The 128287-nt window shown below is 40.5% G+C and overlaps 4 protein-coding genes across 8 annotated transcripts; all 4 read left to right on the top strand.

Annotated features, from left to right (window-relative positions):
- The first annotated feature begins 2083 nt into the window (after positions 1 to 2083).
- Positions 2084 to 6074, top strand: LOC121195618 (zinc finger and BTB domain-containing protein 6-like). Its single transcript, XM_041059196.1, has 2 exons — positions 2084 to 2788; positions 3053 to 6074. The coding sequence occupies exons 1-2, from the start codon at positions 2480 to 2482 to the stop codon at positions 4157 to 4159; spliced, it is 1416 nt and encodes a 471-aa protein (XP_040915130.1). The 5' UTR covers positions 2084 to 2479; the 3' UTR covers positions 4160 to 6074.
- A 2416-nt stretch (positions 6075 to 8490) lies between these two features.
- Positions 8491 to 34133, top strand: rc3h2 (ring finger and CCCH-type domains 2). Of its 3 annotated transcripts, none has more exons than XM_041058858.1 (20): positions 8491 to 8859; positions 15713 to 16035; positions 16170 to 16287; positions 16969 to 17202; positions 17955 to 18130; positions 19757 to 19957; positions 20090 to 20222; positions 21033 to 21151; positions 22394 to 22506; positions 22846 to 23166; positions 23469 to 23671; positions 23802 to 24112; positions 24203 to 24343; positions 25761 to 25898; positions 27199 to 27363; positions 27503 to 27752; positions 28235 to 28319; positions 28938 to 29145; positions 29306 to 29469; positions 29645 to 34133. In XM_041058858.1, exons 2-20 carry the CDS (start codon positions 15805 to 15807, stop codon positions 29790 to 29792), a joined length of 3459 nt encoding a protein of 1152 aa, XP_040914792.1. In that variant the 5' UTR covers positions 8491 to 8859; positions 15713 to 15804; the 3' UTR covers positions 29793 to 34133. The 3 variants fall into 3 exon arrangements, with proteins under 3 accessions (XP_040914792.1, XP_040914789.1, XP_040914791.1); XM_041058855.1 differs by having other exon boundaries at positions 8492 to 8859; positions 23799 to 24112; XM_041058857.1 differs by lacking the exon at positions 8491 to 8859 and adding an exon at positions 13123 to 13354 and having other exon boundaries at positions 23799 to 24112.
- Positions 34134 to 35398: 1265 nt separating this feature from the next.
- On the top strand, positions 35399 to 102040 carry LOC121195412 (rab GTPase-activating protein 1). 3 transcript variants are annotated; one of them, XM_041058859.1, is made up of 27 exons: positions 35399 to 35503; positions 46028 to 46263; positions 48123 to 48152; positions 49372 to 49630; positions 50017 to 50230; positions 50419 to 50593; positions 54589 to 54749; positions 56684 to 56794; positions 57708 to 57774; positions 57862 to 57964; positions 58473 to 58642; positions 58881 to 59049; positions 60058 to 60151; positions 61918 to 62068; positions 80948 to 81061; positions 82889 to 82963; positions 83676 to 83801; positions 84007 to 84150; positions 85149 to 85190; positions 85671 to 85799; positions 89542 to 89634; positions 90784 to 90894; positions 91278 to 91382; positions 92389 to 92472; positions 96707 to 96778; positions 99548 to 99748; positions 100944 to 102040. In XM_041058859.1, the coding sequence occupies exons 2-27, from the start codon at positions 46111 to 46113 to the stop codon at positions 101064 to 101066; spliced, it is 3276 nt and encodes a 1091-aa protein (XP_040914793.1). In that variant the 5' UTR covers positions 35399 to 35503; positions 46028 to 46110; the 3' UTR covers positions 101067 to 102040. The 3 variants fall into 3 exon arrangements, with proteins under 3 accessions (XP_040914793.1, XP_040914794.1, XP_040914795.1); XM_041058860.1 differs by lacking the exon at positions 48123 to 48152; XM_041058861.1 differs by lacking the exons at positions 89542 to 89634; positions 90784 to 90894; positions 91278 to 91382; ... (2 more) ...; positions 99548 to 99748; positions 100944 to 102040 and adding an exon at positions 88888 to 88980.
- LOC121195413 (probable G-protein coupled receptor 21) lies at positions 69039 to 72043 on the top strand. The gene has a single exon (XM_041058862.1). It carries the CDS (start codon positions 70069 to 70071, stop codon positions 71467 to 71469), a length of 1401 nt encoding a protein of 466 aa, XP_040914796.1. The 5' UTR covers positions 69039 to 70068; the 3' UTR covers positions 71470 to 72043.
- Positions 102041 to 128287: the final 26247 nt, after the last annotated feature.

Genomic DNA, 128287 nt, shown 5'->3' with positions numbered 1-128287 from the left:
TAAAACTGAGCATCAAACTTGGTGCAAATTGCACAAAAAAAGGGCTGTATTTCCTTTTTGTCCTGCAAATTCCAAATGGACCTTGTCAAACTGGCATGTTGTGTTGAAAGTGAACTGCACTTCTACCCACCAATACCAAAAAGTGGGAGGCTCTCAAGTAAAGGGAAAGCATCCAGTCGTAGCCTAAAGATTCTCTCCTTTCATGTACAAAGATGTTAGAGTTATCTTTGAGTGTACAGAATACATGCGATAAATGTTAAAATATAGTATGTAAGATTTCTGGGTTTGTAAGTCAAAAACTGTCATTCTGGCACCCACTGTACATCAGCATGAAAGCTGATTATTTATCTTTTGAGTTTTTTTCCCCCAAAACTGAATTATATTTCACCCTTACAATTAAAGCCCCATTTGTAACCGGTATGTGCTGTACCATCTCCTTTGAGAGTGATGGATAGCTGCTCACTGAGAAGGTGGTGTCATTATGGAATTATGTGATTATGGAGGTGATGTGAATGACAGTGACTGAACCTAAACACATGACTCATCTTGCATGACCTGTAAAACAATTTGTTCCAGGATAGTCACACATGCCTCTGGGTTTGTTTGTTTGTTTGTTTTTGGTGGGGGTTTTTTGGTTTTTGTTTCTGTTTTTTTGTTTTTCTTTTTGGGGGGGGGGGGTTCTGCACTCTCTCACATTCATACATGACCTAATATTGTTGTAATTTATTGCTGATAAGGCTAAAAGTCATCTTTTGGCACAATATTGACTGCACTTACTGAAAACAGATGTCTCTGGCTGAGTGTCTGTGTTTGAACATAATCTGTCTGCTTTTCACCTTTGAAAACATTTCAAAAGATGTTTAAAATCCCTGTGCTCGGATATAATGGAGAAAAGCTGAAACAGCAGGGTAGCCGCACATTCATGTTTATTACTTCCAACTACTTACTGTCCTCACATTCAATAAATACATATTTGGAGTGAAGGGTTGAGGGTGTGAAAGAGTGCAGCATTTAAAGTTTGTGAAACATAAAGAGTGATCAATCCATGTACTATATGTCAAAGTTATTGTAGTCACCTACGACTTCTGTTTCTCTTCAGGCATTTCCTGTGGACCACTGCCCTCAGTCTCATCTCTTCTGCAGAATTTACTGTGCATATTAACCAATGCAATGAAGTAGCCAGCATTTCACAATGAACCACAAACGCTGCATGTTTTCAAGGCATCTAGAGGCAAAGTTCTCACTTCAGTACTTCACATGAATTACAGTGGGAGATCAGAGCTTCCAAAAACCCAGAGAAACAGTATAATAATAGCAGGCACCACACCTAACAAAATAAGCTCTGCACTTTTTTTCAGATTTCTTCATATCAAAATATCAGGGGTAATATAGGTATATAGGTAATATTTTGAATTTCTTTACCAGAAAGGATCTTCTAATTCATGTGTAGACTGTTGCACTGTCAGCTCCATGGCATTTAGTTTTAAGAGGAACAGAGGAAATGTCTACTTTTGATTTATATCTTTTGATTGTGCGTGCTTATGGCACACTAATAAAGATAAACACAGATAATCATTCCATTAATTCACTTCATTGCATTGTAAATGTAGCCTATCTTAAAAGAAGATTTTTCTTTAGCCTTCTCAGTAGGCACCATAGACTGGTAAGCACTGAACTGTGCAGCTCTGTGCGAGTGAGGGAGCTAGAGCATTAACACCACCATGTGGTGACTTTTTAGAGTTGCACCTGTTGGAGGCTCGCTGAACCGCGTGCTCTGGGCTTTTGTGGCCTAAAAACCCGGCTGAACTAAAGGCACTGAAGGGGTTAATTAGTTCATGCGCAGCACAGCGTGATGCCTCAATTTAAGGTCATCAGCAGAAAGCCACAGGAAGTCGAGGTGATCGCTGGGAAATGCATCACACCCTTCTGCATGTGCAGCCCATTAACGTTTTAAACTGTGAGGAATCAGAATCAGGATCGTAGAGACCCGCTGTTATCTAAGAGTTAACTGTGGTTTTGAACCAAGGGACGCAGCTTTTCTCACCCGCTGGATGCATCATTACTGGATGAGCCTGTTGTAAAAAGGTGGGGACTGGATGACCATGCATGCTCTCTGTCTCTCTCTCTCTGTGTCTCTCTCTTTGGTATTTCACTCACTATTATGCAGAGATTTAGCTTAATTAAAAAAAATAAAAAATAAAACGACCTGCAGACCAAAACCACCTCATGGTGATGATGATAGGATGTTGGAACAGTGATTTGGCTTTAAATCAACTGATAAAGGCCCAAAGCTTGTAGTTCCAAAACTTATATTAGGTTTAAGTATCAAAAATGTACTCACACTGTTCAGCTATACAAGAAGCAGAACAGGCCCATAACATAACTGAGCATACAGTTTAATGAAAAACTTGAGTGTTGTCTATATACTTACAATTATGGAATAATTAAGCAACTTTTTTTTTCATTCAGACAGACCGTCATGTCAGTCTCCTCTGACAGTTTAAAGTTTCGTCTCCCCACCCACGGTGATTCCATCCTCAGCAAAATGAACGGTCTGAGAGAGGATCACCGCTTCTGTGATGTCACACTCCTCCTCGGGGGTCCGCAAGGCACCACAGTCCAGCCTCTCCACTTCCACGGTCACAGAGTGGTGCTTGCAGCGTCCTCAGACTTCCTGCGTGACCAGTTCCTGCTCCACGAAGGCCGGGCAGAGCTGAGTGTGGGTGTAGTCTCCAGCGTGGAGGTTGGTAAGAGACTGCTCCTGTCGTGCTACACCGGGCTCCTGGAGGTACAATATATTCTACAGTATCTCTAAACTCTGCAGTAATCAGAGAAACAGAAATAAGAAACAAACATTATTACAGCAACACAAGAGTGAGTGTAATGAAAAAGATGTAAAAAGTTATAGATGACTGAGAAGACAATCAGGGGTTGTAGTTCTGTTCCTGCATTCTCATTTGAAGTCTGCAAGTGAAAGTTTGGCATGAATCTTGTACTGTTGGTTGTTTTTATGAATTATTAATTCAGTGTTTTCCTTGATTTACTCCTACAGGTCCCTCTGAGGGAGCTGGTTAGCTACCTCACTGCAGCCAGTGCGCTTCAGATGAGCCAGGTGGTGGAGAAGTGTGCCCAGGCTGTCTCCCAGTACCTCAGTCCAACCCTGGCTTTCTTGAAAATGGAGAGACAATCAGAGGAGCAGGAAATCCTGCAGCCAGACAGTGGTTGGCCAGGCCCCAGCTTCAAAAGTCAGGAGGAAAGGGATGCGGCCCAACCCAGCACAAGTATCCAGGAAGCAAGTACAGAGGGCGGGGGAGCGACTGTGATTCAGTCCAAGTCGAGCGCTAGCCAGGGAGCAAAGGTGGATAATCAAGGACACAGAGAGGTTAGTGAGGATAGAAGGGTGGTGAAAGGTGAAATAGAGTCATCTGAAGATGCAGCATGTTGTTTCAACTCCCTTGAGTCAGGGGAAGGTGGAGGCATCCAGGCTGATCACACACTCAAACCATCCTATCAAGTTCACCACATTACAGGTACCCTAAAATGTAAGCTACACACTCCCACAGCTGTCCAAGATTGTACATCCTCCACAAACATGGGATGTTCTGCTCAACATGAAGAGGCGCTGAACAGTTCCCAAAGCCCAGATGAAATGCTCTCAGTGGCAGGTCAACTTCAAGACTGTGGAGAGCTGATGGACTCCCACAATTTATTTTGCCTCTCTGGAGCACATCTGTCAAACAGTCATTGTTCTGGAGATGAGCTGACAGAGGATTCAGACAGCATATTGGTCCAGAGACCATACCTGTGCAGGAGGTGTGACAGAGTCTTCCAGCACCTGGAGAGTTATGTGGGACACTTGAAGGAACACAGGCAGTACCTGTGTTTGGTCTGTGGGAAAGGCTTTTCCCAGAAGAGTAACCTGTCTCGCCACATACAGGTCCACACTGGGGTCAAGCCTTTCAGATGCCCACTGTGCCACAAGATGTTTTCTCAGAAAGCCCCACTGCAAGACCATCTCAACCTGCACACAGGGGACAAGCCCCATAGGTGCAACTACTGTGCTGCGCACTTTGCACAGAAGACAGGCCTCAGGCGCCACCTGAAGGATGTTCATGGTAAGAGCGGCCAGCAAAACATACTCGAGGAGGCTGTGGACTGATAATGAAGAAGCAGTTTTAGCTTATGTTTAGTTAATACAGTTTGTCTTAATAATTGTTTATCTTAATAATTATTTAGGGAGGATGTTAAAAAAGGTGCCAGAACAAACAGTAAGCAACATGAAACAAATTACTCTGACTTTCAGGATAATAAAGAAAAGGTAAGTTAATTATAAAAATTTAATCTTGCATTGATTTTTGTTAAACAGCAGAGCAAAAACACTGAGTGGAGATGATCTCACTTGCTGCTACACTGGTGTCTTCCATTACACAGATTGAGAGTTAATGCATTTGCACTGTAACATTTGGCTAATGGAAAATAGTAGGGATCCTACTGTGCCTTGTGCAGTGTTTTCCTGATCTCTGTGGGTACACTGCTGAAGTGAGTCCTGTGGCCTGCAGTGTACAAATTTCATTACAGTGTATCATCTGCCATGTATAATAGTGAATGTCGTCTCGAAGAGTGTTGAGATAGGCATTGTTTCCAACACCTCAAAGATAGCTTTTTATATGCATTTTATAGTGCGTACAGACAACAAAATATAAGCTTCTGTTCCCTTTTACACCAAAGATTATCTAAACTACAATAGAAGAAATGTTTATTGAAAGATAAGTAAAAAAAAGTGAATGAACATTGCTGTAATTACTGCAACAAATTCCTTAGTTCCTTGACTTATTTTCTCTTATTGTGAAGGAAATTGTGAATACTGGAAGACAGACAGATACATAGATACTGTCTGTATTAGGCTAGGGTTCACAGAAAAGCATAGCTTCACCATTTGACCCCAGTGAAATTGTGTGCAGCTCGCTGAGCATTACTTTATAAGTGAGTGGGTTGTTCCACATGGCTGAGAGGGTTTCCATGCTCTCTTGCTCCGTTCCTTCCCTTCACATGTCTCCTCTTCTCCTTCTTTTATCCTTTCGGCCCAGAAATGTCATCGTCACTCATCTCAGTGAATGGAACACTAGTTGTTGCCCTCCTCAGGGCATCCGAGACACCACGAGCAGGAAATTTGTGACTCTGTGTGCAGACAAATAGCGAATGCGTGGTGGAGTGTGCATATTCAGAGCAGAAATTTTTGTGAGAACGTGTGTTTATGTTTGTGTGAATAAGGATGACAGAGAATACACTGAAATATAGTCAAATATAAACCAAAGCATATGAAGTGTATCCACCAATTTCCACTGCATTACAAGAGACACCCATAACATATCTCAGAGCAATTTGCACATAATACAGTAAGGTTGTGATTAAGTTACAGTCAATCATATTTCTCATTTGTGAACATAAACCATACTTTATTTGTGATAGGATGTTGAAGGAATTAGCTTGACAAAATTATTCTGACATGGTTTGATCCTGTGATTGTTGCACTAATCCAGTATTGTATCTGCCTAAAGTAGGTCAAAATACATACATACATACATGCACATGTCCATTCCCACAGAGTTTTACACATAAACTAACACAGACAAATAGTAAATGTAACATTCAGGGCACCTCCATTATGAGTGATAGACAAAGGTATAAAATATGAGGACAGTGAAGGCAATTGGGGAAAATGAAGGAGAAGTAGAAGAAGAAAGGATATTGAAAAAAAAACATGTTTTTTTTGTCTTGTGATATTTGAAACCTGAAAGTATATGTGCATGTGCTTGACTATGACTCTACCTGTTTACTCTGATGTTGGTTGGAAAGATAGTGTTCATACACCCGTGCCCACAGTTTGGTAAGATGTCAAGATGAGCCTCAAGGAAGGAGCATGAAGGTGAAAGAGCAGCACCCACACCTCCTTCATGCCCTTGAGCAGGCCCTCAGTGAGTAGAGCTATTCAGTGGCCAGCAGGTGAAACAGTGGTTGTACAGGTGTGAGTGTGTGTAACTGTGCATGTGGAGAAAAGATGCTCTCATCAAAACTACCTGTGATAAATAAAGCATTAAACATTACAGTAAAATGTGCTTTTGTCTGATGTTTCTCTGAAGCTAGAACGCACTATAATCACCTTTCAGCAACTGGGAAATACAAACTACTGCAGCAGCTATAAAATGTTTCCATTCAGCACAACCAAAGATGCAAACAGCCTACAGCTTTGCTACCAGCTCTGTGAGCCTGTAGCAGGCACAGTGCTACTGAGAGTTAAGTGATCATGTGAAGTCAGCATGCTAACATGTGCTACATTAGCAGTAAACACTAATTACAGCTGAGGCTGATAGTAGTGTCATTAGATGTGCTGGTATTTTTACAAATACCTTTTATTGATTTTAATGTTTTGGCAGATTAACTTTGTTTGCATAACAGTTACAGTTTTACATAAAAAAATAATGAAACAGCAATGATTATAATGATATAATAGTTAATAATGATTAAACAATAATTTGATAATTGACAATAAAGAATAGAAAGTAAACAAAATTTATACTAATAATAGTACTGACAGATACCAAGACTAATTTATTAGTGGAAGTATAGTAACCGCAAATGTCAGCCTCGTGGTGGAACTAAAGAAAGTAACAGAGCCACCAAAGGTAGAACTGGTTTCATCCTGTTGAGATGTCTGTCAAAAATTTCATGGCAATCAATCAAATAGTTGTTGAGACATTTCAGTCTGGACCAAAGTGATGGACCAAGCAGTGCTGCCATCCCCAGAGACATATAGCTAGTATTGCTAAAAACCACATCTGAGTGCATGTAGACCAACCTTATCATTTTGAAGGATTCAGATCAGTTTGAATGAACAAACACTTTGAAGATTCTTCTCATAGTTGTCGGGTTGTTCCACTGATTATTTCCACATCATGGTGATGCAGCATAATCTGAAGCCACATTTACACACAGGGAAGGATTGAGGTGTGGGTGGGGGTTGCTGGTCATGTGACACAGATGAATATAAAGAGATAGACTGATTGTTCAAAGACTGGCCAGGTCTCCTGGACTTTGTTTGGTGGTGATCACCGGTGATCATGTTGTTTCACTGTGTAATTAAAAAAAAAAAAAGTGTGACAATGGAAAACAAGGGGTAAAAATGAAAGTGAATACTTATATGAAGCTGCTTTTTGTACTTGTGATTTTCTTCAGCCACTGAGATACTACTTAAAACTGGCATTTTGCTCAATAGGAAAGTAAAGTAAAAAATAATACCTGTAATAATACCTGATGCACCCACATATAGCAGAATAGACTCACTATCTGGGCCAAGTTTTCTTGAAAACTATGCTGTTAGTTTTTTCATGACCAAATGAAGAGTGAGGTGTTAAACATTAATTTGTTTTTTTTCTGCAGGTTAACGTGTTCTGACCTCCTGATCCCACGTTTGCAACACTGACCGGCCACTTTAATGAGTTCACTCCTCTGCTTTTGCCATCAGCTCACTCCAGACAGTAAGTCACACATAAATGAAGCACCCAAATAAAACACTCAGACAGGGAGGTTCAATGACTGTTTAACTTACCCAGACTCATTATGTAGCTGAGTTCCTTACAGTCCCAGATGCACCACTTAGTGCCACAGAAACAGGTGCCCGTACAGATTGTCACCACTTAAAGTGACTTTTTCAAAGCATCAGTATGCTACATGTACAAACAGCTTGCTACAACAGTGATGAGCAGGATTTGTGGTGCAAAAAAATGTCAGATCTTACATGTTGCTGGAACAAAAACATGCAGTTTTGCTGCAGGAACAATCCATCATGCCATAAAGCACCACTACAAGTTTTCTCAAATGACTGTTTTCAGGTAAACAGCAATAAAATAACCGGATTGTTCTTACTATAAAAAGATATTTGAATGTGTTCACATAAGACTGACTTTAGGTCATTTAAATGCTGCAGTAACCAAATAATGAAACTTGGAACTGAAGTTAATGCAAATGTATTTTTTGTGTTATTGAAGCCTTTCCAGAGTTGCAGCTGACCAGACACATGTATTTACGGTTAGACTGCAGCAGAGTAAACAAAGCTGGCGAAGGCAAACTGAGTGGAGGCATGCGCTTTCTTTTCCTCCACTTCTCTAAACGCAGAAGCTGCAATAAAGCAAGCGGGAACTACGTGTGCGTGTGTGTGAGTGTGTGTTTGAACTTCCTCTTGACAGGCGCACTTGCCGAAGCGCATCCTCTGCTGTTCTGCCTCTCGGTCTGTTCCTTTAAAACCAGACAGCCCACGCCTCGAAAAGCGGCTTGTTCCGGCTTGCCCCTTTACATCTTTTTATCCTTGCTCACAACATTAAAATAGTGCCCGGGATCGCTCCACGGACAATTACGCACAAACATTTTTGCTGGACCGTCGGAGGGTAAACGAAACCGCGTCTCAGGCTGGGTATGCATGATGCATAGCCGTGCAGCAGCCCTCTGCCTGTGCAGCCCGGTGGTGAGTCTGAGGCGCAGTTCGGGCACCATCACCGGCGGAGCGATACTACCATCTCCTCTCAGCCCCGGTTTGACAAGCCGAGGGTGTGTGGCACACTGTACCTGAGCGAACGTGTCCGTCACGTAGTCAAAGGGGGCAGAGGATCAAAACTGGACCAAGGGACCTGTGTCTAATGCTCTGAAATGCTGTGCCATATCGCTTTCGCATCAAGAATTGTCTCTCTGGGCTGGCTGCTGCGGTTGTTTTGCTTCTGATGAAGATATTTTTTTATCATTATTTTGATGCGCTCCTGTGGATGTCTATGAATATGTTTATTCTGGTGCTCTGGTGTAGTGCGTGAGGTAAGTGACTTATCCAGAGGTGCGCGCTACTTTCTCCTGCTTTTCTAATTGAGATTTTTGTTTGATGTGTGTAAAGCCTTTTGCATTTTTAGGGCTTTTTAGTTGCTTTGTTTTCCCCATCTGAAAGATTAGAGATCTTTTAGCGGCTACACATTTCAGAAATTATATCGCCAGACCTGGAACTATTCGGCTACCAGCTCATCGCCAGTTTCTGCAACTGGTGCTGATGGAGTATTAGAAGAAGGCAGGTTGTATTGAAATCATGGGCCCGCAACTGCGAATACAAACCAGGGGTTTCTAGAAAGAGTTCATTGCTTGCTCTAAATGCAACATAACTGTAGATATGGTGCTGTAATGGTGGAGACTGGTTGGTGCTGCGTCCCAAGCTTGGTGATAGGTATATGTGCAAATGTGAAATTTATCGAGGAACATCACTCAAAGTGATTCTTGAGCCACAGCAAGGTAGTTTTTTTTCCTTCTTTTTTTCTCTTGATCTCAGGTGTTGCATATTATTTACTGTAGCCTTCAGCCTGAAATGCAGCACTGTCATCATAAAGTTTAAGTATGCAGCAGCCCTGTCATGTTGGAGGTTACTCTATAACCTGCTGATTTGCAACTGGGAGCAATCTGATATTCTGACAATATTATCCAAGGCTGTAACAAACAGATGGCTCACTAAGATTGCACAGCTCCTGTTACTGCAGACACATCTCACAGGCGTAATAAAGCAGGCCTTTACTCTGTATTCTGTACAGTATAATACAGCAGCTTGTGAGCTGTATGTTTGCCCTGCCTCCCATTCAGACACTACCCCCCACATACTGTGATGACAGGCATAATGAATAAATAATCACACAGACCCACATACCCCTACTGTACACTCAAAAACCAGTGAGCAGACATGGTGAAACAACTGTAGTGATCTCATAATAAATTATGGAACAACACACTCCAGATATCACAGGAAAACTGCCCACTTTGTCACCTTATAAACCAGTGTTGCTGTACAGAAAGAAGATCCTAAATGATGTGCATGATAATGCCAGTATGTGTTGTCTTATTGTGGGATTTCTCATTGTAGACTGCTTGTGCAATGGTGTTTTGTTACCAACGCTTTCTTTCAAGAGATTAACAAGCATCGTCAGCTGTCTGTGTTAAAGTTTAACTTTCTCTTCATCATCTATGAGCTTGGTGTGGTTACAGGCATTGTTTTCACTTTACGGCTGAGAAGTGCTGCTTCCTAAATCAACAGAAATAGGAAGCTTAGCGTTTTTGTTCATATAAACAGTTTTGATTGAATTTGTTTTCATTTTGTTGTCAACATACATGTATTTTAGGACTCAGGCTCAGTTTATGCTCTTCTTAACCTTGCTTGACAATAAACCTAATACAGTATTTTGGGGGTTTTTTTGTCTGCAGTATGGTGGGTGCGAAGTTTCAGTGTTGTGCTTTACTCACTACGCTGTTCCCAGAAGGCGGTGTTGAAGGCCATGCAGTGGTTGTAGCTTACGTTGCTGAGGGGGGCTGCACAGGACACGCAAGACATATTTGGGGAAGAATTTAAAAGGGCATTAGCACATTTTTGAAGGTGAAGCAAAGTGACTTTTGAAAACCAAAAGCCAAAGTTGGCAAATTAAAACTCTGTGTTTGTATGGACACAAGTTGCACATATTCATAAAATGAGTAAACTACAGTAGCGACACTGTCTTAAGTTTCAGAATGAGACTAGAATAATTTCTGCATTCAGTATTTTCTGCTGATGTACCTCTGATTTCATAAACCTGAGTCTCTGGTGAAACCCCCCAACCACTGACATCACACACAGTTATGTTCCTATTCACACACACACACACACACACACACACACACACACACACACACACACACACACACACACACACACACACACACACACTTGCTTCATGGAATGTTCTAATTCTGGGGTCTCGGTTAATGTGAGAAGGAGCCGCTAGTGCTCATATTACTTCAACTCATGCTCTGTGGTGGTATGTGACTGTGACTGTGTGTGTGCAGCATGTACATCCATGCATCCCTTTATTATCTCTTTTTGTGTGTACATCTGTGTGTTCATGTGTAGCAGAAAAGTTTTTGATGTGATATGAGTTTGGGTGCTCATCTATCAGATGACGCAAGCCTCTTTCAAACACCCTGAGACAGCTCATTCCTTATCTCTGCTACTGGTTGTTGTGGTTCCACAAACTAGTCAAACTTTTTATTTTTAGATTCCTTTTTTCACACTTTCTTTCCTTTATTTTGCCTTAATTTGATAGTTTATAGTCGAGAATCGCAGGAAACATGGAGTGAGAAAGTGAGGATGAAGAAAAAAACAGTGCTTCAGACCAGCAGAATCATCTCAGAGACCTTGTATTCATATGGTGTGTGTTTTAGACCTCTAGGCCCCAAACCTATAGCTGTAAAAGCTAATCTATCATTGTAGTTAGTCAAACACATTAAACAGCAAAGTAAGTCTCTAATTTTGTATAAACTGTTATTGTTTGGCTTAAAATCCAAATACTTTATGTTCCGCTCAACACAGACCCATTAGTCATTGTCTTTTTACACAGAATGTGGTACTGCTGTCCCTGATGTGTCTCTCTACCACTACTGGGGTATAACAGAGGTAACTGTGCCACCTCACTCTACTGGGCCTACAGAAATACTCTAGTAAGAGTTGAAAACTCACAGTTAAATGTCATGGCACTGCACAATCAGGAGCTATTACCTCCAAAGACATGCACAGAGAAAGCAACACACACACACATAGACATTAGGTCTGATGAGGCCATAACAACCATATCTATCATTACTACACGTCTAACCTAAGCTCTTACTGCAACTATAACATAATCCTTCATGTCTAGTGGGTGTGTGCCATTTTGATAAGCCTCCCATTGGCCCATTGCTGTATTGTGCTTTCTGTCACGCTCCCTTTCAGTTGCCTTGCTGTTTTCAGAGTCCCTGTTTCTATGGGAAACAGCCATGACAAGGACTCAGGCTAACAAGCTACATGCTAATGACTGAATACACTGTTTTTTTTCCCAGTTGTACCAGAATAATTCTGCCTGTTTTTTTTTTCCCTCTAACTGATCTTTCTCTTTCACTGGCACTGCTCAGACATGTTGAGAAGGTCTAGAAATGTGACATTAACTTTTACCCTTATGGTAACTGGATTTTAACCCGGTCATGTTAATAATAAGCCTAAACCTCACTGAACATAACAGTCCATAAAGACCCCTTGAAAAGTGAGGATGGGCTGTAATGTTTTCACACCTCAAAGTTCTGAAAAACACTCTCAAAACAACGTCTTTCTTTTTCTTTCTGTCTGAGACATGCCAAAGGAAACTCCAGATGCCCTCCCCCACACAGAGGGGGCCAAGTGAGGACTCACTGTCCTGAGCCAGATGATAGCTCGCCAACTGTTGGCTGTAAAGACACAATGTACTTCTCATCCTCCGCTCTGTAGAGTGGGTGGCTCAACAGGCCAGCAAATCAGCAAATCACTGCTTAAGTCCACAAAGCCTTCTTTCAGCAATTTTAGGGATATTTTTGCCCTTAAAAGTGTACGTGTAATGTGCCGCATCTTCCTCAGCACTGGGGTGTGTTTAAAATGGCACATTTCTATGAAGTTTTCCTCCAAGGCATTGAGTAATGCACTCTAGGTAAACTGCAGGCACAAACAAGTCCGAAAGAATGAAAGCAGAGCTCATAGGTCGATTTCCTCATTTTAAAATAATCAGCGAGGGAGAGGAGCCTGATGAGGAAGTTGAGGTCTGCTGTAATAATACAACACGCCCACCTCTCCCTGTCACAAGACTAGACTTATTCATGACCGTGGGGGCTTCTTGTGTGTGTGTGACTGTGTGCACATGTTGCGTGCTTGCATACATGAGTAGTGATCCATTCATGCCAGCAATGGAAGTCATGTGTACATTGTAATTTGTATTCCCCATGTGATGTGAGCTATGAATGCATATCAGTAACATGTCTGTGGTGTGGTTGTGTAAAGACGTGGAAGTGTGCAGGAATTATTTTCTGCACAGAGAGGAAGTCAGGGTTAGAGCACGAGCTAAGGCCAGGATTCCTGTATTCTGCCAGGGACTCTCTGTCAAACAGGATGTAGCAGTTGCTCAGAGTGGGAACAGGTGGCTGTCAACGTGACTACAGCCAGTGAATCACGGTTAACAGTTGCCCCCAGAGTTTGCACCACTCCCTCATCTGCAAGCACTCACAGAAAGGGGAGTTTTATCCAGGATCACGCGCCAAGATAAAACTCCCCCACCTTCTTTGTCTCCAAACTTTCCCCCCCTCACTCTTACTCGCGCGGTGGTTCTGCACTTTGTGAGCTACAATTGCCGTAATCGGTGTTATATTTGGGCTCCTCGCGGAAGGAAATATGACCCGCGAGGACAGAGCGGAGCCGTCCACGCGGGTAAGGAGGCAACGCGGGCACCGCGCTCTGCGGGCAGCTTGGAAGGTGCGTATATCTGGTATAATTGGCACATTGCCATAGATAGATATACATATATCTATATGTATTTATATATGATGCGGTAAAAGTTAATATATTTTTTTGGTGAAACCCTCCTTACATTCGTAGTTTAAGGAGGCGCACAACTCATGCGTAATGCGCACAGTTCCTATTTCTCTTTTCATTAAACTTTCTCAGCAACAGCGCGTTTACATTGTAAAGACGCTCGGTTAATTTTTAAACGTTTGTTGTTGAAGCTCATACATTTTTTCATTTTTCGGTTGGTATTTTTGCAGACATCTTGTACGGCTTGTACCGAGGTGTTTATAGTCAAATAATTATAGTCTTTTTTTGTCAAGAGGTCGGGTTTGTGCACATGGAGTGGCTGCACATGGCAGTCAGAACCACACACACTGGTTGCAGCGTATTTTCAAAACCAGCAGAGTCAGTTAACTGAAGTGCTTTGTCCTCTCTAATCTCCTTTATTCTCTTTTTACTTATCTCTCTGCCAGTGTGTGTGCGCGCATTATTTTACTGTATGTCTAAACCCGTTTGAATGGATCATTTTCAAGGTTTTTTTTTATGGCACCTGCTGTGTGTGGGTTCCAGCTGTTATTTTTGGTGAGCAGTTCTAACAGATGCAACAGACTCTGAAAGCAACAGGTGCTCGCTGTCTGCAAAACACTTCGCATAATTGAGTCAAAAGGATGTTTTTTTTTTGTTTTTTTGTTTTTTGTTTTTAATGTTTGCATGTATTTATGTAAAATTTTGCTTTTGGTTAATGGGATGATGCATCAAATAGCAACCGGGGTCGTAGAAAGAGTAACAAAATACCCTATTGTACTGTACTGTTGTGCGAGAGGAGGCACATTTCCTGGCATGGCATGTTTTCAAAAAATGTGCAAAGTGGAATATTTGAGTAAGAGGGACTAGAATTCACTAGAATTCAGAAAGTGCGTTTAGTGGTGTTATTGTCGATTCATCACCCTTGAGCAAAAGGATTTTAAAGCTGCAGATCTGAACGGGGTAAGTTGACGGTTAGAAAGGGGGGTTTCTCCCACGTACCTTGTGGTTCACTGGTTCTCTCAGTCACTGGCTCCAATCAGTTTTACTAACCAATGTGGGTTTACTTTATGATGCTGGTGGTGGCAAAATCTATCTTTTAACATGTATGTATCTTGTTTTGTAGTGTTGTGCCCAGGTCAATACAATCTTGTGTGCCCACAAAAGAAAAATACCCTAAATGAGAGTCAGTTTTTAAAAAATATCTTTGACATAAACAGACTGGCCCACAAAGTTTCCTTGAAACAGGATGTTGGTATTTTTCAGCCTTATCTGTCTCAACTTGCAGACAGTTTGTGTTTGTCAATAGCCTGTACGATGATCTACTCATGCAATGTTAGTATGATTTGGCATATGCTCAGCCTTCTTTAGACAGAGAATGGAGAAGACATGAAGATATGTCTTAAAGAGCAAAGGTGAAGCCAAGATCATTCTGTGTAACTGATCTTGCTCTTGAATCAATACTCCAGTACAGCACAGTGCAATACAGTACTCCATCTTGGACCTTTATTTTTGGGTTCTTCTAGAGGTAATTTGTCTTCACTCCTGTTCAGGAATAAAATTCTACTTTGTGTGCTCTTATGACATATGTTACTGTGTTGATCAGTCTCTTGATGTAGAAAACAAAGCTGTTCTCAAATAGTTTCAGGACAGATTGGATTTTGCCAAATATATGTAATTTTAAAAAATCTTTTATGATGTTATGTAAATAATGTCATGGACATGGACTTCATGCAGTACAAACTGTGTTCACAGCAAGGTCTGTATGTGCTGCCTTTTAATACAATATGGGTTGAGATTTTGGCAACTACTTTTTTTAAGAGAGAGAGTGATAGATGGATAGAGAGCACTTTTATTGCCCACATTAGATTAAATTAATTTATGACTTTTATGGCAAGAGAGACTGAAGACAGCCCATGGACTTAGCTAAATGCTTATTGCACTTGATTGAGCTCAAAGAGTAATAATATTGACGCTGCTCTTTTATCTGCTGGACACCATGCACATCAGTTAGTACGACATACGGTGCTTGTTATTCATTACCAACCAGAAAAGGAGTGTAATGCTTTTCATTTGTGGTGTAGCTACTGTGGAAGTTATTGTATTAACATGCACAACAGGATGATTCTTAAAAATTGATGTTATGCAACTTAGTGGTTTATATACAGCACTTTTTGTGCCCAAACAGCTATTAAACGAACTTTTTAAGTGTTTATTAATGTACGGTATTTTCAAGAATTATAATTATGTATACTATAAATCTGTCAATTACAATACATCATTATTTCCTGTCCTTCACAGTCACCGTCGGCGAGCAGGTGCTGTTGTCGGGGCTCGTTGACATGCATTCCCCCTGAGCTTGGCGACGCCTCCCTCAGTGGTGTGGTGTCAGGATGCCAGTGCAGGCCGCCCAGTGGACAGAGTTCCTGTCCTGTCCCATCTGCTACAATGAGTTTGACAGCAGCGGCCACCAGCCCATCAGCCTGGGCTGCTCCCACACGGTGTGCAAGACCTGCCTACACAAACTGCACCGCAAAGCCTGCCCCTTTGATCAGACACCAATCAGCACGGATATCGACCTGCTGCCGGTCAACTGTGCCCTGCTGCAGCTAGTTGGAGCTCAGGTGAGTCAGGAAAGAGCGAAGACACGTTTATACGAGGGTAAATGAGACGGTCACGATGAGAGAGCGAGCTCAAGCTCAAAATGTTGGCATCTTTTTGTGTTTTAATGTCTTGCGTAATTGTGTGTGCCTCTTAGGTTCCGGATGTGCAGCCAGTGAGCCTGAGTAGTGCAGCAGAGGTGGAGCATTATGAGGCCTGCAGAGTGTGTGTGGAAGAGCTGGCTCTCTACCTGAAACCTATCAGCGGAGCAAAAGGTAGTGTGTGTGATTGCACACGTAAGAATTTGAGATGTGTGGACATTTGTGTGAAAGCGATTTAAGCTCTTCCTATTTAATGTGTGGGGGCTGCAGTTGAGCCGCCTGTGCAACTTGGCATTCATGCTTCTCACACTTGTCATGACGTCTGAAAGCTTCTGTACTTTTATGGTACTGAAGGAAAATTCAGCTCTCTGCATAACCAGATAAGAACGATTTACCTTACTCAAAGTGACCGGTAGTTCCGGTTCTTTGTGCACCCAATTCTGGATGATGCTGTTATGGTAGCGTTCATCATTTTTGTGCAATAACGTCATTTGGGCAATTCACACTTCATCAGGTCCGGTTTCACAAAAAGCATGGATGACAAAAAGGGAGAATTTGGTGGGAGGTTAGGTGTAAAATGAAGCTTTAAGCCTCATTCCTTCCAAGAAGAGGCCTTTAAATCCACGTATATATCTGGCTGAAACAGACTTAGGCTGCTCCTCTGTTCTTTTTTGGGTTGTAGGATTCTCTTTCTTTGTTTTTTTTTGCTTTTTATTTGACGAGTTAAATTCAAGACAAAATCAATCAAATGAAAAATGACTGAACTAAAGTTAGTTAGTTAGCAAAGTAGTTGTTCTCATTGTAACAAAGCTCCACAGATGCACTGTTTTACCACAGAGGTGTCACCTATTGCAGGTGTGGCGACCCTGAGTCCAAGCGTGCTCAGTCGGCCTATGCAGAGGAAGCTGGTGACCTTGGTGAACTGCCAGCTGGTGGAGGAGGAGGGCCGTGTGCGGGCAGTGCGGGCGGGCCGGTCGCTGGGGGAAAGAACCGTAACCGAGCTCATCCTGCAGCACCAGAACCCCCAGCAGCTCTCTGCCAATCTCTGGGCAGCGGTGAGGGCACGAGGGTGCCAGTTCTTGGGACCTGGTGAGTGTGAATGACAGTGTAAACACATGAATATAAATTTTAAAACATATGAAAATTTTTGGCAGCTTCCATGTGTGTCATTGTTTCAAAGCTGTGAAGGAGACTTGCTTAAGAATTAAGCCTTTACGTTACGTTTTGTAACCATCAAAACGTAACATAACAATCAACAAGACATTCAAAACAAGCAATCATTTAAGTTTAAAAGTAATGAAGGCTTAGTCAGAAGAGAAGCTTTTTCTGAGATATTCTCAGTCATTATAAAATGCTGTTACAGTAAACCTGTTGGATTTATACTCCTGAATTAGCTTGAAACATCAAAGCTGTCAGTTTAAAAGCATTGCTACTTGACTGGACTCGTGTCCAGAAATTTGAGATTCCCTCAACAAACTGACTTCTGGTTCTGGTACCTGGTGTCCTGTGATGATTACTCATAGGGCAGATTCTGACTGGGAAACTGTTTCTCATCATGATAACAGAATGAGTTCATTTAAAAGTCTGAGGACACCTGGCTCTAAGTGTTAGAAATAGCCTTTGTTTGATCAGTGGAGAAATTTAAAATATGCAGTGTTTGGATTGTTGGCATGCATATGCTTACTCACCTATGACTGAAGGTGTTTGTGCTGAATATTTTACTCTGATTCTCTCCTCATGCCTTCGTCTTATATTCTTTTTCTCTTTCTTCCTCCCACCATCCCCATCTCTTCCTGTCACTCACTCTGCCCCTACATCCCCCTCCAACTCTTTCTCATCAGCTATGCAAGAAGATGCACTGAAGCTGGTTTTACTGGCTCTGGAGGACGGCTCAGCTCTGTCCAGGAAGGTGTTGGTTTTGTTTGTAGTCCAGAAGCTCGAGGCTCGGTTCCCCCAGGCCTCCAAAACCAGCATAGGCCACGTGGTGCAGCTGCTTTACAGGGCCTCCTGCTTCAAGGTACTGTCCAGGGAACATGAATAAGCATGAACACATGGATACACAACAAACCCACAAATATGCGCACATACAAGAAGATGTGAGCAAGCCACGCTGTTAACGGCTCCATTTATTAAAGGAAGAAGCTCTTTGAATGCAGTCTGTGTCAAACTGAACAAAAGAACCTCAGTTTGGTGCTGTCCCAAGAACCTGAGCCGTAATAAATGACCTGATTTACCGAAGGGTGTTTAAATAGATCCTCACTCACCACCACATATTAATTTACCCCAGAGATAGTGCTTCAAATTGATACTGTTCTTTAATGTAATCAGTTATAGAGGTGTTTTCCAAAAACTATTATTCTTGTCAGCTTATGTGTAATATTTTCCAAAGTAAACTACCAAATTAGAATAATTGAAAACAATAATTTTAGTAAAATTAGTCAAAGGGTCTGAGAGAGCTTGGGAAAACCCCTTTTCAACTGTGGATCGCTCTTCAAATTAGCATGACCTGGTCTGACATTAAAGTTATGTATTTTCGCTCCCTAATTACTGATAGTAATATTGCATAAAAGTCATACCAGTAATAAGGATACGGGCTTCTGCTGATATATACTGAGTGTATGTGTGTATTTATGTGCATGTTATCTGATGACAGACATCGCTGGTAGGGCAGAAATGCCAGCTATCTGCTCCTGATGTAACAGCAGTCTATATTTGTCCTTGTTGCCCCGCCTTGCAGGACAGAGACAGACAGCACAGAGATACAGAGAAAGATAGATGAAAGTGCCGGAACAGAGAGAAAACCTGGCAGAGTTTTTCTAGAGGGTGAAGATGAATAATGATGAAGTCTGATTCACTTTGATTGTTACTTTGACTGTTGAGCTTGGTGGATTTGTCAACAACAGCTGGTAGTTAGCGTGCTGGTGTCTTATGATGATTACTCATAGGGCAGATTCTGAGAAGGGGAGAATCCCTTTGTCTGATCTGAATTTGAGTTTATTAGTCTGAAGACACCACATACAGATAACCTGAGAATAAGACTCTTAGAACCTGGGACCTCACCAAACCAAAGTTCTATTTTATTATTAAGGAATAAGTGACCCTAAAATTAGCTACTCAGCAAGATGTCTCTGGAAACACTGAAAAGCACCTGAAGGCAAAATGCAAACATGAAACTGCTCCAATAAAAATATTATTATATTAATTTTTGCATATGATATCTGCATTGTGCGTTCAAAATTGCAATGCTTACCTCAGTGACCCCATAATTCAGATTTTCTGCCCATACAAAAACAAATTATGCAGTAGCAACATTCTGCCTTGAAACGTTTTGCAGATAAACAAGCTCCTTTTATAGGAGTCATTAAAAACTTCAAAATAAAATATAAACATTCGTGCCAGGTGAGAAGCCATAACGTAAAATTATCACTTGTAGTTTACTGAATTGTAAGTAAAGTTAAATTTTTGGGTGAAGAAAAATTTTGTGTGATTATTGTTACATTTACAGACTCACAAAACATAGTGACCATCTCCTCTGTCCACACTTTCTTTTTCTTCCTCTTCTCTCTTACCTCACTCTCCTGTCTCTCAAATCATCCTTTCTTATTCTCTCTCCCTCCATCATCTGTCCTCCCCTCCCTCTCAGGTGACTAAGCGGGATGAGGACTCCTCACTGATGCAGCTGAAGGAAGAGTTTCGTACGTACGAGGCTCTCAGGAGAGAACATGATGCCCAGATTGTCCACATCGCCATGGAGGCGGGCCTGCGGATCTCACCTGAGCAGTGGTCTTCTCTGCTGTACGGAGACCTGGTCCACAAGTCACATATGCAGTCCATCATTGATAAGGTACTGTTGTTTCACTTGCCACATTAAGTTTCGGCATTGATTGTTGACAGACTCACTTTTGAAATCTCAAATAACAAGCCTCTAGAGAACAGAAGTGCAGGACTGAATGTCCTCTTCTATCTTCTGCTCCAGCTGCAATCTCCAGAGTCGTTTGCAAAGAGCGTTCAGGAGCTGACAATCGTTCTGCAGAGGACAGGAGACCCGGCCAACCTCACAAGCCTTAGACCACACCTAGAGCTATTAGCCAACATAGACCACAACCCAGGTACCTCCCTTTGTTTAACAGCATTCATCTGAATGAATACTAATGAGTCTGAATAATTAACACCTCCTCAGAATACAGGGTTTGTCCAGTTCCAGAAAGATGAATGAGATAAACAAAAAAACAAAAAACAGGCAAGCTGTGGCACTCACACACCAAAATGCAATTGGCAAGCACAAAACATAAGATTAAAACTACTGATTCCTCTTGTGTGTTAAACATTTATTAATTAGAGCACAGTGAGTGGAGCAGAGTGTTTGATGTGTTTGAGTTTTTAAATATTATGATACTCAGAGGTGTATTCTGTATTGTGGTTCCCTTCTAAACTTGGCTGTTACATTGTCATGAAACAAACATGCTCCTGACATCATGACAAAGCATTAGGCAATGTATTATTCTGTCTCAGTGTACAATTGTTTTATTATGTACCTTAACATAAATTGGTAATTTGTCAGCCGCAGATTTTTTTTCCCTATCGTAACACTACATCCCTGCAACTCTACTGTGTCACCTCCAACAGGAGCTGTTTGGAAACCCTGCAGTACCAAGTCAGGACAGATGCTACTTTACATTTTTAGCAATGCTAGTGGTGTAGCTCTAGGAAGGCAGTGCCAGTTGGTCCACAACTTTGGTTCAGAATAAAATCTCAACAGCTATTGGATATAATGTCACCATATTTGGTACAGTCTTTTTGGAAGGATATATGCTAAATTCTTTGTAGGTTTACTAGTAAGTGAACTTCCTGTAATGTTGTGACTTTTTGAGACCTTGTGATAAGAAGCTCTACTGACGGCATCGTTGATCTGTGTGCAGATGCCCCAGCGCCGTCATGGGAGGAGCTGGAAAGTGTGATGCAGGCTGTGAAGCTGGTGGTTCATGGTCTGGTGGAGTTCATACAGAACTTCAGCAAGAAGAGCCACGACACCCCTCAGGTACCCTGACATCACTGGATGAGATTGTAATACCTACATGTGTTGTTTATTATAGACAAGGGAGCAATGAAAATGAGAAATTAGATGGGCTGCAGGAAATGAGAGAGAACTTAGACATAATATTTACATGGTGAGAAAGTGCAGAATAGTAAAGATGGACAATCCTGGGAGGAGGAGTCGTGCTGCTGCTTCGTTCAGACGCTGTGGGAGGCCATGATCATGAAAGATAAGATGTTCAGGGTCCAGCAGCAGATGTTCCTCCTGGCTGTGGCTGAGTTAAAAGGACATGAAATTGTCTCCAGCTACTAACAGTTAATGGCTGGCAGTAATGGTTGTGGTAAGCTAAATTAGTATCACTTACTTAACTGATACAGCAGCATTAAAATAACTGTTTGTAGATAATGCACCCATGAAGACTGAAACTGGTCTCTAATAGTGCATATAGTAGAGTGGAGTGAATGCAGGCTGTTGCCAGCCCATGTGTCAGTATCAGCTATATTGAAACAGAATCTCTCACACCTAATCAAAATGATTAAACATATGAGTACATTCAGAAAAAAATAATACCTGGGCAATATCAAAAACAGCAAAGTATTACAAAGAAAATGAATTTCTATCAGTTGTCCCTGGGGTGCTGTCTGACTGCCCTCCCTTAAATATTTCCTGTTTTCTGTATTAAAGGCATCTTTTACTTTTCTCCATGTTAGAAAATAAGGTGAAACATGGCTGAACAACACCTTGATATTTTTTAAATGTTCAGGGCTCTGTAAACCAGGAAGTATTTTTGACATGTTTATTTTGGATACAGACAGCCGTGCCATAAACATTAAATATGTTTTCCACTGAGAATGTACCACAGAGGTGATTATTATCATGGTTTTTTTTAGTTTTATGATGTTTGTCCTTTGTAGTCTGTCTCTGTTTGTGGGCTTTGACTTGTGACATCGTTTCCTTTTGCTGGCACAGTGTCTTTGACATTTGTTTGACATGTATAGTCATGAAATTTTAAGATTTTTCCTTTTCAACATCCACTCTATTGAGTTGTAACAGCTACCATAATGGAGTCACCTTTTCCAACTTCAAACTAACATTAACATATTAATCGTGTGACTATAATTGAATGACACGAGGCTGTTGGGCTGGAAGAAGCAATAAAATGCTTGTGTACTTAGGCAGAACAGAAGAGGTGATGCATCGGTTTAATTTTACAGTTAATGCTTATTGTATCTGTGTGTTTCGCAGCCTCAGGCCAACAGTAAATATAAGACCAGCATGTGCCGAGACCTACGTCAACAGGGAGGCTGTCCCCGAGGAACCAACTGCACATTCGCGCACACACAGGATGAGCTGGAGAAGTGAGTGAGCCATTTACAATTAGATAGCAAATTACCGCATAATGTTACAAATATGATGTTTGACAGCAGTCTGCTTGTCCAACTGTGTTATTTTATATTGTTGTCATTTTATGTTTATGTAACTGCACTGCACAGCCTCCTGAACCTCCTGTTTAATTCAGTTTTATTAATCTAATCATATATTTATTTACAAATGGTCCTTTGTGACAATAATATTGCAATACTATGGCTACCCTTGTGCATGCACACACACATACACATACACATACACACAGTCTATTCATTACTAATCCTTCCTCATTGTACTGAATTTTCCTATTATCTTCCTTGTCTCTACAGATTTAGACTGAGGAACAAGAAGAGCAGCAGTGTGGGCCGTTCATTTCCTTTAGCACCGGGGGTTATGGGTAAAACCTTCACCATGGAGGGCAGCATCCACACAGATGTGTCTGCAGGAGTGGGGCAGGGGCTCAAAGGCACAGGGGACAATACAGCCACCCTGACAGAGGGAGTTCCTGGCCTGACTCACCCCCAGCTTATCTCCAGAGGGGCTGACATGATAGAGGAAATGAAGAGAGCCGTGCCAAATGGATCCAGTGGAGCTAATGGGTCCAACGGGCTCTCTGGCACCAACAGGACCGCATCAGGGTCAACGGAACAGTAAGATTATTCATCCACTCATTCAGTGATGTTTGTACTTCTTCAGTTGTTGGCGTATAACCACTTATTTTAGTGTCAAAAAATATAGTTTTCTTTTTTATTTACATTTGAAATAATCTATTCAAATCCACATTTACATGTCACCTGATCTGATGTGTGCAAGCATTGGATATTTGCATGTTATCTGGGAGAGAAATAATCCTGCATGAACATTTATGTGCTGTTGGGAAGGTCTGACCATGGATATCTCCTGGTCAGCCTGTGTTCATTGTCTCTCTTTATATTTTCATTCTGTCCATTAGGAAGCCCATCTCTCCTCCCAGAACCCCAGTGAGCCACTCCTCAACCTCATCTCCCTTGACCACAGTTGGACGGGGTGATGGTGGTGCTCCTATGCCCAAACTTGGTCAGTTCATGCTGCGTGCACCACACCCCTCCCAGGCGTCAGAGCTGTACTATCAGGAACCCCACTCTGCTTATGACACGGCCCATTATCCACCAACCTGTGAGTCGAGTTTTTAAAATAGAAGTTTGGATTAAAAAAATAATTAATTCTTGTCTTGGGAAAATGCAAATGAATGTGCTGTTCTCTTCCATCCTTCCTCTTTTCTCCTCTTCCTTCTCCTCTCCAGCAGGTTCTTACTACCCATCTACCCTTCATCAACCTCAGAAATCCTGCATGGCTGCACGCTTCCTCCGATCGTCCAACGTCCCAGAATCCTCTCTGCCACCCTCCATCGGCCCTCCACCAACTTCCTACCCCAGTGACCCTCAAACGCCACACCCACCCTCGTCCTCTTCCTCGGGGTACCCACTGCACCCTCCTAGAGATCGGATGGGTCCTGCCTTCCACCCCCACCCAGGGCAGCCTCAGTATGGGCCTCTGGCTCCTGCTCATGGGGTTTATGCTCCCCTTTATGACAGCAGGAGAGTATGGAGGCCTCAGGTGAGCCTTCTGTTAATAATGCCTTTTTGATTTGGATATCATTTGATCATTTTGCAACTTTATTGATAACAATGACAATTTCTGTTCCAGCTGTACCACAGAGAGGATGCCCGGAGTAACTCGCTCCCTCCAGAGGTGCTGCATTCCTACCAGCCTCCACTCAGGGAGAGATTCAACTCTCTAGATAGCAACTATTACTCTGGAGCTGAACACCGTGCAGGGCTACACAGGGTAAGCAAAATAATGCTCATCTTACACTGTGGGCAGTACTCACTTCTGACTGACTGGAGGAATTTCTTTTCAGATAATAACACACGTCCAATGTAGCTTCCACATCACTGACCAAGTTTCAGACACATATTCATATAAAACCTGTACGGACTGGCTTTTACGAGGCTACAGCTTCTCCCTTCTACTTTTAGAGACGTTTATTCCAACATTGACAGTAGCAGTGACAGTACAGAGTCTATTTGAAGAGTGTAAGGCTTTAAAAAGACAATACACTTTAATTATTTATTAGTGAGCATACTGTAAAAGAGATGATCCACTCCGAGGCATGCAATAATAAAAAAATAATACTCTCTGCTCAGAGAAATATTAAAATTATTCTCTTTCTATGCTGCTTTTCTTGATGTCATGAAACATCTCTAGGGTCCAGAACATCCAGTATATCCAGTGAAGCCATCTGTATTAATTGATGCTTGTGTGTCTTGCAAAGAACAGATTTATTTTTGATTCTTTTCAGCAACATTTCCTTTCCTTCGGTTTCTCTTTTTACACCCACATGTCATCTCACCTCTACCTTCCCTGCCAGCCACAGAGCTGCAGTATGTAGCTTCATCCTCCTCTGTAGTCCTCCCACTTCTCACCCAAATATGTTTCTGCCTCCCCCACTCACTTCTCTGCTTCTCACAGCAGCATATAGCATTACCAGCATGGCTACTGCACGACTAAAGTATATTTTACCAACAACGCTGTGTGTTCGCGCATAATAATAATGGTCACTGCAAAAAAAACAACACCATGTTAAAAGGCTTCTACCACAAAAAATTCTTTATTTCGATAAATCAAAAATGTGCCATGTGATATTTGCAGAGAGACTTGAACCCCAGGAGAACTATGAGCCAGCACCCACGAAAAAGATCTTTCAGTTGTGCGGGAGTGAACAAACACTAAACAACCAGATTTTCCAGTGCAGTGCAGTGCAGTGCAGTCCACCACCTGCATGCACAGAGACATACAACAGAAGGGTTTTACATTGTAAGGCAAGCTAGTACACAAACACTAAAATGACCCTTGTTACCACCTCTCTAACACTGTAAGCTTCAATTCTACAGCTGTTTTTGTTGTTCCCACGACTCCTCCGTCTGCCTTTATGTCTGGACTAGACCAAACACGAAATGCAGTCAGAGCACCTAAACGTGGGAAACAATGGAGGAATCATATCTGGGTATTCATTTGAGACACAACTGAAAACTCAGTTCTGTATTATTAATATCTTTACCAGCAGTCCTATTTGATGTGTTGGGTACTTAATGGCATCATTGCCACATTGTCAACTAACATGTTCTAAATATATTATTAATATGATTATGTTAATATAATCATCTGTTCTCTGTTCCGCTCTTTTCCAATGCTCCTTCCTCAGGATTACGGTCGTGTTCCTCTGGGCTATGAGGATCTGTTCAGAAGGAAGCAGGAACAGTGGGCTCATCATCACCACCATCACAACACCAACAGACCCTCCCAGTCTTCCCCCATCTTCACCATCGATTTTGGAACTGAGGTAGAGAGCAAAAACGAGAGAGAATATATGTACACACACGCAAACACACAAGAGTCACAGTTAAGAGCTTTTATAGGCGTGACAGCAAAATTTAAATGCCACCATGACCGGCTTATTAATACCATCACTGCAGCCACCTGAAGCTGAGTGAGTGATGAATTGCTTATGTATTTTACCGTTTTTAAAACATGTTGGATTTAATTCCCATCCCAAAAGCTTGCGTTGCGACTGTGTCCAAAGCTATTTAAGTGGGAGATAGTTGCTTAGCAACTGTGGAGGAAGATATCATAGCAATGCACAATTGTGGCATGTGTGCGTGTGTGGGTGTGTGTGTGTGTGTGTGAGAGTGAGAGAGAGAGAGAGAATAAGAGAAAGCGGGAAGAGAGACTTTAACTAGCAGTGACTCAGGCTTTGAGCTGAGTAAAGCTTTGTTTAACAGCATGTCAGAAATGTTTTTCTGAAGATATCCACTTTAAAATGAAGCTCTTATTAAAGAAACCACAAGGAGTTTTCTGGAGTTGTGTTTACTTAACAGTCTTGATTTAATTTTCATGCCTCTGCATAACAAGCATAAGCAAACAAGACCATGGGCAAAAAGAGTAGCTATTTCTATTTTCTGTTTAATGATGTCCAGTGCCTGCCACAGGGATGACAGCAAAGCGTCAGCATCTCAGCTCCAGCAGTGACAGCATAAATCCAGGGCTGGTATATGAGGTGTATGAACCTTCATTAAATTCACATCCTGTGTATGGCTCATTTACTCACCTGTGACATTGTCCAGCCGTACATGCACTGTGTATACCTGCATATTTTGTGCAGGTTTGTGTGGGGCTTGTGCCTATCCTTGCTCACATATGGTGAGAGGCATGGTACACACTAAACCAATCACCAGTCTAGCACAGGGCTGACACGTGTAGACAGACAGCTATGCAGGCTCACATTCATGCTTCCAGGCAACTTAGAGTCTCCAGTTCAACTGATCTCTGGACTGTGGAGATAATTGGACCATCCAGAGGAAACCAATGTAAGCATGGGGAGAAATTTGCAAATTTGCTTCTTTCCCAAAACACTGCTGCATCTCAATCTGCATCTCATCTCTGTCTCTGTCAGTCGTGGCAAAAATTGTAGCTATAGTCCTCAGGTGTCTCCAGAGTCAAGAAAAATCCACAAATGCTCGTAATTCCTGTGACCTTTGGGCAGATCAGTCTAGATTTAGCAACGCGAACAAGTCTCTCTCCCACAGAGGAAGCAAAGTAATATGTTTCACCATCATTTTTAAACATCTCTCTCTCTCTTTCAGCATGTGGAGAGCAGTGGAGGCCAGTGCGTGGGGTGCAGGTTCAGGGGCGAAGAAAGTTTAGCTCACTACTCTCCGTGGTCCTGTGGCACCATCGCCCCCTGCCTCAGTCCCTTTGAGCCTGAAACGCTCACACACACTTCAGCTCACTCCTGCTCAGAGCACTCGGTGAGACTCTTCCCACACCCACAAGGAGGCGCAGATGCTCAGACTCACATCCAAAGACAATTTTTTTTTTCATTGGCTGTTACAGTGTACGGACGTGTGTGGTCTCTTTCTAACAGTGTCCATGTTTTTCCTCATGCAGGAGTTAGACAGTAGTGGAGGCGGAGGTGGCGGCGTTAACAGCAGTAGTGTCGGGAAGCGGTGGCTGCATTCACTGGATCACTACCGCCGCTTGAAAGACGAGGACCCGATCATTCCCTTTAGCGAGGGGCCCATTATCTCCAAGTGGGGTGCCATATCCAGGGCGTCCCGCACGGGCTACCACATCACTGACCCAGTCCAAGCCACAGCCTGCCAGAGCAGCTCCAGCACCACACCCATCAACTTTAAAGGTAAGGAGGGATAAAAAAGAGAGAGGTGAGGGAAAGACACAAGAAAATAGACAGTAAGTCAAGGATGGAACAAAGGGAGACAGAAGAAAACAAGTGGCATAAAATAATACGTGAAATAAGTTTTTCTTTTTCTTTTTATATTATGAGATTTTGGAAGAATCTCCCTGGGGAGATCATATCAGCATCATCTCTTAAGTCACTTCTAAAAATCACTTTTTAGTCTGTTTTTCAGTGTTGCCCTTTGGCATGTCGTCTTTGCCTTTTATAATTTATCTTCCACCATACCAATCTTTTAACTTGGATTTATTCATTTTATTTAATCTGATTTTATTTTTAAAGTCTTACATCTGTTTGTATAAAGGTTTTGCATTTCATCCTGCATCCTGTTTTAGATTTCTACTATCCTTTATCTGTAAAGCACACATACAATCACATTTTATTCCTATGTATTTATTACGTTTTTCTTTATTCTTCTATCACAGATTACAACCCCCACTTGGATCACAGTGACTACAGATGGAGCTCCAGAGGGTCAGACTCCTCCAGCCACTCCAGTTTCCTAGAGAGGTACAACACGTTTGTTTTTCTTAAAACTGTTTGTGGAAATTTATAATCTACAGATCCTACATATTGCTGAACTGTGGGGAAGCAAACACAAACTCCAATATTGAATTGAACAATATGTGGCATGCAGTTTTACTGTATGGTACATACGATACAGAAGTTAATTTCTGATTGTTCTTAACACATTTGCTCTCACTCCTACTCTCTCGTCCCTCTCCAATCTCATTGTGCAGCAGTCATTTCCTCTCTGTGCTCAGGCTAAAAATAGATCTTCTAGCTGGTTGGTAAAAACCCACTGGGCAGCCAGGAAAAGGAGTCAGGAAAGCCCTCTGCACAGATGTCTCTATTGCACTTTTAACATATTTTCCAATATAATGTTTTTAAATCACTATTTTTATTATTAATATTGTACTATGGTAGTGCCATATTTTGTCTACCATCATAACCATACGTTATATTTGTTTTATTTTATTTATCTTCATTATTGTCTTTTTACTGCTGTTAAGAAACTAAGATTGTGCTCTTTCACTCATTGTATTTTTTTTTTGTTACATATTCTGCATTGTGTTTTTTAAAAGCTAGAGAACAATTATGTTTGTTTGTGTCTGTGTGCATTTGCAGTGAGCAGCTTTGTGCTTCAGAGCTTCGTGGCCGTCGAACTTCAATAAGCAGTGGAGAGAAAATTGGTTCCGATCTGCAAGCCCATCAGGCCGCCTATAGCCAGGATCGGGACCCGGGCGGGAGCGAACAGGACCCAGACCGAGACATTGAGCTTGAACTGTGCGCTCTGGACATGGAGGATTCAGACCACCAGGAGATGAAGTCTCAGGTTGGTGGGATTATGAAGGTTATCGGACCATATCCTCAGGAATGTTTTAAAGAGAGTATTTTGGATTAAAGATTTATCTATTACTGAAGTGTAAATGTAACACATTCAAGTACAACCAAACCTCTTTCTCATCTTTTCTTTTATCACCTTTGCCTCGTAGGACTCTTTAGACCTGGCTGCCCCACAGTCTCAGGATGCTTCCCACCTCCTCCCACCTCCCTGCTCCTCTCCCCTCCTCTCATCCCCTGTAGAGGAGCACCCACAAACAGAAGGTTCTTCAGCAGAAAAGATGGATGCTCACCTGCTGAAAAAGATGGCCTTCAGGTGAATTACCATGGTAACCACTGTTTCACAGGGTGGCCCTTTGTCTGACTTGTTTTGTTTTTTTTTAACTTTATTTAAATATTAATGTGATGACCTGGCAGTATACAGATGCTCAGCACACTGTTTCTTAAACTTATTTTTTTCCCTCCCCTCCTTTTCTTTTTCTGTTTTCCAGGAAGTCTCTGTCTCCCGGAGGGTTGGTCTCAGGAGGTCTGGGTGTCGGCAAGCTGGTGCTGCGGACCGGACCTTCTCGACTGGGAGAGACTTCCACCCGGGCGTGTCCAGAAACGCCTGGGACAGAGATGCTGCTCAATGGAAGCTAAGGGGTACACAAAGTCCGACAGTGACCTGAATCACGCTGGCGCTGAGCTGCTAGCCCACAACCAGATCCTGTTTAAAGGGAATGCCATTTAATTCCAGCCTTCATATTTATAAATCATATGCCTAAATAAAACTTGACAGATAGGGGTCAACAGTCTGTGCTATGCCACACTGCAAGGGGCAAGAGAAAACACACTGTCCCACCTCCTGAGTTGATGTTTAGCTCCACAGAGAATTTATTAATATCACTGTTAATGCCTAATAAGGTACACGATCAGTCTGCCCTTACAGTAGATGCTGAACTTGTCCGTGTTTGCAGTTTAAACACTGGTCACATTTAGGAGAAAGGCTGGAGAAATCACAGCATCTTCATCACATGGTTGCTCTCTCTACATGACATTGTACTCCTGAGGTTTATACGTCATTCATTTTGTTGTCGTTCATCAAGGCTGGCAAGGATACGTGGTCTGTCAGACAGCAAAACTCCACGCAGTAGGTGGCAATACAACAAGTGACGTTTCTTCAGTTGTGCCACTTTTCCAGTTTACTTTAGGATTTCTTTGGTGAGGCGCTGGTTTATAATCAAGCCCCACATAGCTATCCAAGCAAAACCTTAAACAAATCTGGCATTATTTGTCGCCTTTTGAAACCTTTTGCCACCTTATGCATATCTGACAGTTATTTTTCACATCTTTCTGTCCATGTACATGTTAAGACATTTTATTTAGGCCACTGGTTTAGGGTATAGCCTTTGTCGCGTTGCTACATAACACATTTTCAGTATTTCCTGGAAAAGTAACAGATAGATATTATAGTACTTAGAGCAAAAATGGGTAGAAAACTTCAAACCACCAATAAAATAAAAAAAACCCCAAAACCCTCAGAAAACAGAGGTCTTCATTATGCTGATAGTGAAACAGGCCTCAGTCTTTTGAGTCATATGATTTTTTTAACGTTGACCTCCGAATTCCCTCGATTGTCACAAGATCACAGAACACAATACCATAGTCATAGACTCAATTTGTTAATAATCGCTGATCACTTAAAGTCACGAGAGATTAACAAAGTAAAGATTTTTTAAAAAACTTTTTTCATCAGTAAAACATGCTACATTTATTATATTTTCTTATTTGACTCATTCTGCACAGCTAAAGAATACAAAGAAATTCTTTTTGTGAGGAAATTTGTATTTGGAGCCAATTTATGAAATTTCTCTACAAGCCTCATTAACATTAACCCACAATCAGTCTCAGAAACTATTGTTTCATCTTTTTGTGCCTGAAGTGATAGTGGCATTTAATCCTGCAGACTGTAGCTTAGGAACAGTCTCACAGCTCTCTCTCTCACACACACGTGCACAAAATACATGTGTGCACAAACTGTCTTTCACACGCAGCAGACACAAACATGCAACACAGTGGCCTTTCTCTCCTTGGTGTTGTACAAAACTAAGTATTGGGCTCCACAATGACTTTTGTCCATGTTCACTGACAGACTCGTGTCTTATTTCAGAGGTGTTATCGCACACGTAAAGAAACTGTGCGCTGCAAGTCACTTTTGTAAGCCCGTGGCTTTTTTTTTCTTCTGTGCTTTCCAGTCCAGTCACATTCACGTACTATCTCAACAATATTCAGAGGTCATGCATGATTTTTCAAACTGAAGCCTACAAAAGTGAGGGACACCACCTCTCGTGTTTCTTCATTCTATATCTTTGTTTAACATTTTTTAAAAAGTCTTGGCTTGTTTTATTTTACGCATTGCTAACTTCTGTGAAGTTGTTCGTCTGGGTATTTTGTATCAGGATCTTTGTTACTCTTGTTTAGTTTGTTATGTTTTAATCCAACAGAAACTGCTCAACTTGTCTAATGTTTTCTGTGTTTGCTGGCCATTAGATGCACTGTCATCAGTACACTGTAATCCACTAAAGTCTAGTTCACTGTAATTCTGTGCAGTATGGGTGAAATCACTTTTCCATACAGACCAGCCTTGCCTCACTCCCTTTTATAGATATGAGGCATCTCGTCATGTGTGGTTTAGAGTCTTAATAACTTAAACATGAAACATTAATTCATCTTATATAAACAGGATTTAAAGTCAAGGAGACTGCACTGAGTTTGTTTACGCCTGTTCTAAATCTTATGAGATCTGTGTAGAATGAGAAAATGAGGGTTAACTAATCTTTGAGTCTTTCACATTCTCTCTTTGATTTCCTCTCACCTCAGCTACTGTACCTTCTCAAAAACGTAATGAGGGGAAAGCAGCAATGTCCTTCCCCTCAAGTTATTTCTCAAATCCCATTTTAGAGGATGGCAGAATGGCTGTACAAATGAGGAAAGGTTTTTGAGTCACAATTTAAAACTTAATTAACGAGAATGAACAATGAAAAGCTGTACTGGTGACCTTTTTGGGGTTTTCTGTCATATCTTCCATCAGACTGCTGAGAGAGGTGGATAGAGAAAGTGAAGACCTGGATTTCAGATTAGTACAATTCAGTGTAACTTGATGTGATAATGCTGTTTCAAATACTGTTTTGTAGTGTTCATTACTGACCGTAAAAGGCAGGAGCTGGCACAGGGTTTTATTAGCTGCCCCAAGTGGTGAAATTAGCTCAGCTACCGACTGTCGCTCTGCATCTGTTTACAACTTCACCTTTGAAGTCATGTAACGTTAAGTGCCATGTTGTGTACAGTACAGTACAATCAACCCCTGCAAATTTTCCTATAGCTTTTCATATTTCCTCAGCTGTACACTATGCGAGGAGGGAGAGGCTCAGTCAACTTGAGGAGTAGGATACTTCTCTTGTAGTTCTGCTTTGTTCCATTTGAGGAGGCTAGATCCTTGTCTGTCTGAATCGCTCAGGGAAGACTTAAGTTGCTCAGCTACTTTGGCTTTTTTCTATATTCATGACTTTAGATATTCTGTGGAAGTATTTACCTGAATTTCACTTGTTGATAAACTGATCCTTTCACCCAAACCATAAATGGGTTAAAGTGTTAACGCTGATTATATTGTTCGCCAGTGTTTACTTTTCCAGTGTTTTCTTTTGCCTCTCAGTATCAATATTGGCTTTGCTATTCTTGCTCTCATGGGAAAGGGCTGGGCACTACTGTATGTAAAAACAGTATTGTGAGTATTGAACTTATGTCAAAGTGATACTCCCTGTTTCCTTCAAAGTGTCTGTTGAGCACTGCTGTAGTGGCACTGCACTAACTTCCACCCCATCACTGCCAGCAGGTGTGCTCTGCCAGGGAGTGCACAACCACCGTCCCCCCCAGCCCCCTCCCCACTTTCCTTGACCCACACAACCTTTGTCCTCCCTGCATCCTGCCTCATGCATGTGATATAGTCCCTCTTGTGATGGCGGAGGAGTACTGATGATTCTGTAGTTGTGATACAACACACCCAGCGCTGTAAGAGTTCTGCACATGCCCACTGTGTGGCCACGTCAAGTGCTGAAGTTTGCTTGCAGCATTTTACTTGTTTGCTCATGAAAATTAATTATTGTTTAATAGAGACTATATTGTTATTACTATTATTGTTATTACCACATTTGGTTGTTGTTGTGGTATGTTTCCTTCTAAGTATATTCTTAGTCTGGTTCTTTGTTTTGAATTTGAGAGTTTGCAGAAACTGCTGAAATTTTTTATTAGACAAGAAAGTGTCTCATCATTCTATATTATATTGAAAAAAAGGCCTGTTTGTTGATTGTGAAACATATGATGAACTGATGTTTTCTGACTATTCATGTCTGTATTAGACATTTTATTTGCGAATCTATTGTTCGATTGAAATGTAAATGAACTATTAAGAGATGGTACACATCCGTCATTGTATACAGTCTGGCACCATCATTAGATGGACTTATAGTATAGACGCTCATTTCTACAACCTGTGATAATCAGCTATATTTAAATGTTGAAATCATTGGGGCAGTTGTGTAATGTTTCAGAATGAGGAAAATAAACTCCTTAAGAGACAGCATATCTAAAATGTCCCCATAATGAATAATACTGTTACGTATTCCATTTATTTCCTTGGAAATATCACATTGTGAAAGGTTTCCCTTTTACTTAACTGTACGGTAATGCAGGAATGGAGTAGGTCAAACCTATGGTGATGATGATTTATGTGCTATTAATGATTGATGAAACTGTTTGAGTATTGTTTGACTGACTGATTGATTCTTCTGTGCATTTTCTGGCTTGTTCACCTGTATTACACTGACTTACAGACAGCTTGGCCGACAGCGTACTGCTTCTGTGTTGCACTGAGAGAGGGATTTATGAAAAGGAAGATTTTAGCACATGAAATTGCATGCTACAATAAACCGACAACAAATAATGTGTGGTTGGCTCTTGTCATCCTTTGTGTCTTCTTAAGGTACTAAGACTGTGTCAGCAGTTATGTAAATAAAAGTGGCTGTCATACACGTTTATTCTTCATGAAGACATTTGCTCATGGCTCTTGGATTTCCTGGTCAGGGGTTAGGGGACGGTCAGGGTCTAAGGTCATCATCTGTCATTTTGACACACACCCTTGTCTCTCTTAGGAAGACTGTGAGAGTGTGATACCTCTCTCACTTTGCCGTGTTGTAGTGCAGTGCTTAAATCTAACCAGGCAAACAAATGGGGAAACAAAACACAAGGGGGTGCTAAAAATCCCCAAATCTCATTGGAAAAATCTGAGTGGAAACTGAATGATAGGTCTCTATAGTCAGTATTACTGTACACATAACACCTAACTAGCTGAGTGAGTGAGTGAGTGTGTGTGTGTGTGTGTGTGTGTGTGTGTGTGTGTGTGTGACTTTTAGTGGCTTTTTAATGTTACCTTGTCCAACTTTGATGGAACAACAAGCCCTGACAGGATGGACAGGAAGGGCCAGCATGACTGCAACATAATGAGAATAGTGGGTGTGTTTGTCCCAGCCGACCGCTGTGGTTTAGTGGCTGATTTAAAGACGTTTGGGAGATTAATAGGAGTCCGTTGCCCTTCTACCCAAAAGCTGTTGTAAACAAGTGTGTGCTATCTCCATCAAATCGCCGCCAAAATCTAGTGAATTATGTGGGTTTACATTAGATTAACTTGAGTTTGAACTTCTGAGGCAATGTTTGCAGGGAGAACTGCAACCTTTTTTTTCTGAAGACGCGGCAAAAATCTTTTCAATAAACTTGCGCTGAGCATCCGGATCTCTAGTCTTGAGGCTTAAGATGAAAAAAGGAGCTTGAGACTTGAAAGGGAAAAACATGAAAGTATGCTGTTATAAATATATATACAAAACAGCTGCCAACACAGGTTTGAAATAAATAAATTGTAAAAAAATAATAGATTCCTCTCCATGTTCAGACACCTGGAAGACGTGCAACTGTTCAAGTTCTGAAGAGCGGTGACTTGCAATGGACTTGGCCCCAAACACAGAAGACCAGCTTGGACAAGGGTCGAGCTTTGAGACTCAGACTTATTTCATTTGACATGTCTGACCCGGACTGGTCGTACAACACTCTACGACGAGCCCTGCGCTCATCATGTCATTTCGCCTCCCTTCCTCAGCATGGGCGAGAGGGGGCACTGACAGGCGCATGCGCAGTGTGGATGTCAGCGGGTTGGTTGGGCTTGTGTTTACAGCTCGGCTGGATGCTGTTGGCTGCTGATGTTACTGGGAGAGTGCAATGTTGTGCCAAACGCCATTGGAATAAATACAACTGTGGGTATAAAGGTAAGCTTTTTTGCATTTGCATGTGCTCTTTACCCTCAAAGTTAAATGCGGCTGTCTCTTCAGGTATGAAGAAATATACCTTTTTATCGGTTGTAACTGCCAGGGTAGCATGGCTAGCCTAGCATACGTTAGCTATCCAGCTATATACAGTAATGGCCTGTATCAAGGCTCTCTCTTCAACGACGGCCAGTCAGCGGGTTTATTTTCCAAATTACTGCGAACAATTTTACATAACAGTCTGCATTAATTTGCTTTATGTTGACGCAGTAGTTTCGCCAATTGGTCACTATGTAGATAAACATATTTGTCGTACTTTGAATCGATGACTGATGAATAGCTATCTTAGCTAACGTTAGGCAGTTTGGCAAGGGCTAACTGAGGCAGTAAGTTAACAAGAGAGCTAGCAACACTAAGCTCCCCCAGCGTTATCGAGCAAAAATGATTTAGCCTTGGATATTTTATCTGTCAATGAACAGAGGGGTTGGAAATGTGTCAAGGGCCCAGGAGGCTGTACACGCTGCTTTAACATGTGGCAGGTTTGCTTGTATCCACATTAATTGATGTCCAGAAAGCCAATTACTGTCTATGCTACGATTATATCTAAACTATCTGTTAAATAGGTAATGTAAGTAAACAGCCATTCCGGAGTAGTTGTGACTAGTGTCACACTTATTTTCTCTATATTGCGTGCCCTGTTTTATTTGTCATTGTTAATACCTAAGCACAAGGCGGAGTGATAGCCCGATGTGCTCTGTTTTTGTTTTCAACATGCAGTGTCTGCACAGGCTGGTAGACCTGTTATTTTCATTGGCATATTAACTCAATAGCACACAATCCACTGAGTATCTCTGTTTACTGTGTAGTATCATGGGACTTTTCTGCCTAAATTCAAGTTCATTTTGACATAAATGTAATTAAGACATACATAAAATTAGATTAGATGAAGCAATATAGCTCAGTATGATTAAAGATTAGTTTAGGCAACTTTAACTCATCAGAATTTTTTTGCTTAGATTGTTTTAAGAAGACAAATGAAAACCAGTGATTGTATATTTCGGTACTGAATCTTTGTTTGAAATGGCAGCGGTTATACTAACACACAGATGCTTATTGGTCACATTAACTTTTGACTCAGACGTTTCTCAAGTCATGTACTCTGACACAGTGAACATTTAATCCACTGTATTTTTTCTTTGTTGAAGTTCTGTTATTGTCATGTGATCAGGGATGGGCCAGCAGGGACTGTTTTGAAGAGCCTTTATAGTGGCGTGCATGGGTGTCTTGTCAGTCAGGATTTGAGAGTTGTCTGTTGTGAAGCATTATCCGACTGAGCTTGATTATTATGTTGAATGAACCCTGGTAAATAATTTGAATGAGTGGTTCAAGTACTGCCAACACAGGCTGATATGTTGAACAAGTGGTCCATTTTTGAACAGTTAAATTCTATATTTCTCTCACTTTATACCAGTAATGAGACTTAATTTCTGCAGCAAACTAGCTGTTGGCAGGCTTATACCCAAAACTAATGTTACCACCAAAGCTAGGATTGTTGAAAGCAGTAGCTTTTGGCTTGTAGTGAGAATACTTCCTATCAGCTGACAACATGCATGGTAACTTTGAGCCAATTGTGCCAACTGCCACTCTTTGTTCCTGTTCTGTTTCCTGAAGCACAGGTATTGCAGTAAAAGGTCACTGTAGTTCATTCAGGTGACACACGCAGGCATGCAGAAAAAGCACAAGACTCCGATTTGTCTGTGTGCAAACATTTGCTGTAATTAACCACAATCAATATTTATACTAGAGGAGGGCAAAGGTCAGTGATTCTTTAAACATACTTTCTATTTTTTACGGCAGTATAAGTGTGATATATATTTTTATATGTGATATACATATATTTTTTTCTTTGACATTGGTCTCTCACAAATACTGGTGCACAACTCGATGCATCTGTTAGGCATACGTGTTTATAACTAAATGTAAAAAAAAAAAAAAAACAGAGTGCAGTACAATGATTGTGATGATAACTCATTTATTTACCCTTAAGAAGTATGAGAATAAATGCATAAATTGTAAGAATTGTACCAAGACAGCAACGCTGTTAAGCAATACTAATAATAAATAGAATTGCCTTTTGCTGTTGAGCTTTCTCATATTTTCTCCTAGTGTGTACCCTTTGTATCCCTCCTATTATAGCTTGGTCTGTAACTGATTTTAGACTGGGCCCTGAATGTTGTGAAATCCCAACAGCGCCCCTCAGATGCACCTGTTTTTTGGGGAGCTGTTAGAGACTGAATGGTGATGGTGGGGGGGGCATCAGCTGTAGTGGATTAGTGTGTCCTTCATCCAGTTGCTGTGGATGAGATGAAGGGAGACGATGTAGGGTCGAAAGCGTGGGATTCATAGCTGTGAGAAGACTAAAGCAAAGAATTGTTTAACTCTGTAATATCTCCAAAACTTCTTCCTCACTTGTTGTTGACTCAACATAAATCACTCAACATAATTCACAGTTGAGTTTCAAAACATCCACAATGAGCTTGGAGGAAATATTGGGTTTTTGGTGGCATTATGCAATGGCTGCACGAATAGCTGTGGGTAGTTTTGTACTGTTCAACAACATGAAAATTAAGGGTACTGTTTGCTGATTCAGCTTGTTTTCTGAACTGCTGAATTGGCTGTTTCAAGCTAGAGGGTTATCTGTCAATTTAACAAACTCAACTGAAGTATTTGGAGGCATCTTTGAGAAAGTCTTGCCACAGTGCCAGAACTTTCTGTGGCGCCTTGTTCTGGGCTTGATTCAATAATGTTGCATTCACACTTTTTGACCATTGTGACTTACCTGCTTTCACCAACAGGTGCAAATGTCTTGCATCGAGAATCAAAGCTTTTTTTTTTTTTTATAGGCGATCACTGTTGTGTTGCAAAAAACATTGCTAATAATTCAGATCAGTGAAGTCATTGATTGCTTCGGTAATATTTAGTAGTGTACGCTGATAAATATAGCTGATAGTCTGTATTTAATACTATGTAATGAAATTATTCAGACCTCCAGTCATCACCCCCTTTAATCTGGGCTTTAATCAGTGATGGGAATCATTGATTGCTTATTAATTATTTCACTATTTGAATGTTAGTGTCTGACCAGTGATATTTCAATCCTTCGTTTATATACTTCCTGAACAACTGCAGTGGCCGTTGTAACACCCCTAAATGTTGTATTAGTGTGTTCAGTTCCTTTTACAGTCAGACTGCATTTATGCTGCTTCTTGAACCTGTAGCCAGTTCCTTGAATTGTAAATGTCAACTGATAATGTGGTAAAGGAGTAAAAACACAAAGCAGTTCATGTTAAAGGATCATAATTGAATAATTCAAATTAGGCTACCATGATCCCACTGTTGTTGGTTAATTTTTGGTCCTTTTTAAAGAAAATGAACATCTGAGATATAATAGAAATGATCCCTGTTGTTTGGCCTAAATGATTGCACAAATGAATGTAAAGCATTGATTGCATCCTTGAAATGATGTAGAATGTCAGTATTTATACAACTGTAGTTATACCATATCTGGTATTTCAAAAGTGAAATTAACATATTTCATCTCACTTTCATTACATAAAATTCCTGTATAATAAACTTACTCTTTCCTTTCAACTTTGTGTAAGTGGCACTTGCTGCTTTCAGTTCTAGTGTATAAATGCCTAATACCCTTAACAACTGTTTGTTGTTGGAGCATGTATTCACTTACACGCACGTGTCAAGTTTCTCTTATGAGCCCTAGTTCTGTTCTTTATAAACCACTGCTAAATAAATGTCTGTGAATAGTCACATATTGCACAGCTGAGTATCTCACACTGGACCGGTTTGTTTTAGCCAGTTCTCCATTTCAGAAGTTAAAGGCAGGCCTGCACTGTGTGATTGAGCTGCTTTTTTTCTGATTCTCAGTCATGTGAGATTGTTTTGTTGTGGACTGTGAGACATGCAGTGGTTTCATTCCTGGATAGCCAGCTGGGAACCTCTGCGCTGCTGTCGACCTGAACTGAGATGATTATTGGGTGTTCACACAGTACAAGTAAGATGTAAATTAGGCACTGCACGTGTCTGTCTGTGTATGTGTTTCCTTGATTTTTTACATTATGACTTGATCATTCTCTTTCAGTTCTTTTCTTTCTCTTTCCTTCTGCACCGTACCTTGTGACTAACTTTGTGGTAATTCAGCTTTTTCTGCCATTCTTTCTCCTTTTTCCTTTCTTCCTCTTCCACTCTCTCTGGTCTCTCTGCCTGGCTGAAATCACTGCTGTGAGGCACGTCGAAAGGGACTGTGTTGGAGGCCTGAATGCTCTCTGCCTGTGTCTGGCTGTGTCTTCCTCTCCCTTGTGAGGTGCACGCAGCGCCCAGCTGGCAACCCAGAACAGACCATTCAGCTGGAGAGTGGTAGGGAAGAAAAAAAAAAAGACAGGCATAGGTTTCCGGTGTGCACATTTTTACACATGGATTGACATAAGATATTCTTGTCAGATACTGTGCTTCTGTTTTTTAGTGTGACAAATGGCTAAGAGAGGCCAAATTTTGGTTCCAAAATCAGACTGTACTCTTCATGATGAATTGCAGGTCACACCCAGACTACATGAGCCTAACGGCTGTTATCACTGTGTGTGTAAATAGCTAAGTTGTTAAAACTCTGAGCTCTAACTCACCAGACAGCTTGGGTTGTAATCCTGAAAGACACAATTTAGTACCAGCTTGACTGCATCTTATCATATGTGCTTGTTTGTTTTCCCCCCTTCAAAAAAGCAAAAGTAAAGCATCATCTGTTTGCTTTTTAAACCTTGACACAGGTTTTCAAAGAGGTAATACCATCAGACATTGCATGTTGTATGAAACAATTAGTTGACTGATCGATAAGTTTATTGACAAAAATATTAATCAAAAACAAACTATTTTGATAGTAGTTTAAATGTGTATGTCATCAGTCAAGGAAAAATTGCCAAACTTTAAATATATTACAAAATATAGTAATATATTTAACCCCCCTGTGCTTTAAATGTTTAACTTAAGTTAGATATTTTACTTCCCTGTGCTGAACATAGAAACCGATGACTAGGACTAAATTCTGATTGAACTGGGTGTGCCAACCTTTCTTCTTGCTGGACACGCCACCCCAGCTGTCTCTGTTTGTCTTAAGTTGAGCGCAGTGTTTTTTCCTTCACAAAACACCTTATGCATGTCTGTGAAATTGTCTCTTTAGGGAAGCGCTGTGCGATAGTATGTGATGCTACTTTAATGAGGAAGTAATATGCAAAACAGCAGACTGGAAACCCGAATTAACTTTCAGCATTGTATCTGTCAGAAGTAAAAGCAACAGGACATAGGAGCATAAAAATATTTGCATGAGTCTCACCACCTCTGCCAAAGGTGGTTTGGACCAAATCAGATGCTGCAAATGATGAGGCTCTTGTTGTCATGGTGACATACACAACTGTGCTCCATCAAAGGACTCCTTTTATTTTCTGTCTTTTCTGTCCTGTGAGAAGCTAGTCAAAGAAATGGGGGAAACAGATAAGATTTACAAAGCGAGAACTAAAACAAAAGATTTAAAACAAAGGAACAGAGATGGAAGTGGAGGGTGTGGCTAGGGAAAGAATAGTGAGAGGGAATGTAGGAACAGTCAGCCACTGACGTCTCCTGCACATGAAAACATGCTGATGTCAGGCACAGTGAATGTGATGTGTAAAAATTACATTAAACAGAGCACTTTTGTCAAAATATAAGAAAATTCTCGCATAAGCCAAGAAATGTCATCCAATTTCAGACATTTAGAAACCCTTTATTCATTTAGATAGAAAATGCTATTTTTGATTTTGTAACAATCGGTAGCCTCATTGCTTGAAAGCAGGGTCTTCTTTTTTGTGTGTCTTCTTGGAAGTGTACCATGGCACTAAAAAGGTTGATAACGAACAGTGTAGCTTGGCAGGAGCAGACAGAGAGCTGTTACTGAGGCAAAGGAGGAAAGCAGGGTGACAAGGAAACCATTATAAGCCCGTTGGAGCCGCCAGCTAGTCTGAGACAGAGTGGTAGGTTTGTGTGTGCATGCACGTGTGCCTGTGGGCGATTGCTTACTTGTGTTCATAATACAGTCGCTTGTGTGTGTCTAGGATATGTGTGATCCAGCATAAAACAGTAGTATGTTTTTTTTGTTTATGTATGCATGTGTGTGTCTAGGTTTGACTGCAGATGTTCACGGGGTTGTCAGTGCTTGCTACTTAAAGCAGGAATGAGTTAGTGAAGCTAATTGCCATCTCTCTCAGATAACATCACAAGTTGTGGAGTGTCAGCTCGGCTTTTCATTGCTCTCTAGCGAAATGATTGACTCTTGGGAAACACAGCAGTAATCTGCAATAAGGTTTATGGTGGCCATAGCTTATTTTCTTTTCTAACCAAACACAGAACTTTACTGATATTTACAGGTGTTTCTCTTGACTCATAGCGTGGGCTAGTTATTGCTGTCACAATTAAAGGATGAGGTCTTGATGGCATCAATTAAGACTACTACTGCTCACTGCTAATGTTTCATAGATGTGTTCTACGAGTGAAACTGCTCATAAGACTAAGAGTAAGCGTTATCAGCAGCAGCCACTGTGGCAAAACTGACAAACAAAAGGTCAGAACATGTAGAAAGTTCATCAAGTGAAAAATTTCTGAGGAAAAAGAACTAGACTAATCACTCAGATTACAAGTGTGCTAAAAATGGAAAGCTGGTGCCTTTGAGCCAAAAGTAGAGTAAACATCTGCAAAGTCTCCTCAAGATTAAAAGCCTGTGAAAATGAGGGAGGACTGAGGAATGATGCAAATTTTGCATTGCCACAGAGTTGGATTCTATTTTTCTTATGGGCTGAGGTTTAATATGTTTATGTGCTGTATAATTGGTATGTTATATGTAGACGTTCGACTGCTGCTAGACTAAAGATCCAGGCAAATAATAGAGTAGACCCAAGGTAGGCACTCTGATAGGAACCCAGATAGATTGTGCTGAAGGTTAACGGCTATGCACACCCACGCAGGTTTTTCTGACTCCTCTGGCTGTTTAGATCTCTAGTCATGCTGAAGCTGGCAAGAATCAGTAACATATGAAGTAATAACAATGATAACGCTGTAAATTGACCCTTCATAACAAGTGCAACAAAACTGTCAGGAGAGTGAGGAAGCTGTCAGTCAAGCACAATCTGTACACAGTCACACAGTCCTGAGAAGAGGTCTCATCAGGCATCATCATTTCAAACACTTGTGCTTGTGGACTATGAGTGTGTAGTTGTCATTGCAGACTGAAAACATATTATTTTGTCAAAGTAGATGCTGAATCATTGCAGAGCTAGGCCTATATCATAAGCGCAACCATGTTATTCAAGTGATATATTAAAATATTCTCCTCTGCAGTATTAGAGGCCATGCTGAAATACAGTGTTATTATAATTTAACATTTCCCACAATCTGACATCCAATTAAGGTCATTGCCAGTCTTGAAAATTGAGGTCACCACGGGGAACAGTAAACCTACCCGAACATAGTTTTAGATAAAAGCACATTTTCTTTCATACGTTTGAAATATTTTGTGTGTGCATTGTGCACAGCTAACCTGTTAGGTTAACCTGCTCAAAGAAAAAAAGGTGCAGTTGCCCGTTTCTGTATAATTATGCTAGTTTGAAAACTGTCAACTAAACACTGGTGCTGACCAAACAGTACTGAAACCCACCTTTTCAAGCAGTCTTTGTCCAGAGTTTTTTTTTAATCAGACCCTGGTTCAGTTTGTTTGTGGTGTGAGTGCAAAGTAGACCAACCTATAGGATTTAATGATAGTACTTATGTGATTTTTAGCATAAATTCATTAGCTAAATCCGTCATTGTAAACTCATGAAAGTAATCGCTCAGTCTGTATGAGATGTGTATATTTAGCCAAGATCATTTGGTAAACATGGTAATATGCATGCCTGTTGGTGCTGGGATTTTCCGATGCCATTAGGAACTGAAAAGGAGGTAAAGCAGCAATGCGGTGGGCTTGTGTACTGTGTGGATTGTCACAGTTCCTCTTTAAGAAGTGAGTGAAATAGCTGCTACCTGTGGTACATGAGGTTGAGCTGCAGTCTTCACTGATGACGCTCATAATCAGTTATTTCTTTGTGAGGCCGTGTGATACCTGAGAAGTTCAATAAACACATAAGCCAGTAAGTTTTGTATAACTTGCTGTCACTCACCAGGCAGATTTTTCTTTCCCAAACAAAACAATGAGTGAGTCGTTTGTAATAAGTCAGTGTTTTCATGAAAAGAGCAACAACTAAAAGGCAAAGTCTGTCTTTTTTTTTTCTAGGTCTTGCCCAAGTGAGCTATACCATAAGTGTGTGTTGTGGTGTTGCTGTTTTGTAGTGGTACAGGTTTCTGGTGGGGTGGAGCTAGAGGCCGTCAGGGGAGAGGAGGCAGGTGTCCACTGTCTCCCAAACAGTTATAAAAGACCTGCAACATCCTGTCACCCGGAGTCTCCCCATTTCCCTTGCACCACTTCATGTTGTGTTGGAGTTTTGATCTTCTGTTTAGTTAATTTAGCATTTCTCCTATTGGCCTGGCAATATTTCCTTCAGCAAGCTGTATCTGTTGAAATTGACATTTTTGTTTCCTTAGTTAAGCAACATTAATCTCTGTTAAATTAAATTCTTTTGTTTTAGTATATATATCTGGTCTCAGAGTCGGGCTGGAACAGCTTTCTGCTCAATGTGACGCTGCTCTGTGTTTTCACAGCAAGTTGACATGACAAATCATTGCACCCTGTAACCCTGTCTTTAATCTTCAGTTTTGCAATGCAAGTGGAAGACAACACCCAGGACTTTTGAATGAATAACAGTCACCCATTTCTTCAGTTTGCTCTGAGTAGATAAAGAGAACAAGGCTAAGCTGTCAGTTTATGTTACTCAGTTTGTGTTTGGTAGCCTAATAATAACATTCATATCAGCACAAGCTGTTGTAAAACCTTGTTGTCACACAAAAAATGGCCACTCATATTGAGGTTTAGTCTGGGTCACTTTAACAATGTTATCATAGCTAATTCACATGATTAACTGCTTTGACCTTTCCACTGTAGATCATTTCTCTTTGTACTTCTCTGTTGTTGGAACTGCTTTTAATAGGGAGGGTGGGGGTTTGACAAGAGAGCAAAGTGCAAGAAACAGCAACTGAAACCTTTAGAATAATGGAGGAGGTCAAGGGCAGAGGAAGAGTGAGGAGAGCAATAAGGGCTGAGGAAAAATAGTAGATTGGAGGGAGAGAGATAAGGAGAAAGGAGTAGTGAATGGGAGAGGGTGAGAGGGAGGAGTTGAGAGGGGAAACAGCCAGAAATAGCCTGTTATGGTCTCTTCTTGAACCTCTGCCAGAACCTTCGGTTGTGCCTTTCTTCCTGTGTTACACACAATGGCACCTTCCTTTTTCAGCAGTTCCTTCATTCCATAACTGTAAAGATGGATCTTTACCTCACTTTACTCATCAAACTAATTCTTACCTTAAGTCTACGGTCTGTGGTCATACTTAATCTTACAAATAGAGACTATTTTTTTTTATTCTGATGTTGAAGTAACTTTGCTCCTAATAGTAAAGAATAAATCGGATATGATTGATAAAAGGATATGACCTCTCCTTATTACTTACACATTGTCATATTTGATGGCTCGTTGTATGTATTAATCTTATGCCAAATTTGAGGCTATGTTAACGTTTCATGGATGGATTAATGAAGGGAGTTGAAGTGAAAGGCAGAATAAGGGATGAGCTGATGATGTGTAGTGCTCCCCACAGGATCTTGGCTCAGGTTGTTTGTGGTGTTTGTGGTTGAGGTGGTGGGCTGGGACCAGTGTCATGACCTGAGGAGTGCACTCAGTGCAGTTAGCGCATTCAGTGCATAATTTTTTTGTGTGTTTTAATATATTTCTGGTGTACATGTTGAATTTGGTACACATGTGAACCACAGTCTTTGCAGGGGCAGTACTGACATGGAGTAGATGGATGGTTGTAGCAAGCTGACTTGTTCCTTTAATTCCTCACTTTCATGTACATTTTGATTTTTCAGAATGACACTTGTATCACCATGGCTTTGCATTGCATCAAGCTACTTTTCCCTCTCCACTGTTCTGCTGATGTAGACAAAGTTGCTCCAGATGAACGACAGAACCTTTTTTTCTTCATTGTAGCCCACTCTCTTGTTTATCGCTTTTACTTGATCTATGCTTTTTTGCTTAACATTTCTTTTGCACCTTCTATTCTCTCTTAATGCTCCCTCTCTTTGGGTTTTGTAAAGCTGCCACAAAGTTTACTTAAGGTGTTAAAAGAAGACCTCTAAAAGTGAAGAATGAATGGTTTCACCATTTTTAGAGGGTTGGTGTGTTAAGAGCCAAGTTTCAAGTTGCCTTAAAAGATGCTTTTCATGGATTTCATCACATCATGACTGTTTTCTGCTTTTCTTTTTTTTCTTTATTTATATTTTTCCTTCTCTAGGTGATTTTGCTCATCATCTCCCACCACTTCCTCCTCCCGTCTTCCATTCATGAGCAGCGTGGCTGAGTTTAACTGCGGCAGCCATGGATGACAAGGGCTCGGTGGGGAAGATTAGCGTGTCTTCGGACTCAGTGTCCACTCTCAACAGTGAGGACTTTGTCCTTGTGTCCCGGCTGGGGGACGAGACACCCTCCTCCACTAATAATGGTAGTGATGACGAAAAGACAGGACTTAAGGTAAGGATGGTTGGGTGTAGGTATGGAGTAAGGGGTGACTTCAGAGCTGTACTTGTCTAGTTGGAGTTTAGGTGCTGAGTGCACTGAATCACTGGTCTGTTGACATTTACAGTGTTACATCTGTTCCTAAGGTTTCTATCATGAGCATGCTTAATGCTGAGAATAGTCACAGTCTTCTCCTGATTGCGTAAGAAAAATCACAGTAACTGAAAAGCGTTAATTATTTTCAAAATAGCAGTACGCCAGACTGTTTTAAGAGTGTATCCTAGGACCCAGGGCATGATTTGCCAAAACATCTCGTTGTTCATTTCATCTGTACATCTGTAACTTGTTTAAATTGCTAGTTAGGGGTCACAGTTGATACAGATGATATTATTAACACGTTGTGTTCATCACTCACTTTTCTAAAGCTCTCACCCATCTTTTTAAACATGCATTCTCACACTTTAACCATAAGGCTAACCATTTTTTGTTTTACTTTTTCCACATTCTCACTTGCCCTTCTTTGTCTTTTTTCTTTAATCTGTGTCCTTATTGTAAGGATGTCCTTGAGTCCTTGTTGACACGTGTACATCCCTAAAAAGAAAGGGATCTGGAAAAAGAAAGGGATCATTGTTGCGTGCACATATCAAACAGCTGAATAAAACACTCTCATTGTTTGTGCATTTTTTTGTGTGTGAGCTGAAAGTGTAAGACAAGTAATCTGATACTTTACCAATTTGTCAGTCAGTGTCAGCGAGTTCAGTGCTACTGAACTTTGGGGAAACATCTCCCATCTGCAGTCAATCAGCTGCTCTTGTCATTATACATCATGTGCTGTCATACTACAGTGTGTCTGACATACAATATGCCGTCTGTGATTCGGTTCAATGCTACAGTTAGCATCACTCAGCAGATATTAGTTTACAAACAGTGTGGTGATGCAGCTGCGAGTGCTTTGAACTCATTGTCAGGGAAAATAATGGTGTTTTGTGACTAGGGTGTGTCTCGCTGCAAAGAGAAAGAAGACTTTCTGAGGAAAGAAATGTAGCGACCAGCCACCATCCTGTGTGTGTCCCTAATGGGTTCAGGTTACCTCCTCTGCTCTCCTCTCCTCTCCTCTCCTCTCCTGTCCTGTCCTCTCCTCTCCTCTCCTCTCCTCTCCTCTCCTCCTCTGCTCTCCTGTCCTCTCCTGTCCTCTCCTCTCCTCTCCTCTCCTCTCCTGTCCTGTCCTCTCCTCTCCTCTCCTCTTCTCCTCTGCTCTCCTGTCCTCTCCTCTCCTCTCAGGACACATTTTGGCCAGGTGTCTGTCAGTTTACTAGTTATCACATTTCCTTTTATTGAATTTATTTAAGTAGCTGGCTCACCATGTTCAGACTGTGCCCATTAGTTTATAACATTACCGCACAGTACCTGTGTTTCTCTGTGAAGGAAGGAATCGTGGACTTGGTGTTGTGAAGGTACCAGGAGATGGCGCCAGCGGTGCATGAATGTTGCATATTCAGCTGATGGGAAGAAGCCACATGTTTTTCTGTCACTTGCCATGCAGAGAGATCAGAGAGTATGAGTTTGCATTTTACATGAGCACAGAGTCCCTTAATGGAGCTCGGTTATTTTGCTGGAAAACAGTTGAGGTTAGTTTTGTGCTGCCTCGTCGCCGCCAGCTGCTTTCTGTCACAGGGAAGAAAAGCAGTACTCCACACACTTCCACTGTTCTCAGTATGTTCTCAGTGGTGAAATCACTCCATTCACTGACACTCAGCCATCCAAATATCATGTTTTGGTTTTCACCAAACACACTCTTGTGCACATTTCCTTCCCAGTCAGCCCGTCCAGTCAGAGAGGAGTCAGTGTGTCTAAACTTGTTGTTTGTTATGCAGGTGATTTCTGAGGAAGGGGTCAGCTTTAAGGTCAGTCTCCTCTCTCTCTATCTTTTCTTTCCACCTCTTCTTTCTTTATCTCTTGCTTGTGTATATCTTTTTTCCTCTCTCTTTTTGTGATGTGATTTCGTGGTGATTCTGTATGTGATTATTTGTGCTTTCCGTGTTTTTGCTGGCTGTTGAGTACTGCCTCTTCAGCAGTTTAGTTTTGGTGATGGTAGTGATAGACATTCTTACATGTAGGGCTGTAGTTGTACGTGACAACTGCCAAGGCTTTTAGCACTACCTGTAAATCACAAACCCCACCACAGTTGCAGAGTGATGCAGTTGTATCAGATATATGAACCTAAATATAGAACTGATAGCTGCTTTACATCAGTTTCTTCATAGTAAAATCTTTTTTTCCAATCATATGGCACTAAGAATGTCCGGACAGACACTATAGTTAGTAGTGTACACTCTGCTCTAGAGCCTAACAGCACTGAAGACTTTACCATAAACCTCCAATCTAAGTATAATATTTATGGTTGTTTGTAGACAAAATTTATTCAACCATGAAAATAATCACATATAGCACTTAAGGTGAAAAAACCTGATTCTCTTTTCTTAATTGCCTTTTCTCATCCCCCTTTTACTCAGCACAGCAGTGCCCTCTGCAGTTTAAGTCTGCTCTTCATTTTCTACCTAATGTCAAGCTGCAGCCACTGGAGGCAGGGAAATGGGGCTTTGTCTCCTTTTGTGACAATTCATGGTTTGTCCAGCCCTAAACTTGCACTTTATTTGGTGTTTGATAGATATTTGATAGAAGAAGCTCACATGCAGCAAGTGTTGGCATGGCTCTCCTGATTGCTGGATACAGTTATTTCACAACCCAAACACACTCACCCACTAATCACTAATATTGGATGAAAAGTAATCAAGAAAGATCTCTTACTGCCAACATGAAACAAGGCATCTTTCCTCCTTAAACATTCACTACGCTGGAGACAGAGCCATTGCACATCTCTGAAAACTGCCGGAGAAATGGCTGCTGTAAGCCTTAGGTTTAGTTAAATTAATATTTTATGATGATTACGACAATGATTTTGTGCAACAATATGTGTTCTTGTGTTTTATTGTATGTGCTTGTGTTTACAAATGTTGCTTTCTGTGCCCCCTTTTGTCCCTGCTCCTTGGTGTGGTTGTGTGCATGTCTGTTTTGATGTGTATGTGTGTTTTCTACTCCTGTGTGTGTGTGTGTGTGTGTCAGATTGTGGGGAATGGAAGTGAGCAGCAGCTCCAGAGGGAGTTAGAGGATGTCCTCATGGACCCATCGGTAACCGACACCGGGCTCGGACCAGAGACAGGAATGGACAGCCTTGGTGGGGGCGACCGTGGCCTTCTTCCCACTACAGCGTCACCTGTACCACCAGGCGCTGACCCTCTGAGCGCACCGCTACCCAAGTTGGAGATGGTGCTTCCTGTTCAGACGGCTCAGGAGAGTGAGCTGAATGAGAGGTCGTACCGAGGTGAGCCATGAAGCAGCTTTTCTTATCCTCTCTTCTCGTGTTTGTAAAAACTCACAAGAGGGGTCTTATCTTCAGCTTTATATATATTTTTAAGAGTGATATCATAGAAGCGCACAGGTTTTTAAATAATACTGTAAGTACTCCCACATCCCTCATCCCTTTTTTTTAAATCCATTCCTTCTCACGTACCTTGTCCCTGCTGCTGACTGTTGTCTTTCTCACCTTTCTTCCTAAAATCCATATTCCATTCTTACTTCCTAAGCAAGTGAACTTATTTCAGGCACGGACAATATTTTTGATGTGCAGCCATACGATGAATTTAGCCATAAAAAAATTCTTTTCATTCCATTCCTTCCTTTTCTTTTCATTTCATTGCCACTTTGCAGCTGATGAATCATCGTCAGAGGGCAGTCCTGGCAGTCCCATTCCAGATGAGGACAGTGTCGTGTTCAGCCAGCTGACATATCTGGGGTGTGCATCAGTCAACGCCCCCCGCAGTGAGGTGGAGGCCCTACGTATGATGAGTATCCTCAGAGGGCAGTGCCAACTCCCCCTGGATGTTACACTGTCTGTGCCAGGCGTGTCTGAAGGCACTGTTAGGTAAAGTGAACATATGGAGATATAGTTTAACATAACAATTATCTGTTCCAGTTCTAAAGCATACTGTAAGATACGTGTGTGTGCAATAGGCCTGCTTGAACTCAAAAGTCCTACACACAGTACACGTTGCTGGGCAGTAGCAACTTTTCAGATATCAAAAAGCAACATGTTTATTCATATTTTAACAGGTTGTTGGACCCTCACAACAGCACCGAGATTGCCAACTACCCTATCTACAAGATTCTGTTCTGTGTGCGGGGTCACGATGGCACACCAGAGAGCGACTGTTTTGCCTTCACCGAGAGCCACTACAATGCTGAGATCTTCAGGATCCATGTGTTCCGCTGCCAAATCCAAGAGGCGGTGAGAACTCAGTGATTGATCGTTGTTTAACTTATGTGTAACTATGTTTAGTGAAGAAACATTTAACAGCAGCTCACACATTCCAAAAAAAACAGTTACAAGCAGTGTTGCTGCTATTCCAATAGGGAACCAGAGGGGGAGCAATAGCTCCTCAAATGCTGCTTCTCTTTTGCACACTGTTCTCTCTCTTTGTCTTTTTCACACTTTTTCTGTCTCGTCCGCTCACGTACACACATTTAAGGCCTCAGTATTCTGGTTGACCTTGCCTTACATTGTTGATTTCCCTGTAGCCTGTCCCTCAGGGATCAGTGTCAGTGTGGGAGGTTTCTCAGTGCTCCCCAAGGAATTATGTCATGCACTACAGGCTATGCTGCAACGCACATGTATACCACACACACAAACACAGAGTACACCCCCCCCCCCCCCCCCCAAGCCAGCTTATAGGACAGAGGAAGTATCTTTGCTTATATACAGTAGGTTAGCCAGAAATATAAAAGAAAAGAAAAGGGAATCTGCTCATGAAACTGGGTTAAAGTACTTCATCAATGTTCAGTGACCTGATTTCTCCCTCATAGAAGCATTTTCCTTCAGTGTCACTAAGAGCTCCCAGACAGCCGCTACTTTATCAGTCCCTCATTGTCCAACTATTCAGTTTCCCAGACACACACCCCTAACACACATGTTTACACTAAAACACTAATGCATATTCACACACAGACTATCCCCAGTAGTATTTCAATTCTTTATCCAGCAACCGGACATCTCAGGCTCTCTCTTCCTTCTCTTCTTCCTCACAGTCTTCCTGTTGCCCCCACCCGTCTCTTCCTTCTAGTGCCCCAGCAGCAAACCACACTGCCTCTATCTTTTTTTGGCCTCTCTTTCTCACTATTAGACTATTAGGAGTGAGTCAGCCCATCGGTTGCGTCTTCCTTCAGGAAGAAGCTGCTCCAGTCATATGCCTCACATCAGCTTCATATCCTTTGTAAACAGCTCCTTAGGCCTCTTAAACAACTGCATTTATCCACTGAGGCGGTTTTACTTATTTATTTTGTAATTTAGTTTGTAATCTGTTTTCTGGAAAGTGTAGCCATACCTAAAAGATTTTTTGACCTATTTTCATCTTTTTTTTTTTTTTTTAAATAGTTTTCTGATTACATGCCCACACCAACCTTACAAATCAATGCTGAAGTAACCCTGTGGCAGTCCATCACAGTTTTAGAATAAAACTAGTTACTGTTCTATGTGGCACAGCTGTCTCATTACTTTAAGCAAGTGACCCAATTATTTAGTCAAATTGTGAAGAGCATTGGAAGCATTATTTCCCATGATTTCAAAAATACAACAAATACTTCGAGGCAAATTCATCTGTGAAAATTCTTATTGAGAGTACCTTCAGGTTTTGTAATCGTTTTTTTTATTAGTTTCAGTGTAATTTCTTTTTTAAATAGACTAGCAGATTTTGAGTAGACGTGTTCATATATAAAAAAAAACCACCTCCTCAGTCCTACTCTGCCTCCTTATTGCCAGACCTCCTAGTCAGGCCCCAAGGCCAGTTTCTAACAATTCCCAGTCTCCTGGTGTTGATGGTGATGCAGAGCCCTGCTCAGTCTCATACTCAACACCTCTTTATTTTTTTTCCCCCATAAAGTTACTTCTCCCATTCAGAGATGTATATTTAGGGGCTGTGTGATTCAAATCAGTACATCAACAGATGTGCTTCACTAAAGCAATTTCAAACACGAATTAAATCACACAATTAAAGAGACAAACACAAATTGGACTCTGACAAATGGATACACATTGTTGCCGTGAAATCAGTTAAAAATGTCTCAAGGCCTCATGTTAGTATGCACATAAAGATAATGCTGTCAAGGAGGAAATAATAGGATTATCCTGGAAGCAAAGTAAAAACAGTGTAACAGGACATTTAACAAATTCCAGATCTTTAAAGGCTACAGTGCGTTTCATAAGAGATTTGAGAATAAAGGGACAGAACCTTTGAACAAAACTCCAGCAGTTGAGAGAAAAGGTTTAAACTTCTTAAACTAAGATTTTATTTTTTTAGGCTCAAAAGTATCTGTGAGCGGGCTAAAACACCTCTCCTTGTTTCCAGATAAAGTTGACAACTTTTTTTTCTTGTTTTTGAGTCAATTATTGTTTTAAGTTGTATTGTCCTGCCTTATTTTGTCTTGTGTGGGGTAATTGAGTTTTCATGAAAAAAAAAAAAAACTACATTAGAAAAACAGAATGTCAGAATCTTTCTCCTTTTACAAGAGAAGCCCTCAATACCACGGTAAATTACTTGTGTGGCTTGATATTTTTGCAGTAAAACTGTCCACATTCTGATAGAGTTCCTTTCCATGCCACACAAAGAATAAAAAGGCCATTTGAAGACATTCAGAAAAAGTCAGTTTTGGCTCCAACATTGATTGGAATAGTACAGAACAACAATTCCTTTGTGTTAAATGTCATAATTTCATCAATACGGGGGGTGACCCCCATCTAACTGTTCATCCCCCATGTCTTACATCTAATCCCCTGTTGTTTCTGAATAAATAAACCCCCTGCAATCCCCTAACATCCTTCTACTGTACCAGGAACATAACAAAGGCTTTGTGTAGGAGAAGGTTAGAAGCTGTTTTATACTCTGGCTTTGAAAAAGGCAAAAAAGCAGTTGTCATTTATTGATAACAGCAGTTTCCCCACATCATCCCTCAGTGACTAACCCCCAAGCTCCAGTGTTTACCAGAATTAGAGATGATCCAAAACCACTGTGCTATGGGCCCGTATTTGAGGGAGAGCTCTGTTTGTTATCACATACACATGTCTGTTTAGAAATAATCAAAAATAAAATAAAAGACTTTTTCTTGGCTAAATGCAAAGCTCACAAGTCTAAAGTCTTATGAGTGGAAAAGCATGCTTAGTGAATGTAAATAAATCATTACCACCCCAGTTTTCCACACTTGGCAGTCTATAGCTGCCCCCCCCCCCCCCCCCCCCCTCCAATCCCCATCCCATTCCCATCCCATCCCCAACTCTACTCTTCTTTAGGGTTGGACATTTAGCAGAACCCTTCAGTCTCTGGTAGAAGTGAGTTGTCTGTGTTTAATGGTGATAGAAACAAGGCCTCCTTGCTCAGATTTTTTAGGGAAATATCAATCATTTTGTTGATTAAAACTCAAAATGGTTAATAGTTTGGAGGGTGTGCAGTCAGTAGAGTAGTGGGTCATTAGGTTAGCTTTGGAGTGTCCCATATCACAAAATGACAGTAACAGACCTGCAGAGGCTGTATTGAGTTTTTAATCAATACTAATGACTCTGGGATTGCTATGCTTGGTGCTGATATTTTTGGCTCACAAAATTCAACTTCATGGTCCACGGCACATTTCAGCTGCAAGAGCTGCAAACCTTGTCCAGCCACAAAGACATACTACAGTATTTTGCCTTGTGATACTGTGTTATCTCCTCAGTGAATGTTTTTTATTGAATTTCTGCTCTAATTAGTTACGTTACTTGTTACTACATTTCACCTTTGTAATTTGTAATTTCTACTTTTTGTTCAGTAGAGGTCATTAAAGGTCAAATGTGCTTGTATTAGGTGTTTGTAGGGAATTGAACAAAGTAACTGATGTATTGAAAGAGGACAAGTACCTTTTTTTAATATTCAAAATTACCTGACAAATAACATCAGCTCAGCACTTTCTGTATGTGATTGGACAAATGCACCACTTGGACTATCCTTGCTTATTGCCTATGGTTTCTTCACTAGAAATACAAAGCTTTTTTTTTGGTTTTTAGAAGATTAAAGATATTTGTAATTATAATTAACTACGCAAATCACATTATTTAATTCATTTTTTAGTGTGTATGAGAAAAAGAATGTGAAAGTGCAATTTGCTTTGTCCCTGACACTGTATATTTTCATCATTATAGTGGCTTCATTTTGTGGTCATTGTAAAATGTTTTGTGTGTGTTTACCCCTCTTTCTATTGCAGGTCAGTAGGATACTGTACAGCTTTGCCACAGCGTTTCGGCGGTCAGCTAAGAAGGCAATCCTGTCATCTCAGCAGGCTGCTCCGCTCACCCCTGACAGTGACTTGTTTACCTTCACCGTCAGCCTGGAGATCAAGGAGGATGATGGCAAGGGTACCTTCAGGTGGGATAGACATTTCCTCATTACATGACATCATTATTTATGATGCCTAAAACAGCTGCATTGGAGTCACACAAAAGTCTGGAAACACATTTTCATTTATGTTCAGTTTACTGTGTGATTTTTGCCATAAAAGAATGAACTTCATGTACTGCTCATGTAGGCATAATGCTCAGTGGGACTGGATATCGGCAGTAATCTTGATCTTGGATTTGATCCAGAGTATTTTTTTCAGTCTGTCCCTCTTGTAGAGGTGATCTCTGGAGTCAGCTGGCTGTCCCAAATCACGGCAGTCCAATAAACTGTGGCATGTCCACATGTAAGTAATTATTCATGTCACAGTTTACAGGACTGTTGGACATAATATAATATATAACAACATATTTAGAGCTTTAAATGATAATGGTCACTTTCTCATCAGAGTACCCGTGTCACGCACATAAACACAGGAACGTGCAGTCCTACTTTTGGGGATTAAGTGTTGTTCAAAGTGAGCAGACTTTTGGGTGACCCAGTTACAAAAGTCACAAAGCTTTCCGGGGTTGACGGCACGTGAAGCAGATGCTGCCCATGAGGGAAGCATCATGTAATTGGTTTACATACTAAAAAGAACTGCCGGGAAATGAAATGTGAAAATTATTCAACTAACTCTGAAATGATATAAATATAATTAAAAAGGATCACAGTATATTATATTTTGACCACTACTGCTATTAATTAAACTCTCACACACACACACTTTTTCACACGTTGATAAGAGAACATAACAGAGAGTTCCTGTGTGTGCTCCATCCAACCCATCTTCCCTGACCTTTTTTATTTTGTTTTCCCATATCACTGAGTCACTTCCGTGTGTTCACAAACAGCCTCAGATACTCAGCTTATTTGGAAAACAAAACAAAATAAACAAAAAAATGCATGTGATTATTTTTACCCAGCACATTTCCTCCTCATTAGCTCTTGGTTGATTATTTTTAGTTTGCAGACTTCCAAGCAAACATCCACATGCAATGTGAAATGGATTGCTTACCAACTGTAAAATAAAATAGATATAGAACAGGGAAAAATGGAATAGAAATGTAATGTGTTTAAAAAATATCTCCTTTAATAGGGTTTAAACAAGCCTGTTTATCTGTAGTCAGAGGACATATTTACAGTGTAAAACCATGACTCAGTCTGGCAGTCCAGTTGACTAAGCTCTCTCTGGTACATTAAGTTCCTACTCAGAAAAAAAACAAGTTTTTGTGATCTGAGCACTGCCTGAAATCATGGCAGGTTCCAAATGTTTGCAATAAATTTTAAATTGATTCATGATTTCTTTTTTTTCTTTAAAGATTCTCTTTATTTAGAATTTTCTTCAGTATTTCCTCAGGAATTTGTGTCAGCGAGGGTTTGGAGAATGTTGATTACCGTTCCTGTCTCAAACTTCTCTGCTTTCAGAACAGGAAAAGAACCAGGAGCACCAGAGCATGTTTGAAATTGATTCTTACGCACACTTTTATTATGATAAATGGGTCTGTTCTAAACACGAGCCATGGCCTTCATTTTTGCCTGACTGATTGGTGCTAAATTCCACTGATGTAACTGTCTAACAGAAGAAACCCGATGTGCTTTAATGCTTTGTGTAATTTTGTAAACAAAAGTTGAAAATCTTTATAAATTTTTTCCTTCCTTTGTAGATACAATCTGTCTAGTCAGTCTGTGGTCAAATATTCCCTGAAATTCACTGTCACTGGGTTATTTTCTAATTTAAGATCTTGGTTTCAAATGTTAGTAAATCTGCCTTAATGTGTCAGTATCAAACTTATTGCTTTATCTGCTACAGAATTTAACCAGATATGCCTTTGTCACATTCATCCCTGTATTTTTCCACTGATCTTCATGCTTCTAAAAATTTGGTACATTATATTTCTTGTTTTTTTTTTTTTCATATTTAGTGCTGTAGCAAAAGACAAGGACAAGCAGAGCTTCAAGCTGCGTGCAGGAATGGACAAGAAGATAGTAATTTATGTCCAGCAGACCTCCAATAAGGAACTAGCCATTGAGAGGTAAAATAAAGCACATACTCATGTGCACAGACACACACACACACAAACACAAAACACCTTGGAAACAGAAAATGGAGTAAAATGTACATTAAAACATTCTGTAAGGTGCTTGTGTTCAGTGCACTTTTTAAGTTTCTTCTCTTTTTTATATGTATAACATTATAAAAGCATGCGTGAAGAGAGAATAATCTGCACAACTTAGGGACTGGTGGATAGAAGTTAAAATTTTTGTCATTCCGAAATTGTCCTGTAGATGGAAAATTTCTAAGGGGATGTTCTGTCATGCTGTCAGACTGACAGAGATGTCTCTGTGTGCTACCTTTGTTTGCTTAAAATATGAGCAGACGTTGACAAGAAAGGAATCACTCCGCTATAATTGATAAACACACGCCGGCGAACATCTGTACATCCGTGTGTCGGCCCGTGTTGGGTTTTAAGTGTTCCGGCACAGTCGTAAGACGGTGATTGATGTGAGTCTATCTCTAAGGCTCCTCATTTTCCACGGTTTAATAAATCTGTAAAATGTAAACATTCCATCACTTTTTTGCGAACTTCCATTTTCACGGTGGTTTGTTATTGTTTGATGAACCCAGAGAAGGTGCGGACTGAAGTGCTGTGTTTAATATTCTCCATGTTCTGGTCTGTGTTAGAAGATCAGTCCAGGAAGCTATTTGCTGTAACATATGTGGTGTTTAACAACTGGCTTTACTCTATAGAGAGATTTATTGTTCCGTCTCTAGTTCCCGCTCTTGGTCTTTTTTTTTTTTTTTATGTAATCCTTTTCATTTCACCTCACTCTCTCTCTCTTTCTCTCTCTCTCTCTCTCTCTCTCACCTCCCTCTGTATATGTGTGTATACGTGCATGTCTTTATGTGCATATTTATTTGTTTGTTTGTGTGTATCTCTTCTCCAGGTGTTTCGGTCTCTTGCTCAGCCCAGGGAAAAACGTGAAGAACAGCGACATGCACCTGCTGGACCTGGTGGGTGGCCGTTTCTCATGTGTGCATGTCTGCGTTGTTGTGCGTTTGTGCTTGTTTGCTAACTTCCTCCAACTTGTTCTCCTTCAGGAGTCAATGGGAAAGAGCTCTGACGGGAAGTCTTACATCATCACAGGAAGCTGGAACCCCAACACGCCTCAGTTCCAGGCTGTGAATGAGGAAACGCCCAAAGGTAACGGCCAAAAATCTGTCGAAAATTCAAGTAAGACAGAATGACTTTGGGCAGTTGTTATTTCCGTGGTTCATATTTTATTGAATACGTGGTTATTTGTTCACGCATATTTTCACATCAATATTGGACACATTTCCAAGCACTTTCCATTGGCTGCATGAATCATCAGATCAAGCTGCGAAGGGAGCAATTAATGGTAAAATTATGGCTACAGTAAACTGTACTGTAAAATAATGTTGCATTCAACACAGAAGCCACAATGTTTTAACAGATAGCACATGAATATTACCAAAAAATTGGCAATGAAACAAAGACAAGTACATTGATTGGCTCAGGCACTAACTTTGCTCCATCCTTATGTCACATGTGGTACCTCCTACACCACCAATCCAGCTTTAAACAAGAAATCAAACTCCAGTGTTTTCATAAATAAACTCATTATTGGTTTGCTTAACAGAGATGAATCACTCATGGGGATGACAATTTAGCTGTTTTCTTGTTTTTCTAGATAAATTCATGTACATGACGACAGCAGTAGACCTGGTGATCACAGAGGTGGAGGAGCCGGTCCGTTTTCTGCTGGAGACCAGGGTCAGAGTGTGCTCCCCAAATGACAGGCTGTTCTGGCCCTTCAGCAAGCGTAGCTACACTGAGACCTTCTACCTTAAACTACGCCAGGTATGTCAAGTCATGGCATCATTTTCCATCTGTTATTAAATCAGTTCAAGGGCGGGTCACTGTGAACTGCACCAGAGATCAGCTGTGACCTGGAATAATGCAAAGCAATTAGTTTGTTAATACACCGTTAGTTTGTAACAACTTAGTGACATTGGAAAAAGAAGTGTAACAGATGTTTTATCCCCCAGTCAGAGGGTGGTCTCCTGACACTTTTATCGTATGTGTTCGCTCTCTTCAGATGGAGCGCAAGGAGCGTAAGAGTCCTGCCTCTGACACACTTTATGAGGTGGTGAGTTTGGAAAGTGAGACTGAGAGAGAGAAACGGAAGACCACTGCTAGTCCTGGCATCCTGACCACCGGGCCTGGTACAATGGTTCCTTCACCACCTGAGGATGACGAAGAGGAAGGTGATTGATACCGTCTCACATATTCTCTTAGTCACTTCTTCTGGTATTTTCTTCAATTAAAATCACTGAATACAGAAGGGTAGCATATATGTTATTAAAACTCAGATTCCTGATATTGCAGTGGCAGTATTTTCTTTACACAAGCCAAATGAAAATGTTCTTTACATATATTACCACATAGAGCCACAGAAGAAGGCTTATACTTGATGATGGTGTATATATAAACAGTTTTAAACAGACACTTAACTGGCAAGTTAATAGTTGGGAGTCGAAATCCCTGTGCGACACTGTGTTACAGAACTGTTTGTACTGTATCCTCACAAGATACTTAGCTGGCAGTCGTGTGTGTGTTTTTTTGTATTTTTGTGTGAGTGTGAGTGTGTGAGAGGCAGCAATGACATTAAAAGGCGTAAGAGCATAATTGAAGTACTTTCTGTATCTGTCTGTGTATTAGTCTTGCGCCTACTGGCGTTTTGGTACAGTTTGGTCTCATTATTTGGACTTCATGTCCATTGATTGCTTCATGCCTGTTGTAAATATTTAGATATCACAGTTGGTGTAGATAGTACAGTTTTTTCAGACAATGCGATGTGAAGATGGAATAAAAGACCAAATAAAGAAATAATTTATTTATAGAGCTGCAGTTCATCTTCAGTATTATCATGCACGCAGCTCAGATGCAGTTCAGATTAAACTATAAATTCAAGACAACACAATGTACAGTATACAGCATCACAAAACATCAAACCAGAGGAACCATGGCCTATGGTATAAACATCTAATTATACATTTTTGTTCGACTGACAATACAAAACACTAATCCCTTTGAATACGGAACAAGCATTGTCTAAGTTCTCACTGTAATTTAATCATTTTCATTTCACATTCATGAGCTCTGGTGAATTGTTTATAATTTGGAGACTTTAAATCTGAACATGTAAGATAGAAAAGGACGGTGACAGATCACACTTGTTTTCACTCTGTGTGTTTGTACGCTTGTGTGTTCAGATAATGACGAGCCGTTACTCAGTGGATCAGGTGATGTTTCCAAGGAGTGTGCTGAGAAGATCCTGGAAACCTGGGGAGACTTGTTATCCAAGTGGTAAGGCTTTGTTGTTCCCTTGTTCCCTCTGTCCTTCCCCTTCTATTGCTGTTGCAATGAAGGTGCTCTCACACATGCACACACACTGGGGTTTAGTTTATGTACTCTTTGTGAAAGAAAGAGCAGTAGGCAGGAGTTCTTGATAAGCAGCTTATTAAGTTAGTTTCCCTCTCCCATTACTGCATTTGTTTTTAATCAAAAGCTTGTGATGAACTGAATAGAAACTGCCTGTACTTTAATTAGCTGTAAGTTAAGCCCCCCACCCACACACACACATGCACAGTGCAGCATGCCTCTCACTTTCCCCGTCTGTTATCGTGTATGTTACTCAAGAATAATAGTTTTACCATATATGTTTATCATAATACATCCGTTTTGTTTTGTTTTTTCATTACCGACTAGATTTCGTATTTAAAATGCCTGTTGATAATCCCAAATGTTGACATGACCATTAAAGCACTGAATATTATTTTGGAGGTATGTGTCTCACTCCTCTGAATAAAAATAATGCCTAAATAAAGAAAAGAATCATAAGACTAGCCTGTCATAATACTAAGCTTTGTGTGTGTGAATGGTGATTTTGTGTGTATGAGCGAACGAGCGTGTGCTGTGGCATTGTGGGATGTAGCGCTCAGGGAGCACAGAGAGGCAAATCACAGAAAGCCCTTTACAATCTTATGCCCCTAAGGACCAGGCCTGGCATTACTTACGTCACATGCACACACACACACGCGCATGCACACACATGTACAGAGTATACTTTTGTTTCCCCTTTTAGTCTGCAGAAAATGCCACGTATTGCATAACCTGACTCTTGGAACAAATAAACAAAACAAACTCAAAAAATAGAGGGATGAATTAAGAAAGGGGGGAAAAACTGAGAGAATCACCAGGGATTCAGGGATTTTCTGTCGGCTCCAGTCAGGCGATAGTTTGTAGGTACAGCTGTGCCTCCAAGAACTTTACCTTCTCCTTCTCTCTGTATCTCCAATTTTGTCTCTGTCCCTTACTAGTGGGCTGGCAGGTCCCTGAGTTCATTTAATGCTGCATACAGTGTATATCATATAGTATATTTCACTCTATGCATGATGGACAATTTCCCCAACAGATTTAACATTTAAATGTTAAGATGAGGAACGAGGGAAGGAATTGACATAGCTTTCTGAGTATTGCTGCTGTAATTTTGTATTGGCTTATTGTCTCGTATTGTCTATTGTTTTCCATCTTGCTAAAAATAAGGCAAGGGTAAAATAAGGCAATACTATTGTCAGGGGAAAATGTGGAAAAAAAAAAAGAATTTCATGGCTAGATTAACTATCGTGTATTTTGTGTACAAAAATAGCACATATTTTACTTTCTGAATCAGTGACATTTAAGTCCTTGATTGATTATATCCCTTGCGGGAGTCATGGCTGGACCTTTTGAAAGACTGCTATGCATGTAAATCATTATATTTGTGGTATTAGGTGATGTAACTCCTCCTCACTGTCATGAGTCTGTCCCAGCACACCGTCTATAAAGTTGATAATGGTCCTTTTTAGACACAACTTAGGGCCAATGAAAACATTGTTTTGGGTAGATATTGTAGGCAGGTGTGCGCTGAAGATTGCAGCTTCACAATTGCATGTAATGAGGGAGTTAGCAGTATGCCATACTTTGAAGGTTGATTGAATAAGCAACTTTGGAAAAAGAGTTAAATCAAGTCTATCTTTGATAAAATGCAATGGCTGACTCTGGTCTCCTTCTCATGTCCTCTCCTCTCTTAGGCATATGAACTTATCAGTGCGACCCAGGCAGCTGCCAGCCTTGGTGCGGAGTGGCATTCCTGAGGCTCTTCGTGGGGAAGTGTGGCAGCTCCTGGCAGGCTGCCATAACAATGATCACCAGGTAGAAGAGTACCGCACTCTTATAACGAAGGTAAGACCACACAAAAGTATTGTCTTTGTGAACTTGATCAGGACACGCCAAATCCCCATGATCCCCTAATGTTGGTCGTATAGTGATTGGAAAGGCTGACCTCTAACAGGATGTCTCAGGCCTTTAATTTTAGGATGCATTTGCAAGCTTTCCACATCACCCCTGATGATTCCTGAATCTGTGTTCAAGCTTAAGCTTGGATAGACTTTTTACCCTGAACAATTTTGTCCTATTTGTTTTTACCCTTTACTTTATATTTTGATGTCTTTGATGAAGCACGTTTAATTTGAACAGATATAATTTCTTTTTTGGTTTTTGTTTTTTTGGTTTCTGTTGCCTGGAGCCTGTGTGTTACTGTTAATGTCCTTGGCAACGGTTTTGGTTAAGCTTTACTTCTTTGAAAGCACACCTCAGGGGCCACTGTTTCATAAGTTTCCCCTCTCATGTGCTCCAAACTTGTGATGGCAACCACTGCAGCCATGTAGATAATGCCAGTTTATGACTTAGGGCATTATGCAAGTGAAAGGTTTATGCACTTTCTTAAAAAAGAAATTTGTAGTGGTTAATGGTCCTGTTAAAGCCAATAATCATTATGTTTTTCTTATAAATCTTATCATGATTTTGTGGCTCACTAATTAAAGCCAGTAGTTTTTCAGCCTGTATCCAGTTCATAAAAGGAGAAAAAAGATATCTTTATAACTAACTCTTTATAAAGGAAGGATTCACATTTCAAGAAGTTAGGGGTTGTTTTTAGCTGTAAGAGTCTGGAGGAAAGTAAAAAAAAAAAAAAAACGTAATCTAGTTTTCTGTTATACTCAGTTTTGTGACTTTGGATCTGGGTTAGAAATTGCACGTTTTAAGCTTGATACAATGGTTGGTCTGTGATCATAAAGGATAATTTAATTATCATTATTCAATTATGATAATTTCAGGTGGGTTATTTCTAACATTTGGTTTGTCATAGCCACAGCTGCTTGGCCTTGTTATTGCATGTCTACATACCTCTTGTCTATAAACTTCTGTCTGTATGTGTGTTCAAAATGACAGGTAGCTTTTTAGCTTCAGTTTGTTAGAGAATCACCGTGTGCTTGCATGAGTCTGTCTGTGTGGACATGTGTTTAAGGATCGGAGGTGGCTTAGCCCTGCTGTAGGTGGTTAGACCCCCTGTGCACTGTGAGAACACTGTGTTAGTCTATGTAATTTTATTCTCGGCCACAGCTCTGTCCACTGTTCTTATGTAAAGGCAACATCCCCCGGCAGCAAGCTGGGTCCCAGGTGGTAACAAGATGTTGGTCTTGCCCTTTCCTCCCCTCTGCTCTCCTCCCCCACTCTCATTTTCTTCACTGTCTCTGATCACATTTCCCTCCTCCCTTTCCTTTCTCCTCTACTCTTTTCCTATCTCTGCCATGACACTTTTTATTTAGTCATGCTCTTAATGCCATGTACCTGTCTGTCGAGAACTGATTTGGATGCTTAAAATTCGGAGGGTCAACTCAAATAGAAGTTTTACACCAAAGTAATGTAGGAGCCAAGCTGGTTTTCCGTTAACATGCACGGTATGAATGGAATCTCAACTTTCACTCAGACAACAATAACAGTGGATCAGAACACCACTGTATTGATAGCCACTGGACAGAAAGTTGGATAGGAATTTATTGCAGAAGCACTAAAGCATTCCAGGTTTGTACGTCAGCCAACAGACGCAGGGAGAAAAGTATGGAGGACACGTGCAGCTATATCTGACTCTGACAAGCAATTTGAGTTTTATTTAGTCTCCTTAGAGAAAGGCTGGGCAAGGTAGCCAAGAACAGTTAAATGACAGAAAGATGACCAATGTTATTTATCATATTTATTTTCTTATTTAACAGCAAAGTGTTCATATAGGAAGATGTATTGATTTAAAAAAAAATGGACTTGTCTTAGACTTGTGTCTTAGTTCAAAATGGAACTAAAACACAAAAGGTCTTGTTGATAGAACAGCTCTAAAATGTTGAAAGAGTATTGCAGTGTATTGCGTAACAGTACTCTGCATAGTATATCTATTAATTAAGAAAGAATTTTCATTCACATTCATGTTGCTATTGTTATTGGTACTAATTAAAGCTTATCGTCCTGCGTACTAATTCATTCTTTGCCTTTTCAGCTCCTGTTATAGAATTTGTACATACCATACTCATGTACCAGCTCCTAATTTGCTGTGTGCACTTGCTGTATTAAGCCTGTTAGTGTGTACTTCTTTGTATTGCAATGTATGCACATCATGTCCTAGCTAGTGCCCCCTTTTGTGCCCTAACCCTTTCTGAACTTGGTGTTCATCCATATATCTGAATGCAGGGCATTGATGGAAGTGGAAACAGGGCTGTAGTTCTTAGATGTTTAACATGTTCTTCCCTGTTAAGTCCTAATGAGCTCTTTGATATGAGGGTCCCTGCTGCCAAGCACTGAAAGTACCGGTCTTGCCTAAATTCAAATACTGACTAATTAACCTCTCCACCAGTAACCAATAAACCCATTAGGCTGCTATAGCCATGGCCCACATTTTGCATCGACTCCATAAATTATAGTGAGCACAGGCCAGTCAAAGTTACCAAGTCTGGTAAACAAATAATTGGTTTCAGCAGCACACTGGTCCAGTGCCAGGTGATTTAAATTAGGAGGATGTTACGAAAGACAGCGTGACATGTTGGCAGGAAACGCTTTGTTATTGTTCTGAAGAGCAGTATCATTGTGACCATATTACAGCAGGACAGTCATCACATATTTATCAGCATAATCTTACTCTTTATGCACCAGTGCATACCAGATGTTGATGCGGTGTATGAATGTAATTAAATGCTATATTCAGTAGTCTGTTGGTAATTGAAATCATATTGAACCATGGATGTTGTAGTGTTGAAGAGTATGCGTTAAATGTTGGGGCTACCACCTGCAAAGAAATATTCAAACTCTTACTTTAGAGAGTGTTTAAGAATCTAGAGTTGAAAATAGCATGATTTTTGTCATGCTAGTTTGTTGCAGATGGGACGTTAGAAATCTCCTGAGGTGTGTGTATATGAGCATACATGCACACATTTATGTGTGTAGTGTAGACACAAAGTGACCAGATAAACACAGGCCCGGTTCTCAGACCTGCTGCGCCAGCCTCCTGTGGAGAGCAAAAACAAGCACTCATAACTACCTGTCTGCCTGCCTGTCTCTGTCTGACCCACATAATCACCTGTCTGCCTGCCTCTCTGTCTATCTGTCTATCTTTATAATCATTTGTATTTTTGTACGGCTGACTCTGACTCTCTCTGGCTTCTACCTAGACCTGTTTGTGCTCCTGTCAACTCGTGTGTCTTCCTGCCTCACTCTGTCTGCCTGCTCATTTGTGTTTTGTCACACCGACTGCTTGCCTTTTTCTCTTTCCTCTCCTGCTGTCCTAGCGGCCCCCGCGTGTCTGCTTCTTTCCTTATTTGTGTGACTGTATGCCGGCCCGTCTCTCTGTCCCATAGGTTTATGTGTGCATTGCTGCTCAGACCTCTGCTCAACAGAAAAGGAAATACTTTCAGATGAGCTTTATCCAGCGTTGAAGCCAGTTTCCCATATCAAAAAATACACAGTGAGTGCCAGAAGGTTCAGATAGTCAGATCAAAGAATTTTAGAGTTATTTTTGCAGTTTAAAGTGAGCAGGCTCCATTTTTTTTGTGGAATTTTGTATCATCTTCCTACCGTCGCGTTTGTATCTGTCTGTGACTACGTAGCACCTCTTTCCACCCTTGCCTTATGTTTATGCCTTATTTCTGTACCACCTCTTGGGTCATTGTACAGAGATAAGCGTCATTAATTCATGGATATAAATTATAGTGCTTTCGCTGTCCAGTTTTTTTGAAACCCTTTTAATTTCCATTCTTACCAGGCACTTCTCTAATTAATAAAAAACCCAAATAGGACATCAGCTGGCTGGTTCTTTTTATATTTTTGTTGTATCACGCTGATACAAATGTTGGCACCTAGTGACTGCTTGTTTTTATATTTATATAGAAACAGAGCAGAATTACTAGGATTATGAGCCACCAGCTGGGTGGTGTTGGTGGATTGTGGGTATTAGTAATAATCAGATGAATGTCAGCAAGTGTGGTAGTGAACTTATCTTAGTCTTTTAATAGTAAGCAGCTTAGCTTGTCAACATAAAATTTATTGCAGTTTTGACCATCTACTAATTTTTTGTTATTTAAATAAAAATCCAAAACATTTGCCATTATTCTACAGATTAATCACAGATAATATTAAGCTTTATTTGCATTCCACCCCAACAGTAACTACAGGAATGTCAATAAAATTAAGCTGTTAGCCAGTATCATGATTTGATGCAATTATATGACAGTGATGAGCTCTTTGTAAGTAATAATTGTAAGCACCAGCATTTATCTTTCCCTCGTATCCAGTCCTGCTGCACCGGAGTTTAGGGCCATTGTGTTGTTGCCAGGTGTGTGTCAGCTACTGGAGGCCTGTCCTTGAGAGGTTGCCAAACTGTGAGGAAGCATAAGTTAGACAGCTAACAGGACTGTGTTGTGCTCAGCTTGGCAACCAGGTGACAGTACATCACGCTCTTCCTTCTCCCTCGTTTTCACAGCTCTCTTTTCCTCATACTGTTTTGTTCTTGCTGTCTTGTATCTCCCCCCACCCCCCACCTCTTCCTCCTCTCATCTTTGATGAGCTCTGTGTTTCCTTTGACTCCCTTCCTCATCCTTTTCTCCCATTCCTCTTCTTGTTTCAACCCTTTTCGTCGTACTGTCATCTATTTTTAGCTCCTCGTGTGGTGGGCAGAGGAGGTGCGTGAAAGCATGGGAGTGTGTCTGGATTGTGGAAAGGTGCAGGCTCATGTGTGTGTGTGTGTGTGTGTGTGTGTGGCTGTGTGGGTATGTTTAGGTCTCCATCACGCTACACCAAATTGCCCTGCATGAGACAAACTCTGCAGTCTTCAGAATTAGGACGAGGATGAGCAGCACTAAATCTGACTGTGATTACTGTCCACTGAAGTTTCTAATTTTAGCGCAGGATTCTGAGTAATTAAATGTAATCATCACATCATGTGACCTAAAAATAACTCGGTAATTATTCTAGCACAGATTCAGTAGACTCTTCACAGGGCAGCTGAAGGGGACTTGCTAGGGCTAATTTAAGACAGTGGAATAAAAAGTGTTCAGCTGAGTCCTAACCAGACCTTTAGAGCCTTGGAATAAAAAAAAAGCTGGTTGTTGACATTGCTGGGAGGGAGATTAAAAAATGTCTGGTGAGGTCATGCTACCTGGGTATAGCTGACTGTATCAAAGCAGCTCTCATGTGAAGTGGAGGTGCAGCGTTTGCTGGTGCATGCAAAATCAGGAGCAGGTGCATATCTGTTTAGAGCTCTCAGGCCAAATAGACAGAAGGACATGTACACACACAAAAAACAAATGGACAGTTCAAATGCAAACATTCTGCAACTTGATAAGTACAAACAGAATCTGAAAATGTTTGGACCTTGCTTGTACTGTGCTTATAAATGCAAGTGCATTGGCTATTGAATAAGAATATTTTTTACAAAAACATTAAGTAGTCGCCACTTAGTTCTGGAGACTTTTAACTGTCCATAATGTTGCAGTCTCTCTCTTTCTCTCTCCTGCTCTTTTAAAGACACAAGTTAAAGAGAAAACAGAAAAAAAACACTTTTATATCTAAAAAGACCCTAGAGGAAAGTAGGTCATTTGTGTAATTATACGTTACATAAGTACCATTGTTACACAAGGTTTACAATGCAAAAGGCACCAGTACAGTGTGTGTGCATGCGTGCGTGTGTGTGAGAGAGAGCATGTGCACATTTTCGAATGCGATGTTATTTCACAAATGTGTTCATGTTGTATGAATGGTATTATTATTGTTAATTTTGCCATCATGACTTTTCTGCTACAAATAGAGGGATCAGGAAAAGTTTTTCTGTCTAATGTTTTTGATCATGACATTTCCACATGATACTCCAGTCATCATTTATAAGTTTTAGAACAAATGCCTTAAGTAACCACTTATTTATTACAAAAGAATATCACAGTAAAACCTTGTCATATACATAACATTTATTTTTCCAGGTCAGCAGCAGGGCAAGTAAGATGTACTGCATTAAAGTATTAATAATGTAATGCTTTGTCAGTTACAGCTAAATTAGCCTTAGAAAATGCTGATTTTTAGCACACAGCTGAATTGCGCCTTCCACACTCTTACAGTTCATGCTTTTGCACCTAGAAGGCAGAGCCAATTGCTAATTTCATAATTTCTTGCTGCATTTCCACACAGGCTGTGAGCGTAAATTAAATTGTTTGCACTGTGCTTTCATGGATTTAAATCTGTTTCTCAGTCTCTTAAGCTTTAATGTTGCAGCAGTTTACTTTTGGCAGATTACAACTATAAAATGACTTAACTTTTAAAAAATCAGTTAATTGCATTAAGTTTTATAGAGATTACAGTACTTCAGTCTTCCTTAGTAAACATGCAAATTGATAAAATGAACACATCCAAATTAATGGATTTTTTCATTAGGTGATTTGCTAAATATCAGCCATTTAAAAACAGTCTTCCCTGTCACTGTGCTTTATATATATATATATGTATAAAGGCAAATTTTAAACCCACACACTTAAGGGCTGATTTAACCTCTGTGCAGCCTGAAGCACGTACTCTATGGTAATTTCAACATGGTACGATGCACAAAGCTGTAGGGGGACCTGCTGTCCTGTACTGCATGTCCTTGGTTTACAATCAGATTAATAATAGCAATATTTCCTGTGCACCCAGGCATGCACTTATTGTTTCACTGCTAACGAATACAATAACTTTGTGTCTGGATTGTTACAGCTCAAAATTTCGGGCTGCAGAGAACAGTCAAGAGTCAATTTTACAAGAGCTGGATTAACACTGAATGTTTCTAATTTTAACAGTGTGAAACAGTATTTTTGAATCTTGGGTAATTATGAGAAACAGTGACACACGGACACGCACACACACAAAAAAAAAAAAAGAAAAAAAGCAAAGGGGAGTGAGAGGGTGGGGGAATGAGGCAGCTTCATGCCCTTGTAGTTGATCATTGGTTGGAGCCGCAGGGAAGGGGAGGGGCCTCAGTGCCACTGTTTCTGTAGAGAGGGAGGCAGAGGGAGTGAGAGAGAGAGAGAGAGAGAGAGAGAGAGAGAGAGAGAGGGACAGCAAAGAAGGATAAATGAGCACAGGGGGTTCTCCCAGCATCGGTATGCCTGCCTACCTCATCTGCTCTTCTGGATAGAAATAACAGCTGAGGTGTGTTTGTGTGTGTGTCTGTGTTTTAAACATCAGTCACCCCACGCACTGCCTTCATCCTCTTAGCTCACAGCAGTCTGCTGTGATCTTACTACGAGGGACCAGACAGAAACTGAGACAAGAGCAAGCGGACATGGAAGAGTGGTGAAAAGAGGGTAGAGGGGCAGCAAGAAAGAAGAGAGAAAAAGAAGAAGAATCGGGAAAGAGAAGCAGGACAGAGGTGGAGTTACAGGACAGAATTAAAAGGAGAAATAATGCCTAATGTCCCCTTCTCTCAATTTATGTACGCAGAGCATTACACAATAATGTCTTTTCTCTGGAAGCTGTGTTTGTGACTCTGTGGACTATAGACAGATAAAAGGCAGCTTCAGTCTGTGCTTTCTGCAGCTGCAGCAGATGTTGAAGACATCTCGGACTTTATAGGGAGCGGAGGCATTTCAAGCATAGATTGGACTGGAATTCCTTTAAACAAAGTCACATTTCTTTCTGTTTTTTTCCCTTTTTGTGCCTTCAGCTGGGAAGTTTGCTTTACTGGAAGAAAAGGAAGAAAGGCAACACACATATTTCTTTTTGTGTGTTAATCTGTTGGTTTAATATCTTGGTATAAAACTACAACTGCCTGCACTGAGGACAAAACAACGGAGCTTCCTCACATTTCTCTGTCCTTTCCATCCCTCCTGCATTTGAAATGGCAGATGGCAGCAGTCTCATCATGGAACCGCAGTGTGGAGCTTTTCGTTTGGACTGAGACCGTACAGCGACTTTCAGAACCATCCAGCTACCCTGATAAATTAGTGGGTTCTTGGGTTCATCGTACCCTTGAAGGGCCCCTCAGACAAGGATTCCTGCCCAAGATGATGAATTCTTCCCTGGACCCACTGAACCAGAGCTCTGCTGACCCATCGAACTTATCTGCTCCCTTCTGCCTGCTTGAGATAGGCTATTCCCAAATTTTCGCCACCTGCCTCCTTGAGGTCTCTATCATCCTTCTCCTCACTGTTCTCATTATTTCCGGAAACCTGGTGGTGATTTTTGTGTTTCACTGTGCCCCCTTGCTTAGCCAGCACACCACCAGTGCTTTCATCCAGACGATGGCATATGCTGATCTGCTGGTGGGGGTAAGCTGCCTCTTTCCATCCCTGTCCCTCCTTCATCACCTGCAGGGCCTCGACCCCAAACTCACCTGCCAGGTGTTCGGGTACATGGTGTCTGTTTTGAAGTCAGTTTCAATGGCGTCGTTAGCATGTGTAAGTGTAGACCGCTACATTGCGATCACACGACCTCTGACTTACGCGTCCTTAGTAACGCCTTGTCGAGTGCGCTGCTGCATCGTTCTAATATGGGTGTACTCTGCTCTGGTGTTTCTCCCATCTTTTCTTGGGTGGGGGAAACCTGGTTACCACGGCGATGTGGTGGAGTGGTGCGCACTTCAGTGGAGCACTAGTCCAGCTTTCACAACCTTTATTGTTGCACTGCTCTACGCCCCAGCTGCTCTCACTGTCTGCTTTACCTACGCCAATATTTTCAAGATCTGCCAACAGCACACCCGGGAGATCAGCGAACGCCACGCACGTTACCGACCCCAACAGCTGCAGGGCCCAGGGCTGACAGTGGGATCTGTGGTCAGGGATAACAGTGCAGCAGAACAAGGGCAGTTTTCTCACTTGTCCCAACCACAGAAACTCCAACATCACCAACCACAGTACCAGCAGCCAACATCAACATACCCAGACAAGCGATACGCTATGGTACTGTTTCGCATTACCAGTGTGTTTTATATCCTCTGGTTGCCCTACATTCTCTATTTTCTCTTGGAGAGCGGAGGGATCTACCACCACCCCGCAGCCTCGTTCCTCACCACATGGCTGGCCATCAGCAACAGCTTCTGTAACTGTCTCATCTACAGCCTCTCCAACTCTGCCTTCAGGAAGGGCCTCAAACGCCTCTGCTCCTTCTGTTTACAGCGCAGCGGCAGTGGCTTTGGGGTTAGGAGCACCAAAAAGACTTTCATTGGCTCTGTTGAAAAGGGATGTACAGGGCCGGGGTGTGGATATGGCCATGGGGAAATAGGGATTGGCACAACATGTCATGTGTAGTGCACACACAGAGGAAACCCTTGTGCCAAATTGGCATTTAAACTTTTTAAAGGATGCCCGATGTGATTGCTGTAAAATGTCTCCTCTGTTAAGCTGCAATGTGCAGTAAAGAGATGGAGGGAGGCGTCGATCTGCCACTGCTGTTTCTGTCGCGTTTGGAGGTTAAGCAGGCGTCCTCTCTGCATATGCCACAGCTGGCAAAGACAGAGAAAGGGAGTCAAGAGCAAAACACTGAAGGATAGAAAGACCCAAATAGCCCTCAAAGTGTTTTAAAATGGTCAGAGAAACCTAGCGTACTTTGTATGGGCAGGCGTGATAGATGAAAGGGGTTGGAAAGAAGGAGAAAAAGATGTCTGAAAATCTCTGGAGAATTGAACTATTTTGAGGCTGAACGACTTTTTAAAAAATCTTTTTATTTTATTTTATTTTAGTTTACCAAAACAAGAAAACATTGTTCTGAAATATACATACATAATATGTGAAACAGCGTGACCTTCATTTGTTGCCAGATTATCAGCACTGTATGTGTTAAATGCAAAAAAAAAAAAAGGAAATAAATGCAAATGGAACAGTTGACTGCTGCATAGTTTTAGTAATGTAGTGCTGAGGTGACCTGCCAATAGTAAGCTGTTTAAAAATGTTTTTATGTGCTGTTACCCCCTCAGTATTCACATCCTTAAAATGAAAATGAAATGGAAAGAAATGAATTAGGTCTAGACCCAGTATCCAAGCCATTTTATAGCTTGTTTGATTGAACTGATTATTGTTTCTTCATCTAATCATGGACTTTGAATTTTAGGTTATTTATTGATGTTGTTATGCAGGATAGAACATTATGACTCTTACTAAGTTGTGGGTTCAGACACTGGGCCTGCTGTTTGTAACATATGACATGGGATGCCACCCAGCTTTGGTGTACGACTGTTAAACTGACGAAAAATCAAACATAATTTTCAGTGAATTTCTTTTTCAATGATTTTTTTAAGAAAAATCTTTGTCAGTTTCATTGCACCTTTGTTGTTTGGATTATGTAACTAAACTTATTTCATAAAAGTGTCCAAGGCAAAGCAAGACCAAGGAAATATGTATTTTTACACGTATTGTACAATGATTTTTGGTACATTGTTACTGGACTGATTTTATTTTATTTTTTAAAGGTTTTAACCGAAGGTAAAACTATTAAGCATAGTTGGAGAACCCTCGAACTGTGATCCTCACCCCTTGTCTTTAGGAGCTGGACGAACAGTCTAATGAGAAGCCGTAAATGTGTAATTGTGGAAATTCCGCATTTATATATTCTTGCAGATAATTAGATTCCCTAGTTGTGTTCTGTTTTGTGAAGGCATTATCGTGCCTGCATTCGGGGACTAGTGCACGCGCACACATGCAAACACACACACGAATGCAGGAGGATCACACTTAAACAGAACAGACAAATAGCCCATTCACTCTGCCGACAGTCTAACCTCTATGTGACACCGTGAAGAGGGGCTAACCCCTCAACTTCACTGGAAATTGCAGTTGCATGTGTGTGTGTGTACATTTGCGTCTTTGTGCATACACGTGTCTGTTTCCTTCATCTTGTTGCCATGTGTAGTTTTGTGATCCCTTTTCACTGTAACTTGATGTTTAATACAAAATAATCAAGACCAGTGGTAAGCCAAAATGAATCTAAGTGTACATACTGTGTCATAAACACAAAAGTTGTGAGAAATTATCTCTATTTTGAACTATGGAGACTCACTTCACAGTTTATTTAGGAGCAGATACTCTAGCTTTATATACCTTATCTAATCTACCAAAGAAAGTTCAGCAGATATTCTTAGATTATGATATTTTTTTCTAAATATCTAACATATGAAAATTTAGTAAAATGCAAGTGGATTTTACCTCAAAGTTTGTGTAGGTCCACTGCACCGCGTTGGCTCAGTGATGCCTTGCGTGCATGAACATGACTGTTTCTCAGTATATAGTGATATATTGTTGCCTTGATATACAAATGAAAATGAACTGTTCGGGAAAGGATTTTTATTCCTCTAACAGCTAGGGAGGGCTCAATTTATAGACATGTGACTGTTTTTAGAGGAAATGACATTGTATGCATGTGCAGAGGTGAAAATGTTCACTAGCCAGCATCTGTCACTTAATTCCACATTCATTACAGAATAACCACAACCACATTTTCTGTGTAAAGTAATATAAAAATGTGCCTGTTAATTCAACTACTCTTAAAAAGTTTATAATTTATAATAATTAACTTTTCTGTAAAACTGAAAATAACCAGGAGCAAACATATGACTCAAAACTGTTCATTTTTTCTTGCATGTGTTTGCATAGGTGTGTATGAGTGTGTGCAGGTGTGTTAGGATGTGACCATTGGCTGAATTGGACTGTTGAAGGTGTCCTAGAAAAGGTGCTGACAAAGTTATCACCTTTCATTGCTTTATTAGCTGCACATCCCTCGAGTATACTGTATTTTGTGAGTGTATGTGAGTATGATGTACAGTGGTGGTAGCTAGATGCACATGTTGTCTTTAAATATTTTGACTGTCATCTGTGAAGCATTGCCAAATATTGTAATCTTTCTTATTTGTACCTTCTTTTGTCCTGAGATGCCGTGTACAGAATTGGCGTATTGAATGTCTGATCGTCAAACTACACAAATTTATTTTTGTAAAATTACTTTGTCTTTGTCTATTCCATTGTGAAGTGATACGTGTTTCAGACTCTAAGTAGGTTTAGCAGCATGCCTACCTATTGAAATGATTGAAGTTGTGTCTTCAAGAAGATGCTTTTTACTTGGACAGTTTCTATTAAGGTGTGTGTACTGTCTTTTGCAGTTTGAAAGATTTAAGACTTTTAATTTGACGTAAGAAGTTCTCCACTAAAAAGATATTATTACATCCAGCAGTTAATGGTACAATTCCTCAGAAATGTGAGAGATTTAGGGCAAAGTGTCTTGGGAAATTATTCCGCCAAAAATGCTCACATTAGCGTTCACAGACACACATTCCCTTTTTCCTGTGGGAAAACCACTGGCTCTCATGTTCTCAAGGGAACACCACTCTGGTAGTGGCTGTGCTGAGGTATTGTGAGAGGTGGTATGGACACTCGGGCTGGGAAGCCATGTGCAGGTCAAATGCAGCTTTCTGCTATAAGAGAAGAAAATAATTGTTGGTGTAGAGTAATGTGTAAGTGAATACTACAAAAATCAGTAAAACAGTAATCAGTGCAACACGTGAAGGCCATCTGCAGATAGTTAAACAGATACAGATGGGTGACAAATTAAAGGAAAAACCAACATAAAGTGTTTTTTGCCAGGTGTTTGGCTACCATGTGCTACCAGAACAGCTTCAGTGAACCTTGGCATTGATTCTACTAGTCTCTTGAACCCTGCTGAGGGATTGGAGCAGCGTTCTTACAAAAGATGCTCCCTCATTTGGGGTTTTGATGATGGTGGAGAGTGGTGTCGGTGACTGCAAAGGCCATAGCCCCTTGTGCCCTTAGCTTCCTTAGTTACTGGTTACATTGTTTCCAGAATCCTTATATTATTCTTTTATATTCCATTTTATTTCATTTTAATCCAAATTTAAAGTCCAGAAACATCAGAGATCAGCTGTTGCTCTGTCTGTTCCATCTTCCTCTTCTTCTTGCATCGCCACTTACTTGACTGGGACTACCCAGCTGTGTTTGTCTTGGGAACAAAGTGCAGACCCTATGTAGCTATTGAAGTCACATGCTGTATATGTGGCTCAGGGTAAACAAAAGTGTATGAATGGTATCTGTTATTTATCCAGGCACAAAACACATGAAGTTGAGGCATAAGAATTTTTATCATGAACATATTGTTCATGCAATTATTTAACAATAGAAGTGCTCAGTACTGGTTGGCTATTGTAGCTTACAGCCTGAATAATGGCTGACTTATGACCCAGCTGTTGTGAGTAAGAGATTATAATCACATTAAGATGAGACTGACCACTGTAACAAAACCTTGGTCTGGAAACCTTCCCAAAGATGCAGGAATTTCTCTGGAACTGATTCCATGTTTGTTTTGCCCCCACTGAACGCTAAAAATTGCTCACAGGGAACAATTGGAGGATTTGTAAGTTTCTGATTGAGAAAATAAAGCCACTTTTCATATGCTGAGGGTGTTGAATTCATGATAAAGTTTTTTGTAAGATGGCTGCTTTCATAGATTGAGAATGTTGGGATGTTGTAAATGGTCAAACATGTTTAATTTTGCTTTCACTGAAAGTGAGTCTCTGTGACCAATAAGACACTTTTTATTAGATGATGCTTTGTAGGTGACAAACCTATATGGTATTGTAAGATGTACATGTTGTGTATCTGTACCGAGCAAATAAATGTAATGTTATCTCAATGTATTCAAACCTCCTTCTTCTAATTACTTTGCTATTACAGAGTCAGGGATGTCTAAGATAATGTGTGTGCGAGTATGTGTGAAAGAGAGAGACTGAACAGTATGGAGTGCACATTTTTGCTTTTATTGTCAGTTTCTCTACCTTCCCACAGGTTAAATTAGTTAACACCACTCAAGTACATTAACACGCTCTGTTATTTTTGTGAAATATCACTAAGTCCTTAAGAAAAAAAAAAGCAGACCCTTCAGTTATATTTAGTGAGGTGAAAGGCTTCTGGCCAAAGATCAAGTACTGCAGTTGATAAGAAAATTAATAGCTCTTTTTTTTTTTACATTTTGCATTGCATTCACAGAATTTTCCATCATTTGCCAAATCATGAATGCCTTATGTTGATCGTTACAGATAAAAATAAATTGTTGCTGTGTTAACCTGCTGTAAATGGACTGCAATACAGCAGCACCATATTTGTGCAAGCAGTCGGTCTGCTGCATTTGCAAGATGGCGAAGCTGCAGTGGGAAACATTAGACTGGAAAATACTACCAAAAGAAAATCCAGACCATTGTTGTTTCAGCAGTGTATGTAGTATGTTGCGTTGTCGTTGTGCTTTACATTGCTTCTTCCACTGTCTGTCATCTCTGTTCTGATAAGATTCACATTTTCCCTATCCTCCTCGCTCTGAGGCAGTATACCAGTGCAAAAAGTAGGCACAAAAAGTAGGGCATGAGACAGACGATTAAGATTTAATGATGGACTATGCTAAGGTGAGGGAACAGCACAGTGGGTAGCTTGAGACCGATTATTTTGAAGGAGAGACAGAAGGAATTACTGACTTTAACTAGTATTTGCTTTATTACAAAGGAATTCAAAATTTCACCTGTTTACTTCTGTATTTGTAATGAAGGCATCTATCAAAGCTCTACTGATTGTTTCCAAAGCATCAAAGAGATTTACTATTTCTTGTGTAATCTAATTTTGATTCCAGTGAATTAATCAAAGTGTAGCACTCAGGGTTATTTGGGTTGGGGTTTATATCAAGCTTGATAAATATCGCCTCATGTTCTCTTGGCATCTCAGCGGGGTCCTTTAGGACCAGAGAAAGAATAACAGAATGACATGTCAGCTATTGTGTTGAGTCAGAGAAAATCAGGGACATAAACAATAGAGGGCTAGCTACTCAGCCTTCCCACGGAAGCCCTACTCTGGTACTTTATTCCTAGCTTTAGACACACACACACACTGTAGCTCTGCCATTTTTGGCTTACCCCCAGTGGACTGTTTTTATGGTAGGTCTGTTAGAAGAACACGATTTTCCTCCTGACTTCCATTTAAGTTCATAGACACTCCTTTAATTCCCCTGCAGTACTGTGGCAGTTTCTCGTCATGGACAGTTGACAGTGTTACGATATTCATAGCATTTCTCAGGACTAACAGAAACAGAGCAATGAGAACGAGCTGCTGTACTGTTGTTTTCTTTGGTTGCCATTCCGATCACTTTATTTGCCATCAATTGTAATGAGAATAAAACAGTCTGACTATTCAAATAGATCTGTGGCTCAGGAATAAAACATCTTTCCTTTACAGCATTAAGTCTCATGTGGTCTTATGAACATTTTTATTACAGTTTAACTTACAACATATTCCTTTACGTATTCCTTGACGTATCCTTAAACATGTTTTGTTAATGATTAATCTTGGGAAATACACTTTTTTCCTTTCTTGTGAAGTACGGAGCTAGAGCAATTAGCCTAGCTTAGCATAAAGGCTGGAAGCAAGAGGGAGAGCTCTGTCCAAAATTCAGAATTATGAATACAAGGACCTCTAAAGCGCTCACGTTAGCATGTTTCTTTTTGAAGTTCAGTGAGTGAGTTCAGTGAGCAACAGGGAGACCAGGTAGTCACTGTGAGGGGCCACTGGCTTTAGCTCATTACTGACCATTCAGACAGTGTCATTGATCTTCTCATCTAACTCATGACAGGAGAGTAAATGTTGAACATCAAGATGGGCAGGGTGGAAGTGCATTTCCGAATCTGTTCTGACTTGTTCTGTCTTTTGCTGCCTTCTTTATACAGCTACATAAACATACACTGCTCTTAGCATTCTCTTTCTCTTCTGTCTTTTTGTCTTTATCATTTTAACTTTCACATTTCCTTCCACTTCCATGAGACACTGGATTTGTTTACCTTCCCGACTCACGCTACCCTCATTCCAAACCTCTCTTGAACTGAACAGACAGAGAGGAAGCTAATTGGCCATTATGTTGGAGGTCTTTGTGCATGCTCTCAGCACTTCAGATAAGTATGGCTAAGTGGTGCTTGTATAAACATGGATCCTTATCATTCACTGAGAGACTGTAGCACAGTGTAATGGGCCCTTCACACTGGATGCATTAACTCCACCCCTGTGCTCTAAAATGCATCAATACCAATGGCTTTCACTGTGAATGAACAGGTTTCTGGAGTGCCTGTGTTCACCTTTATAAGTGGCCTTGTGGCTTAAGTTCAACCTGGTTGAACTTCAGTGATGCACTTTATGGAGAAGCCCTTCCATGTCTAGATGGAAACATGTGGCATAGCCGGCCACAAAGGAAAGAATATTCAAGAACAATTATTCAGATAGTGTTAGAAGTCAAATTGCAGTGTAATTTTAGAATTGTACAGTCTGTTTTGGAAATGCTCTCCTTAGAAGTGAGTGGACATATTTCTGTGGTTTTGAAAATACAGTTGACCAGATCTCAGATCACTGGATGGGATATGTTACCTTTTACATTGAATGGTGAAGTTATTGTATACATTAAAAACCAGCAGTTTAACGACTGAGGAACAGACCTTATTCCGACCAAAAACACTCTAACAATTAACATTACTCAAACTTCCTGAAGCATCCAATCATATTGGCTTACACACACACACACACACACATACAGAGACATGCAGTAACTATGACTTACTGGGTGTGGTGGAAGTTGTGGAATGGATTTTAAAAAAAAAAGACCACTGTTGTTGATCTCTGATCCCCATTAGCTGGCTTTGTTTTAGTATTTCTTTCTTCCTGCATTTCTTCTTATACTTGCATTATTTTTGTTTCACTCTCTTCCTCTGTGGAAGTTGGAACAGAAACCTTGGGTAAAGGAGAGGGGAGGGCTTGGTGTGTAACAGAGAGACAGAGAAAGTATAATTAGCTACAAAGTGAACAAGAGAGAGTTGAGAGGATGGTATTGCAAGTGCTTTTGAGCAAGGCACTGGATGCTGAAAAACTCAAGGAGTGCTTTCTGACTTTCCAGTGTGTACTGGAAACATTTTCGTAGATGAATGAATGGAGTATCATATTAATTTGCTCATATAACATGAATCATCATTGTGATGTACTGCTGATTGAATGGTAACCCCTCTTTGTTCCCACTGACTATCTCATTATCTACCGATGGTGTGAGCACAAAGTCTGAGCACCAGGCTTCAAAGTATGTAATGATGGACTTCTGCCAAACAACTTAAATGAATGTCCCATTTTTGTATTACATCATCTATCATACACTTCCAACTTCAGAGCCACTCTGTCTCCAAATGCTACCCTCACCGAGCACTTTATTAGGAACACCATACTAATACTGGATAGCTCCTCCCTTTGCTTTCAAAACTGCTTCGGTTCTTCATGGCGTGGATTCTTCAAGATATTTCAAACTCTCCTTTAAGATTCTGGTCCATGTTGTCATATCAGGTTGGATCCATGGTCCATGGCCCACAGGAATACTTAAGCCTGTTTGCCAACAATCATGCCACAGTCTATGTTATTGAGATTACATGTCTGCAGGATTTTATGCATTGCACTGCTGCCACATGATTGGCTGATCAAATATTTGCATGAATAAGCATGTCTGCAGCTGCTCCTAATAAAGTTCTCAGTGAGTGTATATGAAGACATCTTTAAATGTGTATTTGATTTGTCATGTAATGGCCACAGTGTCTTAGAGTAACATTACTTATTTAGAAGCTGTTTGTTCCAAATACACTGATCATCAATAATGAAATGAGGCGTGATAAATCTTTGAAAAGCAAAGCTAGTTTGGATTATTTACTGATCTGTGTGTGTGTATGTGTGTGGTATTTCCACTGTGTAGTGCTCTGTCATCACAGTGGAGGGATATCCCAGAGAAGTATGATAGAGTCTTGTGATTTTTTTCCCTGCCAGTGGCACCATTTAGCCCAAATTTGATCACATCAGTTTCTATGAAAAACAGAGTACACATCCACAGCAAAACAAACCTCTGCTTGTTTTTACTTGTACATACACTTTTATTTATGCCTTCTCACACCTCATGTTCTCTGTCCTGGTCATACATTTATTCCACCCTATAGACAAAAGGTCTTAGAGTCGACTCACTCCCTTATAATTTAGAGGGATGATGGCAGAAGATGTGACAATGAAAGCCAAACACCCTCTTATCAGCTTGGCGTTATAGCATCTGTTTATTTTTCTATCAAATGACTTCCTTGTTGATATCTCTCTGAAGCAGAGCAATATATCAGAGATTTTCTCAGTACTGAATGTGTAGTTATGTGCAATACGTCTCCAGTAAATTGTATGATACTGGGTACTAGTAATAGCAAAATTGCCAGTGTATTATTTGTTCCACAGAACACTTTTATATTGAGGAAAGATGATACATAATGTATGTTTTGTGTTACAATGATGTATTTGATCTGTTTCCATTAGTCAGTGTTGCATTATCATTGTAAGCAGCTATTTATATTATTATTTATCTGAGCTTTGGTGGCATAAGAATTACTTGTAATGTTCTAAAAAAAAGATTAAAATTAGAACTTGAATGAAAAGGACAGAGACAGACTGTGAGATGTGTACAGTCTGTCTGAAGAGAACACTCTGTGCCACCATGAATTCATCCCACCACATACTGTAAATCACAACAGTGTGTGGAGCCACAGCACTCTGCAGAACAGTGACCACTGCTGGATCTCTATGGAATTTTTCTTTCTCAGTGGGATTCCTAAGATATAGAATATTCCTGTCTGCGTCACAGCTTTTTCACTCACCTCGACCTTTTTCTCTGTTTCCCCTCCTTTTGTCTCACTGTTAGGAGTCCCCCCAGGACAGTGCCATCACCAGAGACATTAACAGGACATTTCCAGCTCATGACTACTTCAAAGACACTGGAGGAGATGGACAAGACTCCCTCTACAAGATCTGCAAGGTGGGGAAGATAACACACATACAAGAGGCTGTTTAACTTTTTGTACACAAAACAAATGAACCGTGGCACAATGTAAACAATACTCACTGAATGTCAAATATGTCTGAAAAAAGGGTGAATGTGAAAACAAATAACAGAAAAAAAAAGATTTTGTTGGAATTTGTAGAACCTATGTGTCGCTTGGAAAGGGCTGTGAACAATTAATACGGTGCAGTCACTGTCATAAGTGATTTGTTATGGGATTAATTATAGACAATGTGGCCCTGACATGCATTTATAATCTCATGATTGCTGAGGATGACACTGTAGTTTGAAAAAAAAAAAAATCTTTACACTGGTGAAACATAAACAGTGGTGTGCATTCCTAGAACCACTTTGATATGATAGCAATCTACATGTGAGACTGAATCACATGTGTCTCTACAATACAGTGGAATTACTATGTGAATGATTTGCGTTACAGTAGGTCTGTTAATAAAGTTTGTAGAGCAGGAGGGAGAGTGGCTAACACTAAAACAAACTGTTCATTAATTAACTCAACAGCCACTCTGTTTCTGGGTGGTTCAGCGAGTTCATAACTGTCACCGCCTGTCTGGAAAAGCAAAATAAGTTTCTAATCGAACAAAGGCGTAACACACACACACACACACACACACTAGAATCTACTGTAATCAGTCCTTTTGCATTGCTGAGTCTCACACCGGCATGCACACAGACACACAGTATACACGGGCCTCGCAAGTAAGTACTTATTGATCTTGAAGTGCCTGTGCTCTGTTTTATGAAAATGATCATGTGTGTATATAGTTGAGACACACAAACATTTCGTCCTATAGTTCCGTAATCCCACGTGAATAGCTTGACTGCAGTGTGTTCACAGCTCAGCCTTTTTTTTTTTATTCATTTTCAATCCATTCATTATGTATAACTCAGGTGAGGGCATCCATCTCTTCCCAGACAAGCACCTCCTCAGGTGTGTTTGAATAATTCAGTGGGCCCTCCCTTACCTCTGTGTGTGGATTGATCCACACTTTGTCTGTTTGGCTGGTATTCATTATTTGTGTTTGTAGCTCAGTAGGCCACTACAGCCCGTTTCCAAATTATCTCCCCTCCTCTCTCCCCTCATTTTTACTCCATGTCATTTATACCAACACATTTTTCCTTTCCCTCTGTGTCCTGTTCTTTTCTTTTCCTTTCTGTTTAGTCTCTACTCATGGTCCTATTTCTCTTTTTCCATCCCTCTCTCCAGGTCCTCCCCTCGTCTATCTCTTCCTCGATAAAGTCAAGTGTGTTTGAATGCATATGTCAACATTTTGAGATTTTCAGAAAGGGCAAAAATGACCTGAAATGACTGTCAGCAGCTTGTACACCATAATTCAAGTGCTCTGTCGCCAAACATGTTTGTTCTGGATTTAAAAACTAAATATTTATACAAGTTTTCTTAGAGTGATATGATGGTTGGTAGACAGTAGCTGTGTTATGCATGCAGTGGAGCCATGGACGTCTTTCACACTGCTTGTCAAATACAAGTTCAGTATTTACAGATGTTTTAGCTCTGGGATGGTTTGCCAACTCCGGCTCTTTGTCTCTCTTTTCACATTACATTGCATCATTTGATATGATAAATACTGTGTAATAAATCTTGGTTTGAATCACTCAAATCACAGGCTTCAGTTGCGAGGAGACGGCAATATTTGGACTAACGTCTGTTACAGTTATTTTTTTAAATGATTTTCTCACCATTTCATTGCCTCCATCAGTTTTTGAATTCACTGTCAGACCCATTTACTGACCGTGCATCTGTTTTCTCTTTGTCTTGTCCTTCAGGCGTACTCTGTTTACGATGAGGAGATTGGCTACTGCCAGGGACAGTCCTTCTTGGCTGCTGTGCTGCTGCTGCACGTGAGTTCACATATCAGCAGTGTCCAGCAAAAATCCAAGCTTTTCAAACAGTTTCAAGAGCAGCGAGGAACTGTTTTGTTTTTTGTCTGACGTCTGTATCTCTCTGACTTTCTGTAATCCTGGAGAACTGGCCTCTCTTTCTTTTTTGAATGTCTTTTTTTTAAACTGTATCTTCAGTTTAGGAGACAATAAGTAAGATGCACTCTTCCAGCAGAAGATGGAAGGTCGTATCTGTGGGATACTGACATTTTATATGTATGAATAATGTAGAATTTGTTCATGTTCATCTTCCACCCTAGAGTGTTTTGCTTTTAAGCACGCCTGTGGTCCAGGGACATGTCAACGCTGCCACCTAGTGGAGAAATCATGTCTATGATGGCTGCTTTAAGGTTTATAGACTAGGGAAAATGCCTGCAGGGCAATTTTAAGGAACTATTCAACAATTTAACTCATTTTATTTATTTATTTATACAAAAAATCTTAAAGTCTAAGGTTTGTCCTGTTTTCCATGGTGTGTGCTGTACAGCACTTTGAATCAACTGTATTGTATGTAAAGTACTATATAAATTATGTTGAGCTCAGTCATATAAGCTCAATATATCATATTTTGGGAAAATATTTGACTCAAGGACTTGTAGCATCATCTGAAATTATTATCACCAGAACATGAATTTGCTTGAGGAAATGAGAACTGAATCTTCTTCTCCTTCAGATGCCAGAGGAGCAAGCTTTCAGCGTTCTGGTCAAGATCATGTTTGATTATGGTCTCAGGGACCTTTTCAAGCAGAACTTTGAAGACCTGCATTGCAAGTTCTTCCAACTTGAGAGACTCATGCAGGTGTGTATGTGTGTGTGTGTCTGTGTCTGTGTGTGCCATGGCAGCGGTCACTTCTGCTCCTCTTACCCTTTTCTCCAATTCTTTTTTCTTTCTTTTAATTTACCCAGTTATCATTCTCTCTGCTTCTCTTCCTCTCTTTGTCCTCCTGTCTCTTTATTTCTTATTCTCCTCTCTGAGTCACGTCCTTTGTTTCTGTCTTTAACAGGAATACATACCAGACCTGTACAACCATTTCCTGAACGTGGGTCTGGAGGCTCACATGTACGCCTCTCAGTGGTTCCTCACACTCTTCACAGCCAAGTTCCCTCTTTACATGGTCTTCCATATCATTGACCTGCTACTGTGTGAGGTTGGTGATAAAAGACAAACACACAGACACAGCACAACTTTACCAACTGTAATTCAAACATACTGTTTCCTACATACGTTTCACTTAGTTTTGCAATGGGTGTACACACAATATCCCATACTGATAAAGAAAAGCCCATTTTATATATGTGAAGTTAAGAAAATGAAATACAAAAGTACCTTAAAGAGTCTTTTAATATGATGCTCCAAACTTATATTATCTATGTGACAGCTGTAGAAGTTGAGTGAGTGATTCATTGGCTGTGGAAAATTCAGACTCTGAAATCCCCCAGGAGTTGAAATAATAAAGTGTGAAGTGAGAGAAGTATAAAATAAAATACGTTTGGAACAATGAAGACTTTTCCAGGAGCTTCCTGACAGACCAAACTCAGTAAAAGGTCTTGACTTGAAGGAGTTGAGAAAAGAATTTCTTGTCTGATGAGACAAAAATAGTTTTCTGGCTTGAATGTCAAGCTCTACATCAAGTGCAAACCATGTCCCATTAATCACCTGAATAAGGCTGTTGCTATCACTGGTGATTCATGGTACCGTAATGCTTTAATGATGCACAGCAGCGGGAACTGGGCGACTGTTCAAGATTTAGGAAATGATGGACAGACTCAAATACAGAGGAGGAAACCTGCTTCGAATCACTCAGGCTGAGGCGAAGATTGACCTTTCAACATGATGGTCCAAGACAAGAAAACCAAGGTCTGTCTCTGGTTAGCTTTAGGTTGACCAGCCAAACCTGAGTACCCAGTAATGCAAAGCTGGTAACGACATACCGTCAGCTACCACTACAGCACTAAAATGACGTGTGATTATGTATGTGGTTTTGAGATTTCTTCTTTTTTAATAGGATTTTATTTATACATTTGCAAAAGTGTCTTATAAACTCTTTGTGCACACACTCCTATACACCTAAAATAATTTTTGTATATCTCTCAATTTTTTTGAATCCTTAATACACGTAATGTGAAACATTTTCTTTACTCTCAGGGCATCAGTGTGATCTTCAATGTAGCCTTGGCACTTCTGAAGGTAAGCTGGCACACACAGAAATTAATGCGCACAAACACATACATGCACGCAACCCGAACACTGACTGCCAGAGCTCTGAGTAGAAACAGAAACACACAGCATGTGCCAACAGAAAGTCAAGCCTTGGAAAGATTTTACATGTCAGCGCACGTGAGCCAGCGCAGATACATGCAGAGTGTCATCACAGAGTGTCATCTGTGCTGGAAGCAGGGCATTTTTTTTTCTTGTCTTTTTGTTGTTGTTGTTGTTGAAGTTGAGTTTGGCCTCAAAACTAGAGTCAAGTCAATGAGAAAATGCGTTCGTAGCAATTTTGTTTTATAATTTTTAGACTTAAGTCGATTTCTCACAAACTTGTTATTTATTCCTGTTATATACCTAAAGAGGAAATGAATCTCTGCTCAACAAGCTGCTCGGGTTTGGATAAATGTGGGCCTCATTTATCTTTGTGTTCCTTTTTTTTTTTTTTTTTTAATCCCTCAGACCTCAAAAGATGATCTGATCCAAGCAGACTTCGAGGGTGCACTCAAATTCTTTCGTGTCCCGGTTCCAAAGAGGTACCGCTCTGAGGAAAATGCGAAGAAACTGATGGAGCTGGCCTGTAGCATGAAGGTGAGTGTAGAGGAGAATGAAATAGAGTCTCATTTCACTAATACCATGCAGTAGCTGGAGCCGGTCACCCTTGAATGCATCGTGCAAACATCTTCGGGTTCAGCTCTGTATTAACTGTTTTTAATAACCTTATTTCCAGTTTGAGTAAAAGTAGAAATTTATGCAAGTTCTTTTATCTGGCACAATTACTGGTCTTAGAAATATTTTTTAAAAACCCAACCATCGAACCACTGCAAAATTAAATAGTTTGTGGCAAACCACCTCAGCATGTCTAATCATCATAGATTATAATTTTAAAATGAAATAGATTTTTATGCATAGAAACCCTTTATTGGAGTCCAGCAGTTCTACTTAAATATCAGTAGGGGCCACTGTTGAACTTCAAGATAGACTCAATAGATGCAGTGTACACACACATACCCACACACACACTTGCTTCTCTCTTTCTGCGTCTGTCTCTTAAACACACACACACACACACACCTGTGTCCTGACCTGTTTTGAACAGTCTGGCCTAGTTTACAGGGCCTGACTTTGAAGGTAACTTTGGGCAGAGATATTTATTAGCACAAACTCTGTAAAGGAGCCCACATGGAGAGAGATATGAGCGTTTTGGTTCTCAGTTAGACAGGTGGGCAGCAGGGAGAGACGCACAATGAGCTGCTCCAGCAGAGAAAAATCCAGTGGAAGTAAAACTGAGCCAAGTGGAAAAGCTGTGCAGTCTTGAAGATGTTTCAGTACTCATCTTAGAGGCATCAGTTCTGAACATAACTCATAGGTCTGGGCTGATGAAGCCTCTCAGATGGGAGGCAAACCCACTATTAAAGCACAAATTTTATACTTTTGCTACTTTTAGTTCATTTGACTCGCCTGTATGCTTTGATTAATTTTTAAGCTCATCCATGGTCCCATTTTAATTTGTTCTCTGCACCCATTTGAATAAAATATGTTCATGTAGTTACATAGAAGCACGTCTATCCATCATTTACCTCATACAGCTGTAAGAAGTTATTTCCAGAACATTATTTGCTAAGAGAAAATAATTCCAAGAAGCCATCTGACAAAGTGACCTCAGTGAGCACTGTAATGTTCGAGCTGGAAATTAAATCTGATTCAAGGTAGGCTAATCTGAAGCTTGGATGTCACTACAGGGGATTTACTGACCAGATTACTGTTGACCTCATTGACTGATGATGCTGATTGGACTACAAATCTTTCTGGGTAGAAAGGTGCTCTAACTTTATTCTCATTTTGGTTTTGATTTGGAAGGTACATATATCTCATAGTGCTGTTTTAAACTTGATTGAAATTATTTTGGATTGCTACATTTAAATTACCTACGTGAGGGTGTATGCATTTACATTTTAATGCTAAAAACACAAAGGGATGGAGAGTTATATTGGTTGCATGGATTTTTAAAACTAGATTTTATTCATATACCAGTGGTTAAGGTCAAACATCGTGAGTTTGACTTCTTCCTCTCCTGCTTCATCATCCCAAAACATCCCAAAAACAAAAGCAGACTCAGGTTTAAGGTGATCCTGTGTCTACCTGAGGAAAGGTGAAGGTTGTTGTAAGGTTAAAGCATCAGTAAGATGGTCTGTCTGTTTCTTAACTGTAGTGCAGTGATAGTACTGCTGAGTTCTAGTAGTTTTTACTTCGTAGTCAGGGTCAAAGGTCATTAGAATTTTAATAGCTTTTAAGTGAATATATGAGACTAAACACGAACTCATAAACGACAGACAGGTCACAGAATTTATTCAGGAGACAATCTTGGGGTCAAACCAGGGTCATTTATGTTGTCTCAGAGTGTAGTTGTTACACCTACTTGTGTCTTTTGGTCTGCCAACCTTTTGACTTTTTAAGCTCATATATGCAAATCGTCCAGGGAATTTAAATGAAAATCATGAACACCTGCAGTTCTTTTTTTTTCTTTGCTGTCATCAAGTTTTTTTTGTTTACCTGTGTGTTTTAGCTTCTGTCTCTTTGAGCCTGCCGTATAGTGCTCCATTTTCTTTCTAGCACATTTGGACATGTATGCATAGGTGTATATGGTTAACAGCTGCAAACAGTAGTACAGAGTTTTTCTTGCTGCTGTGTGAAACTTTGGCAGGATTTTCAAACAGCTGTTTCTTTGTGTTGCAGAAACAGGGCAGCAGCAATAAAGCAAGCTTTTAATAGGTTTTAAGTTCAGAAGAGCAGAGTATGATCAGCAGATCAGCTGAGGAAGAACATGTGGTTCTCTCTCATGCCTCTTCTAGCTCACAGTGTACGTTCAGAAAACAATACTGATGGCTCAGCATGGGTAATTTGCAAATTTATAATTGATCCAAGCCTTGTAAGACGAGAACTGTTTTATATCGATAAATTATGTACTATACTTGAGATCTGCGGACGTGGACGTGTTCCTAATTGCTTTTTTAAGTAGTAACTTGTGGAGACCCAGCTGTCTGTCAAGGCTGCGAGAGAAAGAGAGGATGCAAAAAGAATGAGAACAGAGATGGAGAAGGCAAGTCCTGCCCTGAATGACCTCTTGTACTTTATCTCTTCCTTTTGTCTGTCTCCCATTTACAGAGCAGAGCATGCGACCTAATACACGTAGAAAGCGCAGACGCACTCACACTCACTCACACACACAGACACACACACACAGCAGGACAACATGTGGGCCATGCTGTCCCAGTTCTGCCAACATCAGAGGGAGAAGAGCGCTGGGAGCATTTGGATCATCAGATATACTGAAGTATAATACTAAACCTGAGATTATAACATACACATGCAACAGTGCTTTGCAGCTGTTACTAGATGCATTGACATGCACAGACAGGACGAGCATGTCTTACTTTGCCTATAGTGTTTTTTTCTCTTTCATGCTGAAAGTCACGCACATAGTATTCATTATATTATAGCTTGTGAGTGTCTTTTAAAAAGGCCAATGTAAGGCAGCGGTTGGGCAGTGAAAGGCCCGTTGATGAGACTGCCTAAATGCAGTGTGTGTGCAAAGTGTAGCTGTAGGCACGAATGTGACTGTGCGTGTGTGTTTTTAAAGGGGACACTGTTTTGCTTTTTTTCTGTGTACTGAACTTAGCATTCATTGGATCAACAACAAGACGATGAAGAGACGGAGCTGCTGAAATTTAGATTTACCTGCCTGCAGAAACCTCCTTCAGAAAGACTGTGAAAAGGCACAAAAGCAATAGTGTGTAACTGATAATACAACATAATCCAAGATTAGAAAATATACACATATACTCCCTTCAAGAGAATGCAGTGTTAAACAGTGTTCCAGTCTTATTTCAAGATGTTATAATCTTTGATGTCTGTATATTGTAGAAGCTTTGCATTTTATATTTTTGCATAAATGTAGAACTTTTTAAAACTCAACCAAACTGTAAGGTGATAGGAATTACTCTGGACACTGAGATCTCTCAGTCAACCAGCTTGTCAGACAGAGATTAACAGCAGTAAATGAGGCAGTAATCACTGCATATGTCCCAGTACATCTTATTCAAATGCTGGACTAGATATAAAAAAAAAAATTGCCACAGTCCAGCAAAGATTATAAATCTTGTGTCTTTGTTTACAAAAGATTGTTAAGACCCTTCTCTGGCAGCCACCTTAAGTGCAGGAGCCAAAGACGAGTGGGCTAGTTTGTATTTCCATTCTTCATCATGTGTGCAGCATATTTGTGATTATTCTTCATATGTGTGATGTGGTTGTTTCTGCTCCCGCTGCCCAACAGATCAGCCAGAAGAAGCTGAAGAAATTTGAGAGGGAGTACCACGCCATCAGGGAGCAGCAGGAGCAGCAGGAGGCCCCCATTGAGAGATACGAGGTAGACACGTGATGTTCACACATGCGCACAAAGCATGAAAAAGCAGTTCTCCATAAAATGAACATAAACGTGATATTAAATTACATCTCCTTGTCAGAATTGTTGGAATTCTTACCTGGTTCTTCTCACAAGAGCAGGAGCATTTCCATCCCCGTTGTAGTTGCACGATAACATCTTTAAAGTGCTGCACCAGTTCTGTCAGCAACACGAGATAAAGGCAACCACTATTTATTATCACCTATTTTTGTATCCAGAGTATTAAATTTATTACAAGAATAACATTCTCACAACTCTGCAGCTCTTTAGCGTAGATAATTGTCACCATTACATGGTATTGTTGTGATTAAAATATGGATGCATCATTACAGTGTCCAGCTTACCTCCGTTAATCCATTTGCATAGTTTTTTAATGAAATAATGTAAATGTATCTATTAGAGTCAAAACAAACACCATATTCACTGCAAATCTATTTTATTTGCTGCAGAACCTTGACAGCCCTTGTTCTAGAAAGACAAACTACATGGCACTAAAAAAGCCATTAATTGTACACGCCATATGTCATCTCAAGGGTAACGGGTTGGTTGCACACAGTACAAGATCATCAGTTACACTGACTAAACTTCTGTGTTTGCTCTTAAAAATGCTGCCAACAAGCAGATACCATTTTTAAAAAATATTTTTAATAGACTAAGGCATTGACACATGTGTGTCAGTTATATTATATAACTGCCTGTTGCAGGTAATTATGTACAAACAGGTTATGCAGGTTAAATATTAGAGACAAGTTTTACTGTGTAATTGTCACCTGATCACAGTTAACTTTTGCACTCGCACAATCTCACTCTGTACAGCGTTGCATTACTTTGGAAACTACTGAGCCAGGAAGAGATGCTTACACATTCATCCGCAACCCTTCATGATTAACTCCTTGTCCCTGCTCTGCTTTCTTCACTGTCCTTCCTCTTTCATGTCCCTTCGCTTCCCTCTGTTCATATGCTCTTCTGCTTTGCCGTCCCACTTTTCTTTTCCTGCCATTGTTTACTCTGTCGTTAACTGTCTCACTCTGTTATTCTTCTTAACAATCTGTCTCTCCTGTTCTCCTTCCTGTTCCCCTTTTCTTCTCTCTGTATCTCCCTTCCTGAATCCAGCGGGAGAACCGTCGTTTGCAAGAGGCTAACATGCGTTTGGAGCAAGAGAATGACGACCTGGCACATGAACTGGTCAGCAGCAAGATAGCTCTGCGCAAAGACCTTGACAACGTAAGCCAAAGAGAAATTATACATTTGTTTGATTTTTGTGAGTGAGTGTGTTGAAAAATCTCGAAAAATCTGACTTGTTTGGCAACAGTTGTGCAAGAACTGAAATAACATGAGGGAGATCATAGATGTGTTGGTGCAACACAAACACAAAACCTTCATTTGCACTGAGCCTTGATTTACACTGTCTCAAAATGACATTTGTGTGTGTGTGTGTGTGTGTGTGTGTTTTTAAAGCAGGAAATGTATATTTGTGTGTATCATGGTTTGACTTACCTTGAAAAAAGATACTGTGCAGAGAAAACTAAGAAGAAAGTAGGACGAGTTTAACTTTCAGTGACCTCATCCACATTGGTTTATTTTGTCTGTGTGTGTGTGTGTGTCAGGCTGAGGAAAAGGCAGACGCCCTGAATAAAGAGTTGCTGCTGACCAAACAGAAACTGGTGGACTCTGAGGACGAGAAGAGACGACTGGAGGAAGAGTCTGCACAGGTTAGAGCCAATAACAAGGCACTTTTGTCAAGATCCAGCTCATGTCTAACATATATGTTTGACTTTAAACCTCACACACCACACAGGGCTACAGATGGTAAGAAAGTGTCACTATATTCACCTGCTGTGTTGTTTGGAAGGAAAAAAAACATACAGACTCACGGCATGTGGCTTTTTTGTCTACTGATTGATTTAACTTTTCTTTAAAAACAAGGCTGTAATTTAGGTTTTTCTGAAATAGTATTACTGATCGCACTGTGACTGGAGCCACAGACTAAGTAAACTGGAGGACAGAAATTCATCTGTAAACACCAAATCTAAACAGAACAGCCACTATGATGATGAGTTATCTCAGTCAAACCTTAACCCATAAGATTCCCTTCTGACATACTGTAAGGCAAATGTCAAGCACAAACATCTTGTCCCTTTGTTTGAATAAATCTATTTGTGTCCCTGTCAGTTGTCTGTCTCACCACCAGTTTGTCATTCAACATGTCCATGTCTTTTTCGCTGTCTATGTATAGTTTTTTAAAAAAGCCCATTTAATACATATGTCTCTGTCAGTGTAACATAACAGCATTTTCACAGTTTCCTCTGTCAATGTGTCACTTCTTTAAAGACACATCCTCTCCACAGTCAAACCTCCAACATCAGAGGATGTCAGTTCATCTTTGATGTTGATTTTCTTGACTTCAATGAAGAATCCCTTTGAGGCAGAGGACAGACCTGCTGCCCTCTGTTCCCATGTGTGTTCAGCTCTGTCCTCCAAATGCCTCCTGTCTTCTTGACTGTGTAGGTGTAGCTGTGAGTGATGTATGTGCTTGCATGGAGGTTGCGTAGAGGGCGTGACTTTGCCCTCAGCTTCACATCTGCCAATACCTTTCTCTGTCCTCTTTACATTCTGTGGCAGTCACACGGTCTCTGGGGCCTCTGACTCTGCTCCTGTCCTTGGTCTCTGCCCTGCAACATCCTAACAGTATCTGTGTGTGTGTGTTTGTGTCCACAGCTGAAGGAGATGTGCAGACGAGAGCTCGATAAGTCTGAATCAGAGATTAAGAAGAACGGCTCCATTATTGGAGAATATAAGCAGGTATGTACTGTGTATATGAAAGCTGTACTTTAGAATTTATTCTACAATCTGCTTAAACTTCCCCCTCCCACCAGCCCAAGCCTAGACAAAATCCCAAGGGTCCTTAAAGTAGTAATCAATACATGATCCAATACAGGAATTCAGAAAACTCTTATTATAAACATACCAAATTGAAGACTAGAAAAGAAGATGAAGACAAAGACAAAGAAAATAAATAAAATAATTAAAAGGGATCAAGATAAATACAAGATCACAATCACACGCAGTTGTTCTCACAGTCACATCTTTCTATATCACACATCCTGGGAAGTGTTAGGTCTCCACCAAATTCACCTGTCATACTGTAATTCCATTCTGGAGACAGTGTTTCACATATTTCACAACCTCTAATAGACGCATATAGAATTTCTTCCTTGTGTTACAGAAATGTAACGTAAGGAAGAAATTCTGTACTCAAAATCCTCAGTTGAGGATTGAAGAGTGCTTCACACAGAACAAAACATGAATAACCAAACAATGATTGAAACCAGTGTCAACCATAAATAAATAAAATATATTAAAATGAAGCTAAGCTCTAAATCTTTTTATCCTGGACTCTGGAACAGTCCAAATACCTTCACTTCAATATTTCAGACTACATGCAGGTCCTTTATAGTGCTAAAATGTCTGAAATATAGCAAGGAGCCAGGGCATTAAGAACCTTAAAGGTAATCAATAAAATCTTTAAATCAATCCTAGAACCTGCAGCCACTTTAAAGAGACAAAAGTAGGTGTAGATGGGTCGCACCTCTTCCATGCAGATGCTGCTGTTTTCTAGAAGTTAACTAGACACAAATGATTTCAAGACTTTTAGAATTTATTCTAATCTGTGGCACGGTTTTAATTCTATGAGGAGCTTTAAATCTAAACTGGATGACCTGACACCTGCTCATTGATCTTTAAAAAGCACAGAACAAAGGAGCTTTGCTAATTAAGGATGGAAGTGCAAACAAAACAGGATAAGACAGCACTAATAGCTTGTAACTGGTGATCAGATAGAAATACCCACTAATTCTTTATGTCCACGTTTTAGTTTGGCCAGACAAATGTTAAAAGATTTAGTGATATTTAAAATTGAAGGTTCAGCATCATCCAAAAGCAATGACTCATAATGTTTAACAGCACTGGATAAAAATTCAGCAGTGTCCGCATCGCAGCAAGTCATGGTCTGAAGGTTTATTATGCAATAAGTTCATTTATATCTAAAAGCACAACATAAATAAAAAAGTGAGTTTTTTTTTTTTTTGGTACAAAGCCACTTTATTTTCACTGAACACGTGTTGTTCAGATCCTTTCATATTTTAAATTGGCCAAACTGTCATTATCATAAAGATAATCCCTCACTCTGCTCAACTGGAAACACCAGCCCCACAGTCACTACACTGGTTGTCAAATTTCTATGTTTATCATATTTCAGTTATTGTGGAGTTGGACTATAGTTGTGTTTATTTTGTTTAGTGTTGCTTTGAAGGTAGTTTTGTCTATTTCTGTGCGCTTTATGTGCCTCATCCTGAACTCTGGATTTTTAAAGGAATGAGCCTTGAGTGCCTCGTCTCCACTTATCTTTCCTTATTTGGCTTGTCTTTTCATATCTTAAGCTCTGATCAAGCCATTACTGTGGCAAGACTGCCCATAAATATTTCAAAATAATATAAGAGCGATCTGTTTTCATTCATTCATCTAGTTTGTGAAGCAGAAATATCTAATTTAAGGAGCTGTCCTTAAGCTGAACCCAGAGCCTTTGATGACTGAGCTTGCCAGCATATTTTGAGTTCCTGTCTCTGAATTTCTCTTACAATGATTTTTATCCTTTCAGATCTCATCCTGTCACTTAATGCTTAAATATAAACCTATCCAGATCAAGTACTATTACCATCAGCACAGAGACATTATGCAACGATCCAGCTCCCATCGCTCCCTGTGCAAGCAGACAGAAATAGCAAGAGGGCTAATTTAGAAACAGATCTTAACTTCACCTGAGTCTAAAAATAATGGCAGCAGATTGGAATTGACAGCAGATCAGAAAACTGGTGACAAGAGCCATCACAGAGGAGATCGGATTTGATGGCTGTGCGTTTGTGTGCGCATCATGGGTGAAAGCAGATTGTTTGCATGCAGCTGAGAGCTGTGCAGAGCAGAGCTAAGAGTGAAAATGGGGCTTCTTCAAAAATAGTTCTTTTTGTGACAGCGAGGAAGGGGGTGATAGGTGGAGAGAGGCAGAAAATGAACAGATGTCTGCACAGGAGAGAGCAGAGGGAGGACAGTAGCATTCAATCCTCTGGGATTGACAAGTTGAGGAATGCCCCTAAAATAGCCTGCGTTGTTTTCCAACCCAGATAACTCAAGTTATTCTTCAAATAGCATTTTCCCATTTCAGTGATTGTGAATGCCAAGTTTATTTTGTGGGATTAGAGCCAAAAAAAGCCTTGTGTGCTAATTGCCCCTCCAGCCCACATGGACAGAGAAACGTCTGTTAATGGTGAAACTAAAAACAGCGTTGAGTGGTGTATTGTAATCCCTGTTGTAGGAGCAGAGCCTGTGTGGAAACACTCAGGCTACTCTGTTATGAGTGCGACACGACAGTTGCTAATAAGTGAAGATAGAATGGTCCGTGCACATTAGGCTGAGCAGCTCAAGTTAAAGCTTCATAAAATACAAAGGTGTACTGTATGTCATGGAGTAGCACAACGTTTAAAAAGTTAAAGGAGAGAAGGGAGAGGCAGCTACAAAATCAAGAGATTGGTAGTTATGAAGGAAAGGTAAAGAGAGGGGTACAGTAATGGCAAATGAAGGAGAGGATGACAGGAGAAAAAGATAAAAGACACGTAGGAGGAGAATAATGGATATCAGCTTGGCTAAAGATACACAGATAGATGTACAGATTGATCTCTAAGGAGGAGGAAGAAGAGATACAGTATATGCTGCAGAGATGAGGAACAGATTGTCTGTCTACAGAGAAGTGGGATGACCTGATGTACCCGTTAGGATGACTCATGTCACATTGATCTCTCTGTTCATCTGCAAGCAAGAGCTGCATGTGTGTGTTTGTGCGAATGTTTTTGGCTGTGGGTTACAGGTATAGGAGGAGGGGAACGGGAGAAAAAAAGAGAGTAGATATATACAAGGATGCACATGCACACTCATACATGTGCATCCAGTGAGTCCTGCTGGAAAAACAGGACCTCATGACATCACTAATGGATTTAAAGTTAAGAGGATGAAGTCTCCTCCACAAAGACCGATTTACCCTCGAGCCACAGAGTTGGGAATGGGAAGCACCAGGTAGTGCATGGTGTTATGTTCGGTCAGGATAAGCAGAAATCATATCACTGTAAAAAACACTTTAAGATATTTCTCAGTGGAACAATACGCTCTTCGCTTTGTCTCTGATATCTGGTCTTAATTGCATGGGCATGAATTTGGCTGCACTTTGTATAATAACTAAATAAAAACCTAAACCTTTTATTTTTTTTAAAAGTCTACCATCTTCACGTGTGTATAACATAAACTGATGTATTATAGTAAGTGGTGGGAAGTACATTTACTCATGTACTGTACTTTTACAAATTTCAAGTTTGAGGTACTTTACTTGAATATTTGCATTTTATGCTGCTTTATAATTCAGCCCTGCTGCGTTTCAGAGGTAAATATTGTACTGTATTCCACTAAATCTGACAGGTATCCTTACTCCTTTCTTTGCAAATTAATTTTTTTTTTTTTTTTTACATAAAAACATGATCATCTTTTTAAGTCACTCTCACTTAAGTAAATGGCCTGATATACTTCTACCACTGACTATTGTGTTTGTTTTACACATCTGCAATAACATCTTCCCTGTTGTTGTTACTGGATTCCCCTCATTGACTTATTAGCAGTGTAATGATGAATGTTATTAATTAAAATTAGCCAAAGATGAGTAATATGCACCAGCAACCACATGTTAATAAAAAGATGAAGCACAACTTTCTATTCCCTGGTAAATATTGCAGTTTTTTCCAAAAGAATTTTTTAGTTATCCGTTTTATTCATTTGTTTATTTTTCAGTAAACCAGAGGTGCAGCGGTCTAGATGTAATGGCTGTACTGCTGAAAGATACAATGGAGTTTGTGTGAATTGTTGACAGAGTTTACAGCGGTCTGAAAAGCACGTAGCTGAACCAATCTCTTGTTTTCAACCTTCTCTCTGGTTCCTATAGATCTGCTCCCAGCTGAGCGAACGACTGGAGAAACAACAGACAGCCACCCGAGGAGAACTGGAGAAAATCCGGGTGAGTTTTACACACACACACACACACACACACACACACACACACACACACACACACACACACACACACACACACACACACACACACACACACACACACACTATTCTCGCACACATACTATTCACACACCCATACTCTCAAACACATGCTGTAGATTAACAGCCAGAGCTATGAGTGGAGCATAATTACAGAGCTCTGCTCTTAGCAACAAATATATGAAAGTATGTGTGTGTGTGTCTCTCTTAAACTCACTGTCTAATTGAATAATTAATGATATAACTACAGCTCTAAGGATTCTGGATGACTGCCAGAAGCAGTGCCACATTATCTCTGGTTGTTATTTATCTTCTGCATGTGCAGGTTTGTTGTTTATACCAACATTCATGTCAAACTTTAGATCATGTAGTGTAGCAGTGCTGACCCTGTATAACACATCATCATCCTGAGATCTGTCCCTTGTTGAATAATCAGGACTTTTTAAACATCAGAGATCTGATGTTTCCAAGTCTTCACAGAACTTCATTTGAATTTCTTACTTTTTCTCTTCCATTATCCCCAACAGCCAAACAACATATTTTCTGACCACTAATTAATTAACTTGTATTTTAAATTTGTATTTTATGAATCAGACAGTAACTCTACAATCCATGACAGAGTTGATTTGGGGTGGGTTTAAGAAAACATGTTTGCTACTCCCTTAGCTAAAATGAGACCGGCTATGACCTCCATGTAGCACATCAGAGCCTGAAATGCACAGAAAAGTTTAGATCTCTTGCCCCATGAGTTTGCTGGTATGTTGAGTCCAATGTTGCCATCCTGTTGTATTTACTGGCAGTGAAATCAAAGCTTTTTTAGGAAGGAATGAGGAGGTTGGCCAAGGAGCCAGGGCCAGGCATCTCACTTCCAGCACTTGCACACTTGGCTCATGAACTGTTTGCATAGACTGTAGCTGGGAGAAAAGCCATTTTTGGCAGGCGGTCCTGTCATGGCTGCCCAAAGACACACAAAAAGGACAGACAAAAGGTTTATTACACAAAGGACAAGTGCTATAAAGGATGAAACAGGGCTTCTGTAAGTGTGTGTGGGGTGGAGGTAAATGTCCACAGGTCTATCATCTTGTTTTTGCTTGTGCTTTTTCTCTTTTATTATTCACCAACAATGGTTCAGCAAAGGCAATAAAACTGTCAGCAATTGCAATTAAAACTGATGTAAGGGAACAGTGATGTCCTCTGGATAATATACAGTATAATTGTAAGTTACAACAGTGTTAATTAGAAATGTTTAAATAATATACTGACATACTTATTCACCAAAACTCTATTTAAAGGGACGACAGAAACCATTTTAGCTCAGACACTCTGCTGCTTCATTAATACTCCCATCCACTTCTGCAGTGATGAGCCTGCTGTAAAAACATTATGTATAATTACTATTCAGATTTAAACTCACTTGACAGTTTAATTCAGATGAAATGTAATATTGCTGTGAAATATTAATTTTAGAATAATATTTCCACCAACATAGTCAGCTGTTGTTGCTAAGGCACACAACCTTGACTGTAAAATACTGTACAGTGTTACTTGTTAGAGCAGACTCAGGCACTAATCTATCTACAGTACAATGGTCTCTAAGGATTCAGCCTACTAAAGAGGAACTGGGCTGTTTGGCCCGAACAGCACTGCTATTATGAAGTTTGTTAGCCACGAGCCAAACTTAGAAAGAGCAAGTGAAGCGTGAACATCATTTCTACATATGCATCTGTACTGCAGTGGTACTAACAGATTAATCTGAGGAGCATTTAAACACCTCAAGTTTATCTTAGAACAGCAGGCAAACAGAACGTCCTAGTCCCACTGCGAGATAAGTGCTTAGATGAAAAACACTAGTATCTGTCTGGGAGTGCAGTCTGTATGGCTCTGTTCGCAGTGATTTTCTGTCGCTGCTTGCACAAATGCTCTGTACCCAATAACAGTCCATAAAATACAAGGGTACTCAAAAAGAGCACTTTGACTAAAGGGCTGGGTGGAGCGCTGACCCAGCAGGAGAGAGGTGGCATGTCTGGCTTGTATGGCTACTACACTAATGAGCTGCCACACTTCAGTAACAAAACAGAGCACTCTCTCTTCTCAAAATGTAAAATTATATTCTATTCAGGGCACATTACAGAATGACGTGGCAACAGTTGATATTTGCATTGGATATTTTTTGTTTGACTTTTTGTGGTGTGAACCCAAAGTTACCATTTTATTTTAGGACTTTCTACATTTAAAGCTTCTGCGTACACAAGCCTCAAAATAATACCCAGTGTGAAAACAGGGTCAATCCAAAGAAATCGAGGTGTCTGCACACTAATCTCACACAGTCACACGGATCTTTGTTGGAGCTTTGATGCTTTGATTTCTTTTCCTGGTCTTCCAAGGTTTGAAGGAGTCTTTTATTTTATTTTAATCTCACTTGTCCATCTCCCTTATTTCTCTGTCTGAAGTCAACATTTCCTCCTAATTCACTAAACAAAAGCTTGGGTACAAGTGTCATTTTCTGTAATAGCATCAGCGCTAGGCTAAATCTTTATCTAACCTATTATCTTTCTTTGTGCCTTTATCAAGAGTCTTTCTTTTCTTTTTGCCCACGTTTTTAATCTTAAGGGGAAGGTTCTGAGGAGGAGATTGTTTCACCAAAAAAAAGGAGCTTATAAAGTCAGAAACTGGTATAAAGATGTAATTTATTACCTTATTTTTTTCTATAACCTTTTCTATTTTGTCTGTCTAGGCCAAAGTGGAAGGTTGTGAGAAGTGCAGCAGCCTTTTCAACAAAGAGGGTCGTGTGCGGGCCGCTGTGACCACGGCGCCTGCTGGAGGGACTGAGGAGACCGATGAGGAGAAGGAGGGTCTGAAGAACCAGCTGAGAGAGATGGAGCTGGAACTGGCCCAGACCAAACTGCAGCTGGTGGAAGCTGAGTGTAAAATCCAGGTACGCTAACACACAGTTCTGGCCCAAATCTAACAAACAGAAAACATGAAATCAGAGTTTTTAGACTGACACATGTGAATGTAGCCATAGAGACACTAAAAACTTTTATAAATACTGAGGATTTCTCTGTCACATAGCCCCCCCCCCCCGTCTAAATCCTGGAGCAGCTTGTGAGTCATGTTGAGTAGTTATACTAGAACAATATAACTCAAATCACGCCAGCTCTGCTCCCATCACGACTTGTACGCGCCTCCAGCTGGCTTAGAAGTCAATAATCAAACAGACCTTGACTCGCAGTACACCGGCCTTTGTTGCAGTCACACGTTCAATACTTTGACAGCCTGGCGGAGGGTACCAAAGACATTTCATGTGGAGGATGTAGGCGGCTCGAAAATAGGACAGAAGATCTGAAATGTGAATTGAGGCTTGATTTTGTCCAGTCATTAAGCTGGGGGACACTTTGCGACATCCTTTCTTAATATCGAGGCTACCTGATTTTGTGTAACTGTGTGTCACCTGCATAGCAATTAAAAAGGGAGGTCAGGGAAATTTCTGCTCTTATGACACAAATCACAGCAGAAAAAGTTGCTACTAACAAGATAAGCTTAAAGAAATCGGGAACATTGTTGTGGAGCTCAATTTAATTTACTAATTGAGTGATGACAGTGCTGTGATCAGTGTCTGAAGCGGCATTAAGGTCTGACAGAATTAGAAAAGATCAGTCTTATTAAAGTGGGGCGCTGTGAATCACAGTTGAAATATATTTATATATGTGCGAGCACAGTTGCTGTTATTTTGCAGTCAGTTTGAAAATAATTGTAGTTTTAGTTTGTTAAAAAGAGAGGCTAAAGTGAAAACTGGGCCAGACTGGAAGAGTGTGAACTATTTATGATAAAAGTTTTTGACCGACAGCACCCGGAAGCTCTGTGAGGAGTTTATTGGGAATAATGTCAAAGAAGAATGATGAGGATTTCGTAAGATTAATGATGTCTGTTAGAGTGGGAAGGGAACTGGGTTCAAAGCTGCTGGCAAAGTTGTAAAATTAATAAAATGTTTAACAAGTGCACAGAGGCCCATAATTCCCCCAAAAAATTAAAAAAATAAAGCCCTGTCCATTTTGTTGTTTTTTTGGAAGACTAATTTTGTCTGTCGTTCTGACTGCCACTCAAAGTTCTCCTCTGTCTTCTCCGATCAGGACCTGGAGCACCACCTGGGTCTCGCCCTCAACGAGGTGCAGGCCGCCAAGAAGACCTGGTTCAACCGAACGCTCAGCTCCATCAAAACCGTCACTGGGACCCAGGGCAAGGAGACCACCTAACCTGATAACCCCCCCCCCCCCCCCCCCCCCATCCACTCAGTTTTACCCAGACCGTGTCTGGAGCTCTGTGCAACTCACCACACTGAAACCTCTGGACCCCTAAACTTAACCCACTGGGCCATAACTTTAACTTGAACACTGACCGTTAAAACCCAGGATGACCATTACTACAGACTGTGTTACTTATCAAAAATGTCCTTGTGTCTCCCTGTTCCCACGCCTACTGATCTAATCACCCCCACCCGTCTCTTTCCCTCTTCACCCCGAATGACTACAGCCAACTGTGCTGATGAGAGGGGGCTGAAAAACATAGGATGAAGTACAACGGTACCACTTTCCCCAGAGAAACGATGTGCTTCCACCGGTCACAGAAAGAAAAGCGTAAAAAAAACAAAAAGGAAAATGCTTCATTGATTTCTGTCTTTGTACTGCTGATATTAAAGACCGGCAGAAGGAAGGTAGGACACCTGGACTGTTAGCTGTCCTGATGGGATAGAGAGGAAAACACTCCATCCTTCCTTACTCTTCTGCGTGCTCCCCTCCAAACTACTGGCACAAACCGACCAGTCCCTGTTAAATTTTTGTTTTAGGTACGAGAGCTAATATACGCCTTTTTGAAACTGAGCTTTTTCTAATTTACGTTGAACAATACCTTTCTTTTTCTATGTATGTACATGAATGTGCTTATGTAAAGCGGATACGAGCGTGTGTGTGTGTGTGTGAGTGTGCGTGTGTGTAAGTGTGCACGTTTTTTGTTTTGTGTTGACTCTGAGGTATACATGCTCGTGTGTGAGGCTGGGAGAAAAGAAACGTGTTTGAATGCGTAAATAATTGACTGAAATAATGTTAAGCTGTGTGTAAAAGAGAAAGAGAAGCCTAAGGGAAAAAAAAGCACTAAAGTTATGAGTGTGTGCATGCATGTAAGGGAAAACAGTTTTTCCTGGTTGTCTAGTTTCCTTAAATGTCCAAATGTGTAAATGAATGATGCTAAAAGAGAAGTTTGCTGACAAAGCCTTGATCTGAAGGCCGATAAAGATAATACAAGTGGATGAAAATGTAATTTACAGTAAAAAACAAACTTAAAAGCTGTTGTAACTACGAACAGCTGCTTAACTTTCCTCACAACAAATTTCAGACATAACACATGTTTAAGGTTTGTTTGGTTTGGATCTCCAAGCACAAAGAGACTTAAAAAGCTCCAAACCATGAAAACCTCTGTGTTTATTATCCGGTATGTTTATATATATTAGAACATTGTTGAATCCCAGAATGGTGCAATGATTGTTACAGACCCTAAACATTATTTAGGGAAGTCAAAATAGAAAACACACACACAGTCTGTGAGCACAGCTTTAAAACCCACCTCTGTCTTCCTGGCCTTCAGCTGCTCTATGACCTCTGACCTCACCTCGCAGGGTCATGTTTGATATTTTGTTTAGCAGCGTGGCAGGTTGTGGTGTGTTTACAGTCATTTTTCACAGTTCACTCAGACACCTAGGATCTCTTTTATCACTACACACATAAGCACTGGATCGCAATGTCCACACACACACTTAATATGTGTATAACAAACACTCAGTGGCTACTTCATTAGGAACATATGCTTGCTGAAGCATATGTCTACACCCTCAAATCATGAAGAAATAGTAAAGAGATTTGGTTAAGCCTTTGAAAATATTAGGAAGATGTGATCTGAAAGATGAGTAGAATGATGTTAATGCCAGACCTGTTAGAGAGGATGGTGAGGAAAAAACAAGTGGCAAAAAAAACCATGCTTCATCAGTGAGAGAGGTCAGACGAGGAAGGCCACAAGGACACAAATATGTACAGCACAGTGTACCAGCAGAGTGCAGAAGGACATCTCACAACGTATGACTTATTTAGTCTTGGCTTGACTTTAGTTTCCGCTGCTGACATCTATTGTAAGAACAAGACAACGAGGGAATATTGGGCAGGTGATTGATGATTAAAAAGATTCCACATGACCCAGTAAATTATAGTCTCTGTTGTCACATGCTGATGTTGGGGTCAGATGTGACATGAATCCTGAGTTGTATCAAAGGTACAGTCTGTGGTTTCTTGGCTTGCGTCCCTTGGTGTTAGTGGAATACCACAGTGTACAACAGCATTGTTACTGTCCAGCTCTTCGTGGCCGTGTGACAAAGTGCTCATCATCTCAAGATGGATCCAGGAACATGACAGAGACTTGTGTTCGTTCCAGCTGCGTGCACTCGGCTCAGAAGAGCACCTTGGGGATGAGGTGGAACAGGATAACTGTAGCACAAGTGCCGCGCTGCTCGCACAAAATCGGCAGGAACTGATCGACTTCATCGAACCAGCGTGGGGCAGAATCCCTGTGACACAGTTCAAACACCTTCATGCCTCAAAGAATTCGACGTGTTACCCAGCACTGAGAGGGTTTAAATATCGAAGTAGCCACTGAGTGTGTATACACACACACACACACACACACGTGAATATAAAGTCACACGTCAACTGCAAAAACTGTAACTCTGCACCTAAAGCATGGCTCAGTATCACAGGAGTTACACCATCAGTCGCAGGACATCAGAGCAAAGTCTTCAGAGGTCAAAAGTGGGGGTCAAACTAGTAAGCGCTCTAAATGAGGCCATAGGGAACAGAGGGGGGGTTAAAAGTGCCTGTGTGTGTGTGTTTTCATATTTAAACGACTAGGAGGGTTCAACAATGTTCCAATTTCAGTTCATACTCCTCTAATCATATTAAATTGATCCATTACTGTAAATTGCATCTAACTTGAAGGTGGGATCTGATTGGCTGAAATCTACTTTTGATGTCAGAGGAAAAGTCCAGATGAGACCGAAAGAAACAAAGGGCCGTTCCTCTAAAGGCACTGGGTTGTACATAACAAACATTTTAAAAAAATGAATATAGAGGTTTTTTTTGGTTTATGATTTTCTACTCTGTAACTATAACTAATGTTGCCTACTTGTACCTACCTACCTACCTGCTGCCGTGCTACAGTTTAATCCACAACTACGTTTTATGTTTTTAATGTTTATTTTGCTCTGAGCTTCTCAGTCAGACTGCTGTTTGGTTAATTAAATGCCAAAACGTAGCTTTATCATCCGACAAACAAAAACATTATCAACGTGTGGAAATTGTAATAGTGTAGGATGCATTGTGTATACTTCATGAATTTCAATATAAAGATATGGACACAAAAGGATCTCCGTTTCTTTCTTTCGGCTGTCTGAACAAACAAGTCACTTTTCAAGCAAGACTGTCAAATGGTAAGATTTGTTGCTGTTTCATTTTTTTTTCTCCTTCTGTGCTTTATCATAATATTGGACTGTTGGTTGGACAAAATAATAAGACATCTGAAGATGTTAACTTGGACACCGGTAAATTGTAATGAGCATTTTCCATAACTGGTTGGAAAAAACAAAAACAAACAGGGTAATTAATAATGAAAAAGATCAGTAGCAGCTCTACTTTTGTGGCTTAGAACACATGCAGCCATACAAGAACTTAACGTAGTAAAAAGGGGGAATTTAAATCAGGAGCTCTTTGATCAAAGAAAAGGCAAATTACCAGACTCAACACTCAAAGCTTTCTGTACATGACGGTTTTTGACTCTCTGTGCTACAGAGACAATTTAGCCAGCACCAAAAAAGTACTGTGGTTTGATACCCAGCCCTAGTTATAACATTTTTAACTTTGATCCATCACGGGGTTCAGCAGAAAGAGGATAACATCAAATCAGTACAAAAACAAGATTACACTGAAGGATCATTTAAGAGTGCTGGAGAAGCAGCTAGATGTGGGAGAAGGGAATAAACTACTTGGTGCAGTGATGTTTAAACTGTGTCTGTCTGGTTGCTATAGATTTCCTCTCACTTGAGAGAACAAAACAGTAAATCGACCCTGAGAAATCCACAGTTACTTAAATACTGTAGGATGCTAGAGCAAGAATCTGCTCCCAAATGAGTGAAACAGCAAAGTGTAGATTACAAAGTCTAAATATTTAATTTTTTATCTAACCCTGCTTTCCCACACCAACACATTCCCTCTATCACTTTTAATAAAAATGGAAGCTTTTGAGGCTCATCACATATTGAGGTGTCACCTGACATAAGGTATTTATACGTTTATTTATTTGTTGGTACTTTTGCACCTTTATCTATCTCCTGAGTTCAAAGCATTCCTCTATAAAAAAAAAAAAAAATCTATAAAGCCGAAAATGTTGTTTCCTCCTCTCCGATTCCCAGCTAACGTCTCGTATTGCAGCTGAAAAGGAGAAAGAGATAAAAGAGGCCCATGCTGCTGTTATAATGAGACTTCTCTAAGTCACCTCTCGGGAACACTTCTCTGGACATCTGAGAGAGTTCTGAACATGAAAATAAACCCGTTTACGTCTAGATAATTATGTCTCGTGAAAACAGCCTCTATCTGTCAGCCACTTGAACAAACCGTTTCCCTCGAGCTGCCTGGAAATCTCTCGGTAGCTTTTACTTATTTTAGCTCCAGTACTATCTCTCATCTTCTCCCTCAGAGAACATCCCTCATAACATATGGCTCCATTGTTATCTATGTCAGGTATGAGCTATTTTCTGCTTTGGCCTTGGTGAGTAAAATGTACAGTGTACACTGATTGTGCTGGAGGTCCTACATATATCACTTGGAGTGTTTATAACTTAGCACAGGCCCATAAAATTATCACCTTACGTGATGATGGCCGCTGGGATCTTGGCCCTGGTTCGGCCACTGCGGCTGCAGATTGCAAAGCAGCATGCGTGACGAGTTGGAAACCTGGTACCTGCAGCGGGTCGAGGTAACAAGCGTCAGCATTATGCAATATCAGCTTGACATCTTCCCTCCTCCTCTTTCTGTCCTGCGTTACAGAGCTATAAATACGAACAGCAGGCAGCAACAGAGTAAAATGCAAAGGTGGAATGCTGATGGGATAGGCATCTTCAGTTCCTGCTCAGCTCAGTCATTAGTGATTTGTGAGTCAGGGATGATTCTCTTAGGGTGGCCGCGTGAAGCTATTTGGACCTCTGAGCCTCCCAACAACCTTCTGAACTCCCTGTCACCTGATCTCCTGACTACAGAAACACACACTCAACTTGTTGCTTTGGCCTCCAGCAACTTCGACAAGTTTAGTATCAGATGTGACAAGTTACTAAGCGCAGACAGTTTTCAGCTAAATTTTAAGATTTCAAACATTCTTTGCAGACTCACATTTTCTAAATAAATACTGATAAAAAGCTGCTGTTATTGCTGTTTTAGGGTATTTTAGTGAATACTAATGCAGGATGAATCAATAATTTAACACAGATGGGACTATTCTTTACTGGCAGTACTTTTACTTTTGATAACAGGGCTGCTACTATTGATAATTTTCATTATTGAATATTATCCACATATTATTTTCTTTATCAAATGATAAACTGTCTGGAAAATGTAAATAATAGGTCACAAATTCCAAGAGTCCAAGTTGATATCATGACATGTCTTATTTTGTCTGACCAACAGTTTTACTGTTCAAATTTGAAAAGCCAGGACCAGAGAAGTTTTGCCATTTAAGCTTGAAAAATGAATTAAACAATTTTTGGGCAACTATGTTACATTCACTTGTATCAAAGAATATCAATAAATGTAATAAACATTTGTAAATTTGTATATTTTTAAACCAAAATCACATATTTTTAACCTGGCATTTCCAATTACATGTGGCCACACTGCACATTAGAATAAGTAGATTGATGAAGATCACAGTAACATTACTTTGAAGAGAACAAAACTTTAGAAGAACCCAGAAATACTTAATTATGTTTTTGTTGTTTTCCTCCCAATTTTGAAATGATAGACTCAACACTTATTTTATCACTGATAATAAACTTCATGTTTTGATGCACAGAACACTTTTCTGTACTAATTATTCCACCTGACTGCCCATGGCTTAATATCAATTTACTTCCGCTGAGCATAATTTAAATCAGTGCTGTTGCTCTGCTCCTAACAGTGTTTACAGGGTTGATGTCACAAACATGTCAAAAAGCAGAGTGGAGGGAGGATGCAGTAATGTGATCCAGGTGGGAGCAGGTTCACAACTAATCTGAGTACAAACAAGAAGTCAGAGATGGTACAGTTTGAACTCAATTATCAAGACTTCAAAACACTCTGACTCGCCAGGTAAGAAAATAATTAGAGAAGGGGGGTTAAATGTGGAGACAAGGTCAGCACTAACTTGAGCATATGATCTCCCCAAAGCTGAATTTGATGATTTAACAGAACTAGAGAGTTTTCTTGTACACATCCAGTGTTTTCTTACCAAAAACAGATGACTCACTCATAAGATATTGCTCCATAGCACTAATAGTGGTCAAAAAATCCAGTTTAAGTTTAGGTAAGTTTAAGAAATCATGCTGTTACAACAGCAAACAGCTATTTCCAGGAACGTCTTAAGTCAAAGTTTGATACAGGAAGGATGTTCAGATCTAACGGCCTTTTGTTCTGTCTGTCATGAATTTCTACTGTCTAGAAAATTGAATTGAAGGCAACTGGACTTATGTTTGTCTGGGAAGACGTTTCGCCTCTTATCCAAGGGGCTTCATCAGTTCGTATGCATCGGTCTATCTAGTCCGCACTAGTCAGACTAGTGAGGTGCTCCGAAAATTTTCCAAAGACAAAACATCAGCATACAAGAAAACAAGAGAAAACAAAGTTCTGTGGATTCCAGTGTCCTGACATGGTGCAGGCACACTGGATCCATTCATAGGATCAGACAAATTATTACTGATTAGCAGTGATAACAGTAGTCATACTTACTGTGGTAAAAGTCAAATATAAAATAGATAAAAATAGTAACAGTAGCAGATTTAGTGGTCAGTAGGTGCAATAAAAGGGAAAAATGTAAACATGTTATTGTTTCTGAACAAAAACCTATAAATCTGTGGCTCTAAACATGGGGACAGGAACCAAAAGGAGACCTTAGCCAAAGGTTGTGAATGACAGCCAATAGTAGTTTTTGCTTTTGTTTAGTTATTTGCACTTTTTTTATTTGCCCTCTTCTGTTAGAAACTGAACAAAAATCTTAACTGAAAAAGTAAAATTTAAATTTTGACTTAAAAAGTATTTTTTATTTGCCTAAAATCTTTGTCCTGTGTTTTATTATGATCATAATCATGATCAACCAAAATCACAAAATCATTCAATGATCATGAAAATTCAAATTTTCACGTCTCATTCACGTCATTGTGACGCATTGTCTCAATTGTCACTGGCCAATCAGAGATGACGACCCACCTGGTTGTTAGAGGGGTGGGACTTAAAAGGGGCAGGTGGACGCCGCGAAAACGCTAGAAACAGGTGGATAGGGAGACGCTGGTTGTGAGTTCATTCAAATCTGTGAAATACTGTTGTTGATCAGGTGAAGACCCGGGACTTTGAGTCAAAGTGTAACCTGATAAAAGCGGACGCTGAGCCGTGTGTTGGAGCTGGTTTCAGCTCATAGTTCAGCTAAACCACGGTACCACTGTGACCACCACGCCGTGCACCGAGTCCGCCATTACCGCGCCGGTTTGGAGGAGAGGAGAGCGCGTGTGCGCAGAACGCAGATTTCTACCGAGTTTCTGAGTGAGTATGGAGACAGTGCGAGCACACCGAGGGAAACAGACCAGGTGTATCAGAGCAGGTGTATCAGCCTGTGAATCTCTGTTCTTCAGATGCTGCAACGGAGGCGCCCGGGGCCTTTCCACCCTGTGAGCCACAGACGCCACTTTGTGCTCATGCCCGCGCACACGCTCACGCACACAGCTTCAGAGCACTTGTCTCCATCGCACCGCTCACCTTGGACAGACGGCTTGGAAACGGCTTTCTGGATTTTCTACGAAAAGTGAGTACACACAACATTTCAGTCCACGGTTTCAGACGAGGCCCAACGAGCGCGCCAATGACATGGTTCCGAAAACAGTTACAGTTTATGGCTCCGTGTTGCGCTGGTGCCACCTGGGGTTATGTTTTAAGATGGAGCTCACCTGGTTCTGTAGTAAATATTTATTAATTATTGGTGGTTTGACATTATTTAAATTCTGGACCGTGATGTGCTTCATGTGGTAAAGATAAAGGCTGAATATGACGCGCGGGAAAGCGCAGCCGCGCGGAGATAATTAGGCCTCAGCGGCCTCCTCAGTTCACGTTAGTAAACCCTCAGTTCACCTCCCACCTGCTCAGGTTATCAGGTGTATGTGGAGACAGACCTGTAAATCCTCAGAGTTTTTACCCACAAACATTTATTAGTTATATTAGAGTCCAGAGCTGCAGGTCAGTGTGCGCGGACTGTGGCTGTCTGGAGTGCATCTGCTGCTTTGGCTCACAGGTGCAGCAGCGGCCTGGATGAAGGTGAAACTGAGGGTGGTGCTTCGCTCTGATTGAAGCTCGGACGGTAAAATACCGTCATCAGTTTGATCAGTGTTGATTTTCCGTTTTACTTGTTGAGCAGCATTTAATCAATAAACAATATTTAAAGATTGTGAAACGCTGCGCAGTGAAGAGAACATGCTGCCGATCTCTAAACCACCTGCAGTCAGTCTGAAAATCTTCACCTTTCAGCTTCACCACAGTCATCCTCACTCGCATATCACAGTCTCCAATATGATCAATAACTATAACAGGAATGTTCCATAAGCTCGATCACAGCAGGAGAAATGATTATTCCCTGATCAGTGTGAGGTGTGTGTTTATAAAGCTTCACACAGATGGATTTATATTCAGTGAAGTGATGTCCACAGAGTGTGAGTGTTGGACAGAATCAGTCCACTCCGTGTCTTCACAGGTGAACTGGCTCTGACCTGCAGACTCAGACTGAGCTGGTTCTTCTTCTTCTTCACTCAGGTCCACAAACAGATCAGCATAAGAATTAATCAACTAATTGTAAGTGAAGTTTTTATTCTGCTGCTGGGGTGTGTGTGTGTGTGTGTCTCTCTTGCACACACACACACACACGCACACACACGCACACACACGCACACACACCTACATGCACACATACACGCACGCAAGGCCACTGTGCCAGTCTATCTCACCCTCTTTTTCTTTCTGTCTCACACACAGCCACCATGCCATAATTATTTGTCCGCCCGACCATTTGCCTGTCTCTGCACTCTAACCCTAACCCCAACCCTCTCAGCATTGTAGCGTCGATTTTGACTACGCTGGATGAAGAGGCTATACGAGGTATAAGTTTCATCTCTTTGATGCTGGGATGTCTGGCCGCCGTGCCATAACTTTTCCTCCTACAGAATTTGTTCCTGTCCATCCAAGATGGCCGCCATTGGTTGTCTCTCTATTGTTCTGTTGGTCGGGCGGTTGTTTGTTTCTTTGATTGTTTGTTTGATTATTGTTTGCTCGTCGATTTTGACCACGATGGAGAAGAGGCTATACGAGGTATACGACTTTCGGTTCTTTGATGCTGGGATGTCTGGCCGCCGTGCCATAACTTTTCCTCCTAGAGAATTTGTTCCTGTCCATCCTTCCAACCTGGCTGCTGTCCATCCATCCGTCCATCCATCGTGTCTGCCCAGTCTTCAAGAAGTATGTGGTATCTGATTTTTACTCGGCCACCGTGCCATCCCTTTACCTTGTCTCGGCTGCTGTGCCAGTCTCTGTCCTTTTGTCTCTCTCTGTCTCACACACACATATACACAGACTCACACTCACACCTCTGTCTCTCTCCCTCCCTCTAATCAGCCAGCTAGGGGTTGATTAGAGGGTTGATCGCCAATTATGGCCTCTCCCCTCCCCATCAGCTTTGTTGGCAGATCACATCAGCCGAAACACCAAATTTCCAATGCAGACAGATGATTGGCAGAATATACAGTGACATATATCAGCAGTTATGTCACATGACAAAATGGTTCAAATAAGACAAATTAACTTAGCAAGGAGGTGAGCAAGGAGGCACCTACAGCTGCCATGTTGGTGTGCTGGCCGTCTCTTAGGCTCTGATGGTGATACATTTGTGATCACATTTTTTGATATTGAGTAAAATCATTGTTAGGTCAGTAAGTTGGCAACTTTTCCATCAGTAAATGGGTGAGGTACACGGGCAGGTCTGATGTAGATCGATTGGGGATCCTCCGAAATAAGGCATGTTTTTAAAAAAAATAGTATTCAGCCTGTTTCACTGCAGTATCAAGCGGCGTGGAGTTATTTGGGTCAGGTTTAAGTGTAGGTGGGTTTTTTTTTTTTTTTTAAATTGGGTGGTGCACAGGGTAAGTGAAGGAAGCCTGGCAGAGAGACAACTCAGATACCTAATAGATGTGTCAAGTTTACCAGGTTGAACAATAATGATATTTTGCTCCTACTGAGCTACGTGCTAATGATATATGTGAAATGAGGCATCGTCATGGGCTGAATTGAAGAGAAGGTCAAAAGGATAACAGGCTTTGTCTTGAAGTAGAACTGCTAATCTTTATTAACAAATCTGAACAGAGTGACAGCCATTTCAGACGGCAAACCTGAAAAGATGTTTACAGATAGAAGAGAAACCTTTCACTATGTTTTAGTGTTTGAGTGAGAAAGACATGTTGAAGTTTGGACAGACCATAGTTTCTGCTTAAATTATTACGTAGCTGCTGTAGTTCAATTATGAGTGAACTGGGGCTTTATTCTGTGGCTGAACCTCCAGAAATGGTGTTACTCTCTTTATCCATGCTATTTACTTTCACATTGTATGTTGCACACATTGCTCCCTTGTTGTCAGTTTTCTATCCTTGAGCACCTTTTCATATACTTGTCATTTTATTTATTTTAGTTTAACTTTACATATTTATGTGTATGGGTCTTTTTTAAATTTTGTTTTCATACTTATCCTTTTTCTTAAATTTCTTTGTCATTGTGATTTTTTTTTAAATTTGTCACTTGGATGAAGAAAACCTTGTACTCTGTAGTGCTTTATCATTTGTTTTTTTGTTTGGTTTTTTTTATACTTTACATTTGGACTTCTCTGTGTCTGAGCCCAAGACATGGAGCTGTCAACCTGTTGATATGATTATTCTGCAAAAGGTGTAAACTGCAGTAGGAGACAATAGCGTCTTCTCAGACTGTCTCCATGTATGTCAGGACATTGGACTTGCTAATTACTGCTGAACCTCTGTGGAAGGGTTTCCAAAGATCACAAGACCACGGCAGAACATGCTGAAGAGGAGTTCCACAGGCAATACAGAACTGGAATGTGATGAAGTTTCGAGTTAATGGACTGATGGATAGATGACTTCAGAGACTCCCAGCAGACTTTCCACCCTGCAGGGATGGATGCACTGGACTGTTCCACCACAGTCTGTGAAAGCGGCAGACACCAGAGTCAGGATAAGTGAGAGAGCAGCAACCAAAGGTAAGACCTGAGGTCATGTTGAAGGTTTGCTTTAGTCTGTTTGCTTTTTACTTATTACTAATGATTGTTTTTCTCTGTTTGACTCATATGTCCAACCTTAAGGAAGGCTGAAAGGGGAATGTTGTGGCCTGACCTGATCCACCAAGCCCTGGACACCGCCAAGATCTCCGGACTTCACCTCTGAAGGACTGTTGCAGCCCACATCGCACAAGTCTGCAAGCTGCTCTTCAAACTACAGGACACGAGCAGGAAGTGAGTTTGCTGCATCTAGGAGGCGGATGGGCTGATTTTCTGTGTAGTGAAGCTCAAGTGTTGATTAAGCGCAGACTGTGACCGTTTATTATCTCTGTTGTTGGAACCAAAGTTCCATCACAAGCTCTTCACTTGTGATGCCTCAAAAGGAGATGGTCTCAGGAAAGTTCAAACAAAACACAGCTGGATCTGTGATGTTGCCTTTCTCAAGTGGTTATTCAGGAGGAGGTGCTTGAAGGAACAGAGTGAGGAAGACATGTTGAAGTTTGGACAGACCATAAATTCTGCTTAAATGATTCTGTAGCTGCTTTAGTTCGATTATGAGTGAACTGAGGCTTTATTCTGTGGCTGAACCTCCAGTGATGGTGTTACTCTCTTTTTCCATGCTATTTACTTTTACATTGTCTGCTGCACACATTGCTCCCAAATTGTCAGTTTTCTGTCTTTTAGCACCTTTTCATATACTTGTCATTTTATTTATTTAAGTTTAACTTCACATATTTATGTGTATGTTTTTTTTTAAATTTTGTTTTCATAGTTATCCTTTGTCCTAAATTTCTTTTAAATTTAACTTTGTCACTTGGATGAAGAAAACCTTGTACTCTGTAGTGCTTCATCTTTTTTTTTTTTTTAATTACTTTGCATTTGGACTTTTCTGTCTCTGAGTCCAAGACATGGAGCTGTCAACCTGTTGATGTTATTCTGCAAAAGGTGTAAACTGCAGTAGGAGACAATAGTGTCTTCTCAGACTGTCTCCATGTACGTCAGGACATTGGACTTGCTAATTACTGCTGAGTCTCTGTGGAAGGGTTTCCAAAGATCACAAGACCACGGCAGAACATGCTGAAGAGGAGTTCCACAGGCAATACAGAACTGGAATGTGATGAAGTTTTGAGTTAATGAACTGATGGATAGATGACTTTAAAGACTCCCAGCAGACTTTCCACCCTGCATGGACTGTTCCAGTCTGTGAAAGCAGCAGACACCAGAATCAGGAGAAGTGAGAGAGCGGCAACCAAAGGTAAGACCTGAGGTCATGTCGAAGGTTTGCTTTAGTCTGTTTGCTTTTTTACTTATTACTAATGATTGTTTTTCTCTGTTTGCCTCATATGTCCAACCTTAAGGAAGGCTGGAAGGGGAATGTTGTGGCCTGACCTGATCCACCAAGCCCTGGACACCGCCTAGATCTCCGGACTTCACCTCTGAAGGACTGTTGCAGCCCACATCGCACAAGTCTGCAAGCTGCTCTTCAAACTACAGGACACGAGCAGGAAGTGAGTCTGCTGCATCTAGGAGGTGGATAGGCTGGTTTTCTGTGTAGTGAAGCTCAAGTGCTGATTAAAAACAGACTGTGACCATTCATTATCTCTGTTGTTGGAACTGAAGTTTTACCAGCTCTTCACTTGTGATGCCTTAAGCTCATAGATCACGTGTTATGAATGGATGTTCCAGCTGTGTTTTTGTTTTTCTGTTACTCAGAAAATAACACAATCTTCTTTGTATGTGTCAGAATCAGAGAAACTTTAGTAATCCCTGGAGGGAAATTCTTTAGTTACAATCAAACTCCCAATAGAAAATGAAGAAAATGCAACTCTTCTGCATATTATGCAGAAGAGTTGACATACCCACCACTTGGAATATACATATACCCCAATATCAGGAAAAAATAAACACTTCTTCATATTTATATTTACATCATAGGTCTACTGTTTATAGAAGTGATTACTGTTGAGGTAAAAAGGTAGTGTGAGCAAGGAGACTGATGACTGGTTTAAATGGAATTATTGATTCATCATTGCTGTTCTGATCTGATGAATTGGTTGTAAATGTGTTTCTGATGTTGGCTTTCTCAAACAGTTATTCAGCCCATGGATGATGTTTTCTGAATGCATTTAAAATCTGTATTGGCATCTGAGATACATTTGTGATCATATTTTTTTTATATTGAGTAAAATCATTGATCAGTAAATGATGGAGGTGCACAGGCAGGTCCGATTGAATGGGGATCCTCCAAAGTAAGACTTGTTTTTTAATAGTATTCAGCCTGTGTCCTGAGCACAGTTACACTGCTGTCCATCATCATCAGCCAAATTTTGATAGAAGCTTTATTGTACAGGGAGGGTGAGTTGGACTTTGATGTCAAACACTGGCTCGTCTTGCTCTGCCAAGTTTCGTTCTAAGGGGAGACTGGAGTAGGACCTTTCTGGGTTGAAGTAGGTGCGTTGAGGAAAAGTTTTGCAATTCTTACATTTTTTTGGCGTCGGCACATAGGGAGGCCTCCCGACAGGGGAATTTTTCCCGCCCCTGTAAAGCGCTATGCACGGTCAATTGAGGACAAGATTCACTGCAGTATCAAGCAACGTGGGGTTATTTGGGTCAGGTTTAACTGTAGGTAGGTTCGTACGTATTGTTGTTGTTTTGTTTTTTTTTGTTTTTGTATTTTTAATTGCATGGTGGACAGGGCAAGTGAAGGAAGCCTGGCAGAGAGACAACTCAGATAGCTCAGATGACTGCAAAGATGCACCCAGTTTGGGTATATTTGCTTCATTTCCCATCTAGTGGTGATGATGAACACAGTGAGATGTGTCAACTTTACCAGGTTGAACAATAATGATTAATTTGCTCCTACTGAGCTATGTGCTATTGACATACTTGAAACGAGACATTGTCATGGGCTGAATTGAAGAGAAGGTCGAAATGATAACAGGCTTTGTCTTGAAGGTGAACTGCTAATCTTTATTAACCTGAACAGAGTGACAGCCATTTCAGTAGTCAAACCTGAAAAGATGTTTACAGATGGTAGAAAAACTTTTCACTGTTTTAAAAACCATGTCAAAGACACTAGAGGGGAAGACACAGTCAAGGCCTCGTTCCAGTCCTTGAAGGAACAGAGTGAGGAAGACATGTTGAAGTTTGGACAGACCATACATTCTGCTTAAATGAGTCTATAGCTCGATTATGAGTGAACTGGGGCTTTATTCTGTGGCTGAACTTCCAGTGATGGTGATACTCTCTTTTTCCATGCTATTTACTTTTACATTGTCTGTTGCACACATTGCTCCCAAATTGTTAGTTTTCTGTCCTTTAGCACCTTTTTCATACACTTGTCATGTTATTTATTTAAGTTTAACTTCACATATTTGTGTGTAGGTTTTTTTTCCTTTGTTTTCATAGTTATCCTTTTTCTTTAGTTTTTTTGTTATTGTGAATTTATTTACCTTTGTCATTTGGATGAAGAAAACCTTGTACTCTGTAGTGCTTGATCATTTGTTTTTTTTTTTGTTTTTTTTTTTAAATTACTTTATATTTGGACTTTTCTGTCTCTGAGCCCAAGACATGGAGCTGTCAACCTGTTGATGTGATTATTCTGCAAAAGGTGTCAAGTGCAGTAGTAGACAATAGCATCTTCTCAGACTGTCTCCATGTACATCGGGACCATGGACTTGCTAATTACTGCTGAGCCTCTGTGGAAGGGTTTGCAAAGATAACAAGACCACGGCAAAACATGCTGAAGAGTAGTTCCACAGGCAATACAGAAGAATGTGATGAAGTTTTGAATTAATGGACTGATGGATAGATGGCTTTGGAGACTCCCAGCAGACTTTCCACCCTGTAGGGATGGATGCACTGAACTGTTCCACAACAGTATGTGAAAGCGGCAGACACCAGAGTTGGGGGAAATTAGTCAGAGGAAGTGAGAGAGCGGCAACCAAAGGTGAGATCTGAGGTCATGTTGAAGGTTTGCTTTAGTCTGTTTGCTTTTTACTTTACGTTACTTTCTAATGATTGTTTTATTTTCTCTGTTTGACTCATATGTCCAACCTTAAGGAAGGTTGAAAGGGGAATGTTGTGGCCTGACCTGATCCACCAAGCCCTGGACACCACCAAGATCTCTGGACCTCACCTCTGAAGGACTGTTGCAGCCCACATTGCACAAGTCTGCAAGCTGCTCTTCAAACTACAGGACACGAGCAGGAAGTGAGTCTGCTGCATCTAGGAGGTGGATGGGCTGATTTTCTCCCTACTGAAGCTCAAGTGCTGATTAAATACAGACTGTGACCATTTATTATCTCTGTTGTTGGAACTGAAGTTTTACCAGCTCTTCACTTGTGATGCCTGAAGCTCACAGATCACATGTTCTTCATATTCATATTCATATTTATATTTACATAAGTACTTCATAGGTCTGCTGTTTATGGAAATGATTACTGATGAAGTAAAAAGGTAGAGTGTGAGCAAGGGGACTGATGACTGATTTTAATGGAATTATTCATAGAACATTGCTGTTCTGATCTGATGAATTGGTTGTAAACGAGTTTCTGATGTTGGCTTTCTCAAACAGTTATTCAACCCATGGATGATGTTTTCTGAATGCATTTAAAATCTGTATTGGCATCTGAGACACATTTATGATCAAATTTTTTTAATATTGAGTAAAATCATTGTTAGTTCAGTAAGTTGGTGAGTTTTCCATCAGTAAATGATGGACGTACACGGGCAAGTCTGATATAGATCAATTGGGGATCCTTCAAAGTAAGACTTGTTTTTTAATAGTATTCAGCCTGTGTTCTGAGCATAGTTGCATTACTGTCCATCATCACCAGCCAAATTTTGATAGAAGCTTTATTGTATAGGGAGGATGAGTTGGACTTTGAGGTCAAACACTGGCTCGTCTTGCTCTGCCAAGTTTCGTTCTAAGGGGAGACAGGAGTAGGACTTTTCTGGGTTGAAGTAGGTGCGGTGAGGAAAAGTTTTGCAATTCTTACTTTTTTGGCGTCGGCACATAGGGAGGCCTCCCGGCAGGGGAATTTTTCCCGCCCCTGTAAAGCGCTACATACAGTCAATTGCGGACAAGATTCATTGCAGTATCAAGCGATGTGGGGTTATTTGGGTCAGGTTTAAGTGTAGGTGGGTTCGTACCTTTTTTTTCTTATTGCGTGGTGGACAGGGTAAGTGAAGGAAACTTGGCAGAGAGACGACTCAGATAGCTCAGACAACTGTAAAGATGCACCCAGTTTGGGTATATTTGCTTCTTTTTCCATCTAGTGGTGATGATGAACAGAGTGACCACTGTGAAAACCTAATAGATGTGTCAACTTTACCAGGTTGAACAATAATGATTAATTTGCTCCTACTGAGCTATGTGCTATTAACATATTTGAAATGAGACATATTCATGGGCTGAATTGAAGAGAAGGTCTAAAGGATAACAGGCTTTGTCTTGAAGTAGAACTGCTAATCTTTATAAACAAATCTGAACAGAGTGACAGCCATTTCAGAAGGCAAACCTGAAACGATGTTTCCAGATGGTAGAGAAACCTTTCACTATTTTAAAATCCATGTCAAAGACACTAGAGGGGAAGACACAGTCAAGGCCTCGTTCCAGTGCTTTAATGAACAGAGTGAGGAAGACATGTTGAAGTTTGGACAGACCATAGTTTCTGCTTAAATGATTTTATAGCTGCTGTTGTTCGATTATGAGTGAACTGAGGTTTTATTCTGTGGCTGAACTTCCAGTGATGGTGTTACTCTCTTTATCCATGCTATTTACTTTCACATTGTATGTTGCACACATTGCTGCCTTGTCAGCTTGTGCTGTCAGTTTTCTGTCCTTTAGCACCTTTTTCAGATACTTGTCATGTTACTTATTTTGTTTTGACTTTACATATTTATGTACATTTTTTTATCTTTTGTTTTCGTAGTTGTCCTTTTTATTAAATTTTTTGTTTTTGTGAATTTATTTAACTTTGTCACTTGGATGAAGAAAACCTTGTACTCTGCAGTGCTTGATCATTTCTTTTTTTTTTTTAATTTCTTACTTTTCATTTGGACTTCTCTGTCTCTGAGCCCAAGACATGGAGCTGTCAACCTGTTGATATGATTATTATGCAAAAGGTGTCAAATGCAGTAGGAGACAATAGCGTCTTCTCAGACTGTCTCCATCTACGTCGGGACATTGGACTTGCTAATTACTGCTGAGCCTCTGTGGAAGGGTTTCCAAAGATCACAAGACCACGGCAGAACATGCTGAAGAGGAGTTCCACAGGCAATACACAACTGGAATGTGATGAAGTTTCGAGTTAATGGACTGATGGATAGATGACTTTGGAGACTCCCATCAGACTTTCCACCCTGTAAGGATGGATGCACTGGACTGTTCCACAACAGTCTGTGAAAGCAGCAAACACCAGAGTTGGGGGAAATTAGTCAGAGGAAGTGAGAGAGCGGCAACCAAAGGTGAGATCTGAGGTCATGTTAAAGGTTTAAAGGTTTGCTTTAGTCTGTTTGCTTTTTACTTAATACTGATGATTGTTTATATTTTCCCCGGTTTTAGTCATATGTCCAACCTTAAGGAAGGCTGAAAGGGGAATGTTGTGGCCTGACCTGATCCACCAAGCCCTGGACACCGCTTGGATCTCTGGACCTCACCTCTGAAGGACTGTTGCAGCCCACATCGCACAAGTCTGCAAGCTGCTCTTCAAACTACAGGAAACGTGCAGGAAGTGAGTCTGCTGCATCTAGGAGGTGGATGGGCTGATTTTCTGCGAAGTGAAGCTCAAGTGCTGATTAAATACAGACTGTGACCGTTTATTACCTCTGTTGTTGGAACCAAAGTTTTACAAATTCTTCACTTCTCATGCCTCAAGAGGACACAGTCTCAGGAAAGTGCAAATGAAACACAGCTGAATCTGTGATGTTGGCTTTCTCAAGCAGTTATTCAGCCCATGGATGATGTTTTATGAATGCATTTAAAATCATCTGAGATACATTTGTGATCACATTTTTTGATATTGAGTAAAATCATTGTTAGGTCTGTAGGTTTTCCATCATTAAATGATGGAGATACACGTGCAGGTCTGATATAGATCGATTGGTCAGCCTGTGTCCTTAGCATAGTTGCATTGCTGTCCATCATCACCAGCCAAATTTTTATAGAAGCTTTATTGTACAGGGAGGGTGAGTTGGACTTTGGGGTCAAATACTGACTCGTCTCTGTCTGCCATGTTTCATTCTAAGGGGAGACTGGAGTAGGATTTTTCCGTGTTGAAGTAGGTGCGGTGAGGAAAAGTTTTGCGATTCTTACCTTTTTTGGCGTCGGCATATAGGGAGGCCTCCCAGCAGGGGAATTTTTCCCGCCCCTGTAAAGCGCTACGTACGGTCAATCGCGGACAAGATTCACTTCCGAATTAAGCGACGTGGGGTTATTTGGGTCAGGTTTAAGTGTTAAGTGTTGGCACCTTTTTTTTTTTCTTATTGCGTGGTGGACAGGGTAAGTGAAGGAAACTTGGCAGAGAGACGACTCAGATAGCTCAGACAACTGTAAAGATGCACCCAGTTTGGGTATATTTGCTTCATTTTCCATCTAGTGGTGATGATGAACAGAGTGACCACTGTGAAAACCTAATAGATGTGTCAACTTTACCAGGTTGAACAATAATGATTAATTTGCTCCGACTGAGCTATGTGCTATTAACATACTTGAAATGAGACATTGTCATGGGCTGAATTGAAGAGAAGGTTGAAAGGATAATAGGCTTTGTCTTGAAGTAGAACTGCTAATCTTTATAAACAAATCTGAACAGAGTGACAGCCATTTCAGAAGGCAAACCTGAAAAGATGTTTACAGACGGTAGAGAAACCTTTCACTGTTTTAAAAACCATGTCAAAGACACTAGAGGGGAAGACACAATCAAGGCCTCGTTCCAGTGCTTTAATGAACAGAGTGAGGAAGACATGTTGAAGTTTGGACAGACCATAGTTTCTGCTTAAATGATTTTATAGCTGCTGTTGTTTGATTACGAGTGAACTGAGGTTTTATTCTGTGGCTGAACTTCCAGTGATGGTGTTACTCTCTTTATCCATGTTATTTACTTTCACATTGTATGTTGCACACATTGCTGCCTTGTCAGCTTGTGCTGTCAGTTTTCTGTCCTTTAGCACCTTTTTCAGATACTTGTCATGTTACTTCTTTTGGTTTGACTTTACATATTTATGTACATTTTTTTAATCTTTTGTTTTCGTAGTTATCCTTTTTCTTAAATTTTTTGCTATTGTGAATTTATTTAACTTTGTCATTTGGATGAAGAAAACCTTGTACTCTGCAGTGCTTGATCATTTCTTTTTTTTTTTAATTTCTTACTTTTCATTTGGACTTCTCTGTCTCTGAGCCCAAGACATGGAACTGTCAACCTGTTGATATGATTATTCTGCAAAAGGTGTCAAGTGCAGTAGGAGACAATAGCGTCTTCTCAGACTGTCTCCATCTACGTCGGGACATTGGACTTGCTAATTACTGCTGAGCCTCTGTGGAAGGGTTTCCAAAGATCACAAGACCACGGCCGAACATGCTGAAGAGGAGTTCCACAGGCAATACACAACTGGAATGTGATGAAGTTTCGAATTAATGGACTGATGGATAGATGACTTCGGAGACTCCCATCAGACTTTCCACCCTGTAAAGATGGATGCACTGGACTGTTCCACAACAGTCTGTGAAAGCAGCAAACACCAGAGTTGGAGGAAATTAGTCAGAGGAAGTGAGAGATCGGCAACCAAAGGTGAGATCTGAGGTCATGTTAAAGGTTTAAAGGTTTGCTTTAGTCTGTTTGCTTTTTACCTAATACTAATGATTGTTTATATTTTCCCCGGTTTTAGTCATATGTCCAACCTTAAGGAAGGCTGAAAGGGGAATGTTGTGGCCTGACCTGATCCACCAAGCCCTGGACACCGCTTGGATCTCTGGACCTCACCTCTGAAGGACTGTTGCAGCCCACAAGCAAGCTGCTCTTCAAACTACAGGAAACGTGCAGGAAGTGAGTCTGCTGCATCTAGGAGGTGGATGGGCTGATTTTCTGCGAAGTGAAGCTCAAGTGCTGATTAAATACAGACTGTGACCGTTTATTACCTCTGTTGTTGGAACCAAAGTTTTACAAATTCTTCACTTCTCATGCCTCAAGAGGACACAGTCTCAGGAAAGTGCAAATGAAACACAGCTGAATCTGTGATGTTGGCTTTCTCAAGCAGTTATTCAGTCCATGGATGATGTTTTATGAATGCATTTAAAATCATCTGAGATACATTTGTGATCACACTTTTTGATATTGAGTAAAATCATTATGTCAGTAAGCTGATAAGTTTTCCATCATTAAATGGTGGAGATACATGGGCAGGTCTGATGTAGATCGATTGGTCAGCCTGTGTCCTGAGCATAGTTGCATTGCTGTCTGTCATCACCACCCAAATTTTTATAGAAGCTTTATTGTACAGGGAGGGTGAGTTGGACTTTGGGGTCAAATACTGACTCGTCTCTGTCTGCCATGTTTCATTCTCAGGGGAGACAGGAGTAGGATTTTTCCGGGTTGAAGTAGGTGCTGTGAGGAAAAGTTTTGCGATTCTTACCTTTTTTGGCGTCGGCACATAGGGAGGCCTCCCAGCAGGGGAATTTTTCCCGCCCCTGTAAAGCGCTACGTACGGTCAATCGCGGACAAGATTCACTTCCGAATCAAGCAACGTGGGGTTATTTGGGTCAGATTTAAGTGTTAAGGGTTCGCACCTTTTTTTTTTTCTTATTGCGTGGTGGACAGGGTAAGTGAAGGAAACTTGGCAGAGAGACGACTCAGATAGCTCAGACAACTGTAAAGATGCACCCAGTTTGGGTATATTTGCTTCATTTTCCATCTAGTGGTGATGATGCACAGAGTGACCACTGTGAAAACCTAATAGATGTGTCAACTTTACCAGGTTGAACAATAATGATTAAATTGCTCCTACTGAGCTATGTGCTATTAACATACTTGAAATGAGACATTGTCATGGGCTGAATTGAAGAGAAGGTCGACAGGATAACAAGCTTTGTCTTGAAGTAGAACTGTTAATCTTTATAAAGAAATTGAATGGAGTGACAGCCATTTCAGAAGTCAAACCTGAAAAGATGTTTACAGATGGTAGACAAACCTTTCAATATGTTTTAAAAACCATGTCAAAGACACTAGAGGGGAAGACACAGTCAAGGCCTCGTTCCAGTGCTTGAATGAACAGAGTGAGGAAGACATGTTAAGGTTTGGACAGACCATAGTCTCTGCTTAAATGATTCTGTAGCTGCTGCTGTTCATTTATGAGTGAACTGAGGTTTTATTCTGTGGCTGAACTTCCAGTGATGGTGTTACTCTCTTTATCCATGCTATTTACTTTCACATTGTATGTTGCACACATTGCTGCCTTTTTGTCAGCTGATGCTGTCAGTTTTCTGTTCTTTAGCACCTTTTTCATATACTTGTCATGTTACTTATTTTGGTTTGACTTTACATATTTATGTACCTTTTTTTTATCTTTTGTTTTCGTAGTTATCCTTTTTCTTAAATTTTTTGCTATTGTAAATTTATTTAACTTTGTCACTTGGATGAAGAAAACCTTGTACTCTGTAGTGCTTGATCATTTGTTTTGTCTTTTTTTTTTTTAATTTCTTACTCTATATTTGGACTTCTCTGTCTCTGAGCCCAAGACATGGAGCTGTCAGCCTGTTGATATGATTATTCTGTGAAAGGTTTAAAGTGCAGTAGGAGACAATAGCGTCTTCTCTGACTGTCTCCATGTATGTTAGGACATTGGACTTGCTAATTACTGCTGAGCCTCTGTGGAAGGGTTTCCAAAGATCACAAGACCACGGCAGAACATGCTGAAGAGGAGTTCCACAGGCAATACACAACTGGAATGTGATGAAGTTTTGAGTTAATGGACTGATGGATAGATGACTTTGGAGGCTCCCAGCAGATTTTCCACCCTGTAAAGATGGATGCACTGGACTGTTCCACAACAGTCCATGAAAGCAGCAAACACCAGAGTTGGGGGAAATTAGTCAGAGCGGCAACCAAAGGTGAGATCTGAGATCATGTTGAAGGTTTGCTTTAGTCTGTTTGCTTTTTACTTATTGCTAATGATTGTTTTTTTTTCACAGTTTTAGTCATATGTCCAACCTTAAGGAAGGCTGGAAGGGGAATGTTGTGACCTCACCTGATACACCAAGCCTTGGCACCGCCTAGATCTCTGGACCTCACCTCTGAAGGACTGTTGCAGCCCACATTGCACAAGTCCGCAAGCTGCTCTTCAAACTATAGGACACGAGCAGGAAGTGAGTCTGCTGCATCTAGGAGGTGGATGGGCTGATTTTCTGCGTAGTGAAGCTCAAGTGCTGATTAAATACAGACTGTGACCATTTATTAACTGTTGTTGGAACCAAAGTTTTACAAACTCTTCACTTCTCATGCCTCAAGAGGACACGTTCTCTGGAAAGTGCAAATGAAGCGAAGCTGAATCTGTGATGTTGGCTTTCTCAAGCAGTTATTCAGCCCATGGATGATGTTTTATGAATGCATTTAAAATCATTTGTGATCACACTTTTTGATATTGAGTAAAATCATTATGTCAGTAAGTTGATAAGTTTTCCATCATTAAATGGTGGAGATACATGGGCAGGTCTGATGTAGATCGATTGGTCAGCCTGTGTCCTGAGCATAGTTGCATTGCTGTCTGTCATCACCACCCAAATTTTGATAGAAGCTTTATTGTACAGGGAGGGTAAGTTGGACTTTGAGGTCAAATACTGATTCGTCTCGCTCTGCCACGTTTCGTTCCAAGGGGAGACAGGAGTAGGATCTTTCCGGGTTGAAGTAGGTGCGGTGAGGAAAAGTTTTGCGATTCTTATGTTTTTTTTTTGGCGTCGGCACATAGGGAGGCCTCCCAGCAGGGGAATTTTTCCTGCCCCTGTAAAGCGCTACGTACGGTCAATCGCGGACAAGATTCACTTCCGAATCAAGCGACGTGGGGTTATTTGGGTCAGATTTAAGTGTTAAGGGTTCGCACCTTTTTCTTTTTGCGTGGTGGACAGTGTAAGTGAAGGAAACTTGGCAGAGAGACGACTCAGATAGCTCAGACAACTGTAAAGATGCACCCAGTTTGGGTATATTTGCTTCATTTTCCATCTAGTGGTGATGATGATGAACAGAGTGACCACTGTGAAAACCTAATAGATGTGTCAACTTTACCAGGTTGAACAATAATGATTAATTTGCTCCTACTGAGCTATGTGCTATTAACATACTTGAAATGAGACATTGTCATGGGCTGAATTGATGAGAAGGTCGACAGGATAACAAGCTTTGTCTTGAAGTAGAACTGCTAATCTTTATAAAGAAATTGAATGGAGTGACAGCCATTTCAGAAGTCAAACCTGAAAAGATGTTTACAGATGGTAGAGAAACCTTTCACTATGTTTTAAAAACCATGTCAAAGACACTAGAGGGGAAGACACAGTCAAGGCCTCGTTCCAGTGCTTGAATGAACAGAGTGAGGAAGACATGTTAAGGTTTGGACAGACCATAGATGAAAAGATGCACCCAGTTTGGGTATATTTGCTTCATTTTCCATCTAGTGGTGATGATGAACACAGTGAGATGTGTCAAGTTTACCAGGTTGAACAATAATGATAAATTTGCTCCTTCTGAGCTACGTGCTATTGACATACTTGAAGTTGAACATCTGAATACAAGCCCTGGAGAAACTGTCTGAACATGTGCTGGTATCTGTGTTCTGTTGTTTTTCTTTTTTTTTTTTTTTTTAAGAAATGCTATTTAAAAAAAAAAAAAAAAGATTATTATTATTATTATTTCTTTGTCCCTTGTATGTTTCTCATTTAATTTTGTCACTTGGATGAAGAAAATCTTGTACTTTATAGTGTTTAATTCTTTGTATTGTCTTTTATTTGGTGCTCACATTTTGGCAGTAATTTGGTGTCATTAACAGGATTCAATTAGCCAGAACTTCTCCATTATATAGTGAATAAGGCCAAACTGAGTCAACTCATATGACACGAGATGTGATACTGATATAACATAGTGCTGTTGTAAGTAGTTATTGTGCATTTATGCTGTTGCTGACTGTCTTAAAGCTGCATTTTTAAATCTGTATTGGCATCTGAATTATGTGCATGTTTAACAGAACATTGGTTGTTATGATATGGAATATTCTGCTGTGTTGAACTGTGACAAGTATGTTGATAATATAACTGAATATGATGTAATTAGAGACCCAAAGTAATTCGTTCGTATTTTATTTTATTTTATTTAAATGACACACACTACTATTGACGTTCTTCCATCCTTTATCCTCCCTAACTCCTCTTAAGATCTCCTACTCATTTTTATCTCTTTTCCTAATCCCTCTGTGCCCCATCCCCACCCATCCATCCTTTCTGTATTCTTCTACCCTCCCTTCCTTCTTTCCTTCCTAGAGTGATTTTCCATACTAGCCCATTTTTTATCATTCCTCTCCCCTCTGTGAATTGGACCCTTTTCTATCCATCCTACGCGCCCTCTCTTCTTCTTCTCCCACCCTCTCTTTTATCATTCTTTCATTTACAAAGGCCATGAATATATTTTGGTTTCTGCTTTACAGCAATAGTACACCGCACCACTCATGCGGTTTCCCACAGGGGAATTGTCTAGTTTCTTTATCTTCGTTTTATGCACTTTATGGTTCGTGGCCCTGGTTCCCAACCTGAGGGTTGGGACATATCACAAGATTATTGAAATGAAATAATGCTAGAAGTTTAGAGGGGAATCGCTCATTTTAAGGGGGAACCACTGGTTTCATGGGACCTTGTTAAATCCTCACTAGCCATGTTGTTATCTATAAACAGGCACTGATGTCCTGTGTCAGGAGGGAAGGAATGAGTCCTGTCAAATTAATCAGATTTGCAAATGCAGATTTGCACAGCTTCCTGTTACCAGCTGAAATATAATATGGATCATCCCAAGAAGTTGTCAGCAGTCCAAGGTCATTTATTGCCTGTGCAGTGTATGAATCTGGGCCGTGCACAGATGCCTCTGGCATACAGTGTCTTTATTGGTTTTCCAGATTACTGTGTACATAACTCTGAGATCAGGGAATGTGATGTGACCGTGAGAAAAGGACACACAGCCAGGTTTTACCTTCAAACTGTGAGCTGATATTTCTGCTTCTGTTTAACAGCCCCTGTTAATTTCACATAATGCCTACAAGTCCCTTCAATTTGTACAGACAGAAACAACAGTAATCCTCCTCAACTTCTGATCACTACAAGCTCTTTATTGCAGAGTTTTTACTGGTGATGGTTGTTTTGTTGTATTTAGGTTTTATCATGTTGATGGGTGATGGCACACAAACAGTATTACATTCAGACTTCTGACACGTCTGTCTACAACGCACTCATTTTTGTCACTTTCTTGGAGAAATAATACTATAAAAAGTAAGCTTTAAGCATAAATTGATGCCAAAAAAAATTGAATACTTCCATAACTGAACTGCCACATTTGACACAATCCAGTGATATCTGCTGAGCAGGGCTTAATTTGTCATGATAACTGTCATTGGCTGGAGGGTTTAATCCTCTCTGTCTCTTTTGCTTTCTCTCAGACAAAAGTGCCCCCCCCCCCCGTAGTTGTTCTGTTTCTGAAAACACGCACATTGGGCACAAACAGACTTTCACTACTCTCTGTGATGATTGGCGGCTGTGGATGTGTGCTGGTGGTGTTGACTGCAGGAGATGTCACTGGATACTCAGACTCAGCCGTCAGCAGTGCTGCTCTGAAGGTGATTGACAACTCATATTGCTGAACTGCCATGTGCTGAAACTCCTCTTAGACAAACTTTCCAATTATCACCCATAACCTTGACTCTTTGATTATAGTAGGACATAATGACAGTGTGTTGTCACCATTTAGTGTCAGAATGCAGCCTCAACAATATGAACATTTTACTGTAGAACTATAATAAAATTTGTCCATATGTCATACAAAACCAAACAGAGATGTTGTGCTTAGAATGATATTTGTGAATCCTGTGACCCAAATTAAACAGCTCACTAATAAGGCCTCAGTGGAGACCTGATAGGAGCTCTAGTCTGGATGAACTTACATATATATATATGATGAAGTATCTACAAAACTAATGATATCCCCACTAGCCTTATGTGTCTAATGCTTAATTGCAAAGCAGTTCCAGTTTTCAGAGATCGTTAAAAAAAAAGTCTCACAGCCAGAGATTCAGCACTTTCTCAGTTTTATTTTCAGTTCATCAAGCATAGATTATGTCAAGAACAGTGACAACCACAGATCATCACTGCTGTGAATGTTGCTACTAATTAAAACCATCAATACAGCGAGTTCCAGTGATCCCCTCACTCACTGTCATTGGCCTCCGTTCAGCATGGCCTGAAGAGACTCCCACCATGTCATTGTTGCATTTTACATAATCTGTTAATTTAATGGATCAGATAGATTCTGTGGACGAATATCACTTTATAATTTCATAGGCAGCATCATAAAACGGTTTCTTTTAATCCCCTTGTTGTCCAAAATTAAAAAATAATATTTACAGGAGAAAACATTCATCACTCGTAAAACGCTACTTTTGTCAAAACATCATTAAATAAAAATTGAAAAAGGGGAAAGAAATATGAATCCTAACAGGATGGATGCGCCCAAAACAACTCTCACAAACAAGTAGTTCAAAAGATATATAGATGTATATATATGTATTTATCCATATATATTCTGTA

Source organism: Toxotes jaculatrix, chromosome 16, assembly GCF_017976425.1.
Source record: "Toxotes jaculatrix isolate fToxJac2 chromosome 16, fToxJac2.pri, whole genome shotgun sequence".
In the NCBI taxonomy this organism is placed as follows: Eukaryota; Metazoa; Chordata; class Actinopteri; family Toxotidae; genus Toxotes; species Toxotes jaculatrix.
This window is presented reverse-complemented; position numbering and strand designations above follow the sequence as displayed.

Coding starts and splice junctions, on each gene's coding strand:
- rc3h2 (XM_041058855.1), top strand. CDS start 15,805: ATGCCAGTGCAGGCCGCCCAGTGGACAGAGTTCCTGTCCTGTCCCATC. Junction 21,152..22,393: donor AGAGCCACGACACCCCTCAG/GTACCCTGACAT, acceptor TGTGTTTCGCAG/CCTCAGGCCAACAGTAAATA. Junction 24,344..25,760: donor ACCGTGCAGGGCTACACAGG/GTAAGCAAAATA, acceptor CTCCTTCCTCAG/GATTACGGTCGTGTTCCTCT.
- LOC121195412 (XM_041058859.1), top strand. CDS start 46,111: ATGGATGACAAGGGCTCGGTGGGGAAGATTAGCGTGTCTTCGGACTCA. Junction 56,795..57,707: donor AAGGAACTAGCCATTGAGAG/GTAAAATAAAGC, acceptor TCTCTTCTCCAG/GTGTTTCGGTCTCTTGCTCA. Junction 83,802..84,006: donor AACTTGAGAGACTCATGCAG/GTGTGTATGTGT, acceptor TGTCTTTAACAG/GAATACATACCAGACCTGTA.
- LOC121195413 (XM_041058862.1), top strand. CDS start 70,069: ATGGCAGCAGTCTCATCATGGAACCGCAGTGTGGAGCTTTTCGTTTGG.
- LOC121195618 (XM_041059196.1), top strand. CDS start 2,480: ATGTCAGTCTCCTCTGACAGTTTAAAGTTTCGTCTCCCCACCCACGGT. Junction 2,789..3,052: donor GCTACACCGGGCTCCTGGAG/GTACAATATATT, acceptor TTACTCCTACAG/GTCCCTCTGAGGGAGCTGGT.